General features: G+C 43.0%; 1 protein-coding gene across 1 annotated transcript; it reads right to left on the reverse strand.

The window, feature by feature from the left end:
• Window positions 1–62886: 62886 nt before the first annotated feature.
• LOC148522777 (potassium channel, subfamily K, member 16-like) lies at window positions 62887–115939 on the reverse strand. Its single transcript, XM_088473760.1, has 5 exons — window positions 115669–115939; window positions 72324–72444; window positions 70337–70503; window positions 65512–65686; window positions 62887–63562 (listed from the first exon to the last, which is right to left on the reverse strand). Exons 1-5 carry the CDS (start codon window positions 115861–115863, stop codon window positions 63306–63308), a joined length of 915 nt encoding a protein of 304 aa, XP_088329886.1. The 5' UTR covers window positions 115864–115939; the 3' UTR covers window positions 62887–63305.
• Between the last annotated feature and the right edge of the window lie 28240 nt (window positions 115940–144179).

Consider the following 144179-nt stretch of genomic DNA (forward strand, 5'->3'; position numbering starts at 1 on the left):
ATCAATTCTGTAGAGACCACTTATAATATAAAAAAAAAATTGAATGACAGTATAACATTGATTATCTGGAGTAAACGAGTAGAGAGGTAGCTTGGATAATCATATTCACGGTTACCACGAAAACGAACATGTGATGCAGTAATCAATCATAATTTTAGTAAATAGTATATGCATTACTGAAAGAAACAGTATCTATTAACAGAAGGAAAGTCAAATACTGTATGTAGGGTGCGTGCTGGAAACGAAAGTTAAATGTAAATAATTAGCAAATTTGTACTACGTATGGTATTTAGTGTATATATACACTAGGGAGGATTAGTATAATATGGTAAATCTGCACCATGGATAATACCACCCCGGATAATTGGGGTTCTACTGTAATATGAAAGCAACTACAGATATATTTTATATGCCGATTTAGCATAGTAGCAAGTATGTAGGAAAAATTCCAAAAATGACTCACGTAAACAAGACCGAAGGGAAAGTGCTATTCTAAAGGATAACAAAAACATACAATGGAATTTTTCATGTAAGTAACAGAGGAGGAAATATATTTTATACAAATCCACGTTCTACTGTGCTGCCGAGCAAAGGCTGGAGATTATCAAGACATCTTTCCACTGTGTTTACATATAATTTTTTTTAACCATGGCTTTAAGTGCTTCTGCAGTAAAGGGAATTGGATACAAACCGATGGAAGCTCTGTTTAGCAGCGATTTCGAACAGATTACTATGGTCAGTACTAAAGTTTTTAAACCATTTTTCATCTCCTGGGTGGGTTTTTTTTTCCCACACCAGGCGTGCCAAAGTCAAGACGTTCTATTTGTCCATGACTGCAGGTGTTGTTTTTTTATTTAAGAGGAGGGAATTCTACAACCACCCAGACTGTGAAAAGATTCTAGTAAGGTAAACAGCCGCGCTTAGTGCAGTTAGGTGGCAGATCTTCAGAGAAGCTATCAAACAGAACTTATTATGTATGGAACCTAAGGGAAGAACACTGACACTGTATTACTGTGCCCAGCAAGGCAAATTCTGAGGACCTGTGATACTGCTCCATATTTGGGCTATGTCACTGTGCACTGCTCATTACTCTACAGGCAATTGCAGCACTCAGTGGCATGGTTAAAAATGTGCGTAAAATATTGCAGGTATCGTATTTCTGACTTTAATAATAACTCTTGCATATCGGTTTAATGTTTATATATGACTAACAAGCTTTTCATACCCAGGTCTGTGTGTAATGTTTTTACAAGGTTGGAACCCAGAACCTCTGCGACTGCGCTTAAAATTCTGCCCCTTAGCATCTTAGATTTTGGAGCTAGTGCCGTTGTCAAATCTCTTTCCATTCTCTGTCTCCATCTACATACTCCGCCATAATTAGTACAGTTCTTGTGAGTTCCAAGCAACCTCAGAAGTAGATACAAGAAGTTAAGAAATTGTAGTTTGCTGCAGTATTTTTTGGTCTGTCACTCTGTCCAGCCTACTTTGTATCTCTTAATCTGAGCTTGCTGCATCCTTGTCTTAAGTTGGCCATACATCGGGCACTGATCGGGGCAATTGCCTGTTCTGCTGATGCCTAGGGTGGCTGATCGTCAAAATCCAATACGTTGTATAATCTCGATTCGCCGATTCCTACCCAATTATAATCGGAATCGTCGAGTCATGGATTTTTAAAAAGTTGTAGTTTGACAACCCACCGGAGAAATCGCAGATTGGAATGGCAAGGGGAAATTGAGGATTGGTCCACTAGATGTATGGCCCACTTTAGTCTTTGCATGTAGCGTTGCATCTCCCTTTATTGTATAAGTCTGTATCATGTGCATCCATTTTTCATAGTGCCACTGTTTAGCCAGTGACTGTTTTTTGGTTGGTACTAGTGACACCTTTTTTGCTGCTACCAGTGACGTTTTTTGTTGTTGCTACAAGTGACTTTTTTGTTGCTGCTCTCAGTGATTTTTTTTTTGTTGCTACCAGTGACTGTTTTGTTGTTGCTACCAGTGACTGTTTTGTTGCTACCAGTGATTGTTTTGTTGTTGCTACCAGTGACTGTTTTGTTGTTGCTACCAGTGACTGTTTTTTGAGACCTTCTTTGCCCTCTGTCTTCCTCCTGTTAACATCATGCTATACAAATCCTGAGAGTATTATTATTATTATCCTTTATTTTATGGTGCCACCCACAAGGGGTCCACACTGCATTACATAGTACATAAACAGAAGCCAAACAAGAAAAAAAAGCAAAACACTATAGATCATGAAGGCAGGAATGAGAAGATGAAATCAGTTGAGAGGAGCAGCTGCAGTTTTTAGCAGAGCGAAGTGGATGGGTAAGCCGGATGGCATTGGAATGCTATAAGGTCAGAGATGTAGGGGGTAAAGGATAGGTTAAGGGCATTATAAGTGAAAGCATCCAAATAACCATAGGTCAGTTCCAAGAGGACATACGATGCAATAGACAAACTGGGACCTAGAGTTTGGTTCTCCAGTTATTATTATTATCATTTATTTATATGGCGCCACAAGTGTTCCGCAGCACCTTACAAAATATATAAACAAATACGTGATTAAAGACTTACAGTACAATACAATAGAATGCAAGACAAGGACATGGATAATATACATTGCCACATTAGCGACCACAACACCTGCATAAGCAGCAGAGCTTAAACAACCAAGTGTTAGGTGCCCTAATGGGGAGTAAGAAGTAGATGAAAGTAAAGTTATGATTTAAGAACCAAGTCCTTTCTACATCTCTTATTTTATTTCTGCCTTAGTGGCCTATTTATTATTGGTGGCAGTGGAGCCCCGAAAGTTTAATAAGGAAATCATTTTTCTGGGCTGTTTTTCAAAAACCTCTCATGGGTCTGCTAAGAGCCAGTTCTTTTGTAGACTGCACACTAAAGCGATAGCCTTCATTATGACTTTACTTTTGAGTACTGACATGGCTTATCTACGAAAGATCGTGCATGCCCACAATCTAGGCTACACGGATGGATTTGAAGATCTGTCACCAGCAAAGCTGTAGCCCACAGGCTACAGCGGCTAACACCAACTGAACATAGTGTAAGTTATTGGGTCCTAGTTACTAACAGCTAAGCCGTTCGGAGCCTGGTAAATTGGGCCAGAATGTAGTCCCCATTAAAAAATTATGGAGACAATGGTCTTCAGTTTTCTTAACACACAAGCCCTCCTGCATTATACATTTAATACCCCAGATAACTAAAATTGCCCCATGTTGCAACATCCATTTTGGTATGGTTGTAGGCTTGATAAATACAGTTATCTAATATACTTTATTTTGTTTCTGACCTGTTTATAATTTTTATTGATTCTTGGTATTGACCTCTGACTAGCAAATACCTCTATCAGTTTTGACCCTTTGCTCTGAACTCCTGACCCTGGCCTGTCTGACAATTCTCCTGAGTTACTGTATCTGCCTTACTATATCAATGAGTCTCCTGAGTTACTGTATCTGCCTTACTATATCAATGAGTCTCCTGAGTTACTGTATCTGCCTTACTATATCAATGAGTCATAAACACTTTTGACATAATCTCCCAACCTAACTAACCTGTTCATTTATGTTAGTTCCTGCTCTGGGATTCTGTTCTCCCTCAGTTATGGTTAACTGGCCATAAAAAGTAATTAAAAATATGAATGGATTGCATAAAAGGAATACATTCTCCTGTCTTATGTAGCTATATTTGCACTTGCAGCAAAATAAAACTAAGGGGGAGATTTATAAAATCTTGGAGAGAGGTAAAGTGGAGAGAGATAAAGGGGTCTATGTACTTAGGGGGAGATGTACTAAGTTCTGGAAAGTGATACATTGGAGAGTGATAAACTGCCAACCACTCAGCTCCTACCTGTCATTTTTCAAACACAGCCTGTAACATGACAGTTAAGAGCTGAGTGGCTGGCAGTTTATCACTTTCCAGTTTATCACTTTCCAGAGTTTAGTACATCTCCTCCCCCTAAGTCTTGGAGAGAGATAAAGTGGATGGAGATAAAGTACCACCCTATCAACTCCTAACTGTCACTTTACAGGCTGTGTTTGAAAAATGACAGTTAGGAGCTGACTGGTTGGTGCTTTATCTCCGCCCACTGTATCTCTATCCAAGGCTTAGTACATAGATCCTATAGTACCAACTGATTAGCTCATAACTGTAATTTTTCTAGCGCAGTCTGTAAAATGAGAGTTAGGAGCTGATTGGTTGGTACTTTATCTCCTTCCACTTTGATGTTTAGTTGACTAAGATTCTACATTCTCTGATTGGCTACAGACCATACTTGCCTACTCTATCAGAAGTTGAAGGAGACTCATGAATTTGCGGACAGTCCTCCGGACCCCTGGAAGAGTAGACGGCCTTCCTGCATCCTGCTCACTTCCTAGCAAAGTGGGCACTATGGAGAGGATGCCAGGAATTGTGGGTAAACGTAAGAGGGGACGGGGACAATAGAAGGTGTTTCTATGGAAATAATGTCATATTGACCCCGTCTTCTCTCGTTCGACTCGCAATTCGCAGTGGGTCCATGGGAGGGGCAAAAATGGCACATTTTTGCTTAATTTAGCCCTGCCCCCTCTCCAGGAACCCACGATTTCCATTTTTATCTCCCACATTCTCCCCTTTCACTAGGAAGTGGGCTGGATGCGGGAGGTCTAGACACTCATCCAGAGATGCGAGTGGCTACCCGAAAAATCGGGAGCATCCCACAACTTCCAGGAGAATAGGTAAGTACAGTATGTATAACCTCTCTAAAAATGTTTGGCATAGACATGAGAATAAACTACAATTAATAAAGGTTTTATTCCTCTGTTGAGCTATTGTACAATGTACTATCTGTACTGCTTCTTGTCTAGCTGCCAGCCATGCATTAATATCAACAGAAGAGTTGTGTATTCATGTTGCTGTGGGATACGACGACACAGTTGTACTGAGCTATTTGCACTGGATGTAATTGTACCCAGAGAGCAGCTGTGTGCTGTAAAAATGAACTCTGCCTGATGTATAAATAAATACATAGCTTAAAAGCAGTAAAGTGAAGTTTAAGAACAGCATACACGGGCCAATAATATCACAGTAACCTATAAGTGGACAACCTACTTAAGTCACTAAGGTTCAGTTCAGACTACAAATGTGCAGAGCATTTATGTTTAGATGTACTTGTGTCTGTTTACGGCATGACACATGAATACACGTATGACACCTTTCCACAGTCTCAGGGTCATTAAAGGAAGAGCTTTGTGTGGTATTTATCACATTTTGTTTGGTCTAAAACTGAAGTGCGCATATTGTAAAGGAAAAATATGCAACGCTAAAGTAATTCCTACACTCGCATGTATAGACCATCATACTAATCTATATTTATATCATTTATTACAGTAAGGAAACAACAACAGGGCTGTTTTTATGTCAAGTTTCACAACTTTACATATAACATTTTTATCATTTTGTATTTTGAATTTGAAATATATTGTTTGTGTACTGATGCCAATGTACTGTCCCTTAAATGTATAAAATACCCAAAGAAGGAAGAAAGTAGGCGTCTAATCCAAGGCCATACCTCCCAACTGCTTTCCGTTCCGCTGATGTGTTCAGATTTGCCATCTCAGGATGGTGTAGTCTGAACTTCGATGCGAAACGGGCAGGGAAGTTACTTACTTCCCTGTCTTCTGCCCGTCACCCGTTCTGGCTCAGCCCCTTGATGTCCCAGTAGCCACTGCAGCCTCCCTTGAGCTCAGTCACCGACATATGCGCAGGAAAGACCTGTTTTCGCCTCCACGCTTCTTAAACTGGACGGCAGCTGAAGTCCTGGACACTCATCGCCGGAAAAGTAAGTATATATGAATTGCTACTTAACAAACCTATATATCGCATCGGACCGAGGCGATACAGAGTGAAAAGTAACTATTCTGTTTTCATTTTCTTCACGAATAGGCCCCTTTGTTTTAGGGATGTGCAGGCTCGGATAGGTTCGAGTTTGCACGCCGAGTTCGGATTTTTCCCTTCAAAAAAACGGAACTCAGAAAGAGGCTAAACGTCATCTGGCATGGACAAACATCATCATTCCCGGACTTTTGTCCAGGAATGATGATGTTTGTCCATGCAAGATGACGTTTAGCCTCTTTCTGAGTTCCGTTTTTTTGGAGGGAAAAATCCGAACTCGGCGTGCAAACTCGAACCTATCCGAGCCTGCACATCCCTACTTTGTTTGCTGACAATATCCTCCCTCCCTTTCTTTGCAATGTCATAGCGGAGGGGTCTGGCAGATGGAATAATTTGTGGTGCACCACAAGTACACTCTCCTTCTCAGTGATGTGTCGTCTTTGAGCCTCTGTTCTGGTTGCTAGCGAATCCATCTTACCAGATGGGTCTCACCTTGTTGGCGAGGATATGGAGATGTTGCCTTTGAGCTGTGCACCTTGGGGTTGGATGATTACACCCCTTGACATCTTAAGGCTACTGAGGTTGTAGAGCCTTTAACTTGATTATATGGGGCTGGATGATTACACTCCGTTTTGACATATTAGACTACTGCAGTTGCAAAGCCTGTTATTTTACCTAACTATATTACCTAACTAAGGGCTCCATTTATGAACGAAGCTTAATACCAGCGGCATATTTGGTTTAGTATTACAGTGATACAAACGAAAATGCCATTGGTATTCATCAATACTTACCCCTCCAGCGAGGTCCAGTGATGTCCTCCTCATCGGCGGGGTCCTCAGCTCAGCTGCTGGCAGCCTAATGCTAGCAGCGATGGGTTTCTGTGTAATGCGCATGAGCGACGGTTCATCTGAACATGTGCATGGCAGCTTAACCCGAAAGGGACCCGGCAGTGCCTGGAAGACTTTGCAGAAGCCAGAAAGACTGCCTTGGGAGATGGTGAGAGCGAGACAATGACAAACAGCGGTATTATTAAATTACAGCTGTTTGTTGAATAAAGAAAGGATGACATAACCCCTTTAGCGAGTGCTAAAGGGGTTATGCATCATTGATAAATGGTGCCTTATATATCGATCTGCCTGCCCCCTTGTTCTCCTCACCATTTCCTTCTCTTAAGTTATCAATAAATTGGTGTCCATTGTTGAGGCCATATACAATTGTCGTGTCTTTATTATTTGGAGTTAAGTCACAAGCCGGCTTCTGCTGTAAGTAATTTAATGATTGATTTAATTTTAGCATTTTAAGAATAAATATTATCACAATTCTCAAATTTCAGCAGAAATTTCACGCATTTCACTAAAACCTCTATCCCCAAAGCCCTAATTTTGTTCATAGCCTGCACAAACAGAAAACATACAATTTTGTCTGGAATATCATTTCTCTTCAACTAGGCACAATTTCCCAAATAATATTTGTTTAGGCTGCAGTGCGTTTAAAAAGCTATTTTTATTCACAACTACTAGTAATCTCATAGTCGTAATGGTAATTTAGGAGACATAAATGAACAATCCATTCAAAAAGAAAATTCTGTGAAATACCCTGTTTTACCAACAATTTCTGCGAAGGTATAGTTGACATTTCAGATAGAACGTCTTTGGGCACGTTTTTATTAAATATCACTGTGTAACTGAAAAACATTACACATAAAGCACACAGTCATTGTATAACAATACAAAAGCATATTATTATATAAAATTGTTCTTTTTTTTAAACCACTTTTTTAGATAAGATCATTTAATAACATGGTGCCAAGCAATAACACAGACATACTCTTTCCCATAGTAACCAGATATCATCTTTCAGAAGTTTTGTTAGGCTAGTGAAATAAAAAACATTTTATTGGTTGCTATGGGTTAAACATTGTCTGCACCACATTATTCAATAAAGATTTTTGGCCTTGATTACAATATTTGCATATGTATATATATATTGAAAAGCCGCTATTAAGTCAAATGTACATAAAGCATTAATGAAATAACCTTACTTTTTCTGTTTTAATTCTTGAGGAACAGCTATAAACAGCTTATCTACAGTATTACGGGTATGCTACTGTACGTAAAAACCATCTTAGGATAACTGGACTTTTTTTTCCACTCGCTTAAGCAAAAACACTGGGGATTTGACAAAAGAATTATCCAATCACATAATTAAACATCTTCAGTTGTCTCCTGGGTGCTTATCAGACTAAATGCAGCTTTCTCCAGCTAGATGGTTCAGCCTGAAAAAAAAAAAAATGAGCACAGCTGCTGAGTGTGTTTTTTTTTTGTAATATCAATGCCCCATAGAACTATGATTTAAACGCTGTCAAATCTTCTACGGCAAATTTTTCTTTAAGGATATTTTTTTTTTCCCCTGTAAGTCTTTGCTATACAAATATGCAAAGAGCTGTATTTCAAATGAGATGGAAAATTATTCTGGTGCAATAAGCAGAATACTAATGACCAGCATGATCACAAAGATGGGCATTCAGGCATTGCAGACTGTGGCTGACCTGTTTCTTAAAATCCACTGAGAGGTCTGTGACATTGATAACAAATATGTCTCTGCGCCTACCGTGGGCTTTGTCATGACCTTCCCAGAGGACATCCGCACACATACAGGATGGGATTAAACCATTTATTTAGTAAACTGACAACAAAGGAGAACGATTTCCTTTGTGAGAATTTCTGACCGTTTTATACATGAAAGCAGAAATTCAATGTATACACATTTATGCAATGCTGAGATGAATTACAGGGCTAGGTCCGTGTAAGCAAGCGAGACGTGCTCAATTATATTCAGCATTGATATGTAAAAAGCCAGGTTTAATTTAATAACTAAAAATAATTACAACTCATACTTTGCGACATTCTAGGTACCCCCTTTGGCAGAGAGCAGCCAGGTTGGCACAGCAGGGGGTAGTGAGGGGGGCATGACGCGGCCTAGGTGAACATTGCATCATCTTGGCCACGCCCCCGCTATACAATGCCAATATTAACGGTGTGGCGTAGAAGCGGCCGCAATGTGTCTATTGGCAGATGCCCATCTGCAACTTATAAAAATGCCGCTACAAAGTCTTCCCCTGGTGGGCATATATATATATATATATGCCCGAGAGAGAGCAAGGAATGAGACGCCCACTTTCAGCATCCGTACATGCTGTGTTACCAGTTGGTGCGTATTGAGACTCACCATCGGTCACATCATCGAAACTTGCACCAGCCCAATGCTAGGTGCGGTTTCTCTGTCTGTGTAGGGCCTCATATGTGAGCGGTTGAGAGTCTGTGTACACAACCATTTTCATCGACAGACACATGACACTCCCATAACACGCCTATAAGACGGACCATCTCTGTGAGTGCTCTAAGACACCTCCTTATCACTGCCCAGAAACTCCCTCTATACACACAACACACTTCTCCGTGCGTGCATCTGAAATCGCAACTGCGACTCTATATATGGACACAATCGGAATGCACGAATGATTCAGCTTAGACCCATGTGTAGTACCAAAAAAATCTCTTCATTGCGCCCGACATTGGCAGTGCCCCCACCTCTGAATCAGCCCCTAGATATGGTCTTGCACAGGCCCTATGTAAACAAACTTACCTAAGACACAGAAAGAGCCACAGGTAAGACAATAAACAAAATTGTGTATTAAAAAAAAACCTTTAATTACAATCACATGACCTACAGCTGTACCATGTGAAATTCTTGGGGTGTTGTAGTACGTGTACCTCTGGCCTACAGTAAGACATCAACCAGTAGGTTTTTATAGTGTACTGTATTAGTTGAGTGGCAACAAAAATAAATTTACATGGAATACAATGTAGTCCAAAAGTAGATCTTCCTATAAAAATAAATTGCCTACTCTGTCCTTCAAAGTGCTCACTAAATGGGATCGAACTTCAATTGTAGAAATTTGATAAAATTGAACTTATTTGACAATGTTAGAGTTAAATTTTAAACAAACAAATGGCAGACTTCAAATACAGTAGTGTTATTTGTTCAATTTAAGAAAATGTTAAAATCCTTTTTATATTAATCATAATAAAATTAAAGTATTATTTAAAGTGCTTTGATAAGTTATAAATACTAATTTTAATGCAAACAATGAAGCTGAAATGGGAATATCAAACCTTGAACGCAAACAATTAAAAATTCTACTATTATGAAACTTTTACATACTGTATATATTTGTGAAAGTTATTAATATTTTTAATATGTATAAACATATTTGTATTTTACATTTAATGGATAGTTAAGATCCAATAGTTTTGTTACTTGCTGTTTAGGTATCCCACTTTGGCCAGTTGGAATCTTGGGAACATGTTGTAGTCAATGAAAATCTATTGTCCTCCAAATAATCTACTCTGATGTATGATCCAAAAAAAGATCTAAAGGGACCAGGCAGAAGAAAGGCCTATACAAACAAAACCACTGAAGCACTATGAGAACTATAAAAGATAGTGGGTGACATCAATTCTCTCTCTTTTTTTTAAGTGTTTCTTTGATAGTAAGTAAATTTGTCTTGTTGAGAGATTTCTATTTCCTTTGGCCTTGCTCATTGTGAATAAAGTCTGCTTATGTTTCCACACATATTTAATACCTGATAAGATGCCACTATAAGATTTTACAGATGACAAGGTTGCATTAGGGTCCTGGGTAATCCACAAAGAAAACATTCTTCCTTCAGATTTAGTTTGTTTGAACAACTTTCTCTTATCAAGAAAACATATGGTTCAGAAGTAATTGAAAAATAAATCTAAACATAAAATGACCTTTGTGTTTTTGTGTTTTTCCAAGAGAGCTAAAAGCAGCAATTCATATAGAGGTTGTTTTATTTTTGTTTTGTTTTAAATAGCAAGTAATTTTTTTTAAATGAAGCTGAAGAGGTCAACGTAAAAGGTTGAGTAAATTTGAGCAATGCGTATAGGTTCAATCAAATTCGAGCTGGTTTGACCATGGTCGTGCTTGTTTCTCACATCATCGGGCCAATTTGTACGCTTTTCAGTTGGTTTTCACATATTCAAACTGATTCGATCATAGTCAAACTTAAAAGGATATAGTTTGACACTTTTATATTGAGAATTACAAAAGTGATTATGGAACAATTTATGCTATAACACAATTTGCTGTTTAAATGTAAAAAACTAAAAAGTTGTAATTTACAGTCTTGAAAATGTCATGAGCACCAAAACTTCAAAACGCAAAAACAAATTGGGATATGTTGAAATCAGTATCATGGCAAGATTATGTACTGAACAATCATGAAATTATTAGATATTCTATCAATTTCTGTGTGTATAAAATGTGCCCTGTTATTGAAAAGCATATGCCCTAGAGGTAAACTATTGCGTTAGCCCATCTTGAGCATACATTGCAGAAGCAAGATGAATTCACTGTTCAATCTATGGAGAAGCATGTTCCATGCTGGATTGGTCCAATCTTACCTGTGATCTTCTTACTGCAGAGTCACAATCCATAATCTTATGTAAGTGATCTGTTTTTTATTTCATAGAAAAAGCTATGATATATAAATCCTTTATGTCTTTTTGATTGCATATTTATGTTTAACTGTTAAGCATTATGTGTAAACATTCTCAAACTAAAATTTAATTAGCTTGGTCACTGTTGTTCTTATTGAATCCAAAGCCCGTGGATTGGCAGTACATACTACATATGTAGTACAAGTTATTGTTCAAATAATAATAAAAGCTAGTTGTAACTGAAATATTAATAAGAACATAAGGCTTTCTAGTGGAATGTCATATTTCTGAAACAATCAGCGTGGTGGCAGTTAGATTTTTTATATTAATCATGGAAGGGAATAGATGCTGTGAGAGTGTAATCATTGTATAACAGACCAAGGGGTAAGTTTACTAAGAATTGTGTTTGGGAGACCTTGCATTTGTATGCGAGTTTTGTCCAAAATTGTAATTCCTTGATTTACAAAGACACATCTGTATGAAACTCGCATGCAAAACACAATTTTACACACAAATTGTATAGCTATAGAGTAGGCCATCGAATCAAACATCGGACACTTTACATGGTCATGAATTTGAACTCACGGATTTACGGAGAATCGAGTTTGGAAACATGTTAGAACATGGAGAAAACCTGCAGCAGAATAGAAGAATCACATAGAAGTACATGTGAGCAGCGTGTTTTTGTGCAGACATATGTGTGTTTCAGTGTAAACAAATGGTTAAAAAATAGGAAAAAAATCAGCATGGGGTCCCACCCCCAAAAGCATAACCAGCTCCAACTTCTGAGCCCATTCTGGTACTGAAAAAGTGGGGAGAAAACTGGGTCCCCTTGCCATCACATTTACAAGCCCCAAACTGGGATTCCTCAGAAAGTAAGGACCCCCCAGAAAAGGGTCCCCCCCCCTCTGGAAGCACCACCAGACCTGGACTGAAATCCTGGGGCTATTCTTAGCACCCCTGGCTGGTGGGTGTGAAGTTAATTGTTAATAATTTGAGATAATATTGTCTCTTACAGTGGAACTACAGGTCCCACCAAGCCTGCCCCTGCATCCTGGCACTTGAAGAACCACAAGTGCCAGCATGCCTGGAAAGTAATGACCTGCTGGCACCTTGTACCCCCACAAAAGGAAATATTAAAAAAAAAGACAAGACACACACAGTGAATTTGTTAACCCTTTATTAACCACTCATGTACACTCACTCTACATACTTACCTAATCTATGGCGCTGGTCGGTCTCCTTCTTAAGGTTGACATCCAGGGAACTTGGCAATTGAAAAAGCTCTCTTGATCCCACGGACACACAAGCTGTACATATAGTGCTACCCCGAGCATGACAATTCCCACTTGGTTTCCTGCACCTTAACACTGCTTGGCTAAAAGTCAAACCTCTCTTGGCCAATCAGCAGGTGGATTCTATGGCAGCAGCCACTGATTGGCTGAGAGAGGTCTGACTCTTAGCTGTATATTAATGTAAAATACAGCTCAGTCCAAGGCACCTATAACTTACATACTCTAAAGTTATTGTGCATATACAAGCACAGGTACTGTATATTATTTATTAGCATGTATTATCAGTACATTATTTATTCCATGATTTTGTAAATTTTTCAGTACTGACTGAATATGATATGGTGTCTTGTACAATAGTTTTCATCAATTCAAATACGCACCTAGAATGCGCCTAGTTCATAGAAATACCTCCCATTTATTTATTAATAGGATAACAGTGTGTGACTATTACATAGCTATAATGTATAAATGCACTGTTATCAACGGGAATTGATATATACTAATACCCATATATTGGTGAAGCAGATCACAAGGAGAAGTTTGATTTTTAAGTAGATGGTTTAGGAAAGGAAGAGAGAGCAGGAAAGGCTGATAACACCAGACAGACTCAGATTAACTTGACAGAAAATATTAATGGGTTTCGTAGTCTCTTCCTCAAACCCATACTGAAGAGAATGCAGAGCAGCTGGTGAGAGGGACTTGCTAAAGATGAGATGTCTTTTGCATAACCCTTTGCTCTGACACTTAACAGCTTGAAACACAACATTAAAGAGTCCTAAATTATACATTTTTAAAATGTATCAGACAAGGAAAATTACTATATACCTTTATATCCCTTGGTCTATTTCACATTACGAAAGACCAGTGTGGCGATATTGGATGTGTAATAAACGTGTTATGGATAAAACATTCTCTTGTAACATGTAACAAACATAAAATGGACATTTTTGCAACAAAGAATTATCTGTCTTTGGCAATGTCAGTCTTCATTATAGATTTCTATAAGTAATTATATGCTGCAGCCAAGTTAACGAGACAGATCTTATCATGCCATTACAGTACATTCCTAGACTATTTCCTGACTTGCTTTAGAAAAAAAAAAAGAAAAAATAATCTTTACTTGATATCATTTACAATGGCTATGCATTAAAATGTGTATTTTACAAGAAAATTGTCATGTTAAAGATCCCCCCACACACTATCACAATGCAGCTTGTTGCAATGCATTCAATAGTTATTCTTATAGCGTTCAGAAAGTACACGTGTTAATTACTATAATGCTAGGTCCATTTAAACATATTTCTCACCAAAATGAAACATTTGCTTAATTTTATAATGCTTGCAAGATGACAGCCTTATATATCTCAATATATAGACATCCCAAGGTAAAACGTATCTGAACACGTATAATATTATGTAAATGTATAGTTCGCTCTTTAAAGTAAATTATATACACCACATCTCAGTCCTAGGGGTAAATTGACTAAAGTGAGAGTTTTTAGAAATGGAGATGTTGCCCATAGCAACCAATCAGATTCTAATTAACATTTAACTAACACCTTCTAGAAGATAATAGCTATAATCTGATTGGTTGCTATGGGCAACATCTCCACTTCTAAATACTCTCACTTTAGTAAATATGCCCCTTACAATCAGAAGACAGCAGTGCTGCAGCTTTGTGGTCTGTGCAAATTCAGAAATGATTTATGATGGCATAAGTTTTGCTTTATACTGACACTAGAAATGATAAGTGAACTCATCCGGTTAGAGTTCATGGGTCATAGTCACTCACCTCCATTTCCCATCGGTAGGAAGACCTGTGTACAGGTTGTATGCGGGCTTGTGACAGGAATTCCATATCATCGTAGGAGCTCGGCCGCACCCTCTCTTTCAACTATTGGCTGCTGATCATCCCAACACCTTGGAGTACTAAGACTCATGCCAACCAGCATTATCTAATCTGAGCAGCTCACCAACCATTCATGGTCAACATAGAGAAGGAAGGGCAAGGTAGTTGCACCCAAGAAATTATCTTCTTTGAACTAGGGATGGGACTTTGAAGCCCTAACATCAATGTTACCACCGATGTTCCCATCAACTTTGCAATGGATGGTGGAAAACCCATCAGCCTCTCGTCTTCAATGGAAAATAAAACGCATCAGTCATTGGGCGCCAAACTACAACATTGCCAAACCATCGATGTTAAATTCTGGCTGTCATCGTCTTCTCTGAGAGGATGGCGCCAATCAGAATGAGGTAGACATCAAAAAGCTGAATATGAACAAACATTGGTACAAAACCATTGATGGTGATGAAAATATCAACCTCTCGCTATCAATATTGATCTCAAAACATTGATATTTGGAAGAAAAGACATTGATGCTGATGTCCCATACTTACTTTGAACCTAAAGACCCCTACACTAGAAGATTTTATTAATGATTTGGCCGATTTCGACGCATCGGAATAACAAATCGTTAAAATCGTAAAGTGTGTATGCACTACATTGTGTAGTGCGTGCTCCCATGGGATCATCAGCCACATCGCCTGATCTTTTGTACATGCAGTTAAATCAAGCGACACGGCTGACGATCCCATGCACCGGATTGCCCAGTGTGTATGGACCACCCGATATGTTGGGCCGTCGGCAGGGGGGTCGTGGGTTGCATCGCTGGGTACACACGTCGTTTAGTGTGTACCCAGCTTAAAGACTGACATCATCAAAACCTGCGAGAACAGGGGCCATACTGTACTTTGGGCATCCTATTTTAATAATAAAATTTGCAATTATTTGCATTTATGTTTTTTATTGTTGTTTTTTTCCAGAATATTTCTCTCTCAATATTATTTTAAACTAACATCGTGCTCAAAGTCAACATTTCGAAAGGTTATTTTGTTCTAAATTCAGTTTGACATTTAAAACTTCATTTGCAGCCTTTGCATTAAAGCTCTTCTGTGACTCACAAGCTGTAACCAATCACTTTGCTCTTGTACAATGTAGGTAATACAAGTGATAAATAAAACCTTTAAAGGTCAATTCAGAATCACAGTGTGTAGCTTTGATGGCTCTGGCATAAGGGATAAACTCTATACATGCAGGGAGAATACTATTATGTACAGCTTGCTGTAGGGGGATTTGTTCTATACAGTAGGTACAGCAGAGTTATCTGCCAAATCCAGGGATATAGGGGAAATGTATCAAGTCTTGGAAAGAGATAAAGTGGAGAAGTGTCCCAAATCAACCAACCAGCTTCTGTCATTTTATATACTCTGCTAGATAAAGGACAGTTAGAATTGTATTGGTTGCTATGGGCAACTTCTCCACTTTACTTTTCTGGAAGGTTTGATACATCTCCCCTTATAGTAATTTTGTGGGTACATACATACAGAATAGGTCACTTAATGAGGACAGAGTTTCATGAACACATCATCATGGGATGCAGTCAGGAAGCCGACGGTTGAAATGCCGACCGCCGGCTTCCCAACTGTCAAATCCCGGCAGGGTACTAATGACAGGCGTCGAAATCCTGACGCCTGTCATTATACCTATGCCGGGAGCCCAACGCCCAGCATACGAACGAAGGTAAGCCGGGCGGCGGGCGTGGACAGCCGCAGGGGGGGAGGGATAGGTTAGGGACTCCTGGGGGGGACTTAGGCTTAGGGTTAGGCACCCCCGCCCCAGGAGGGTTAGGCTAGGTGAAGGGGGGGTTATGGTTAGATACCCCCCTGGGAGACTTAGGTTTAGGCTGCGGGGACAGGGGAGTTTGGTTTAGGCACTTAGGGGGGGTTGGGGTTAGGCACTGGGGGGGAAGGGGTAGGGTTAGTTATACTTATCTAAATCCCCTGTCAGGATTTTCACTTCAGTCGGTCTGCCGGCGTCGGGATTTCATACTGATTCCATCATCATGATATGATCTTAGCCTAATTACATCCTCAACATTCAATAAACCTTAATTAAGGTATAAAAACAAATGAGAATTAGCACTGAGACTCTCATGCAGAATCAGAGAGCAATGGCACAGGGGCCATACTATCATATAAGGTCATTGGGCCTGATTCTGCACGGATCACAATTGCAACCGCGTATGCAGATTGGCCGATTGTTGCGTACTGCGCATGCGTATGCACCACACTGCGCATGCACGGCGATCGTACTGCGGTTGCGGATGCAATCAGGAATCCACCGCAGAGTGAGTGGCAGGCCGTGAGCGTTTGGGGAGAGGTTGCAGTAACGCAGGCGTGCCTGTCCGTTTGAATGTCGTTGCATCGGCTTGCATAAATTAGCCACCGCGATTGCCTACGCAGCTTGTGTACTCACTGCGTGCGAGGGTGGCACTCGGGAAGCCGACGGATGTAATCCTGACCGCCAGCTTCCAGACTGTCTAATCCCGGCAAGGGTCTAAAGACGCCTGTCATTAGACATACGCCAGGAGACCGATGCCGGCATCCCGATCGAAGGGACGCCGGGCGCCGGTCGCGGATAGTCCCAGGGGGGAGGGTTAGGTTTAGGGTCCCCCCCCCAGGAGGTTAGGGTTAGGCTAGGGGAAGGGGGGTTATGGTTAGGCACCCCTGGGGAGAGGCTAGGGTTAGGCACCCCCCGGAGGACTTAGGTTTAGGCAGCGGGGAAGGGGGGGTTAGGTTTAGGCACTTAGAGGGGGGATTAGGGCTAGGTACTGGGAGGAGGTTAGGGTTAGGCACCCCCAAGGGAGGGTTAGGGGGTAGAATAGGTTACCAAATACCTTAGGACGATCGGGATTTTCACTGCTGCCGTGATGCCACTGTCGGGATTCGAACCGCCGGCCAAGTGTCCGGCGGTAAATCATACCGATTCCGCGTGCGACGAGACTTGCAATTTCTGAGATAGGTCAGAGCTTCTGTAAATGTGCATGAGGGGCCGAAGTTACCGATGTGTACGCAGGACTTCAACGTATTACGGATGTGAGAAGTCAGCAGTGGGTGTCTCTATGCTGGCTGAGCGGTGGCGGACATTAGCATATTTTCGCAGCCTCATTACGTGCGATTACACAGCTGCGATCGCAATTGTGATCTGTGGTGAATCAGGCCCATCGTCAGGTGTAAAAACATTCATCTATAAAAATTGGGACTGTTGCTGGAAATCACTGATCATTTAACAGGATAGTTATATCCAGTATTGACCACATATACTAAGTGATATCTTCTTCGATATTGCACAGCTTAGTTATGAGTATGACTTGTTATAATAGATGAAGCAATCTCCCAATTTTTCTTGGGCCACAAAAATTCAGAAACACTAACGTAAATCTCTGTATTTCTGGTGACCTGTTTATTGTTTATTAATATTGTGAATCTCATTGTTTCAGGAGGGGGAGTTGTATCAAACCTTCAAATTGAGAAGTTTTGCATAGCAACGAATCAGTTTCTAACTTTCATTTTGTAGACTGGATTAGATAAATTATATCTAGAAGCTGATTGGCAGCTACCAGAGCCCGTAACAAAGGTTCTGAGCACCCTGTGCCGGCCGCGCCACCTTTATGCATGACATCGCTCATAGGGGGGGTGGGGCCGCCAGCACTAGGAACTGCAGCAGTGCCCAGAGAATCTTGAAGATGCTCCGGGCAGCTGTAATTACGGCAGGGTGCGATAGTGGCTGCTGGGTGCCGTTTCAGAGAAGCAGGGTAAAACGGAAACCCCTGACCACTGCTGCACTACACACATAAGGAGCAGGTGCACAGACCAGAGTACACGCCCAGCCCCTACCTCTTCTGTGGGCTCCTCCTCTCATATACATGGCGGGATGGCTACATCTAGAATACTGAGCTCCAGGGTACCTGTGATGTCACACACACATGACCTGTCATCAAATGGGAAGGGGCATGGATGATAACGAGGGGTCAAAAGTGGCCCCTTGCGGGCTCGTTACGCTCGCCATGCTTCAGGCACGGTGGCTCGCTGCGCTCACCATAAAAATGTATTCCCCCTCTATGCCCATGTGGATGCCCACGTACTCTGGTCTGTGTGCCTGCTCCTTATGTGTGTAGTGCAGCAGTGGTCAGGGGCAAACAGATGTGAACCAGTCTCAAGCTATCCTGGAAGCTTGAGACTGGTTCACATCTGTTTGCTCTCACAGAAGGGAATACCAAGGTGCGTAGCGGCTTTTTGATTAATTTTGAGGAGCTTCGGACAGTTACTGCTGACTCACTAAATGTTATAAATCTATTTGAGTTTAACTCTGATCGCTACTATGAACCCATTAGGAGTAGATATTTGATTACCAGACTTGGATCATAGTTGGGCCCGAATGGGTCGTGATTAATCAGCTGAAGTACAGCGTTACACACCTACTATCGATTACTATCTGTAAATCATACCCCTATGGGTTATCAATAAAAAAATTTTTTATACCTACCCCTGATGAAGTCGAAAGATGAAACGCGTAGGGTTTACCAGTTACGGTTCCATTGACCAGTTGTGTGAAGAATCCCTCCCTATTGAGCTCACACCTGTTTAAAGGTGAGGGTGGGTCTCAAAAACCATATCTACACTGTCCTTGGCTCATTGATTTATTGGATCTATGTTATGTGTTTTACTTTGTTTATGTGAACCAGAACTTTTAAATGTTGAACCTATGTTTTTTTTTAAAATAAACATTTGGTATCTTTTGTAATTGGCCTTTCTGGCCGTCTGTTGGGTGATTTTCACGATACCCGTCATGGTCTAATGTCATACAGTCTAAAAGAAGAATACCCAGTTTAAACATTTAGAGGAAGGACTTTCACATTCAAGCAACCTACAAACTCCTAACCCTAAGTCCCCCCCGGGGACCCTAAACCTAACCCCACCCCCCCCACCCCCCGCGGCTATCTGTACTTGGCGCCCGGCGTCCCCTTGATCGGGATGCCGGGTGTCGGCAGATCGATGCCTGTCTTTAGACCCTTGCCGGGATATGACAGTCGGGAACCGGCTGACGGGATTAAGTCTGCCGGCTCCCCGACTGCATACCGTCTGTCTGGCCTGTCCCTCCTTCTATCCACAGCCACACCACCGCTCTGACTGATGCTCAATACCCCCCCTGCGCGTGTGTGCTCTTTACAGTTGTCCCCTCTACACGTGGACGTACACAGTACATTGGCTAATCTTTGAAAGAGATCTCGTACAATCTAATGCAACAACAATTTACCCACCACAGCTGCAGCTGCAACATCCACACATGTAATGAGGTGTTGAGATGTTGGGGGGACAGTAGCAGCCTGTTCCTTTACAACCACTAAATTATAAACTGATGACATTTGCTCCCACATTTTAGATAGAGGTAAAAAAAACTTGAGAATGCAGTGAGTTACTGTATAGCAACATCATAGGTCCTGGCGGATTCAAAGGGGGCACCAGGTCATGTGCCCCATCTTGTTTTCGGGCATTTTTAAAATTATTATAAATACTGCTGTTGGGCGGTTGTCAGCTGCTGCTGCTGGCAGCCGCATACATAGCAGCTCCTTGAGCTCTGCTCTGTAAGCTTCCCGGCTGCTTGTAAGTTGTGAATGTGATGTCATGATGTCACGTTGCATATACTGTACTATGAAGAGGAGCCGCCGGACATGGTGCAGCAATAAGCAGTCATCAGTTAGCCCCTCGGATGCCGAAATACTTGAGGAGGTTAGGTGAGGTGGAAAGACTAAGAAGGTGAGTTGAGGCTGAAGTTAGCTTCTTATTCTGCCAGCTTCTTATTCACTTACAGTAGCTAACTTTAGCCTCGTGGAGGAGAGGTGAGGTGCAGTGACTAAAGGAGGAGAGGTGAGGTGCAGTGACTAAAGGAGGAAAGGTGAGGTGCAGTGACTAAAGGAGGAGAGGTGAGGTGCAGTGACTAAGGAAGAGAGGTGAGGTGGAGTGACTAAAGGAGAAGAGGTGAGGTGCAGTGACTAAAGGAGGAGAGGTGAGGTGGAGTGACTAAAGGAGGAAAGTTGAGGTGGAGTGACTAAAGGAGGAGAGGTGAGGTGCAGTGACTAAAAGAGGAGAGGTGAGGTGCAGTGACTAAAGGAGGAAAGTTGAGGTGGAGTGACTAAAGGAGGATAGGTGAGGTGCAATGACTAAGGAGGAGAGGTGAGGTGCAGTGACTAAAGGAGGAGAGGTGAGGTGCAGTGACTAAAGGAGGAGAGGTGAGGTGCAATGACTAAAGGAGGAGGGGTGAGGTGCAGTGACTAAAGGAGGAGAGGTGAGGTGCAGTGACTAAAGGAGGAGAGGTGAGCTGCAATGACTAAAGGAGGAAAGGTGAGGTGGAGTGACTAAAGGAGGAGAGGTGAGGTGGAATGACTAAGGAGGAGAGGTGAGGTGGAATGACTAAGGAGGAGTGGTGAGGTGCAATGACTAGAGGAGGAGAGGTGAGGTGCAGTGACTAAAGGAGAAGAGGGGAGGTGCAATGACTAAAGGAGGAGAGGTGAGGTGGAATGACTAAAGAGGAGAGGTGAGGAGCAGTGACTAAAGGAGGAGAGGTGAGGTGCAGTGACTAAAGGAGGAGAGGTGAGGTCCAGTGACTACTGGTGGAGAGTTGAGCTGCAATGACTAAAGGAGGAGCCGTGAGGTGCAATTACTAAATGATGAGAGGTGAGATGCAGGTGACTAAAGGAGGAGAGGTAAGGTGCAATGACTAAAGGAGAGGTGAGGTGCAGTGACTAAAGAAGGAGAGGTGAGGTGCAGTGACTAAAGGAGGAGAGGTGAGGTGCAGTGACTACAGGTGGAGAGTTGAGCTGCAATGACTAAAGGAGGAGCGGTGAGGTGCAATGACTTAAGGAGGAGAGGTGAGGTGTAGTGACTAAAGGAGGAGCGGTGAGGTGCAATGACTTAAGGAGGAGAGGTGAGGTGTAGTGACTAAAGGAGGAAAGGTATGGTGCAATGACTTAAGGAGGAGAGGTGAGGTGCAATGACTAAAGGAGGAGAGGTGAGGTGGAATGACTAAAGAGGAGAGGTGAGGTGCAATGACTAAAGGAGGAGAGGTGAGGTGCAATTACTAAAGGAGGAGAGGTGAGGTGCAATGACTACAGGTGGAGAGTTGAGCTGCAATGACTAAAGGAAGAGAGGTGAGGTGCAATTACTAAATGATGAGAGGTGAGGTGCAGTGACTAAAGGAGGAGAGGTGAGGTGCAATCACTAAAGGAGGAAAGGTGAGGTGCAGTGACTAAAGAAGGAGAGGTGAGGTGCAGTGACTAAAGGAGGAGAGGTGAGGTGCAGTGACTAAAGGAGGAGAGGTGAGGTGCAGTGACTACAGGTGGAGAGTTGAGCTTCAATGACTAAAGGAGGAGAGGTGAGGTGCAATGACTAAAGAAGGAGAGGTGAGGTGCAATGACTAAAGGAGGAGAGGTGAGGTGCAATGACTAAAGGAGGAGAGGTGAGGTGCAATGACTAAAGAAGGAGAGGTGAGGTGCAGTGACTAAAGGAGGAGAGGTGAGGTGCAGTGACTAAAGGAGGAGAGGTGAGGTGCAGTGACTACAGGTGGAGAGTCGAGCTGCAATGACTAAAGGAGGAGAGGTGAGGTGCAGTGACTAAAGGAGGAGAGGTGAGGTGCAGTGACTAAAGGAGGAGAGGTGAAGTGCAGTGACTAAAGGAGGAGAGGTGAGGTGCAGTGACTACAGGTGGAGAGTCGAGCTGCAATGACTAAAGGAGGAGAGGTGAGGTGCAGTGACTAAAGGAGGAGAGGTGAGGTGCAGTGACTAAAGGAGGAGAGGTGAGGTGCAATGACTAAAGGAGGAAAGGTGAGCTGCAGTGACTAAAGAAGGAGAGGTGAGGTGCAGTGACTAAAGAAGGAGAGGTGAGGTGCAATGACTAAAGGAGGAGAGGTGAGGTGCAATGACTAAAGGAGGAGAGGTGAGGTGCAATGACTAAAGAAGGAGAGGTGAGGTGCAGTGTCTAAAGGAGGAGAGGTGATGTGCAGTGACTAAAGGAGGAGAGGTGAGGTGCAATGACTAAAGGAGGAGAGGTGAGGTGCAGTGACTAAAGGAGGAGAGGTAAGGTGCAATGACTAAAGGAGGAGAGGTGAGGTGCAGTGACTAAAGGAGGAGAGGTGAGGTGCAGTGACTACAGGTGGAGATTCGAGCTGCAATGACTAAAGGAGGAGAGGTGAGGTGCAATTACTAAATGATGAGAGGTGAAGTGCAGCGACTAAAGGATGAGATGTGAGGTGGAATGACTAAAAGAGGAGAGGTGAGGTAGAATGACTAAGGTGGAGATGTACGGTGGAATGACAAAAGGAAGAGAGGTGAGGTGGAAAGAGTGAAGAAGGAGAGGTGGAAAGACTAAGGAGGAGAAGAAAGGATGAAAGTAGAAACTAAAGTTGGCCACACACTAGACCAACTTACATCCAACATCCAACTAGTTGATTGGTTGGAATGAAAATCTGGTAAGGTATGACAGCAAATGACAATCAGCAAATTGCTCCCAGATGCTGGACAATGGAAAACAACTGTTGTTTGAACAAATTGTTTAGATCAAACATTTAACAAACTTGTCTGATGAACATTTTCATCTGTTTTCTGGCATTTAGGAGCAAATTGCTGATCATCATTTACTCCCATTCCTTACCAGATTTTCATTCCAGCCAATCAACTAGTTGGGTGGTTGGATGAAAGTTGGTCTAGTGCACAGGTTCTCAAACTAGGTCCTCAGGACCCCAAACAGTGCATGTTTTGCAGGTCTCCTCACATAATTACTAGTGATTATTAGCTGCACCTGTAGATCTTTTAAAATGTGTCAGCGAGTAATTAATACACCTGTGCACCTGCTGGGTGACCTGCAAAAAGTGAACTGTGTGGGGTCCTGAGGACCGAGTTTGAGAACCACTGGTCTAGTGCACAGGTTCTCAAACTCGGTCCTCAGGACCCCAAACAGTGCATGTTTTGCAGGTCTCCTCACAGAATCACAAGTGAAATAATTAGCTCCACTAGTGGAACTTTTAAAATGTGTTGCTGAGTAATGACTGCACCTGTGCACCTGCTGGGTGACCTGGAAAACATTACTTGTGTGGGGTCCTGAGGACCGAGTTTGAGAACCACTGGTCTAGTGTGTGGCCAGCTTCAGGGCTCTTTTATGAAAAAAAAAAAAAAAAAAAAGAACTTTACTTTGCTGGATATTGGAAGGACATAACTTGTATAGGCCTTGTACAGTGAACATTTTATTTTCTTGATATATGGTTGTTGTTTTTCTTTGTTTGTTTTTAAAATTGCTGTATTGCAGTGGTTCTCAACCTTAACCTTTAAGTATCACCAACAGGTCATGATTTCAGGATTTCTGTCAGTGGAAGCAGGTGGGATAATTACTGACTCAGCAACAAAGATGAACTCACCTGAGCATGAGTAAAGACATCCATGACCTGTTGGTGGTTCTTGAGGACTGGAAATGAGCGGCAAAACTTATTAAATGGTGGGTTCTAAACCCGGTGGTTTGGTGGCGGTTTGATGGGGGCTTCTAAATGAACACAAAACTGCTGACTAGTAATTTTAGCCCTAGCCCTGTTCTAGTCTATTCTAAAATGTGTTTTGACAGCGTTTTTTTGGCGGCCACCAAACTGCCAGGTTTAGAACCCGCTGATTAGTCAATTTTGCCGGAGAACTTCTGGTTTATGGTGAAATCCAGCATTTGGAAATCCCCCTCTGTATTTTATATGGGTCATTAGGATGTTCATGTTGAATAAGAGTGACTAGGATGGGTTGTTTTGTATGGCGTAACCTAAAATACACTCTGTATGATATTGCAGTCACTAGAATGTTCTCTACATTGTATATTAAGTAATTGCCTGGAAATGTATATACTAAAATTCGGTGTGTTCTTAAAGATGAACCATTACAGGAGTGATATTCTTCATTTAATAAACTAATACTGCTTATTCTATAATGGAAATAGTATATTTCTTCTAATGTGGCTCTGTGATGTGTGTTATAAGACAAAATGAAATTTAATGTTTGTCCTTTACTTCCCTTTTCTGCTTGGTAAAACTCACCAATATATACTCACCAATAATGACACCACATACTGTACATACTCACCAATAATGACACCACATACATACTCACCAATAATAACACCACATACATACTCACCAATAATGACACCACATACATACTCACCAATAATGACACCACATACATACTCACCAATAATAACACCACATACATACTCACCAATAATAACACCACATACATACTCACCAATAATAACACCACATACATACTCACCAATAATGACACCACATACATACTCACCAATAATAACACCACATACATACTCACCAATAATGACACCACATATATACTCACCAATAATGACACCACATACATACTCACTAATAATAACACCACATACATACTTACCAATAATGACACCACATACATACTCACCAATAATGACACCACATACATACTCACCAATAATAACACCACATACATACTCACCAATAATAACACCACACACATACTCTACAATAATAACACCACATACATACCCACCAATAAAAACACCACATACATACTCACAAATATAAGGGGCACTGCTTATGGGTGACCACTACTGTGGCACTGCATAGAGGGGACTACTATTGGGTGGCACTATATAAGGGGCTTACTACTGGGGGCACAAGGGGCACTACACTGGACCACTACTGGGGGCACTGAATAGTGTGGACCACTACAGGGGGCACTGTATAAGGGGCACTGAATAGGGGGATCAGTACAGGGGGCACTGTATAAGGGGCACTGGATAGGGAGGATCACTACTGGGGGCCTGCAAAAGAGGGACCACTACTGGGGCACTGTATAAGGGGCACTTCTTGGGGCCTGCATAAGAGGGACTACTACCGGGGGCATTGTACAAGGGAAACTGATGGGGAACTGCATAAGGGGGACCACTACTGTGGGTACTGTAGAAGGGGCACTACTGGGGGTCTGCTTAGGAGGGACCACTACTGGGGACATTGCATACTGGGGGTACTGTATAAGGGGCACTACTGGGGGCCTGCATAAGAGGAACCACTACTGGGGGCCTGCATAAAGGGGACCACTACTGGGGGCCTGCCTAAGGGGGACTGTATAAGGGGCACTGCATTAAGATGCATATGGAATGGAAAGGAATGTTCAGAGTGACGAGAAAGGGTGTGTTTCACGTTGACACGCCCCATTTGTAAGTGGCCATGCCCCTCGTGACCACGCCCATTTTTTTGCCATGGGGGGCTCCGTTTTTATATTTGCCCTGGGCTCCAAATACCCTAGTTAAGCCACTGATTTACACTATAGTGTCCTAAAGTTCCCTGATGCTGTGCTATCTGTAATTTTGAGATGGAGAGGAGGCCTATACGTATACAGCAGCGCCTATGGTTTGGAAGTGGAAGACTGCACACAGGTGAACATACCAGTTGGACATACTTTAAGGATACATCCCATTAGGACGAACATCCAGGCCACTGTTATTGCACACAGAACAATGGTGACTAAGAACACCCTCCCTACAACTTTTTGTTTTTGGAATATTATATTGCATACAGAACCAATAAATCGGATTACACCGTGATTAGAATAATCTTCCTACAATTATTCCAGACTGCACTGATTAGAGCAGCATACTTAGACTGGTCAAGATTACTAATACTAAAAAGGAAGATACATTCCAAAAATATCCCTCCGGAGCGCTTTCTTGTATTTACTGTATGTATCTTGGAGGTTGGGACACCTCTTATGTGACCAGCAGCTAGGGGAAGTACAAGTACCTTAGTAGCGCCTGCCTACACATTTTTTTCCGATCGTTACTTTTCAATCAGCCCTCGTTGTCTACCCTGCGTGTCCTCGTTTTATGTTTGTCCTGTTTTACTCACTGTCAGGGGCTCCAGGGCACAAATCGACATCAAATATAGTAGTGGTATTGTAATAATAATTGTATACATTCAAAGGATTTCTGATGCACAATTCAAAAATTAACAAAGCACAGATATAGATTCTGGAACATCCTCACACCATCCTACAATACATCCATTAAGGAAAATATAAAAAAAATAACTTAATCATTCTACCACTGCAGCATTTATAAAAATATTTGGCATGTTTAAAACAGATTTGTTGATTGATTGATTGATTGATTGATTTGCATTTTTGTTCAGTCTATATATAATCCTTTCAAAATGTTATGATTTAAAAGATTTCAAAGTTTATGTGACACCTAGATTTTTTTTTTCTTACTTATTTAGAGTAGTATAATACGCTGCATTTCCATATTTATTTATCATACATTGGCTCATACAAGAGTCATATGTAATGCGGTCGCAATTTCTTCCACTTCCAGGCATCGGAAGCCTTATGTGAATACCTTTCCGCACAGTGGGTCTGATTCAGATCCCCTTTTGTCCAGGAATGATGATGTTCGTCCATGTAAGATGACGTTTAGCCTCTTTCTGAGTTCCGTTTTTTTGGAGGGAAAAATCCGAACTCAACATGCAAACTCGAACCTATCCGAGCCTGCACATCCCTAATTAATACGCTTTCATAAATAAACCTGTATGTTTGTAAAGTTGTTACAGTATACCTTCTGAAATATAGAGGTATTACAACACATGTTCTATATAAAAAATATAATGTACACATCCTCATCTGTCTAGTTTATGCTGTGCTGTCTTGCTAAATGTTGGTCTCTTAAAAAATGCTATATTTTAGTATTGTCTACAAAGCTTCAATCCTTATGTTTATTTTACTCCTTTCCATGCTGTGATTTTCTTACCATACAAATAAACTATTATTTAAGGTCAGAAATGTGGGCTGCAGTATTCAACCAGAGGTTACATTGCACATCAATGTGAAAACAAAGCTCTTATTTATAAGAGCCATATAAGTGCCATTAGCTGGATGTTTGCATAAAGTTTAATGAACCTATATATTAGTTCTGTAAGTTATAAGACATTTACCGAAAGAGCCCTTTCTTCCCAGTCTTGAAAAATGCAGATTGAGATTTTACTAAAAGACCTTTCCTCAGAAAAAGATACACTTCAATAATAAACAGATATTCCCCAGAGGTTCTTTTCATGTTTCTGTATATTTTCCATTACAATTATCCCATTGCATGCCAAAGTGGCCTCATGTACACCACCAGACTAGTGCCCAAAAACTTTCCTTGAAATATAAGAACTGCGAAAACTGCATCTGTCGTACAGTACTCTTTATCTGAGCACAAGTACAGATATAGGGCATATTTACTAAGTGTTGTGTATAATACCCCCTGCTGCATTTGCGATCCCAGCACTGCGACGGATTTCGCAGGCTGGGATCACCATCATGACCATCGGTGGTCAATGGTTGCGATGGTGGATGGCGGAAAGCCTCCGCCCAGCTGTGTGAGCCTCAACTTAATCAGGCTGGCCGGCTCACGAGCCCAGGACACTATGTTGATCAACACAGCTCCTTGGCTAGCCACTCCCGGAAAACGGGGCATACAGGCCCCCGTTTATGGGGACGGCAGCCGCCCCCGCCCCCACACCGACCCTCAAATGCCTCTGCCTGTCAAGCAGGCAGAGGCATTCAAGGATTTGCGTGCGACTATGCAAGACCCATTCTGCACACTCGCAGAATGGGTCCTGCGCACACGCAGACTCCCGATAACTTGCATTCACTGCTGAATCAGACCCTATGTACTAAGCCTTGGAGAGAGATAAAGTGGATGGAGATAAAGTGCCAACCAATCAGTTCCTGTCATTTTTCAAACATAGGTTGGAAAGTGACAGTGAGGTGCCTTGCTCTAGGGTGATGCTTCCTACAGCGACCCCAGGGTAGGACGTGCTGTGGGTCAAACACCTTTGGCTTGAGTGCTGTGCAGGCTGTTAGTCACCTTCCTGGGTGACTTCCTGGTCCCGGTCATGTGGTTGTGACTAGGCCGCTGTGGGGAGCAACACCTTAGAGCAAGGCACCTCCACTGGATTGACACCCCACGGCGAACCGTCGCAGCTCTCTGTCTGTGAAGGCAGTCTAACCAGAGCCCTGTTTTGCAAGTAATATCATTGCCACCTGTAACCAGAGGCACCGAGAGGGGGGGGAGCTGGTACAGATTACCCGGGCCCGGGCTTCCTGAGGCGCCCGGCGAAGGCCCGGGTCCGTCGCCGCCCCCCCCCTCCCTCACAGCAGCCCAACACACAGCGCGTGCTGAGCTGCAGTGGGAGACTGCTCCTATGCCTGTGGGGGGGAGCGATCACCCTGATCGCACCCCCTTTGGCTTTGAGCCAAGCTGAGGGGGCTCAGTGCGCCGCCCCCCCCGCGCTGCAAAACTTTTATTTTCTTTTTTTGGGAAGCATGTGTGGCCACGCCTCCTACGATGAGGCCACGCCCCCTGATACCCGGGCCCGCAGCGGCTCTTGGCAAGCCTGCCTGTAACCGCCGCACATCCCAGGATGAAGAGGTGCACCACAATGCAGATTAGACATGGGACGTTGCTCTCTATGTAAGATTATACACATACCAGGAAAACTACCTGATTGGGCGACCTCACACTAGTTACCTATCCAAAGACTGTGACTCTCACGCCTACAAAATGGGGCGAGCTATCGATCAACATCGACAGCCGTCCCTTTTGTAGTGAGTCCTGGAGCGAGCGCTTTTTGCACTTGCTCCGGGGCTCGCGCGTGCGCACTGGGCCACCATCAATGCGCTTGCGAGCGGGTCTGAATCAGGCACTCTGTATCCATCTTTAATACATTGTGTACATTTGTCCCCATCCAAACAAAGTGATTCTCAATTGGTACACAATACATCAAAGTGTACCCACCTGAACTATTGGCATAACATGCTCTATCCATTTTCAATACATTGTGTGCATTTGTTACACATTACTACATTGTATGCCAAGTAATGATACAATTGTAACATTGCTATATTTACAAGACTGTCTGAGCTTCAACACTCAATAAAGAAACTATCAGTCTAGAATTAGATCATTAGTCATACTTTATTCATGCACCACACATGCCATCATAAGGGGTGAGCACAAAATAACTCCATAGTGTATGCATTACAAGCTCTGGGCGACCTCTAACTACTAGCAGCACACCCTGCACCATTAGGACAGATTCAGTGCCCATTGCATTGTGCCAAATCAAAATAGGAGCAGTTTTTTTTTTTCACACTGTTTCGTCTGCCCAGGCGTCATACTGTTCATGTTTAACGCATCTTGAAAGGTAAAGTCCAGTACCTAAAATTTTAAAGTACAAGTGATACTATAACTATACTATGATCAATTATCTTGAATTGTGAAATTATACAGTGAGGTTTTTTTTGAATAAGGACATGTTTTTCATTAAACATTCTTAGAATATTCTGCACTGTTTGAAAAATTCTACAATACTTCTTATCTAATGGTTCCCGCCCCCTCTTTCGGTCTTACAGTACCCTGACCCTCCCAACTACATGATAAATGAATTCACATGAGAATAATGTAATGTACATTACTGAAAGTCTGTAAGTAAAGCTCCTGTTTTCTATTAGCCTAAGAAAGAAATCTGTGTGTGACTTCAGATATGTTGAGTTTCCCTTACCAGGAATCTTGTTATACTTCGATTCTAAATACATTTATCTGGACATATGTCATCTTGCAATACAAAATAAACAGCGCTAAAGAGCAGACTCCCTGTCCTCAGCTTCCAATTAAATAGTCACACAACCACAGTTTTCACTAAATATAAGTATATAGCCAGTGTTTGTCTAGTGCCAGGTTTTAGCAGATTAGGTTTTACTGACAGCTGAAATCCATTTTTCGTAATGGTTAGCATTACTGCCTCACAGTGCTAAGGTCCCTAACTGTGTGGAGTTTTTACATTCTCCCTGTGCTTGCGTGGGTTTCCTTCGGTTCCTCCGGTTTCCTTCTACATTCCAAAAATACACAGGAAGGTATTTAAAACCGCTGCAAAACTGCCATCAAAACACATTTTAGAATAGAATAGAACAGGGCTGTCAGTTAGAAACCCCTGCAAAACGGACACCGAACCCCCGGGATTTAGAACAGAATAGAACCCGCCACCAAACCGCCGGGGTTTAGAATAGAAAAGAACCCGCCGTCAAAACACTGCTTAGTAAATTTTGCCATATATGTACATAAGAACTAAGCAGACCGCTCAGTATTCAACATACAAGAAAATATAATCAGATACAGGCAGCACTCCTGGAGTACTTAATAATCCAATCTTGTTAATCCATTACTGTGCAATGTTTCAGCTGCATTGACAACAGATGTAATAAATGCATCTGAAATGTTCAACAGTAATGGATTAACAAGATTGGATTATTAAGTACCAGAGGAGTGCTGCCTGTATGTGGTTAGATTTTTTGTAGCCAAGTATTGGAATCCCCCCTTTTAAAATCCTGCGTTTGCCACTGGCTGCCCACCCAGGTCAGAATTAGCTATTAGAGGGCTGGGGCTGTATAACATATATATATATTTTAGAGATGAGCGGGTTCGGATTTACTCGGTTTTACTTGGATCTCAAAACGGCATTTTATTGGCTATCGGCTATCACGTGTTTTGGATAGCCAATAAAATAAGTCAGAACTAATCCGAACTTGCGGTAAAATGGCGATAAGAACCGAGTAAATCCGAACACGCACATCTCTAATAAATTATATATATATATATATATATATATATATAAAATATAATATATATATATTTTGCCTAGGGCAGCAAGTTGTCTAGGACCGGCTCTGGGAGACTGCATTGGTTGCAGCCCCAAGTAGCCCTGTAGGGCAGCCCAAAAGGCAGAGCAGCGGCTAATCGCAGCCCGGACTGGCAGTCCCAGGGGGAGGAGACACCTCTCCTGGGGCTGCCTGTCCTGTGCGTGACTGGCAGGTGGCGCTTCCAATGGGAAGCCACCTCCAATCACAGTGAAGCCAGTGCAGTTACGGACTGCATCTGGCATCTGGCTCGCTGAAGTAGCGGATTCTACTTCTCCACTCATTTCATTGCTTGATACATTAAGCCCTGTGTTTGAAAAATGACATTTAGGAGCTGATTGGTTGGTACTTTATCTCTCTCATCTAAATCTGTCTATTTAATGATGAAACATAGTTTAAAAATACAAGTTCTTATGTAAGTAGGTGGTGTCTGTTCCTTTGGAACATATGGATAGCCAGATAATTCAGTCAAACACCTGAATAAATAGTACATCATCACTTCTAGACAAAGAATCCCAAATGCCACCACTACTAAGCAGAAACATATACTACACTACTTTAAATTAAGTGTTACTATAAATGTTTTTAATAAGAAATCCCCTTCAGAATGGCAATCTTCCACCTTATATTATAAGCATCTGTAGACTTATTCCTAAAGAAAACAGTTTTTGGAACTATTTTTTAAGTTTTGAACTTTTTTCTTTTTTTTTTTTAAGGCAAACATCAAAAACTCTTGGAAGATTTCACTCGGTATATTTAATCTGAAGGAGTCATTAAATGCAGAGAAGTGGAGCTATAAAATGTAATTTGTAGAACTTGTACACTCATAATCCAAATATTAGTCAAGCTTGCTTTTTAGGACTTAATACTTCCAAATTGTGTCTGAATAGTTTAGCTAAATATGCAGAAACATTCGTCACCAAATAAAAATATGGGATATACAGAGTGAAATTTTGCGCCACCCCATTCCAGCTAATGGAAAAATCTTCATGCGGAATAACGTTTCCTGAAACTTCTGCCGGCAAACAAGGCTTTCATTCAGCTGGATGGTTTTCAAAATAAAAGACTGGAAGAGAAGCAACATTGGTTGTTTTAGAACGTAAGGTGAAGCTGAATATTTTTTTATATATATGTATGTATGTCCCCAAGAGACACTTTATGGAAAAAGCAATTTTGTTTAACTTCGGCCAATTTTTTTTTTTCATTGCTGCAAAACAAAGATGTGCTTCTTACATGCCAGTAAAATGTACGAAGCTTCGTACCCAATGTGGCATGTGTTCAGATGCCCAAATATACTGGGCTAAATTAAAGGCTTTCTTTGATGCAAACAGCCAGCGTATGCTTGAGAGTATCTGATTTTCAAAGAAACTTATAATATGTATTAGCACAGTCATAAAAACATTATTTTCATACATAGTAATTTAATCATTATATCTTGATAACATATCACTGATTTTACTAATGCATTCATCACAGGTAACTGCAATATGAAATTCAAGTTCGGAAGGATAGGATTTTGTATACACTGGAAAGGGTCATCTTGGAGAGTCTTTCTCATTCTGCTTAAGCTTCAGTGATGATGTAACTAGTTCGTAGCAAATTGTTCCTAGCAAATTGTCTGGCTGTGTTCTTGTTAATATTGGTTCAGACAACAAAATGGCTGCCTCTAGTGAGTGTAGGCCAAGGGGATGATTCAGGCTGATACTCAAAGTCACATGTGAGATTTTTTGCACTGCTCATGGGAATTTTATATGTTATTCCATGATCCTCTTTGCATGTATTTTAATGAAACCATGTTAATACACCCAACTACTATTTTCCATTACCATTCAGCTGCCTGCCCATCAGTGTTATAGTTTTGTTGCAACAGGCAACACCTCTAACACACAAATCAGCTTCTAGCTATCATTGAATAGAATGTACTAGCTAAAGGATAGTTACAAACTGATTGGTTACTATGGGGAATGTCTCCACTAGTCCTCTTTACAAGGTTTGATACACCAATGCATGAAATAGAAGAAAGGGTTGCATTTGGTCAGTCAGCTGTCATGCTCCCATAGTATGTTCGGGGATACAGATCCTGAATACATTAATTAGCTCTCCTAGTAAACCAACATTCAATTGTGGTCACAAGGTCCCAATGAACAAAACATTTAAGGCTGCACATTAGTATTACCAAATAACAGTAAGCTTTATTGGCATAATATTAAGTAGGATTCATGCACATATGAGGTATAGATTTGGACATGATCAAGACTGGTGGTTAGGGTTGGTTTATTTCAATATTTCCATTGCCATAGCTTAAGCTCCTCTCAGTCTCTGAAAGGAGCCAACATATACAGCAAGCCAGTAATTCTAATGATGTCATTTAATTCTATATTTCATGTTGGTTGCAGGAAGACATAGAGCCAAGTCTGTATTTGAGTGCCAATTGACATTTTTTACCCCATGCTGCTTTTCTTGCTACCGGTCTTCCGGCACATTACCACAGAGCCAGCTTTCACCACATCCAAATAGGTCCAATGGGACAAAATAGGCCACACCCCTGCCCCACCCAACCCATGCCTGTTTCTGGAAATACCGCACTGTTTTTAGAAAGCCCGCGTTAGTTTTAAGCCACAGTAAAATTAGACTTTTCGGAGAAAATTTTAAATATTGATAGTTATACATATCTGATAGAAGTAACTGGAAATTGCTATGTTAGTAAGCTGATTTGGTTTATGGTTAACTCATGTCTTGGATATTTTAGACCAAAGACTTGAAGCCTCGAACAATGGAACTGTTCAAAAGCAATTCCTAACGTAGTACATGTGGTTTCGGGATATGTCCTGTCGCTCCATAGGTATAATATTTTTTTTGCAGATGGGTTATGACTACATTAGCTTTGTCCAGATATAAATTAAAAAAAGAAAAAAAGGGAACAATTGAACTGCTGGGTGATAAAGGTTATACTCCACTCACCCTGTATAAGATGAAACTGTGCTTTGGACAATCTCACATTGTCCAATGGTGATTGCTAGTGCAATTGTGGTACTACAGATGATGGATGGAGTTTACCCTATGTGAGATCTGGATCACAGGCCTAGAGTTATCTGACTGGAGTGGGATACAGGAAGCCCACTCTAGTTCTTGATCCTCAGCTGCACTGTTGCTTTCTCCCTTTTCCCACAGCACAGCAGAGAGGCAAGGGTTCCCACCCCCAGAAACAATAAATGCACAACCAGCTTGAGGAAAATTAAACACTTTTACATGAATGACAATGATCCCGGAAAGGTGGTTAGATTGGTTCACTATGTTTAAAGAACACTTATCAATGGCAGATCTCACCACAGCTTATTACTCACAGCCCTATCCTTAGCAGTCTTTATTTGCAGGCTGTCTCTTTCTTAAGACCCCAATTTCTCATATCGTGGCCCACCATATGGCTCTGCCTTTTTGCTTTTGTGGGCCTCAGCTCCCGATTTTCCCGGGCTTTTTTTCCAGCCCTTTCCACATGTGTCCAACTTTCCACTACTCCAATGCATCCTGGGGGCTGTACTTCTTGTGCAGCTGTGGCTGTATCAGGGACAAATAGAAGCGATACCTTAGGAATACTTAGTATCACACAATGATTGACTGGGTATATCTTCAGGGTGAACAACTGGGGGTATCCAACACTCTGGACAAAGCTAATAAAGACATAAGACATCTACAAATAAAAAGGAACACAACAGACCTAGGAAGCACCAGGACATATTTCTACACCCCATTTATTTTATGCTGACATGCATAAATAAGAATAAAATATATATGTTAAGATGATGAAGCTGGTACACTTTGTAACCCCTGCAACTATGTCTTCCTAGGCTTGAGGCTAGCAGGACTGTGTCACAATCCTGGCTAGTTTTTACCTTTGCCTTGAGACTTACCTCTGCCAGCTGCTCCATGGATCTGTGTTTGTAATTCTCCTGGGAGATCTGCTCTGGCTGAATCATGCTGGCTGTGACATCTCTGTGTGTGCAGACTGCTTTCCTTCCCACAGTGATTAATCACCTGGACTCTGCTCTGTCTGTGAGCATTGCTAGTCTTAATTGGAATCACAGGTGTGGTCCTGATTCTCAAGGGCTGCAGAGATGATTACTCCCTCTGCATGTTGTGCCTTGCTCCACTCAGAATGCCACTGCCAGACCACCTGTCTGTATCCACCAATTGCTGCCAGACTCTAGGTATATAGATCCTCCTCTGATAGCACTTTGTGCCTGAACATCTCGTTACATTCCATGGTGTACAGCCAGTAGCGGCTCCAGGCACGGGCAAGCCGGTCCGTCGCCCAGAGCGCTACTGTTTCCGGAGGTATAGGACATATTTAAGCACAGGGGGGAGGGAGCGGAGGAGGGAAAGGGCGGCAACACAGGACGGCGCTGGGCGCAGTGCTGCCTAGCGCCGGCCCTGTGTACAGCTTATGCTATAGCTGTATCTCTGAGTACCAGTGTATCCCAGGCTCCTGCTGGTTCCTAGACCAGTGCTATCTGTAAGCCTGCTGCATGCAGCTATCCTGCTACCATCTCTCACCTACAGCTCCCAGGCCGCAACAAGTAGCTCCCACGCTACCATCTCTCACCTACGGCTCCCAGGCCGCAACATTAGCTTCCGTGCTACCATCTCTCACCTACGGCTCCCAGGCCGCAACAAGTAGCTCCCACGCTACCATCTCTCACCTACGGCTCCCAGGCCGCTCCAAGTAGCTTCCACGCTACCAGCTTCTCCACACTGCTACCCAGCCGCTCCAAGCAGCTTCCACGCTACCAGTTTCCAGTTTCTCCACACGGCTACCCAGCTGCTTCAAGTAGCTTCCACGCTACCAGCTTCTCTACACGGCTATCCAGCTGCTCCAAGTAGCTTCCACGCTACCAGCTTCTACACACGGCTACCCAGCCGCTCCAAGTAGCTTCCACGCTACCAGCTTCTCTACACGGCTACCCAGCCACTCCATGTAGCTTCCACACTACCAGCTTCTACACACGGCTACCCAGCCGCTCCAAGTAGCTTCCATGCTACCAGCTTCTACACACGGCTACCCAGCTGCTCCAAGTAGCTTCCACGCTACCAGCTTCTCTACACAGCTACCCAGCCACTCCACGAGCTTCCACGCTACCATCTATCATTTATGCTTCCCAAGCCACAACAAGTAGCTTCCACGCTACCATCCATCTGCAAGCCCATCTACTAGTAACCCGACCAGCTCAGTCAGCCTTCCTGCCGGTCCCAGTCCGGTTCCCCCAAGTCCACTCACCTCACGGCTCATTAGCCGCTCCAAGTAGCCTCCGTGCTACCATCAGTCTCAACACGGCTTCCCAGCTGCAACAAGTAGCTTCCGTGCTACCATCCATCTGCAAGCTCATCTACTGGTACCCCGACCAGCTCAGTCAGCCTACCTGCCGGTCCCAGTCCGGTCCCTCCAAGTTACTTCTGGTCCCACTCCCACGTTTCAAGTTTCAGTCATTCATCATCAAATGCAGTTCTCACTGCTACCCAATTATTATATTAAAAGAGCTATTCACGTTACCCATGGTTCCAGTCCAGCCGGCCTCCGGTGATTCCAGTTCATCACCTGAGACAGGTAACTCACAAACGGCAATTGTGACAGACTGTTACCATGGTTGGATAGGGATGACCTACTTGAGGGGCCTAGAAGTGGTAGAATAGAGGCTTGGCACTTTCAAGGTTGATACTGCAAAGTCCATGCTCTGTCAGTTACTGTTTTCTGTGAGTTAGTGTTTCCTGGAGGTCTTGTTGCTCTCATAAGCTGGTAGTGTCATAATGTGGAAGTTTTTAAAAAATGGACTCTGATGGCCAATTTAAGTTAAGTCTCACATATAACATTTGACAAAACAAAGCATTGGGAATTGTCTGCTAGATGTTACTGACTGTTCCCTGCAGCTCTTCTCCAAAAAAGGTGAATACATCACTGGGGTGCAGAGTCCATTTATATACTAGTCACCAAAATTGAGGTATGCCTTAAAAACCAACCACCAGCCTAGTAGTCTGTTTTATACACTAGCCCAGTGGTTCCCAAACTTTTTTTAAATCACGGCGCCCTAGAGTAACACATTGTTTTCACGGCACCCCTAAGCCAAATGTTTGTAACTGAGAAATTCAGAAAAAATTTAGTAAAGTAGTAAAGTGAAGTAAAATGTGCTACTTGTCATCCTTAGGTTTACTTATGTGGTTGTGGACAGGTTTGAGCTTCTGTTCGTTCACATATTTACATTACATTGAACATAAATAATTCGATTTGGTGCTGAACCATCAACTTGAGGCACCCTTGCAAGTGTCCTGATGCACCCCAGGATGCCACGGCGCACAGTTTGGGAACCACTGCACTAGCCACAAAATTGGTGGTCTGTTTTTTTTCACACTAGCCACAAAGCTTTGGGGATCTGCTTTGTATATTAGCCATTAGTATTGACTCTCTTTTGAATATTAACCCCCAGAATGCCTCTGTTTTACATATTTATACTAGACATCAGAATGGGCTCTGCAGAATGAGGGGAGATAGACAGGAACTTATCAAACCTTCTAAATAGAAAAAATGAAGGTGTTTCCCATAGTAACCACTCAGATTCTAGCTAAAAAAATAATAGCTATAGGCAACATCTCCACTTTTCTTTTTAATAAGGTTTGCAAATCTCACTCTTGGTCTGGTGCTAGAAGCAGGTGTTCTATGGTTTGGTGCTAGGAGCAGGTGTTCTATGGTTTGGTGCTAGGAGCAGGTGTTCTATGTTTTGGTGCTAAGAGCAGGTGCTCTATGGTCTGGTGCTAGTAGTAGGTGTACTATGGTCTGGTGCTAGGAGTAGTGTTCTATGGTATGGTGCTAGTAGTAGGTGTACTATGGTCTGGTGCTAGGAGTAGTGTTCTATGGTATGGTGCTAGGAGTAGGTGTTCTATTGTCTGGTGCTAGGAGCAGGTGTTCTATGGTCTGGTGCTAGGAGTAGGTGTACTATGGTCTGGTGCTAGGAGCAGGTGCTCTATTGTCTGGTGCTAGGAGCAGGTGTTCTATGGTTTGGTACTAGGAACAGGTGTTCTATGGTCTGGTGCTACTAGTAGGTGTTCTATGGTCTGGTGCTAGGGGCAGTGTTCTATGGTATGGTGCTAGGAGTAGGTGTTCTGTGGTCTGGTGCTATGAGCAGGTGTTCTATGGTTTGGTGCTAGGAGCAAATGATCTATGGTCTGGTGCTCGGAGCAGGTATTCTATGGTCTGGTGCTAGGAGCTGGTGTTCTATGATCTGGTGCTAGGTGTTCTGTTGTTATATCGTTAGTAGGCCTGGTCATGTCAGGATGGGCCCAAAAACTACAGCACTCTACAGTAGATGAGCCAGTCACAATACTCAATATTATGAAATACCTTAGCTGGTGGGTGTATTAGCATAGTACATTGTCTCCAGCTGTGTTATGTGTTCTGGGTATTTCTGGAATGCATTAACTGAGCATTGAAACGCATCACTTTCGGAAATCAACTTCCGGAAATACCCAGAACACATTACACGGCTGGAGTCAATCTACTATGCTAATATATCCGCCAGCTAAGGTATACATATATGGGATTTTCTGCATCCGTACTTGCAAAAGGATTACATCATCCAAAACATGTCGCACAGGCGCCGCACTTCCGAATTGAGGGAGAGAGTACCCACACCCGGATCCAGAGTTAATATGGACAATCAATGTTGCTAAACTTGTTAAGTGTCTGGGACTTACCTATTTCATTGTTCAAGGTGCACACTCTTCAAACCTCTTTCTGGTAGGAGAATGGGACTCATCCCTCATGTTTTTAACCTTTTTATGCGTTCATCGCTATTTATTGTGCAGTTATGACTGCTAAACTGTACTGATTTTTTTATTCAATAAAAGGTACCTATACTTATTATTGTATTTATCCTGATCTTTCAGGTCAATAAGGTACATTATTATTATTATCCTGATCTTTCAGGTAAAAAAGGTACCTGTGTGATTGACAATTGTTTCAACCAATCCTGCATAATCACGTAATTACGGCATATATATATTCCCCAAACCATCATCATTTGATTACATTTTCTAGAATTTTAATGCCAAGTTTACCTCACAAACTTCAAAATAAAGAAATGTATCTATAGCAGACCTGACCTCTCTGAAGAATGGTACAATTGTGTGTGAAAATTATACATCATTATTGCAGAGCAATATAGGTATTTATGATAATGTGAGTTATGTTTCTTATTGATTTGCTGATAAAAATATGGATACACAGATCAATGGGATGTTAATTCTAATTACTCGCAAGATTATTGGTTTTGTAAGAGCCAGGCCAAGTGTTCGTTAGCTTGTTAATGAATTCAGGAAATCTTGAGCAGATTGTCTGGGATAGATCCAGTCTATATATACATACAGTTGATATCTTGGTATCCCTGACAGCAGGAAGAACCAAATTACCTGACAGGTCCTTCATCAAACAAAACCTGTGTTTGTATTTGCAGATGAATGGAGTGAGGCTGTTAGACTGTCTACTAAACCCAGTGGGAGGTAATCACACCAATCACAACACTAGTGTATGCCATCTGGCCCTTCAGGTGTGATCAGAGACAGTCAGATCAAAGACAAATCATATTTGATCTGGTTTATGGTGTAAAATTGTTCTTTCAGTGACAACTGAGAACATGTAACATCATATAAAAATGGCTGATGTCAATACGCAGGTTCAGTGTGAGTGGAGATTCCTCAGATAGGAAGTTGTGGAGATATGAAGTATCTCCCCAATCCCACATCACACATGCATAATATGACCCACATATTCTATCTTAAATAAGGATGATTAAGGTGAACTTCCCAAAGCTTAGGTAATCCTTCCACAGGAGCAATTATTTATAAATATTTGGATTTAAATTAAAAGTTACTTGGACAGTTCTGGGAGGGTCCCAGATTAATTAGATGGTCAGCCAGTCAGCAGAGACTTGATTACGACATCACAAGGGTAGGGGCACCGGACATAAAAGGTATTGGAGGTTTTTGTTTTCTTTGTAACATTCTTTATAACTAAGCATTGTGCATCTTTTTGTAAATAAAGTATTCTTTATTAGTCTAATTCATATTTGCTCTCAAACCCAGTCTTTGAGGAGACTATTAGGTCACAAGGGTTAGGCTATAAACTGTCATTAATTGTTAGACCAGCTAACTGCATGGTTGTTGTGTCAACGAGCCTAAGCAATTGTGTTATAGACTGAGTGGACCTGTAATTATCACAGATGGTGGCAGTAAAAGGAAGAGTGGTACCTTCTAGGTATACAAATTATGGCACTTTGGCCATAGCCAGAGGGCCGCCTATCAGGCATACTTATTGCTGTTCCTGACAGTTACATATTTTAATATTTTAGAATAAAACATATATTATACTGTTATCAGTGTCTGTAAACATTACGGTCCCACCAACATTGATTTATATGCACATACAATTTTATTGTCTCCACTCACATATGACTTATTGTCTGACATGAAAACCCAGCGGTCACTAAAGCAAGGAGGAGGACAAATGAGGAGGAGAGCTGGGGAGAGCAGGAAAGCGTGTGGAGGAGGGAGGGGAAGCAGGAAGCAGATCATACTTTCCTGGAAGGTGCAGGAGACTCACAATTTTTCGAGTAGTCCCCCACATCGCTGGAAGAGTGGGTGGATCTCTCACATCATGCTCACTTCCAAGAGAAGTGGGCAGGATGGGAAGATAATTACCAGGAATCACAGATTCGTGTCGAGGGGGCGAGGCTAATATGACACACATAGTTTTAATGCCACCCCCTCCCAACGGACCTGCAGGGCTTAATGACGTGAGAGTCTGGCCCCGCCCCAGAGCAGTCAGCTGCATCTCCTTCAATGCCAGCAAGTATGACGCAGACAGACTGAAAGAGTTGGGTCTTGGGCACGCTGCGTGCTTGCAAGACCCATCACAATGAAAGTACTGTCTAGGACAATCTGTGTTTAGTGTGATCTGTAATAGAGACACACCTGTTAAAGGTTTAGAGGGTTCAATACTTTTGCAAGTCACTGTGTGTTGTCTGAGAGGAAAACGCATGAAAGCCTAAGTTTGAAGTCACCCATTTAAAAGTACCCCAATCAATAGCAATCTGCTTAAGTCAATCACTAATCCACAACACTAATAAATTCTAATAATTATAGCTACAGATCCCATCTAAGAACAACATCCAACACATTTTAAATCAATTAAATACATTTGTCATCAACACCCCCCTTGGAAGGGAATTCCTCAGTCTGATACATTAACCCAAGCCTACTGTTACAGTGCAGTCCCCTTGTAACCTGCACAGTTGTAGAGTGACACTTTGAATTACTGTACGGTGAATTTGCTCAGCTTCATATAATAGAGCTTCAATACTTTGTGACTTAGCTTTTGTTAAAGCTATGAATCAATTTATCAGGGCCATAACAAGACTTTTTGGTGCCCTGTGCCAGAAAGAGCATTGGTGCCCCCTCATTTTTCAAAGGGACATAATGCACCCAAAAAAGGGGAATGGCCTCATGGGGAAGGGCCAGGGAAGAGATAGTGGAGGCCAGGAGATGTTGGGGATGAAATAAGAGGAAGCTACAAGTGAGAATGATAATAAACAGAAATTTGACAGGCCCAAACAGCGCCCCCTGACCTGTGGCGCCCTGTGCGATGGCACCGGCCGCACTACCCTAGTTACGGCCCTGCAATTTATTAAATCTCATGTTACGTTTGTCAAGCATAATACATAACTAAGGGCTTGATTCATTACGGATTGCAGCTCCGATTATGCACGCAGACCCACTACGAAAATATGTTAATAATTGCAATCGCTATGCCGTCGCAGCCCAACATAAGGACACCCGCTTCCCCTTACTCACATCCGTAATACTTTGCAAGTCTGCAAAACCATCGGTAACATCGAGTACTATTGGAACCTCATGCATAATTACAACAGGTCTCACCTTACTCAGAATTTGCTAACCTTATCGTATGCAGTGAAAGTTCAAGCTACGTATGCCATCGCAGTGGCTAATTTATGCACGCCCCTGTAATTTATGCACTGACCCGCCTGCATTTTGCTGACCCCCCCCGTCAACACTCCCAAACGCTCACTTCCTGTCAATCACTGCGGTCGCATTATGATCGCAGTGAGACCTTCGCACATGTGCACTGCGATGCATACGCATGCGCAGTACACAACAATCGGCCGTCTGCGTGCATAATCACAGTTGCGATCGGTAATAAGTTAGGCCCTAAGTTATGTGAAGGAGATTATGGGCCGTATTCAATTTGAGGCGAAAACCCGTTATCGGCGATAATTTATTTTCATCATTTTCATCTGTTCTAATTATCCCCATCATTCAATTTCAAAGACTTTTTGCCGGTGCGAAAAGTCTTTGTAAAAAAACGGGGATAACTTTTCTCCAACATTAGCTGGCGAAAAAAAGTGCAGAATTGGGGTTTAGAGGTGCAGGCTTAAAAAAAAATAGCCTGCACCCCTGGGAATGTCCCCTAAAATTAATGTGTGTCAAAAAAAAATTTTTTTAAATTGGGACACCCCAAAAAATTTACTTGAATTTTGGGGTTAAAAAAAAAAATATGAGGAACAAAATCCTAAAGTACCAAAATAGATTCCAGAGGGGTTCCCAAGTATGTGGCAGGTGTTTTCTTCATTGAGGGTGGTAGCGGCAGATGCATTTTTGAAGAATTTGTGAAAATCATTGAAGGGACTTAAAAGTATGCTTACACCCATTTCCATGTACCCCAAATTTGATGGAAGTAGGTTTTTTTAGCAAAAAAAAAAAGTGCTATTCTGCACCCCTTCTTCACAGGTGCATTTATGCATCTGTCGCAGCTATTTAAAACCCCCGAATACCTTCAGCAGGCAAAAACGGGGGTACCCATAGTGATCCCCCATGTCTGGACATCTTTACCCCCTAAACATTTCCCGAAAATTCCCTGATTTTTTCGATACTTACCTTTCCGCCCTGTCCCGTTTTCGCACGATCCTAATTGAATACGGGGATAAAGCGGGCACGCGCCCGATACTTTATCCCCGACAAACCTGCGATGATGGCGAAAAGTCCGGCCTCTGACTTTTCACCATCAAATTGAATATGGCCCTATATGTAAGAAAAATGCAATCAATACTCAAGAAAAAAAAAACTATATAAAAGAAAAACCTGCTTATTCAGAATTAAAAAAGAAAAAAACATCCCATAATTTGCTGCTTGACAACAAAACTGCTTATGTTTTGTACGTAATATTATTTTCAACACTTTTCAGCATATTTAATTCAAACAGTCAGGATGGGAATATGTTAATAGCTTGTTGTGTTGCGCCATCTGGTGGTATGAGCTAGGCAGTAATTAATAGAATAAAGGTGCATACACACTAGACGATATGCTCCCTGAGCGATATCGTCTAGTGTGTCCCCGGCAGGCTGTGCTCAATGTCGTTTATGACATTGAGCACAGCCGCTGAACGATATCATTAACGATATCGTTCAGCGCCAGGCTCTCTCCCCCATTCCCTGACATGCAGCAACCTGACGAGATCGTCAGGTTGGCTTGCATGTCAGCCCGATGAACGATGATGACGAACGACCCGCGGGAACGCGCGTCGTCGTCATCGTTCATCTTTTTGGGCTTAAAAATGGACGATAAAGTGGACGACTGAACGATAACGATATCGTTATCGTTCAGTCATCCACTTTATCGCCCAGTGTGTACGCACCTTAAGACATGCACATATTTCTTGGAGAACTTAAACATAAGATAGTTAGAGCTAATTAGGAGTTAGCTATTTAGGAGTTAGCTAAGGGCATTAATTCTACAACACGAAGGACACATTTTCATGCACACAATAATCATATAGCAAGTTCTCTCATTATGTAGCATGTTCAGTTCTAGATAAAGTTTGCACCCAAACACTGTAACACAGAGTTGAACACAAGTCAGTTGTGTGGATGGATCTTGGATGTTTTTGCACTTTGGAGCTTATTCAGACCCACTCGCTAAGATGCATACTTTCGCTGCTGTCGATGGTGCGCAGGCGTATGCATCGCAGTGCACATTGCTCATACCTTAGCAAAAGTTCACAATGTGTTCGCTCGCTGCGCATAGACAGCCCAGCAGAGTGAGTGACAGGAGAAGCCATTTGTAGGTGGTACAGGGGCTGGAGGTGCAAACGCAGGCGTGCCTGAGCATCTCAACGGCGTTTTAGAGGTGTGCAAAAATATAAGACAGCATCATAGTACACGTCACCTGGCTGGTTTTTACTCTGAAGTGCTCGCAGTGCTTGCGGCAGGGTTTGGTCAACCTCAAGCGCTGCCATAGCTTCCGATGTTGCCCGATGTAACGATGGTTACATACACTTCCTGGACATGACATGCAAAAGTGGGCGTCTTAAAACAGGCTGGTGGGTGTCTGCATACACTATGTGATCAGTGTCTAAGAAATACTGGGCGTGCTAATGCATTGCTGGGTGATAGCACTACCTACACAATTTGCATACACATCGTGCGAGCGATTGCATCTAGCGAGCGGCTCTGAATCAGGCCCTTTGTAGGCTCTGGAGACGACGTACACTGGCAATTCAAAATCATATGCAACTTAGTCGCATCTACATTTGTGGTTAAAGGGGTGTAAATGATGGCCAGATTACTCATTAGTCAGTCTAGGCGGGCACCTAGGGCCCAATGGGTCCCTGGAGGCACATCAGTCGCCTGTTGAAGACCATTTCAGTTGTATTTAAACTTTCATTGAGAATTAAAAAACTTCCTTATGGTCATGTTGGGGGAGTTGGTTCATGGGAAACATGATTGTGCCACCAGATGAGCACCTAAAGGGTTGATAGGATTGTGAGGACACCTACCTGGCAGCTATACTGAGAGTGCATCAGGGGCTATCATTCCAGCCGCAGTGTCTCTATTGGCTCAGCCTCAAACACATCATGTGAGCATTTGGTTTGTTAAACTGTACAGGCCAAATGTAATAGAGTGAGAGTTTAGAAAATGTGAGAGTTTTCTCACACTTTTTAAACTCTGCCAATGTAATAGAATGCATAAACAAAGCAACAAAGCAAACTCGCATGTTTTTCATACTCAAAAAAACCTCTCTCGATTTAAAATCTCATTCAGATGTTTTCCCATTTTGAAGATGAAACTCGACCAATGTGACATTGTACTGCTAAACTCTCACATTTTCTAAACTCTCACCCTATTACATTTGGCCCTACATGTCCTTTTTAACATACAACATAATGGTGGGTGGGAGGCCCCAAGGAAAATTCCATTGTGCACCACTTTTCATTATGGGCTTAGCCTACCTTGCTGTATTGATGTAAAGACTACTAGCCTCCATCACCATTTGCCTGTACTGGCCTGAGGCCTGTGATTTGCTATTTGGATTCAGTTTTCATCTGAAAACTCACATATGGAAGCTTGGTTTTTAATAACGTGGTCCATGTTTCAGATATACTGTAGTTTTACTATAGTAATAAATGCTTTACCTTCCATCAGGGGTGGGCAATAAGAATCCCTCCAGCTGTTGCTGAACTACAAATCCCAGCATGCCTTGCAACAGTTTTACCATGGCCATATAGCAAAACTGTGGCAGGGCATGCTGCTATGTATAGTTCTACAACAGCTGGGGGGGGCGCTTATTGCCCATCCCTACACTAAATGCTCCACCTCCAATCTCCTATACTGGCCTTGAGTCTGTGATGGTGTTCTAGTTTTCTATTAGACTATAGTCCAGCAGCAATCAACTGTAATGGCCTGAGGCCTGTGATTTGTTGTTTGGAGAAGTGTGTTGGTAATATATTATATTTTCTACTAGTCTTTGACAAGTTCTTGAGTAATGAAAACATGCTATAGGTTCGTATAGTTTATTAAACTGCCATCCTGTCTGCCACTGCAGTGCCACTATGTTTCATAGATGTGCTGCATTCTTTTAAACTGCCATGTGTTTGTGCCAGTGCTCTGTCAGCCTGCTGCAGCCTTTGGCCAATATTGGTAAAAAAATATTGTAAACTGTAGGTGGTTAAAATAGACTGGAAATAAATGTTATTGATGTTAATAATACTGTAAAGCTGGGTGCACATCAGGCTATCTAATGATTGCTAAGTACATACACACTTACCAATCGTTCGGCCAATGTGTCTGTGCTATCTGCTCTGACAGCACAACTATTGTGATGTCAGTGAGCACCGGGTCCCTGCATGAAGTGTCCAGGCAGTCGTCAGGTTGCACATACACACAGCCAGACGTGACGATATATGTGCAAGGTATATTGGCATCAGCTGTGCTACTGGGCAGATGCAGCATGTCTGTGAATGATGTCGTTGACAGACATATCCTCTGTACGCATCCGCCAATGCACTACAAATATATCGCCTGTTCAATGGAACACTCGATATATATCTGTCAGTGTGTACCCAGCATTAGAACAAAAACAAGTCCAAATTACATGATTTTTAGCTGTTTTGATATTTTTTTTTAAATATAACAAAAACAGTTGAGGGTGGTTTTGGCAAAACCAAACCACAACAATGATTTAGAACCAAAACCAAAACATAGGGTTCTGTGCTCCTTTGTCTATCTTTTTATGCATCCTAATATTTTATTAGCTCTTGTAGCAGCTGCATCACACTCAGGGGTGTAACGTGGGTGGAGCATGTCCTCCGGATGCCGGTACCTATAGGAAGAAATGGTCGGGCGTATCAGCCATTTAGATTTTTTTTTTATGTAACAAAGTTATAAACAGACTGTCATACTTCCTTGGTTCCCGGTGGGGATGCACAATGGAAGAATTGACAGAGCCCTCAGCAGGACCGCCCTAACTGCACTTCTGTGTGCTACTGGCTGCTGTGAGCAACAGTAATTAGTGAGATATAGAGGCAGCAAGCGGCCAACTCTGTTGCCACAGAGGACGCAGCTCTTCCTGTGCACGTTCTGCGCCCCCTGACCTCTGCTCTCCTAATACCAGATGCTCAGTTCCTCTGCACCTGACCTCTGCTCCTCCTGGCTCCTGCTTCTCTCACCTACTGTGCTGGTTTTGTTACTTCTCAAAGTAATTGTTGTATTTAAATTCTGGAGATAGTGATAACAGAACAGGTGATGCAACAGTAACCGATGTAATACCCATTGTATAGGCTTCCCTGAACAAGCATTTGGAAACCCCATTCAACCCCATTCAAGAAATCCTTGTTTGCCCCTGTTTGTAGTACCTAAAACCTTTAGAGACGACCCACTTTTCATGCACTATGGGCCAATGCTGTGTGCACGTCTCCAGGCCAAAACCATGCATTTGCATTTTCCTAAATACTGACCTCCCTGCATGCTGCTATGTCCTACATGGGCTGACCTCATGTGCCCCTGTTGGTGGTCCATGCTCATTCAGTGGTTCACTGTCATGCATTGGCCCCTACCATGGCATTCTGCCATTGGGCCATGCCCAGTTCAACACTGCCCATTCAGTGGGTTTTATGCATGCCACATGCTGACTATGCTTCCTGTCCAAGTACACTCCAGCACTGGGCGCCATAGCATGCACTTGCTCCGGGGGGATGTAGTCTGGAAGCCGATGGTCTTAATGCCGACTGCCGGCTTCCAGACTCTCTAATCCTGACATGGTACTAATGACAGACATCGAAAACTCGACGCCTGTCATTAACCATACGCCGGAAGACCGACGCCCGGCATACCGAACAAAGGTAAGCCGGGCTAGGTTTAGGACTTCCAGGGGGACTTAGGGTTAGGCACCCCCCGGGAGGCTTAGGTTTAGGCTAGGGGAAGGGGGAGTTAGGATTAGGCACTTAGAGGGGGGTTAGGGTTAGGCATTTGGGAGGCAGTTTTAGGGAGAATTAGGTTAGCGATACTTACCTTAGGGATGGCCTGGATCTTCACCCTTGCAGGGCTGCCGCTGTCGGGATTTGAACTGTGCGGCCGGCGGTAATACCTACTACACCCGCTCTGGGCGCCATGGCTCCATGCTGCATCTCTGCTTTCATTGAGCACTGCTATTCAGTTTACAGTCTGTCTACTAGTATATCTAAATCCCCTTTCAGCTCAGGATTCCCCAGTAGTAGCCCATGTCATATAGCATAGTCTCATACTTATTCACCTCCAACATTATACACCATATTCCTACACAACTCTCCAATTTGTCTAAATTTGTATTATTTAATTATTTAATATTCAGTATAGTGTTTCATATAGTGCTTATATATTACACAGAATTTAAAAGAAAATATTTAGTCATTCATATTAGCCCTGCCCCAGTGGGCACATTAGGGTTAAATAATTTTATTGACAGCTTCCAATTATCCTACAAGTATGTGTTTGCAGCGTGGGAGGAAACCCATACCATCACCAGGAGAACATACAAACTCCACACAGGCCTTGTTTGGAATCTAACCTATGACCCCAGTGCTGTGAGGCATGAATGGTAGCCACTGTGCTTCAGTGTTGTCCCATAATTGCATGCTAAACTCTTCTGTGTTTATAACCCTACGCAGTGTCATAAGCAAATATGTAAACTAGTGAAGGGCATCAGGCTCTCAGCTGCTTCCTGCTCTGTTTCCCATTAGTCCTGTTCCCTGCTTTTGATCCATTAGCTCCAGCTGTTAGTTTGCTGCCGTTCATCTCCTACTGGGTAAGAGCTGGGCTGTGATGAGGCTCCATGGGACATAAGGTAGAGAATAAGACTGAACATAATCTTATACTTTGCCTGGAGCTGCCGAATTGTACATTGTGTGGCCTCCCCTAAATCACATGGCCTCCTTCATACAAATCATGGAGGTCAGTCAGTGCCAGCCGCACATCTGCGATCAGAGGAGGGGAACATGCAGCTCCCTGAGTCCTGCTTACTTTACTCATTAAGGCAAGGTATGTAGTTTTCAGGCAAAGGTAATCCCAGGGAAGTGTGAGTGAGCTGTTTGAGAATCATTTTGTCTGGAGTCTGAGGAACATGTGAAATTAAAGGGGTGAGTATTCTAGGGCAAGTGGGAGATATCGGGGCATTTTGGAATTTCTCATTTAAGTCAGTGAGACTAAGGGGCCTATTCATCAAACGATAAATGGCCCGGTAACCATGCGGAAACGCTATTTATTGCATACTTAAGTTACTGGGCCATTCATCATCAGGGGTCCGATAATACCGAGGGGGTCCTAAGAAAACTCAGAAAACTGTCAGTTTTCTGCTGAGAACAAGCGCCATCTTCAGATGGCGCTTGTTCTCAGATCCCCGGGGTTGTGAAGAGGAATCCGAGCGGATCCCTCCGCCGCCTTACTTCCTCCCCGGCGGCTGTGTGCATGCGTGACCCGAGGTCACGCATGCGTAGCTGGGATGATAGGGAGGTGAGTAGCGTAGCTACATCTACAATGATGAATTGCTCTGGTGTCACGTTTCCCCCGCTGTGAGTTGGATACTTAAGTATCCTTCACAGCGAGTTCAAGCCTTCATCATCGGAGGCCAATGGCCTTCGATTATGAATAGGCCCCCAAGAATCTCCAAGCGGTAAATACATACAAGGGCTGATTCAGAGTCGGACACAGTCCCGGCCGTCCTTGCGTCCTTTGCTACAGCTTTATGCTATAGCCGCTGCAAAGCCCTTCCCTGGTGTACATCCATGCATCCTACTGTGCAAGGACTGAGATGTCCACTCGCAGCATCCATAGATGCTGCAGTACCGTATGGTGTGTTTTTAAATGCACCATCAGTCGCACCACCAAAATTTGCACCAGCCCTTTGGCAGGTGCACTTCCTCTGTCTGAGTATGGTCTTCTATGCGAGCAGTTGCACGTCTCTTATGTAATCACATCCAGCAACAACGCCAGTGGCATGCTTGCGACATGCCATAAGATGATACCTCTGCCTGTGTCAAGCCCATCCAATACATTTCAGTGACCATGCATCCAAATCTGTACTGCATCTCTGTATGAACACCATGGGGATGCATGCACATATAATAAACATTGCTCCACTGTGTCTGACATCGCCGCTGCGTCTAACTCCGAATTTGGCCCTTAGAACCTATCTCCTAGCAAGTTTAGATGTAGAATCCCTTTATACATCCATAATACATGAACAAGGGATACAAGCAGTTAAATATTTTCTATCTATGGAAGGAATAGGTGACTTTCAAGAATTTGTTTTAGAATTACTTGACTTTGCACTACATCATAACTATTTTATTTTTAACAACCACTTCCACATCTAGGTAAGAGGTACTGCCATGGGGGCAGCTTGTGCCCCCACTTATGCTAACCTCTTGCTGGGTTGGTGGGAGAGAGAGCACGTGTTTCAAGATGGGCAAGATCATCATACTCAACATCTTGTCGCATGGATGCGATACATCGATATTATTATAATCATCTGGGATGGTACTCAAAGCGAATTGGATAATTTTGTCAAACATCTAAATGACAATGCCTTAAATCTCAAATTAACATGTGACAGCAGTAGAACCAGCATACCTTTTTTGGACCTAAGGATATATAGGGGAGAAGACAATCGAGTGTGCACTGAGATCTTTAGGAAAAAGACTTCAACTAATAGTCTACTTCATTGTAGTAGCTCACACTTTCCCCCCACAGTTAAAAATATCCCCAAAGGGGAGTTTTTGAGGCTGAGATGCAATTGCTCTAGTGATGAGTCATACAATACACAGAGTAAGGACCTAATACAGAGACTCAAAGAAAGAGGTTATAGCAACCGAATTATTAAAAAAGCTAAATATGAGGTAGCTAAAACCAAAAGAGCGTCCCTTATTTTTGGGGACAAATCCAATCCTGCCCAATATAGTACCCTCAGATATATTGGAGATTTCTGCAATAACTGGAGGGAAGCTAGAGATGTACTGCAGAAACATTGGCATGTTTTGCGTCTAGATTGTGACCTGGCTAAGAAATTAGATAATCAGGTCAACATGAGTTGGCGCAGAGCACCAAACTTAAGGGACCATTTGGTGAGAAGCCATCTTTCTATGACCACCATGAAACCATTATCAGTTGTGGGTAGTCACCCATGTGGAGAAATAAGAAATTCAGTTATTGACAAATTTGGCCATAAGATTAAAATAAAAGATTTCTTCAACTGCAGAACAACTAATGTGATCTATTGTTTAATTTGCACCTGCCATATGAAATATATAGGCATGACATCCAGGATGCTAAAAGTAAGAACTCTGGAGCATCTTAGTAATATCCGGAATACCATTGCAGACAGAAGAAAGACGAAACAGCTTACCACAGTGGCTAGACACTTCCTTAATAAACATTCCTGTTGAGAACAGGATTTGACAGTTTTTGGATTAGAGAAGATTAAGTTGGGTCTAAGAGGAAGGGATATTATGAAGGCTTTACAAAGGAAGGAAGGTGAATGGATCTTTAAATTGGGGAGTCTTATCCCTGGAGGTCTCAATGAGAATATTAAATATTCAGCTTTTCTGATGGATCAGTTTCTTCATTTCCATCTTTTTAAAGATCTATCCTAATAAGACTGATTATCTACTTAACATTTTCATGTGTTCTGAGATTTCCATCTTTAAATATATATACTTTTGAATATTAATTTATTCTTAACAGACTGATTATTAGTTTGGCTGTCTATGTAAAATGAATTGTCTCTACTCCATAATGGGTTTTTACTTTATTACCAATATTTAGTACCTTTCCCAATAGTTTCGCTCACTCTTCACTTTCTTTTCTCACCTTCACCTTACTTGCATACTGCTTTCCATTTTCACTATTGTTTTATTAATATAGGTGTTTAATTTACTACTCAATGCATATATTCCATTTATTTATTATCCATAATTTGGATATATTTAATTGCTATTATTTTTTTAGGGTTTGCATCAATTTTTACATTTTTCAATTTTATATTTAATATCAATTTTTATTTATGTTTGACTACATTCATTTATTTTATATATTTTTTTATCACCTTATTACTTTCACTCATTCCCACACCATGCTCCCAATATTCACTCAGAATATATATTTCAATGTCTCCAATTTTTGGTCTTATATCACTCAATATTCTCTATTCACCATCACTCACATTTCCTAGCATTGTTTTTGTTGTTCTTCATTATTTATGACTTTCTCATATATGATCACTGATATATATAATTTTCACTCACACTTATTAACATGCAATACCTTTGATATCTCAGGATTTCTAATAATTAAGAGCAAGGTAGTTCCTATTTATCATTTATCTATTTATTTATATATTAGGGGATGTGCATATGTGTGTATATGCTTCTCTGTATATATTAGTGCAAGCATGATTTTGTTGATTGCATATACTTATGCTTGTACATGCTTGTGCTAATATATATATTTTCATACTCTTATTTATTGTTATTATTTATCTCTATTTACTTAGATATTTATAATCAGGATACATGATCACAGTCCCTGTAGCACTCAGGTTTAGTCCCCCTTATAGAGGCATTTCCTTATCAGATGTCTATTTAACATCTATTTTATATGTTAAGTTACTATTACCTCTAGCGCATCAAGAAGCCAATACCAAGCTTTTGGTTTTTATTCTCTCCTTATTAGGTCTAATATCAGTATTAATCCTTGCACAGCTGACTCTCTATACTAGCAAAACTGAATCAGCGTTCTTATGTTTACTTATGCTAATTACCTCCAGAGCTTTCCCTTCTGACTATTACCAGCTATGTTGATTGGTAGCACCAGCCATCACTCAGAAACAGAGTACAGTCATTGGCTGAGCGCTAGTAGAAATGACCAAACAGGAAAAGTATGGAGCCCATGACAATCAGGTTACCAAGCCTTAGGCGAAACGCACGTCCTTCCTACCATCAGCTGCACGAACAGCAGCTGACTTACCAACCACTCCAGCAACCTCACGCACATGGACTTCAGGTCAATAGGTGTCTCTCTTTTCTCTCCCTCAGCGCTCTCTCATCTGGGAGGATACCGGTGACTTCACCTGCAATGCCGTTCTGATAACAGGAGTTAGACACGGCTGATTTCCCAGAAAGCAGAAGTGCTTCTGTTGTTTCATCCAGGGTTAGCATCTCCTCTCTCTCATCCCCTGTTTGATGTTTGACAGGGGAAAGTAGAAGCGGATAGTCGCTCCTCTTGTTACCCTGGACCTTACTTTTTTCACTTACTGATAGAGATGACTTGACATTCTCCATACTATATTCAGTTGATTTAATACCATTATATTGCATCATCTATTTGACCATGTGTTGTGGATTATCTCAGCACAGATCTGCTCCAATGAAATAACAAATGATTTAACTATATATCTTTATTATGTGATTAGTTGAGCAGCATCACTTTATCGATCTGTAACAACTGGGATGAGTGACCTAATTATGTAATTAATTCTTTCCACTTAGACTGACCTTATGATCAAACTGTATCTCTGCTTAGTGATTATAGATCTAATCATGTTTTAGGTCCATGTATATATGTGTTTTAGACAAGTCCTGTTTATTCTGAAGACAGGAGCCACTGATTAATATCTATTTGGATTCATTTATTTCTCTCGTCCATTTGCAGCAATTGATTTTGCCTGTATTCATTTACCTATATACATTGTATTAGTATTTTGATTGTGTCTCCATTTTTCAGTCAGGGACCCCTGATGAATTGTTGTTAATGGTACAATTGCAGTGCCTTTACATGACACAGTGATTTATTAATTTATTTCAAGCAGATAGTTTATTCTGTGTTTCAGTACTATCATGTTGTGCTCATATATATTTTCATTTATTTCCATTCCAATATTTAATATATAAACAGAGGTTGCATTATTAGTAAATCTGAGTGGTTTACCCCTGAGGGCTAGAGTGTATTTGTACATCTTATTTATTAATTTTCTACCTCAGGGTTCATTTAGAACGATTCATTAAGAGAAATTTTCGCCTTTCATATACATTATGGTATGACATCTCAGCATGATCTGCGTGATATCATTAAATGTTTTTTGTTGTCTGTCAATTTAGAGTGTTTTAATTATCACTCCTTTTAGAGGGAATTTAATAAATGTTCAATTTTAACAATTTATTATCCATTATTCTATTTTCAATGATTATTCTTTGAAGAGTGCCCCAAAAAGCAAGTTTTTGTCTTCTGTTGCCCTTTGCAACAACCTTTGTATGTCTATCAGAAGCAGTCTGGTGTTCAGCTACAAAGATTATAGGGGACTCTTACTAAAGTGGTATAGTAAATATCTTTAAGACTATATTTGTGTCTGTTTTTATTTTTCAAATAACTCTAGTTTTATTCACTTTTTCATAGAAAAAAAGTCCACTTTTATAAATGTTATTCTACATTTTCATAAACTTCGAATTATGGTTTCAGAAGTATAGAAGTATATTACTTCCAGGGAGCACCACCAACACTTTACTAATAACACGGACATGAACCCAGAATAATTCTTCATTGTTGGTTAAGATAAATTATTAATATCATGTTATCAGATCAAATTTCCCATTCCCCTTTTTTCCTTTATCACATAGATGGTTTCAGAATAAACCTATTAAAAAATATATTTTATGCAATATTATGTTTCCTGTATTGAATTTGTAATTATTGCAGATGTTACTTATTTTAAAAACAGCTTTGGAAATTAGTTGCAATGCTTACTAGATACTTATGACATCACAATGACTGTGACATCAGACACCCAGGCAGCAAGTCTGATTCAGTCTCATTACTGTCTGGACTTCTAACAGTTTGGCAGTGACACTGACTTTCTGTTACTATTTTCTTGCTGCGCTATAGCAAGCTCACCGCCTGTAGAACCGAGTCTCACTATTCAGTGCTCTTATTGCTAGGCAACAGTAATTACCACTTAAATTTTTTTCTTTTACCTCAGAATGGTCCCGAGCTTGACGTCAAGAGGAAGGCTATGGGGACTCGGGAGGGAGAAGGGCTGTGGGGACCCGGAGGCAGAAGGCGCAGATGAGCAGCAGAGGGCTGTGGGTACTGGGAGGGAGAAGGGCTGTGGGGACTCGGAGGGAGAAGTTGAGTCTGAAGTGCTGTGGGGAAGAAAGAGGCAGAGTATCTAGCTACTACTGCCCGGTCCCGAACCCTAGACAGCAGCTGCACTGTGCTTCTATGGGGTGGCACCCCTGTTCGGCCGCACTGGTCAAATGGCCCTCGAACCGGCCCTGGTTCTGTTAAAAAAAACTTTCTTGTTTACATTAAGGTGAGTTTTTAATGTTTCCTGTTTGTTCCCCTAATTTATTCCAAATTACCATCTCCAACCACCACTATATTATGTTATCTCCATCACACAACTTACTATACACGTCGCATTTCATGGTCTATTCTGAAACCTAACTTGCTTTCTTCTTCTTTTTTGTCGTAAATAATTATATGATTCAATATACATACTGTCTGTAAGTATAATATTTCTCCACACTGACTATTTATTGCCAGTAGAAATGGATGTTAACTTATCAAACATTATATAACAGACCAGTGCAGTACAAAGCTATCATCCTCTACCCAGATGATTACTCTACCACCAGTCACCATTGGTACTATTTCCATCAAGGTACTGTGGCTCCAGAGCTTGAAGAAGACCAATGGGCAATGCGGCTGTGGGAGAGAACTGCAGACCCATCCCCATCCTTCTCGTCGCATCTATCACATCGTCTATGATTTATATTACACACTTAATAAACACTTCCCCATGTCCTAAATTATTTTGATTTATTTATTATGTACAGATGAGATGTGTTTGGTGGGTGGAACAGTAAAATGTGCTGTGAAGTGGGTAAATTACAGTGGCACAAAAGATGGTGTGGGAATAAAAGCAACATTACTTGTCATTGATGTTTTTCCCTCAGATTTCCATGCCAACATCCTCCCAGCCACTCTTCCTTGTACAATATGACAATGGTAAGTGTAGCACAAAGAAGAATCCCTGTTCCATTCAAGCACTGTTGAAGCAAGATCCAGAAACTCCCTCAGCTGTGTCTACTAATCCAGAGGATGGTAATAAAACCCTACCGTTGCCACTAGAGATTTTTCCTGCCTTTGGTAAAAACCTTCTGCTACCATCAGACATCAGTTTACCTCTAACCAAGACAAGATGCAACAAGTATACAATACCATTTTCACCTTCAGCATCATAGATCAATATACTGTAGAGACAATCGGGATGTCCCAATGCTCAGAACACACAATGGAGTAATAGTAATCATTTAATACAACCTGCTGGAGTCACCTGCTTAAAGTAGTGTCCAACTGGTCTAAGATATTTACTAGCTAAAATTTGGAGCATGTAAGCAAAGAGGACCAAGTTGCTGCTTGGAAACCAAGTTCAGACAATGCACCAATGCACTACCACCAAAGAGAAGACTACTGTCAAGTCAGAAGTCTCCATGGTCCTTCACCCGCAATGTCTAGTACATCTGGTCCAATCCAGGGCCACTAGGTTGGCCTTTAACCCCTTCTGACTAGATTTGGTTACAGAGTGATGGGAGCAAACAGGTATGCAGCCACCAAATACTACCTAGGGTATCACACCCTCAACCCATACCGGGCCAGCTCTTTCTTTAGGCAGAATACAAGGATATCCACCTCCTGAGTCTCTCAATGAGCAGACATGCTGAGAATCCTCTTTGTTCAGAGCACTCCCAAGGATCCAAGGTCTGCGGATTGAGAGAGTCGGCATCCCAACTATCTAATCCCGGCAAGGGTCTAATGACAGGCGTCGATGTCCCGACGCCTGTCATTTTACCTACGCCGGGAACCCGACGCCCGGCATCCCGATCGAAGGTAAGCCGGGCGAGGACAGCCACGGGGGGGTTAGTTTAGGGGCTCCCGGGGTGGGACTTAGGGCTAGACAGCCCCCCGGGAGGGTTAGGGTTAGGCTAGGGGAAGGAGGGGTTAGGATTAGGCACCCCTGGGGGGAGGTTAGGGTTAGGCACCCCCGGGAGGCTTTTATGTTTAGGCTGCGGGGAAGAGGGGGTTAGGTTTAGGCACTTAGAGGGGCTTGGGGTTAGGCACCCCTAAAGAAGGGTTAGGGTAGGGAATTAGGTTAGCGGTACTTACCTAAATTAGCAGTCGGGATCTTCACCCCTGCCGGCATTCCGCCGTCAGGATTTGGCCGGCGGTAAATCATACTGATTCCCTGGACACTTGGGATTACATCTGGATTAGCAGTTTGGAAGTTATCTGTGGTACCAATTTATCCAATAATGATTCAATTGGTTTAGATGAGGTCTGACCTGGGGGCAGGAGGGGGCCACGCTTCAGGGGTGAGCTAACAGTCCTGCTGTTCATGTTTTCTGTCCGGCACGCACGTTCAGGTTTGTGGGGTAGTGGATAACAGTAGCAGTTTTACTGAAAGAGCAATCAAAATTAGTTTTAAAAAATAATATAATATCAGGTATTGTACATGATGCGCAATATGGTTATTATGATGTGAAATACATAATACACACAATAACTAAAAGTAAATCATTCTCCATTGCAAATACTGACACTTGCAATGGAATTTTGATGACTAAAACAAAACTAAGTGGATGAACTTTTGGCGTTTTCTCAAATGAAAGCATTATGCTGAAACCTTGCTCTGCATTTATGGACAGTGAATGTAAAACAACAATACATATATTTATTTCACATCCCAGATATCAATACAGATTGAGGGAATTTTTTTTAGCCATATGTTCTATTATTATTAGATGAATAGTGATCAAAAAACAACTTGTAATGCCAAACACAACTAAGAAGCAACTATAAAAAACATCTAGAAAATAAACATTACAGTTCCGGTTTTAGCTTAAACAAAGTATAAAAAAGTGAACATTGGTTCAAACATTCAGCTGAATATTGGCAGATTTCAGTTGACTTTTCATTAATGTTTAAAACTATCGGTTGCATCATTATATCAGTTTCTGAAGCTTGATAAATGTAGTAACCTCCGTAGCACGGCAGCCTAGCTTAATCATTCAGCAACATGTTCACTGCAAACAGACCTTGGGCTTTTACTTTACAAAGCGCCTCTCGGCCGGTTGGAGATGAAAATTTAAAGCGTGCTCACATTCAGTGCAAAGCCCAGCGACCTTTACATTCAATGTTGGTGCCTATTTTTTAGATTCAACCTGGTTTGTAAAAAAAAACCCTTATTCTGGAGGTTAATCCCTCGAAAATACATCTTTCCATGGTCTTGGAGATTTTTTTGCACCATTTTGCTTTTCAAATTATACTTTTCAGTAAAAAAAAATAAATACAATAAAAAACAGTAACAATACATATGGATGTGTTATAATATATAGAGGGGTATTCAATATGGGTGTTTTTAGCGTTAATATCGCACTTTTTATCGTTTTTGAATTAATATCACTTGTTTTAGTTTTACACTGTATTCAATATCAAAGACTTATCGCAGTTTTGAAAAGTCTTTGATAAAAAACGGTGATAACTTTTCACCATTGAATAGGTGTTGAAAAAAAGTGCAGAATTGGGGTTTAGGGGTGCAGGCTTAAAAAAAAAATAGCCTGCACCCCTGAGATTGACATTTAAAAAAGAACTGTGTCAAAAAAAGTTTAAAAAAAAAACAGGGACACCCTAAAAAATGTATTTAAAAATTGGGGTGCAAAAAAAAAAATGGGAAAAAATTGTTAAACAATAGGCAAATAGGTTCAGGGCTATTCTGCATGTATGCGGCAGGTGTTTTCTAGAATAGAATTATAGTGGCAGGTGCACAAATGCAGAATTTTTAAAAACTTACTTTAGGGACACCAAAATATGCTAGTACCCATTTTCATGTACCCCAAATTTGATGGGACCACTTAAAAAAACGAAAAAAATAACCTAAGTGCTCTTCTGCATCACTTCTTCAATGTCGGGAAAAAAGCACCTGCTGCGGCTATTTAAATCCCCGACTTTCAATTAAAGGCTAAAACGGGGGTATCCATAGTGTTCCCCCATGTTTTTACAACTTTATGGGGGGTCTTACAATTATTTTAAGGAAAAATTCGTAACTTTACGCAAATCCAACTTCGGAGTTTCCCGTTTTCGTTAATTTTATATTGAATACGGGGATAAGCGGGACCCTACCTTTACGCAGAAAAAAACTCCGATATGAAACATTAACTTCGCCAGGGAAGTTAACCTTTCATATTGAATACCCCTCATAGTATTCGTTTTACTAGTTTTGGAGTGTTTTAATCTATTTTTCTCTAACTCCACTTTTGAGAATTCCCCCAATTGTAGTGGAGGATATACTAAAACACCTCTTGTGCTGCAGTTTATAAAGCCTCCAGCTGCCCTGGTACTACCATCTCTGAGTGGTATAGGTAGCCCTGCTGCTCTTCCAGGCCAGTTTTTGTAGATATACTGTGTATATAATATATATATATATATATATATATATATATATAACAGTGATACATATGCCATTTTTGTAGACATACACAGGCCTGGTGCATCCATTAGGACGCCAGGATTTGAGGGGTTCCATCTGACCTTTGCGGCTTTCCAACTTAATTTTTTCCTCTTGTTGGCTCCAGGATAGCTCTCCTCACCCTGGGCCTGATTCAGAGGTGCGTGCAGTCTTTTGTCACAGCCTCGCCTGCGTCTTTATGCCGCTTTCTACGGAGACGCCCACTGGCTGTGCTGCTAATCCATCTCGGGGCGTCTTTAGCTGCCCTATGGCAGGTGAAATGTCTCTTTCTGAATACGGCATCCTGTGTCTATGGTACTACAGCCGTTGTTCCACCGACCATTCTGCTATGGACTCGCCACCATCATCAATACTACTACTTGCAAACTAGTATTTTCTAAGATCTGGCTTTATATATTGCAAAGCTGATTGACCTTCATCCAAAAATAAACATCATGCTCCTCACTGAGGGGGAGATGTATCAAACCTCATTAAGGGGAAGGGGGTGATGGCGCTATCATGCCTATATATGGGCTTCTGTTATGTGCGTTATATTTCTTGTTGATGCATGAGCTGAATCTCCCATATGACAGGGGGCAGGTCAGGCACCATATGAGGTATACTGATACATATTGGTGCTGTGTATGTATAAGATCTAATAATAATTATTATAATTGGTGCAAGTAGGTGACAATGACTGGGAATGCCATTTCTATGGGGATGATGTATCAAGCAGTGAAAATAGAGTTGAGAAGTGGACCAGTGGGGAAGTTGTACCTAGCAACCAATCAGCTACTACCTATCATTTTATAGAATGTACTTGATAAATGTTACCTCGGTGCTGAATGGTTGCCATGGGCAACTTTCCCACTGGTCCACTTCTCCACTCTTTTTACAGCTGATACATGAACCCCTGTAAGAATTTTGCAGAGATAAAGGCATTCCCCGGAGCAGTGCTCCCACATTCACTGTCACAGCTTTTATATTCTATAAACACTTCTCTGGATAATAATCAAAGTGGAGAATCGCTCATATTGGTAAATGACCCCTGACCCTGCACTTCCTCCTGTCCTCTGCACACTTTCTGGGGGTTCAGTGCCACAAAAGCTTCTCTGCATTGTACTATACATATATACATACTGCATATATATATATATATATATATGTCCAGGGTGTGCTGTCATGTAACAAGACAGACCACAGCGCGTCACTCCAGGATTTAGAAGATGAAACTGTTTAATCAACGTTTCAAGGCTCTACCGGCCCCGTCGTCAGGAATACAAACACAGTGTGTTTGTATTCCTGACGACGGGGCCGGTAGAGCCTTGAAACGTTGATTAAACAGTTTCATCTTCTAAATCCTGGAGTGATGCGCTGTGGTCTGTCTTGTTACATGACAGCACACCCTGGACACTTATACCCTTCTTTGTGCGAGCACCCAGGTTACATATCTCTTTTTGAAGAATATTGAGTGCCGAACCATACCCCATATATATATATATATATATATTTATATTTATTTATAAATAACAGAGGAAATGTATGTTGTGCAATAACAGAACGTTAGACTGTTTGGACAGCTTGCCCTTGTGCCCCTACTACTCTAAATCCATCTCTGGCACCACTGCTGCCTGCAAATCCTCCAGAAGTATGCAAGTTGTGGGGGAATGTAAATTGTTATATTCATACCTCCAAGTACTTCGCTTGCCTGCATTGGGACGCAGTCAAACCCTCTTTTCTCATATGGTTGCATCATTTCAAGCTTCTGCTGCGCTAAGCTGTCCCCAACACTCCGCACTCCCCTGCCCCAGAGACGGAGTCCGGTCAAAATCCTGACAGTCAGGATGCCAGAGATTAGAATGCCGGTACTGTAATCCCGACACCTGTCAGAATCCCGGTGCCGGCATCCCGATGGTAAGTACTAGGGTTATGGGGGGTTAGGGATAAGGGTTAGGGTTAAGCACTAGGGGGAGGGTTAGGCACTAAGGGGGGATGGTTAGGTTTAGGGTGCAGGGAGGGGGAGGTTAGGTCTAAGCACTAGGGGGAGGTTAGGGTTAGGCACCAGGAAGAGAGAGTTAAGGATAGGAGTAGGGAGAGGGGGAGGGTTAGGATACTGACAAACAAGCAATGGCAGCTCCAGAGTTGGGTCTGCAGCGCATTCCAAAATGCTTCTGACCACCGGGATCCTGAGAGCCAGCATCCCGTATCCAACCCATTGTAAAAATGTAAGTGGTTTTTAATAAAAAGTTGCAACAACAAGTGTGAATAAAGAGATACATTATCTGCAGGGGTCACACATACAAAAGGTGGAGATGATCTATTGGGGGATGCTATGCTGAAACCTTACGTAGGGCATCAATGGTCCATACACCGGCCCTGTATATACACATGCATGAACCAGCAATACAAGTATAACTGACAGTCGCCCTTTCCTGTAATATAGGACCAAGTGGAAAAAGCCCTGGTGAAAACTCTTATTTTCACTGAAACAGGGGCTTTTCATCTATTAATAGGTTTCCCCCCTAATGACTGGTTTGGGTATTTATGGTTAGATGCAAATATAAACACATATTTCCCTTTACTCATCACCTTCAGTCTATATCATCTTCTTCAGGTACCAAGAAGGTAAAATGACTGAGGACAACTTTGCCCTATAAGCCATACCAATGCACCGCTGGAGATAGACAGATATCTCAACACAACCATGAAGTTGTTGGTCTTCTTTCACTACTTGCCCTGTCTCTGCCTGGCACATGCAGCTCCTGGAAGCAGATGTGGGTAATTCCACACCCGCTTGGACACTTACCTACATTTAACCAAAATTCAAACAATCCACTACAGTTCTTTTGTCCTAATACTCAGAGTAAGTACCTCCATGAATTACGGGGTGGAAGGATGGAAGGATGCAAGGATGCTTTTTGTTGTTCTGGAATAGGTCAAAGTTGGACATATAGGGGTAAATTTACTAAAGGTCGATTTAGATCGATTTAAAATCGATCTAAATCAACCGGCTTTCGAACTGCAAAATCCGCTTATTTATCATCCATAGGGTTTCAACTTCAGTTGAAGTTGAAAAACTACAGATGATATATATGTGTATTTTGCCGTCGGAAAGCCTGTCGATGTCGATCGATTTTTAAATCGATCTAAACTGATCTTTACTAAACTTACCCAATACTCCTTTCTTTGGGCTTTAACACCGGTTTGCACCTTCACTTGGCAGCCATCTTTTTATTTCTCTAATCACTTCCAATAGACTTGGCCAGAAGAAATACAGAGGGCATATGATGGCATGGTGGCAGCAAGGTGATTTTAGCCTCCTTTTTCCTCTTTGCTCCTGTCCTAGCTGTAACGCTAATTAGTAGCTGTAAACTCACAAAGCATCAGTTCCATAGTTACAAGGATGCAGGCTTAAGCAGGGAAAGTCCTTAGACAAAATGTATAAATAAGGTTTTAGGAAAATAAAAAATAAAAAGTCCACAGCTCCTGTCTTGCCTGACCCCGCTTCCACTATAAGAACAGGTCTCCTTTTTATTTGTGAGGCTTATCCAGTGGTTCAGTTTCACTTGTATCTTGCCCTAAGGGCTTCAATTCTATTGCAGCCATTCTGTTCCCATTTTCTTTCCTGTTTTCTATTTTCTTGCGCAGATCCTTGGCAATTTTCTTTTCTGTGTCCTCTAATAGTGAAGTCAGTAGATTGATCAGTAGCGAAAGCCATGCAAGGCCGAATAGAACCCAGAAGCAAACCAAGGAGCGGTAGCCCTGAAATGGATGGCTTCCATTAGGCCCTAAAAATAAGAATATCAACTCGTTTAGCCAATTCACTACTGAGACTTTCATACTCTTGGATTATTAGATGAATATAAATGTGGTAAAACTGGCGAAAGGACAACTTGCATTGTCGAAAACAACTAAAACGCAACAATAAAAAGGGTAACCTAGAAAATAAACATTACAATGTTGATTGAATGAAGTATAACATCAGCGTACATTATATCAAAATATAGACACATTTAAATCATCATAGTAAAGAATCATATGCTTTTGAGGACATATACTATGTAGACTACGGCCCTGATTTAGACCAGCTCGCAGTGTCTGTGGGTGTGTTTTTTTTTTTCTCTGGTCGCTCGCAAAGCAGTGGGAGACCTCCCACAGCTTGTGCGAGTGGCCAGGAGGCCATCACGATAATCGCGACCATCGGCCTTGCGATGAGACCCTGTTGTAGGGTCTCGGCTACCGCAAGGCCGAGAGGACTCCCTGCTCTAATAGAGCAGGAAGTCCACTACTGACATCAGTGGTGATGTCAGTAGGGCCTCCCACAAACGCCAGGGGTTACTGAGGGAACGCATGAGGTTGTCCGGCCACCCCCCCTCCACGCCTACAAAATGGGGCGAGCTGTCACTCACCATTGACAGCCACCCCGTCTTGTAGCGAGCCCCGTAGCGTCTGAGCTTCAGTCGCTGGATGGGGCTCGCGCATGCGCACGCTGGACGCGGCGCATGCACAGTGGTGAAACATCAAGCTGCTTGCGAGTGCTGTGCGCTCGCGAGCGGCTCTGAATCAGGCCCTATGTACAAAGGGCAGACTAGATGGGCCAAGCTGTTTTTAACTGCCATCAAATTCTATGTTTCTGTGACTTAGGGCCCTATTTATCAAATTTTATTTGTACTAACATAATGTGAAACCAGTTGTTTTCTCACTCTTTCCACATTATTTTAGTATCTCATAAATGTATTAAAGGGATTTTCGAACAGTTTTCGGGAAAAACTAATCCAAGCCCTTAAACTGGTTGCGCAATTGCGTCATCGCGTCCCCGCTATACAATGCTGAGAATACAGGCATTGCAAAGCAGGGGGTGGGGCTTCAATTATGCGATTCAGTCATTGCCCCCCCCCCGAACCGCCCACTTTTGCTCAGTATGTTGGTTACTGCAGGGTGGTGTGGGTGTGTGTGTGGGTGAAGGCCTGTCCAGGAGACTTGCCCTCTCTTGCAGGCGGCAGGAAGCGTCACTCGATTTTCGGTAGCTGGCCGTTCCCGAAGATTTCACCGATTCCCGCGCTGCTCTGACAAGCAAAGCAGATCCGGGAGTCAGTGCCTGTGATCAGCTTTGTGTGTCTAAGTAGACTACCAGCTGACCACTGTAAAAAATAAAGATGTAAAAAAAAAATCACTTCGGTGATTCGGTGAGCTCCTCTGTGCCTCCAGTCTAAGACCCCGGTATCTGACTTCTGCTGTAAACCGGCATCTCAGCTTACAGTACAAGTCAGATGCTGGGGTCACAGTGCAGGAGCTCGGGGAGGCACAGAGGAGCTCACCAAATCACCGTTTACCATGCAGGTAAGTGTCAGCTTAGTAGGGGGTGGGTGTGGGGTGGTCATGTGGGGGGTAGCTGGCAGCACATGCTCGGTCACACAATCAAGGTATTTTTGGGGAAAAATACTCTGAGAAGTGTGCGGGGAGAGGAGTCACAGAGAAAGAGCATTTTTGCAGACTCTGTCCCTGCATGCGATATTTGATACATCCCTGCGATGTATTCAAATATCATATTGCGAATCCTGGAAATTTTATCACATCCACATCTGAGATACAGATTGTGGTAAACAGGGCCCTAAGCCACAGGTAGCATAACATTTATGTTTTTGGAGGGCCATAGAAAGTGTATCCACAAATATTTGTAACATTATTTAAGTCCAAAAATACATACACATAAATAAATGTTAAAGACAACACATACCAGATCCTACTACGTAGTCACCAAAGCCAATGGTGCTGAGTGAAATGAAAGCATAGTATACTCCTTCCCTATATGTCCAGGTCTCAGTTTCTGTAAATACCAGGGGTGGTACTCCCAAAAATACAACAGTTCCGGTCACCAGGAAAAATATTATTGTCAGGATTTTTGCTTTTTTCTGGGGAAAAAAAAAAACCTTTATTAGTAATGTTTTTGACTTTGATTTCTCAGTTCTTGACACTCAAACTCAAACCCTCCTAAAGTCAAATGTCATCCCCAAGGTCAGTCGCTAGGTGCTTCTGTGAAGTCTTCAGGATTGATAAAACGATGGCAACATCCATCACTGCCATCATCATCAATGCTGAAAGCTCTGAGTCCTTGGTATAAGAAATATTACTTTACTTAAAAATATTTCCCATTGCAAAATAAACCCCAATCATGGTACATGTGTTTTTATTTATGCTAGCTAGCGAAGTGATCAATATTATAACAATAATATTATTATATTATTATCCCTCTTTCTAGTTTTCTTGCCTCTCTAATAGGACTGTCATTGTCTATATTTTATAACTCATGATAGTAGTACTAGTATTTTGGACCCATCATTGCCCCACATTCTCGTCTCTATCCTACCCCTACCTTTCTCTCTCTCTCTCTCTATCTCTCTCATCTCTATGCCCCTCCCTTCTTCCTCTCATCCCTGCCCCTCATATGTCTCTCTCTCATCTCTGTACTCCTTTCCACCATTTCTCTATCTCATCTCTTTCCCCCTCCAGTCTCTCTCTCTCTCTCTCATCGGTTCCCCTATCCCCTTGCCATAAAGGTGGCCGTCCTCACTGCTGGCACTGTGTGTGCTTTATGGTGGCTGGTCCCTTCCATGGGGCGAGCCACCAATGAGTTGCTGTGAAGAGTCCCTGCTCCCTCCCCTTCCCGAGACCCCACCACTTCTGTCTCCTTCCTCCTGTCTGTCCTATACTGGAGCAGCACAGTGTGCAGAGAATGAGACCACCTGTCAGGACTGCGACTGTTTCAGTACATAAAGAGAGACTACTTTTGCCAAAGTTCCAATATGGTCGTTGGAGGAGCTATGCTGCTTGCTGGCATGCTTCTCATTCAGGGGATAGAGTGTTAAAGTGATCATCTGTTTCCCAGGTGTCGTCAGGTTGTGGGATTCCTAGATTGCTCATTATTTCAAACCTGCTTCCATTTGGGTCACATGTTCTGAAACTTCCTATGGATCACAGACCTCTAGTATAAAGCCTGTTACTAACTGTGTCTCAGTGTCTGTGCAACAATGCTTTCAGGTCTTTTCTTGGACTCCTGCCAGATCCCCGCTTTGCCTGTGAATTGCTGTGGACTTTGTTATATACCAGATGAACTTCTGATGCCAGTTATCCGCTGCACTACAAAGCCCAGCATTCCTATTGTCTAGGTATTGCTTTTTGCTCCATCATTGTGCTTTCATCATTTTGCTGCACTTTTCCTGTTGTTTTTCCCTTCCTGTGGATATTGAACTCATCCTTGTTACAGTTGTCAACTGCACCATTACAGTATCATCTCTGCATCAAGGGGCTCAACCCCGCTCTGAACCCTAGCTACACTACAGGGCTCAACCCTGCTACAATCTTCTCTCCATCACCAGGCTCAACCCTGCTACAATCTTCTCCGCATCACGGGGCTCAACCCCACTACAATCTTCTCTGCATCACGGGGCTCAACCCCGCTATGAACCCTAGCCACACCACAGGGCTCAACTCTGCTATAATCTTCTCTGCATCTCGGGGCTCAACCCCGCTCCGTACTCTAGCCACGTTGCAGGGCTCAACCCCGTTCTGGAATCTCATCGCTTACAGGGTTTAACCCTGCTCCGTCTTCATTATACCGCAAGGCTCAAGTTTGTTTCATCTCTCACTGCACTGCAGGTCTCGGCCCTGTCCCGGAACTATATTATTCTGCAGGGCTCGCTCTGCTTCGGATTTCCATTACTGCAGGGTTCTACCCTGGCCAAGGTCCTCAATGCCATCCTGAGGTATTAACCTCATACTGGACTCTGGGTTCCCTAACACGTTAGTTCTTATATGTTAAAGACTGCATATATATTTGGGGATTCTCTCCTATACTTATTATTGCATATATGAATCTCTGTGCTGTTTGAGACTTTATATGAGACCTTGCTGATTATAATTCTTTTGTGAATAAATTCTATTTTACTTTTATCCTGTGCTACTGAGTTTCATGGAAAGGTCATTCCTAAGACCACCCCAGTTTATTGTGCCTAGTAGGTCTGCCTCCCTCCAGGAGTCTCAAGTGTCGGCAGCCGTGACACCACCCGAGAGCCCTCATCAGTAGTGGTAGTAAGTATCTGGGGTGGGTGTATTAATGTTCTATGTGGGTGGGGTGGTGGTTTAATAAAGTTATATAGGAGTGGGGTGAATTATTGTTATTTAAGAGGTGAGGTGTGTATTATTAGGGTGAATTATGTGGGGTGGCATATTAATGTTAACTGAGGGATGGGGGTGTATTATGTAGGGTATGTTATTGTTTTTTGAGGGGTGTGGGATGTACTAATGTTATCTGAGGGCTTGGGTGTATTATTATGTGGGGTGGTGTATTATGTGGGGTGGGGGTTTATTAATGTAATTTGAGGGGTGTGGGGTGTATTATGTGGGGTGGAAATTCATTAATGTTATTTGAGGAGAGTATTATGCGGGGTTGGGGTTATTAATGTTATTTGATGTGTGTGGGGTATATCATGTGGAGTGAGAAGTGTATTATGTGGGATGGGGGTTTAATAATGTTATTTCACGGGGTGGGGGTTATTTAATGTTATCTGAGGGGCAGTGTGTATATGTGACGGTATCTTATTAATGTTATCTGAGGAGGGTGGTGTATAAATGTCATCTGAAGGGTGTATTATTTTGTATGCGATATGGAAGTGTATTTCAGTTATGGGGTGTATACTAATGATATCTAGGGGGAATATTGAAGTTTGTGGGGGCGGGGAGGTGTGTAGGGGGGTGGTGCAGTAATGCCACATGGCAGCTGATGTAGGGCGTATTAATGAGTGCCTTACATATATGATGATCCTTGTATTTTCTTCGGAGGGGGTGTGGTCACAATTTCTGGATTTGACCACACCCCTTTCAGTACAGCCCCATTGCTGTCTCAACAGATATATATGTGTGTAGGGAGAGGGGTACAGATAGTGTAGTATTTTTAAAAGAATGAATGATTTACTTTATTAATTGCATGAATATCAGAATGAATAAAAGCTGACATATCAGGGAAACAGGCCTGTATGACGTCAGCACCTATGCTCTGTTTCCTGAAACGAGTCCCGGCTTTACAGATCCTTTAAGCATGCTCCAAGCTCCTTTCCTGGCTGATGACATCACTACGCCTGCATCTCCATGGCAACCTTCCAAACGGAGGTTGCCACAGGGGACTCAGTTCAGGAAACGAAGCTGAGTTCATACAGGCCTGTTTCCCGATATGCCAGCTTTTTTTATCTCTGATGTAATGTATGTGAAAAAATTACCATGGCGCTAAGTGAATTCTCAGAATTAGTAAACAACATATACAGTATGTCCACAATCCAAAATACAAAATTATGGGGTCTGTTACTAAGCCATGGATGGAGATGAAGTGAACGAACATGTCAGTTAGGAGCTGATTGACTGGTACCTTATCTCTGTTCACGTTATCTCCATTTAAGGCTTAGTAAATAGACTCCTAAATAACCAGTGACAATAAAAAGGAAAAAAGTTAAAATAATAAAGGTCCAATTAGTCCAGTGTCTTATATGCTTATTTCAGAATGGTAGCAATCCTTATTGTTTCCTTAATGTCCTTAATGTGAAATCATTAACGTGAAAAAATAATAAGAAACAAGGGCGCCTCCTAGTGCAAAAATATAAAAAATACTCCACAAGTGCAATACACAATAAAAAGTGGTCCATTTCCAGAAATAAAAAATGATTCTCCTTATGTCATTTCTTTTTTAATACATCTCAAAACTAAAACATAAAAAAGACCCAGTGTAACACAGATCCAAGAAAACAATATGAATCGCACGTACAATAACACAGAATGAAAAGGCTTATCTCAATGATATTCTGAAGACATCAGCCAAAAATACCGTAAGCCTTTGAAGTCAGAGCGACGACCCAGTCTTGCAGTCTTTTATTTTTTCTTCTCCAGTGAAGTTCCCCATTTCTTTTGAGAAAATGTCTTAGTAAAGTTATCCATGTTTTTAAAGATGAGGGTTTTTTTTACTAATAAGTGGCAATTAGGCTGGTTATCGCCACTATTTACTAAAAAGTTACAGGTGTGGTAGCGGAGTGATACTCAGCTCCCCAGCAATAATAGCTGCCGGTTCACACAGGTGCAATGGAACCGGGAGGCCCGTCTTTGGGTGCCAGTCTGCTTTCATTAAAAAAATACAAAATTGATATACCCCTATATAATTGCAGTACATCTGTTTTAGGGCCCACATAATTTTAGAATAAAAAAGTGGCACACACATGGCCTATGGTCCACAACATTTTTCTCAAAATTTCACCTGTTTACCAAATAAAATAAAACAACCTGGTAATTTGGGTTTTAAAAAAACAGTCTTTCAAACTGCATATGTGGAACGGAATAAACGAAGAATGTTAATGAATACCTTGGCATACAGAATTCCCAGTTTGCTTACATCATTTTTAATTGAATTACCCTGGTCCTAAAAGGTAACTCCAGTGGGAAAATGTCCCATATAACATATAATTGTTTGACGTGTTTTGCGCAAATGTAGAATAGAGGTAAAACATTTTAAATATCACTGTTACCTTTTTGATGCCTTTTCTAACTAGACACTTTCCAAATCTTTTACACCAATGGGAAAGCGTTTTCCCGGCATGGGAAAGGACTATGATATTTAAGGGGATTCCAAATAATGCATAAAACATGCAGAATATTTGTCCGCCTCCTGTTCTGGGTGCGATTGTTCCGTAGCCTAAAAAACAAAAACAGATTTTCTGTTACTGAAACTGAGCTACACAGAAGGGTTATGCTGATTGGCCAATATATAGGGTGCCCGTCGGCCAGTGTGTACCCGCGATATGTCTGTGAACGGCGTTATTCACAGACATATTGTGACGGCTGTGCTGCACAGCCGATGGCAGATATATAATCTGTCCATCGTGCAGTAGTACAGCAGAGGACGGGGGACACGTCCCCCAGCCAGCGGGACCTGTGGCCAGGAGAAAAGATGATGGTTGTTCTGTGTGTATGAACAACCATCATCTGCAGATATATATACTGTATGTCAGGTGTGTACCCGGCTTAAGGCCTCTGAGACAAACACTTTGTTTGGGCAGGTGTACAGGTAGAAAAGGGTCACACCGCAGTTATCTCAGGAAACCACAAAATTCTGAAGTGATGCTATGTTTGCTCATCTCTACATTAAAGTGAATGGGATACACTGATTCCCTGTCACACAATCGTCATTCAGTCAGTTAGTATGAAAATTCTATTTTTTTCAAAATGATGGATTTTTTTTTATTTTAACATATTTAGGGAGAGATTGGGGCTTATAATGTAATGGTATGCACTCCCACATGCCACAGGCCACACCCACACAGCACTGGTCACACCTCTTCTACTTCTCACACGTAGAGCCCTTAATCATCTTCAGACCAAGGTCCATGTGGCCCTTAATCTGGCCCGGCCTGAATACGACAGGAAGATGTTTCAGCACAAGACTTCAAACAATGCAACCTTTGTAAGATACAATAATTAAGTAATTTTGCCTCAGGCTTTAGAGTGGCGAAAGGTGATACACAGCAAATAGAAGTTGTCAGCTTTTAGTTTTCAATTTTCTGGCCAGGAGGCATGTCTGGGGCATTACAAAAACCGTAGTAGAGTTACAACTTTTTTATTGTCAGATTTCAGGCTATTATCTGACCAGTCTGATAAGGAGAGAAAAATGGATTTATGGCATCATATTTGCACATATAACCCACATATCAATGAGTCAAACACACTTCAACATGTGCGTAATATTTCACTCCAAATAAGCACATATGCTTATTATTTGCATACGCAGGGAGCGAGCGGCTGCATCTAGCGAACGGGTCTGAATCAAGCCCACAGCCTGTAACGTGACAGTTAGGAGCTGCTTGGTTGGTACTTTTTCTCCATCCACTTTGTCTCTCTCCAAGGCTTAGTATATAGTGCCTGATTCACTATGGATCGCTACTGCGATCGCAGCTGCGATTATGCACGCAGAACCCGCTGCAAAAATATGGTAATGTCTGCAATCACAAAGCCAGCATAGAGACGCCCAATACAGCTTTCACACATCCGTGATACCTGGCAATCCTGTGTATACATCGGGAACATAAAGTAACATCGGCCCCTCACACACAATTACAGCAGCACTGACCTTACTCAGAAATTGATAACCTCATCACACGCAGTGAGTACACAAGCTGCGTATGCCATCGCAGTGGCTAATTTATGCACGCCCGTGCAATGGCGTTCAAATGGACAGGCACTCCTGCATTTCTCCAACCTCTCCCCATCACCACCCCCAGACGCTGACGTCCCATCCCTTGATCTGCGTTGCTTTGTATCTGCATACATCATCACAGTGCGATCACAATGCCAACTCACGCACGCTCACTGTGGTGCAAATGCATGCACAGTATGGCCGATGTGCGTATGCTGTTGCAGTTGCAATCCGCAATGCATCAGGGCCATAGCCCCCTATATGTTCTGAGGACTAATTGATTATAGCAGCAATAAAAATAATAAGCAGAGGGCAGAACTTACCTATGGTGGTCACAACGGTGCCTGCAAAAAAGAAGGCACTGCCGAAATCCCAGTTAGTGTGGTCTTGTGACGATCCATTCTGTAAAGGATTTACCCCATGCTTAACTGCATCTGTAATAACCTGTTTATAAAGACAAAGGCACATATTAGTGACTTGCGCTGAAAATATAATATAGAACACAATATTTTATATATATATATGCACACACACACAGTATATACACACACACACACATAATGTGGCCCTATGTACAGTACCAAAGTACAAACCATGCACAGCATTTCAAGATATGTGATATAGCTTATATTCAGATGTTTGCAATCTTTCAACGTTGCTGGGCTATGCCCAGTAAATATACCTGATAGACAAAAACCTGTGTTTTGGTCGTATTTTGGTTTTGGCAAAACCACCCACAAGTGTTTAGGTTCAGATTCGCTTTTGGATTTATTTAAAAATTGTTAAAAACAGCTATGATCATGTAACTTGGACCTGTTATTTTCCGACACTATTAGTAACATCAATAACATTCATTTCCATTCCAGTAAATTTTTACCACCTCACAGCACCTGAAATCACTGGAAAGGAATTTAAATGCAATCCAGAATACACCAGATCCGGATTTTAGATACGAGTTCCAAACTTGCGAGGAGGACCCAAGTAAAGACTCGGTTCTACTCGGAACTCAAAAGTGATTCTAAACTGGAACTTAGAACCCCGAAGTATATACTCAACTGCTCAAATATCATTACTTACATCTTTGAATCAGGTCCTAAATGTTGATTCAAAATCCCAGTATCAGGTCCTAAATGTTGATTCAATGTTTTTTCTGCGCATGCACCGGAGCTGCAGTGCACATGTGTTGCGGCTCCGGTCGTACTGCGCTGATATTGGGATTTTGATGGACAGCTTGCAGGTGTTTGACGGCGGGGAGGGGATGTGTTTTAGAAAATGGAGGCATACCAGCTCCGTTTCATGCGGAAGCCAGCCACTGCGTCCTCGAACAATACAATGCTGTATCTTCGGATGCAGGCAGCAGGTCTGAGAAGCCGGCAGTGGACATCTTTTAACAAAAGACAGCTCCTGTGGCATTTGCATACATTTTCAGATCGCTGAAGACGCAGCACCGACCCAGACTCCACCTGACTCACGCACTAGTTCTGACACATCTGCAGCAGCCTACTTACTAGCTCCTGGTAATGCGAGAACCTGCCCATTTATGCCGAACATCCAGGCGACTGCATGTGGAAAGCCAACACATTCATTGTTTTTCCATCCGCGGTCACAACCGTCATCATTGGTAATTGGACATACACCCACTACATTCCGGGTGCAAAAGATCCATCCGAAACAAGCGTCCAATCTCAGCCCACGTGCTATAAAAGTCGTCTGACACATCCACGACACTCCAACTAGGCGAAACAGTTCCGGGCATTCTCCTGGTTGCCCCTTCAATTACCGTCCGGAAATGCAGTCAGCGATTTCTTTCTATGGCACATGCAGAGTATACAGGTATACGCGAGGTCTTTCCATAACTCCACTTGCCGCCGACTCAGAATCTCAGAAAAACTCTGGATAGACATAGAACATAGGTGGGCACTAAGTGGCCCTCCAACTGCTATGAAAATACACATCCCAGCATGCTCTGCCACAGTTTTGCTATCAGGGCATGTTAAAACTGTAGTAGGGCATGCTGGGATGTGTAGTTCAACAGCAGTTGAAGGGCCATATTGCCTACCCCTGACATAGAAGGACACCATCTACAGTAGGTATCCATATAACATTAGCTTTTTGGACTTAGGTCACATTACTAGTTGACCACCCTCCTTTCTGGAGCTTCAAGAGCATTTTTCCCTTCCAGGAGGAATTAGAAATTTCCAGTTGAGTTTGGGCCCCATTTTCAGCCTTACAAGGCATCTAACACTTTCAATAACTTTGAGTCACTGAGGAATCCCAAAACAGGATGTCTACAACAAACGCAATAGTGGTAAATAACTTATCCTTCACTCACCAACAATTTATAAAAGTTTAGGAAAAGGAGTTGGGGGAAGTCTGTCCAGGACTCATTGGGTCTGAGATTTTTAATGTCACACATGTGCATTATGCTCCACTTTCCTGATGGTTGTGGGAGGATACCAGAGTACCCGGAGGAAACCCACGCAAGCATGGGGATAAGATACAAACTCTACACAGTTAGGGCCATAGTGCAAATCGAACCCAAGACCCCAGAGCTGTGAGGCAGTAATGCATTCTAAACCATTACACCATCTGTTCTCCACATTATTAAGAATGACATACAACGATAGTCTTAGACACTTACATTTATCTTTAAAAAAAATCCAACTAAAAAGACTATTCTAAAGGCCCACCTGTCCTGAGTCCTCGAAGCAGCCTGCAGGAGTGGTCTGCAATCATATCCGTAGGTCGGGTTGAGTACGGGATGCCGGCACAAAATATTGACGGCAGCATCCAGACAGGGTTAGGATACCGACACCTGTACCCCTAACCCTCCCTCCCAGCAGCCCCTTTACCTAACCTACCCCTCCTGCACCCTAAATCTAACCCTCCCCCCAGTGCCTAAACCTAACCCTCTCCCTAGTGCCTAACCTTCCCCCTCCCCCCACTACTGACCCTCGGGATGACGGCATCGGGGTCTGGCAGGTGTTGGGATTCCGGTGCCGGTATTCTATGCGCCTACATCCCATTTGCCGGGATTGTGACATCCCCGCAGGTATTCTGCCTACTTGAACTGCATTGGCTTTTACCAAGGCTGCATTTACATACAAAGGGTGGATCTAGGGGTTAAGGTTGTTCTTCTTTATATATTAGGCACCAAAGAGGTTCTGTAGTGCCATACAAGGGAATAAAGTTGCCAACAGGTTACATAAGTGAAGACTAATACAGACAGTATATAAATTCACAATGACACATCATTATAGTTAGCATAATTATGTAAAGAAGATGAAGGGGAGAGGGTCCTGCTCTTACGAGCTTACAACTTATATGGGCTATGGGTAGACACAATGGGGGGAGGAGGGCAGAGACTGCAGAGTTTGATAAGCTAGAATTATAAAATGAGTTTTACGGGCACACGTGCAGGCTGGGAGACTGGATGTAAGTCTAGTGGTTATCAGTGGGTTTCAATTTTATTGCATTGCCATATCTTGTCATAAACAAAAATGATCTAATACACTTTTGGGGGTGGGGGTGTTTGCATTGTTCTAACTCTGCCCTGCATGCTATTTTGTCTAGATTGTAGTATAATTCATTCACACTAGGAACACGACGGGTGTAGTATGTAATACCACCGGCTGCATGGATATTTTCCCGCCTAACCCTCCCTTAGGGGTGCTTAACCCTATCCTCCCCCCCAAGTGCCTAATCCTAACCCCCCTCTAAGTGCCTAAACTTAACCCCCCCATCCCCGCAGCCTAAACCTAAGTCTCCTGGGGGGTGCCTAACCCTAACCCCCCCCCGGGGGTGCCTAACCCTAACCCCCCTTCCCCTAGCCTAAACCTAACCCTCTCGGGGGGTGCCTAACCCTAAGTCCCCCAGGAGCCATAAAACCTAACCCTCCTCCTCGTGGCTGTCCGCGGCCGGCTTACCTTCGTACGGTATGCCGGGCGTTGGGCTACCGGCATAGGGCTAATGACAGGCGTCGGATTTTCGACGCCTGTCATTAGTACCTTGCCGGGATTTGATAGTCGGGAAGCCAGCGGTAGGCATTTAGACCGTCGGCTTCCTGACTACATCCCGAACACGACATGTCATAGCAAGAACTGCAGTGCTAACTGCCTGTTTATGAATCTTTACAATGAGGGTACTCTCAAGCCTGACAGAAGCTTTGATCAAAAGATATTGCTGGTGAACTGAAGTAAATATCCTAAACTCTTCTAGGATAACATAGAAGTGGAACCTAACTAAGGACATTCACACTAAGGTTTGGACTGGTTTATACACTGTGCACACCTATCAGCAACCTGTGTGTAAACAAGACAGATATGGATATGGAAAGTATCTCAGCATGAAGAAGACAAATGAAATAGAAGGAAATATGTTCTCAATGTCTCACTCTTGGGGACATTTGCATTGAGATAAATTTGTTTTCAGTCAAATATCATTAATGTGTGAATGTAGTGCCAAGTATATGATTTGTATTTTTATATCCAAATATATGCATATGAATATCTGTATGCACAACCCGGTATTAACTATTTAAAAGACTACTTAATAGCTCCATCACAATTATCTGTATTACCAAAGCTGAACTGCCACAGTGCCATACAGTATATTGTTTCTCAACTCAGATGCAGCTCTTCTCCCAGATTGGAGCATGGATAATTCTGTTACTAAGGGAAAAAAGGCTCCAGCTCCTGCAGGGACCTCTGTCTATTGCAGTGTGTGCAGGGGTTAAACATTGAATTTGTTAATCTGCAGAATACTTTCTTCTTTAGTATTAGTTGTAGCTAGTTAGTAGTTGTAGATAGTAGGTATTAGGCATAGCACGTAGAGTAGTTGTAGGTTGTTGTACTAGTTGTTAGTAGTTGTAGGTAGTAGTAGTGGGATATAGTTATGAGACCAGTGGCCGTGATGCCACCGGTCTAAATCCCGACGGGGGAAGTCCGACAAGGGACTTAAGATAGGCATTGAAATACCAACGCTTATCTTAATCCCGATGCCGTAATCCAGAAGGATGCAAACCTGAACGAGATAGGTAGAATAGCAGGGTTAGCATTAGGTTTTGGGGGGGTTAGGCACCCCTAGGGGGTGGGTTAGGCACTAAGAAGGGAGGGTTAGGGTTAGGCACTAACGGGGAGGGTTAGACTACAAGAAGGGAAGGTTAGGGGGAGAAGGGTGAGTATACCGGGATACCAACCACCGGGATGCCGCTGTCGGTATTTTGACAGGAGGCATCCAGACAGCTGGCATTACAGACCAATTCCGCAGTAGCTAGGTGTTGTGGATAGTACTAATATTTAGTAGTTATAGCTAGTAGAGACTGTAGTAGTTAGTAGTAGTGGCAGCAGCAGTTGTAGGTAGTAATAGTAATATATAGTAGCAGTAGTTGTAGGTAGATGTAGTAGTTGTAGGTAGAAACAGTAGTTGTAGGTTAGAATACAGATAAATACTCTCTGCGCTAAGATATAGGTGCAGCTCACTCACAGGGGATCCCACCATATCCACAGAAACAGTAATAGAAAAATAATAAGTGAATAAGCGCTCCCACTGTTGGGATATGGAATTTAAAAATAAACAGCTCAGTTCTTTTTAGCTCCATTTAAAAAAATCTTCATTCCTCCAGCAGAGTCTTTCTGATTTTTGGTTCCAGCAGCACTTGGACCTCAAAGAAATCAGAAATAGAAACTTCCCATAGTGTAAAACTATTTTTCATTTATTGCACATAGATGAACATATAAAACATAAAAATCGGTTCCACCAATAAGATTGACCGTGTACCAGAAAGGGCCTTAGTTAAGGCATGTAAAAAAGCATGAAGGGGTAAATCCTGGGTTACAGCACCTCCAAGACTCAGATAGTTAACTTTCCAGGGTCCCCAATGGTCGCAGTCCTCCCGTTCAACCAAAGCGTTTCAACTGTTGTTCAGTCTTTATCAAGGTGTGAGGATTAATGGTGGAGAAACCTTATTTATACCCCCTATAGCCAATCAGAGGCTACTAAGGGCGGATCCTTTATTTCATATGAAATATTACCCATCACTTACAATAATACATCAATTTACACATATCCATAAAGATCAGAATTTATTTCCTTTCTTACAGGTAGCGCTTTAATAAATGAACATAAATCAAAAAAATAATAATAAGAGGTGATTAACGTCACTGTCCACCAAACACCGTCCCCAGTGAGATTATAAAGTGATCTTCCATGTCACTTTATACAAGTCTGAATCAGTCCCACTTTACCCTTAATGGGGAGTAGTTAATACTAACCTTTCTGACTTTAGTGGTAAAACAACACCACCGTACTTCTTAGCCATGAAGCCGGAAGTTGGAGTCCATCCCTTTCGGTTTCAGCACTCTTCACTGTGGAATGCAAATGCGTTCCAAGGTGAACCTCTAAATCCCACAATCGGAAGAGAAGATCCGTCACTTCCAGCTATGGCACATCGCTCCGTGGAATGCATTCTGCATTCCAACTCACAGCTGAGTTTGGACAGCGCATGCCTCTAACAATAATAAATAATTACCTCTTAGGATCACAATTCATAAGAAAAAAACAATATATAATACATAATAATACAACCCCATTATAAATATATAAAATTATAAAAATATAAGAGGATAAGAAAGAACAGTAAAAAAACACAAAATTAAAAATCATAGAATTCATAAACATTACAATAATGGCTAATAATTGCACAAATTCACCCATCGGGACCAATAATCTGAATATAGTGTAAAACTACCAACTTCAATGTATCCGTTACTACTGTAAACAGGATTTTTTTTAAAAAGGGGGCTTAGAAAATGCTTAAAAAGATTTAAGAAGTACATTAAAAATATCTATAAAAACCATTTCAATTCAAATTTATTATTAAGCCTCTTTGGTTCCAATGTTTGCATTTCATAAATTAATTTCATTTTGGCTTTGGCTAAAAATACTCCAGTTCCCTTTGTGTGTCAGGGCCCCTCCACTTTCTTAAGGCCAACCATCTGTTTAATATTCTTTGTATTACAATTATGGTGTTCCAGAAAGTGCTTAGAGACTGAGGGGTTTATGTACTAAGCAGTGATAAGAGACAGAGTAAAAAGTGATAAGAAAGTGATAAGGTGCCAGCCAATCAGCTCCCAACTGCCATCTCACAGGCTGTGTTTGAAAAATGACAGTTGGGAGCTGACTGGCTGGCACCTTATCACTTACTTATCACTTTTCACTCTGTCTCTATGCTTAGTACATAGGCTCCTGAGTGTTTATCAAACCCTTTCTTTATATTTCGTAAATGTTCTGCCAAGCGTATTTTTAAGGGTCTTGATGTTCGGCCGATATACTCTACTCCACAATCACATTGTATTAAATATGTAGTTATGGCTATTACAGGTTATGAAGTCTTTTATTTCATAAACCTTCTCCTGGTCCCTTAAACTTCACACATCACGATTAAACCCACGGACAAGGGGGCAGGGTAGTTATTATAAATACGGATGATTACAACAATGAAATTATGCACCAGCTAAATGATAAAGAAACCTGCAACATTCTAAGGAATAATCCGAATGATAAAATTTAAAACAATTTCAAAAGTTTGGTGACTAAGTATAAAGAGAAGGGGGTTATATCAGAAAAGGAGGCAAAATATACCATCCAGTCCTATCTGTAATGTAGGTTTTGCCAAAAATACATAAAGACAGTTATAAGCCCCCTGGTCGACCAATCATAGCTGGGACAGGTTAAGTGACAGCAAATTTATCACATTTTTTTAGACTATTTTCTACAACCTGAAGTAAAAAAGGTTAAATCAAACGTTAAAAACACCATTGATGGGATAAAAAGGTTGAAACCATTGGCAATAGATGAAGAGTGCTTCCTGGTCACGGCCGATATGGGCTCACTGTACACCATTATCAAACATAATTCAAGGATTGAAGCAGTGGAGTTCTTTTTAAATTTAAGTGAACCGAACCATGAAAAAATTGACTTTATTAAAGACGGGATAAGTTTTATATTAAATAAAATTTTGGGGGGTTTAACAGGAAGTTTTACATCCAGAAATAGGGTACAGCCATGGGCACCTGTTTTGCACCTTATATGCCAACTTATTTATGGGGTGGTGGGAAGAAAAGGTTGTGTTGTACAATAATGTGTATAAAGAGAATATTTTAATATGGTTAGGTTTTATTGATGATATTTAATTTGTTTGGAAGGGAGAAGAGGAAGATTTAATAACCTTCTGTGACATATTAAATAAGAGTGATTTAAATATCCAACTAATGTTTAATAAGAGTAAACAGGAAGTACATTTTTTAGATCTCTGGATATACAAAGATGGGGAACATTTTTCCACGAGAAACCACATTAAATCTACAGATAGCAATTTGTATATAATTGTTAATAGTCACCATCATCCCAAGTTGTTATCTAATGTTCCAAAAGGTCAGATTCAAAGGATGCGTAGGAACTGCACAGACGACAGAATATTTAGACTACAAGCGAATTAGTTAAAGAATAGATTAGTTGAAAAGGGTTATGATGAGCTGCATATAAATGGAATGATTAATGAGATCAAAAAATATAAACAAGAGAGGATCTTCTAGAATATAAGAATAAGGAAGAGAATAAAAACATCCGGTACTTCCATTCATCTCTACTTTTAATTCTCAATATAAACAAACAGAAGATACAGTTCGCAAACATTGGTTCCTGTTAAAACAGGATCCAATTCTAAAAGACATTATTCCACAGAAACAATGCTTTACATATAGAAAAGCGACAAATATCAAAAAATAAATTAGTTAAAATGCAATTCCGGGAAATAAATCTGACCAAATAAAAACTACCGGTTGTTTTAGCTGTGGAACATGTAGTATATGTAAAGCACACACTAAACAAACAGCTAAAATTAATAGTGTGAAGTTTAAGGCACAGGAGAAGGTTTATGAAATGAAAGACTTCATAACCTGTAATAGCCATAACTGCATATATTTAATACAATGTGATTGTGGAGTAGAGTATATCGGCCGAACTTCAAGACCCTTAAAAACACGCTTGGCAGAACATTTACGAAATACAAAGAAAGGGTTTTATAAACACTCGGGTCTATTTACTAAGCTGTGTTAGGAGATAAAGTGAACAGTGATAAGGTACCAGCCAATCAGCTCCTAACTGCCATTTTTTTTTTTAAGCATTATTTATTGAGGACCAAAACATAATACAAATATCAGTTACAAACAGAATTTCAATCAGTAATCAAAAAGACATATAACATATCCATTTGTTAAGGGTAATACATAATATGGTCACCTTTTACAAAAAAAAAATATATCAGACATAAACAATAGAATAGAAAGAAAATAAGAGGGGAAGTGGGTAAAGATAAAGAAAACAAAAGAAGTCTCGAAAACCAGGTAGCAAAACCTATACATCTGACCTTCTACCTCTGGAAAACTGCGGGGTATCTTCCTGAGTCTATCTGTTCTCCTCCCTAATCATGACAGAGCATCTTATAATGATCCGACTCCCTGTAATGCAACCATGGATACCAGATCTTATTGAAATTTAGGTCCCTAATTATATAGGGTAAGATTAGATCATCCATAGACATGTAATGATTTAGACGTGTGCACCACTCAGACATGGAGGGGGGGGCGACATTGATTTCCAATTGACAGGGATTACGGTTTTGGAAGCACTCAATATATGACGTAGTAAAGAGTTTTTGAAATGAGCATAAGGTTTATGAATGAGATTCAGGAGCCAGAAACTAGGGCAGGAAAGCAAATCCTCCTGGAGAATAATACCCAATGTTTCAATTACTTTCTCCCAGAAAGGTCTGAGAGAGGAGCATTCCCACCAAATATGTAAAGGGGTTCCCAGAGCTGTCCCACATCTCCAACAAGTGCTAGGGACTCCAGGATATATTTTGGAAAGTTGGCTAGGACAGCGGTACTAACGGGAGAGAACTTTGTAATGTGTCTCCAAAACTAACATTCGATGAGGCTGAGAAAGTATTTCTGAAAACTTCTGGCCAATCATCTTCCCCTACTAAACCCTGTAGATCTGATTCCCAATCGGCAATAAATTTCGGTCTAGCAGAGAAAAGGCGTTCAGTCAACATTGTATAAATGGAGGACAGTGGATGTGAAGGAGACTCTTGAGATACACATTTTCAAATGGGGTGTTCCCTCACCTATATGCGTTCAGTGAGCCCAAACTCATGAGGAAATGCTTTAATTGAAGGTATTTCCAAATCTCACTATTAGACAAACCCCATTAACTTGAATGGAGGAAAAAGTCATAATATCTGAACCCTCAAACAAATGGTTAACCCTGAGGATTCCTTGAGAACGCCACAGTCGGAATGAGTTACTCGGAATTCCGGGAGGAAATGCTGGGTTACCAAATAAAGGAGTTAGAGGAGAAGGGATAGGGGAAAGAAGAGGATGTGAACGTAAACGTCTCCAACAAGAAATGATTGGGCCCAATAAAGGGTGGGTAACCTGGGGAAAAGTCAAAGGCCGAGGGAAACCTAAATCTGCTGAAGGAAGGGAAGCTATCTCAATATCGGCCCACTGCTTTCTATTAGATAACCTACTCCATTCCATGACCCTCGTGAGCAGGACCGCATGGTAATAAGAGAGGAAGTGTGGCAATTGTAAACCTGCCTGATGTTTCCTCCTATAAAGTATCTCATGTTTGAAGCGGGGTTTGCGGCCCGCCCAAACAAAATCACGGACAATTAGATGGAGCGTGTTAAACCAGGAATGGGGTATTGTAATTGGGAGAGTTTGTAAAAAATATAGGACCCTAGGAAGTACATACATTTTAATAACTCCTAACCTGCCTGTCCACGAGATCTTCTTAGAGCGCCAATTAAAAAGATCAGTTCGCAGCTTAGATAGCAAAGGGAGAAAATTAGATGAGAATATTTGGGAAAGATCCTTATGAAGGAAGACCCCCAAATACTTTATATGCATAGGGTGCCAGGAAAAGTGGCAAAAAGATTGTATATCATTCATTCATCCCTGATCTACTGTGAGGTTGAGCGCACTAGATTTGGATACATTTATTTTAAAATTGGAAAGCGCTCCAAATCGATCAAATTCCTTAAGAATATTTGTGATTGAGGTCCGCGGGTTGGTAATCACAGCCAAGAGATCGTCTGCGAAGAGAGCTAGCTTGTATTCTCTCTCTCCAACAATCAGCCCCGTTACATTACTATTAAGACGAATGGCCCTCGCCAGGGCCTCCATACATAAAATGAATACAAGTGGTGATAAGGGACAGCCCTGCTGAGTGCCATTGGTAATTAGAACTGGCTCTGACAGATCTCCGTTGATCCTCACTCGTGCAGACGGAGTAGAATAAAGAGCTTGAATTCTCTGAATGCCCATAGGACCCAAACCCAGATGCTCCAATACACCCATCAAAAAATCCCAATCAACCCTGTCAAATGCCTTTTCAGCATCTAGATAGAAGAATAGTTGGAATCTTACGGGAAACGGCCACATGAATCAGGTCCAGAACCTTGGTGGTGTTGTCCTTGGCTTCACGACCCGGCACAAATCCCACCTGATCCGAGTAGATCGATTTGGGTAGAAACAATTTGAGATGATTAGACATTAGCTTAGCAAAAAGCTTTAGGTCGACACTTAACAGGGAGATGGGTCTGTAACTGGAGCAAAGGGCAGGGTCCTTCCCTTCTTTGGGTATCACTGAGATATGGGCAAGCAGAGAGTGGGAAGAGAAACAGGAATGGTCCGAAACCTCGTTAAAAACTCGGAGCATCAGGGAGGACAGGACCTCTCCGAACACCTTGTAATAGGCAATAGAAAACCCATCAGGGCCTGGACTCTTGCCAATAGGTGTTGATTTAATAACTTCATCTAACTTCTCTGGAGTGAATAGCTCTTCAAATGATTCTATATCTATATTCTATAAAGTGGGAAAACCAATCTCCTCTAAATAGGCCTTAATGGAGGCCTTCCGTGAAAACGTGTCTGTCCCTTCCCTAGAGTCTTTCAAATTATAAAGTTGGGAATAATATGATTGAAATGCTGCAGCAATATCTTTTGTGGAGTTACATGGAGAGCCAGAGTGTGACTTTACCTGTACAATAAATGAGGTTGCACGTTGGTCGCAAAGCGCCTTAGCTAGAAGCCTCCCTGGTTTATTTCCCCAGAGAAAAAATCGACTATGACATTTACGAATATTTGACTTAATTTTATCGGACATTAGCATATTAAGGTCATGGCGAGCATCTGAGAGGGCTCGGAATATCTCAGGGGAAAGGGAGGATTTGTGCGTAATTTCTAAGGCTAGAATCCTTTGCACCAGAACGACTCTTGTCGCTATACGTTTCTTTTTTAGATAAGACCCCAGCTGTATTAGCTTCCTCCTCAAAACACATTTGTGTGCCTCCCAGACTGTAATTTTGGACATGTCAGGGAGATCATTGGTGGCTAAATAGTCTTCTAATGCCAACTTAATCTGTTGTCGACAGTAAGGGTCTTGAAGCAGTAATTCGTTCAGCCTCCAAGAAAAACATGTCTGGTGTAGAGATGGGACTGTAATTCTTAATGAAACGGGAGCATGATCTGACCAGGAGATATGGCTGATCTTAGTTTCTTTCGTAAATTGAAGGAATCTATGTGAGTTAAAAAGATAATCTATTCTTGTGTATAGCTTATGGGGGTGAGAGAAAAAAGAAAAGTCTCGTGTGTTTGAAAGTTGTACTCGCCAAATGTCTACTAATTGATGTGTATGAAGAATTTTCTTTACCTTGCGGTGAAACTTGTCAGAATATCTAGGTGAATTTTTAGAGGAGTCTAGATGTGGGTCAAGGGACCAATTTAAGTCTCCACCAAAGACTAGTATACCTTCCACATGTGCCTGAACAAGGTTCAAGGCCCTTTCAAAAAAGGCCGGTTGGGCCTTGTTTGGTGCATATACATTTACAAACGTAAAAACCTGAGTGTACACTTTGCACTTTATCACTAAGACCCGGCCTGCAATCAGAGGTAAGCAAGTGATATCAGTAATGGGAATGTGTTTAGCAAAGAGAATTGCAACTCCCAGGGACTTGCTCTCCGGGTTGTTGGAAAAATATCCACAAGGAAAGTCTCTATTCCTGAGAGGCGGAGCAGCACTTTCTTTAAAGTGCGTTTCTTGGAAGAAAGCTACATCAGCATGCTCGGCCTTCATTTCTCGTAATGCCCTTGACCGCCTCTCAGGAACATTAAGACCCCGCACATTAATAGAAACAATATTTAAATTAGTCATAATAGGTGGGAAAATTGAGCACTAAACTGGAGGAAAAATTGAGACAATCATAAGCATTTACATCAGTAGGCAACATAAGGACAGTAGGACATACTAGACCAATATATTTACATATTTGTGCCATTGGAGGCATAGGGGAAAAAAAAAGAAGGAAAGAGGGAAAACAATAAAGAACAAATTAGAAAATAGTATAGAAGACAAAAATCGTGCAACAGAGTGAAAGAGAGTATAACACCGCACCTGGACAACATAATGGCGGAAAACCAGTTCCACCACTAGGACCAGGATCTACCTATGCGGTGTAGGAGGCAACAGGGGACAAACCGGGAAAACAACCACTGCTACCCATAGAAAATTCTAACTGCCATTTTTCAAACACAGCCTGTGACATGGCTGTTAGGAGCTGATTGCCTGGTACCTTATCACAGTTCACTTTATCTCCTAATACAGCTTAGTAAATAGACCCATTAGTCTCTAAGCACTTTCTGGAACACCAGAATTGTAATACGAAGAATATTAAACAGATGGTTGACCTTAAGAAAATGGAGGGGCACTGGCGCACAAAGGGAAATTAAGTATTTTTAGCCGAAGTGAAATTAATTTATGAAATGCAAACATTGGAACCAAAGGGCTTAATAATGAATTCGAATTTAAATGGTTTTTATAGATATTTTTAATGTATTTCTTAAATATTTTTAAGCATTTTCTAAGCCCCCTTTTTTTTTAAATCCTATTTACAGTAGTTACGGATACACTGAAGTTGGTAGTTTTAAAATATATTCAGATGATCGGTCCCGATGGGTGAATTTGTGCAATTATTAGCCAATATTGTAATGTTTATGAATTCTATGATTTTTTATTTTATGTGTTTTTTTTACTCTTCTTTCTTATCCTCTTATATTTTTATAATTGTATATATATTTATAATGGGGTTGTATTATTATTCTCCTAATATGAAGTCCATGGTGTTTTGTATTATATATTTGTTTATTCTTATAAATTGTGTTATTTATTATTAGAGGCATGCGCTGTCCAAACTCAGCTGTGAGTTGGAATGCAGAATGCATTCCACGGAGCGATGTGCCATAGCCAGAAGTGACGGATCATCTCTTCCGGTTGTGGGATTTAGAGGTTCACCTTGGAACGCATTTGTATTCTACAGTAAAGAGTGCCGAAACTGAAAGAGACGGACTCCAACTTCTGGTTCGCGGCTAAGAAGTACGGCGGTGTTGTTTTACCACTAAAGTCGAAAAGGTCACTATTAACTACTCCCCATTAGGGGTAAAGTGGGACCGATTCAGACTTGTATAAAGTGACACGGAAGATCACTTTATAATCTCACTGGGGACGGTGTTTGGTGACACACTACCCGGAACCTCTTATTATTTTTTTGATTTATGTTCGTTTATTAAAGCGCTACCTGTAAGAAGGGAAATAAATTCTGATCATTATGGATATGTGTAAAATAATGTATTGTTGTAAGTGATAGGTAATATTTCATATGAAATAAAGGATCTGCCCTTAGTAGCCTCTGATTGGCTATAGGAGGTATAAATACGGTTTCTCCACCATTAATCCTCACACCTTGATAAAGACTGAACAACAGTTGAAGCGCGTTGGTTGAACGGGAGGACTGTGACTATTGGGGACCCTGGAAGGTTAACCATCTGAGGCTTGGCGGTGCTGTAACCCAGGATCTACCACTTCATGCTTTTTTACATGCCTTAACTAAGGCCCTTTCTGGTATGCGGTCATTCTTATTGATTTTTATGTTTTATATGTTCATCTATGTGCAATAAATGAAATATAGTTTTACACTATGGGAAGTTTCTATTTCTGATTTCTTTGAGGTCCAAGTGCTGCTGGAACCAAAAATCAGAAAGACTCTGTTGGAGGAATGAAGAATTTTTGAAATGGAACTAAAAAGAACTGTGCTGTTTTTTTTCAATTCCATAGCCCAACAGTGGGAGCGCTTATTCACTTATTATTTTTCTATTAGTAGTTGTAGATTGTTGTTGTTGTTGTTGCAGTAGTTATTAGTAGTAGTTAGGAGTTGTAGGTAGTAGTAATAAAAGTTAGTAGCTGTAGGTAGTAGTAGTTAGTAATAGGTAGTAGTTAGTAGTTGCAAGTAGTAATCGTAGTAGTTGTATGTGGTAGTAGTAGTTGTAGGTAGTAATTGTTAGGAGTTGTAGGTAGTAGTAATAAAAGTTAGTAGCTGTAGGTAGTAGTAGTTAGTAATAGGTAGTAGTTAGTAGTTGCAAGTAGTAATCGTAGTAGTTGTATGTGGTAGTAGTAGTTGTAGGTAGTAATTGTTAGGAGTTGTAGGTAGTAATAGTTGTAGCTAGTAGTAGTGGCAGCAGCAGTTGTAGGTTGTACTTAGTAGTATAGGTAGAATATATAGTTGTAGGTAGTAGTAATAATAGGATAATAGGAGCAGCAGTGGTAGTAGCAGTTAGTAAAAGTAACACTAGTAGTTTTAGGTAGCAGTAGTAGCTGTAGTCAGGGCCGGATTACTAATGGGCCGGGTGGAGCTCCAGCTCCAGGCCAACCATTCAAATAGGCCCAACGCAGTGCAGACAGGAAAAAAAAATCCCTGTGAACACCGCACTACTTTGAATCCGACATTGCAGTGATGGAGGATTCGAAGTCTGGTCCATTCACCCCCCTCCGCGCATCGGCAGTCCGAAGCTCCGTCACTGACTGTCCAATTTCTCTCCCTGGCCCTGCAGTCTGAGGCTCCGCCCCCATGCCGCCCTAAGCTCCACCCCCATGCTGCCCGAAGCTCCGCCCCCCCGTCGTACTAGCTTCCCTGGCCACGTGAAATTGGCTCCGGTTCCCTGGGTCATCTGAAGCCCAGCCATTTCACCCAAGGGGCCACTACTCCCCTCCTCCCTGCGCAATGAAATTAAACTATAAGGTTAGCCTTTTGAGCAGAGTGCAGAGGCTGAGCTGCTGTGAGAAGAAGCCTGCATGCTTAACCAGCGTTCCTTCCCACAGGTCAGTGTAATGTCTGGCATCTATTAAGTGTGTGTATGTGTGTGTATGTATATATGTGTATATATACACAAATGTGTGTGTGTGTATGTATATATATATATATATATATATATAAAATGTGTGTGTGTGTATGTATATATATATATATATATATAAAATGTGTGTGTGTGTATATGTATATGTTTTTGTATATGTGTGCACAAGTATGTAAATATATATATGTATATGTTTTTGTATATGTGTGGGTATATATATATATATATATATATATATATATATATATATATATAGATCAGTTGTTGAACCTGGCACTCCCATACTCGCAGCGGTGTATCTATAATGAGTGCAGTGTGTGCGGTGTGGGGCCCCCGGGTCCAGGGGGGCCCCGCACCGCACACACTGCACCCATATTTTTTTTAAACTTACCTGTCCGAGGTCCAGCGTCGGGGGTCACTGCTGCTCAGAACACCGGAAAAATGGCTGCCCCGCCCATTTTCCGGCGTTCTGCGCATTTGTAGTAGACTCCGGGCACACTCTAGTGCCCGGAGTCGACTAATGCTCCAGTGGCTAGCCAGCCGCGTCAGTCGGCGGCCAGCCACCAGGGAGAGAGGAGGGGGCCCCGCACGAGGAGTGCACACGGGCCCCCTCCTCTCTTAAAACGCCCCTGCATGCTCGTAAATAGAATTTGCGCCAGTGTCCTCCTTAATTGCCAACTTCTGCAATGGGTTGGCATCCACACAATTATGCCAATAAATGCGACCCTGATGGTGATTATGGACCACACAGGACATCCAATTGCTTTAAAAATACAATAACTCTTTACTTAAGCTGGGTACACACTGATAGATATATCCCCCATTTCACTGAACAGGCGATATATCCATAGTGCATCACCGTGTGTGTACAGCGGATATGTCTGTGAACGACATGGTTCACAGACATATCCGATCTGCTGTGCAGCTGTCAAGGCCGGGTCATCGGGCAGATGATTGGCAAGTGTGTATACACTTAAAAATCAGCAGGTCGCGGGTCAGTCCAACATCGACCTAGTGTGTACCTGGCTTTAGGTTCTTTCATGATTAAAGAACCTAAGTAAAGAATTCTGAAACATTGAAAGCATCTTGGGGGTCTTGTGTGATCCACAATTGCAGTCAGAGTGTCGCCTTCACTGGTATTGGATGCGGTCATTATACCGACAGTCGGGATTCCGGTGCTTACAATGCCAGCGCTGGAATCCTGATACCTGTCAGAATCCTGGTCCCGGCATCCTGACCGCCGGCATTCTGACTAAGTACCGGGCTTAGGGTTAAGCATTAGGGGGAGGGTTGGACACTAAGTAGAGAGGGTTAGGTTTACGGGTGCAGAGAGGAGAGGTTAGGATTAGGCACTATAGGATTAGGCACTAGGGGGGAGGGTCAGGATACTGACCAGCAAGTGTTGTTATCCTAACCCTGGCGGGATGCTGGCGCTGGAAACCCATACCCAACCCATTGATATATATATTAGTGTTTATATACAGTGTGTGTGTATATATATATATATATATATATATATGTCTCTGTGTGTATGCATATAGGGAGCTGCTGCATCTATGAGGGGTGATTATGATCAATCATAACCTCCAGAGGTGCCGCAGGCCGCGGATGGCAGCTGTGTTTGCACTTTCACAATAGAAACAAAACTTTTTTGTTATAGCTCCACTATAAATTTGTTAAAGGTAGGTGCAAGTTTTGCCCCCATGGACATAGCCATGCCCCCTGTGTAGACCACATCACTGGTCACACTGCCACAGAAGTTATCACACTCCCCTGCAGCGCCACACAATAGGCCATTCATACATTTCAGCTCCAGGCCCATGTGGACCTTAATCTGGCACTGGCTGTAGTTAGTAGTTGTAGGTAGCAGTAGTAGTTACAATTAGTAGTAATAGTAGTAGTAGCTAGTAGTATTTATAAGTACTATTAGTAGTAGCAGCAGCAGTTATAGGTAGTAGTAGTAACTGTTATTAATAACAGTGTGGTATTGGTAGTAGTAGTATTAGTAGTACATGAAGAAATGTTATGTGTCTTACTTTTAATATATAATGTGCTCTGTGTATAAATTATAATAAATAACATTTCACAACTTTTTTATCAGAGTAAGGGGCACATTTATTACAAATTGCAATCTGCCACTCAAAAATAACATTCCCTATCAATGCATATGACAGCAATGAGGTATACTTTTTGTTTAGGAAAGGGGGTATGTATCATCCTGCAGTCACTGAGTCCACAAAAATCCCTTTCCAGCGGGGCTGTTGCATCAAGGTAAGCAGGATAATACCACATGAAAATAATATTAGCTAACAGGGGCAAGCTCTGAAAAGCCAAATTTATATATAGCCACCCCCTTAGAAAACTAAGGGGACGGCTGCTGTGTGCACTGTTGCTCGCAGAGCAAGAGATATCGCTTTATAGCTTTGCTAAACATCACTGTACCACATCATTCTGTCTTCAACATGTGGATGTAGCCAGAATTAGTTTGATAAATAGGCCCCGAAGTGACAAATCTGAGAGGACAGAAACTCTGATGAATGGCTGACCATACTTGGAAATGGTTAATATGGAGAAAGGAAGGACGTCTATCGCACTAGGAAATTTCTTAGTATATCATAATTTCTTATTAACCCCTATACATTTATAAATATATACAATCAAATTGTTCTTTCCAAAGTAGGGGGTGCTAGTACCATAGAGAAGGGAGGAATGATCCCAACCTCTCTGCTCAGCACAAGATCTGCGTCTCTCATCCATACGACTTACTTGCTGCCATTCACAGTTACAGGTCTTATTTCGGGCTGCACCCACTCTGTGGAATACCCTCCCACGCACAATAAGACTTTCCTCTAGTCTCCAAACCTTCAAGCATTCCCTGAAACCTCACCTCAGACAAGCTTATCAGATTCCAGAACCGCCCACATAACCTTCATAGTTTCCATATCTAATTACATCCCCTCTCACAGTCCACACATAACCACACACATTTTTTTTTCTTTCACATTCTCCTGTCCCCAGGCCAACATTCCTGTGTGACTGGATCATACAGCCCAACAAGAACCTCTGCAATCTGGCTGGGTCAATATGCAATATGTAGCACCTATCCTTGTGTATCAGTGCCTATCTCCCTATAGATTGTAAGCTTGTGAGCAGGTCCTTCTTACCTCTATCTCTGTTATTACCCAGTTTTGTTCTATTAATGTTTCCAATTGTGAAGCGCAACAGAATATGTTGCGCTATATAAGAAACTGTTAATAAATAATAAATATTGATTAAAAGATTACAAAAAAAGTGTCTGTATCTAGTGCACTGAAAATTAAAATTTAACTTTTACTGAACAAGTCATAAAATGTATTGAATATTTGTATCATATGTTAAACAACAAGCAGCAAAATATTTTTATTAAAATAATAATGTATATATATAGAAAACAGTGGCAAACACAGGATTTCTAGAGGGGGGTTTCCAAATGCTTGATTTTAGAGTGAGTTTGGCCAGTCCATGAGAGGGCATAATTAGCACTTATCCAGCTTTAATATGTTACATACAAAGTATATTGTGTTGCATAATACCAGCATATACAGGACCAGTGATCACAGTGAGCCATTAGATGCGGCAGTAGGTCCATCCTGTCTGAGCAGAATGTTTCTTTTCAGATGTGGGCACCATTCCAGGGCATGGGAGCAAGTCCGGGAGTCTGAGGGAGCAGCAGAAGAACTTAGCACTGCCCTGGACATATATGTACATATCAGTCTCCTTATGTACTGGATAGTGTATTATTATACAGTATTATTTAATAACCCTATTGATGGTCTATAGCAGTGAATCCCTAACAGTGCATGTTTTCCACATCTCCTAGTTGGTGCACAGGTATATTTATTACTGGCTGACACATTTTAAAAGATCCACAGTTGGTGCTAATCATTTCATTTGTGATACTGAGAAGAACATGCAGCACTAGTAACATTCTATTATATTACTATTTCTATTGTGGTCATGGTGTGTGCTGGGGAGGGTGGTTTCCAGGCAGATGGAAACCCCCCTTGCGTTTGCCTATGGAAAAAGGAGAGTGACAAGCTTGCCTGTATTTTGTCTTCAATTGTTATATGTTTTGTTTGCAATAGAATAACTGTGTTAGATATTGCTACAATTCAACCACAAATAAAGCAAAATATCCAGATACCTCTGGAATTGTGTATAGTAAGTCCAATTGTTTGTATATTATCTGGTTTATATGCCTAGATATGTCCGATTTTAAATATTAGCACCACGCTAATATTAGCCAGTAATACTAGTGGGACACTTGCATAAAGTAAGTAATAAATATGCCATCCAGTTTTGGTCAGGAAGATGTTCTCATATAGTAGTACATTTATAAACTTGGAATCTTTATTCACAGGGGCGTCACAATGATTTTATGTTGGGGGGGCAAGAGATTATTTATTTTTAGCACATCAGCCCCCCCCCCCCATTGTTACCCGCACTTCTCCCTCTCCCTCTCCTTCCAACTTACCTGTTGCTGGTCGATAGTACAAAGGAGGAGACGGGCACCACGGAAGAAGGGGCGGGCGGGACTATAAGGGAGGAGTAGGTAGGATGCAGGGGTTGTGCACATTATAGCAATAGGCTGCACAGCTCCTTCACTGCATGGAGGAAGAGGTGTAATATGCGGTCTTTTAACTTAAAGACCGCACATTACACCCTCAATGTTCAGTGCAGGGGCTGTGCAGCCTATTGCTATAATGCACAGCCCCTAACCTTCCACAGCTGCTGCTCCACTGGTGTCTCTCAAATGTTTGCAGGCAGCAAGGCACCCCCTTGCACCCCCTGTTCTGATGCCTATGTTAATTAATTTAAAGACTGGGGACAATCACTCTATGTACAGAGAAGAGAGGCTCCCAGGAGATAAACTAGACAGGTACTAGAATGGGGTATCTAGACTGGGTACAAACTTGCATAGCAATAGGAACTGGTAACCAGGCTGGAACTGGTATAGCAGCAGGAACTGGTAACTGAACTGGGACCATTATAGCAACTGGTAACCGGACTAAAACTAACAACAGGAACTGGTAACTGGGCTGGGAACAGTATGGCAACTGGTAACCGTGCTTGAACTGGTATAGCAACAGAATCTGGTAACCGAGCTGGGACAGGTTTAGCAACTGGTAACCAGGCTGGGACCGGTTTAGCAATAGGTATCAGGTTGGGACCATTATATAGCAGTGGGTAACCGGGCTGGGACCAGTATAGCAATAGGTAAGTGGGCTGGGACCGCTATAGCAATAGCAGGGACACAGAAGTCACTGCAAACACTGCTGGACCAGGAATGGCGTCTGGAACAACAATGTTGTACTGGTTTAAATAGGGCTTCTTGAAAAAGGGGAGACTGCTCCCCGAAACGCGTTGAAGCATATAGCCGTGACTGTTGCTTCCTCTGAATGACTGGGACATGCTAACAAGGACAAGTCGGAGTATCCGCTCTGTGAACTGCAGCACAGCGGCGGACATTGGCCCTCATTCAGAGCCGTACGCTCTGAGCAGAGCGCACGCTCTGAATGAGGGCCGGCCTCCATGAAAATGGAGCGTCCTTCTGGACGCTCGTATAGCTGTGGGTCACCACCCACAGGCTATACGAGCGTGCAGTTTGATGGCCGCGATGGTCGAGACCATCGCGACCATCGAAATTGCGAGCCGGAGCCTGCGGTTGAGGTTTTCAACCGCAAGCTCCGGAGTGATTTTGGCTCTATCAGAGCCAAAATCACTCCCACTGACATCACTAGTGATGTCAGTGGGCCGGCTTTTGACGGGAGGCGTTCCCGTGGGAACGCCCCCGTCAGGGAGGCACGCCCCCGGCACGCCTACCAAAGGGGGCGTGCTGTCAATCAACATTGACAGCACGCCCCCTTTGATCGGACACAACGAGCGAAGGACTTTCCTTCGCTCGTCGCGTCTGGCGCATGCGCACGACGGAGCTCCCTCCGTCGTGCGCATGCTCAGTCCAGAACATCGACCCACTTGCGAGCGGACAGCCGCTCGCGAGTGGGTCTGAATCAGGCCCATTGTCTTTACCATCTTCTCTACCAGAGGAGAATTTGATTTATCACTAAGGAATAATTACATGCTCCTCTTGGACAAAATTTCTCACAATTATTTCAGAATAGTCACTGATGCAAAACCACAAGCCACAAATGCTGTATGCTAGTTGATACTAAATAATGATTTCCCTCTATGCTCCAATTTAACAGCATTTAGCAGAAACTTGTGTTCCCTTATGCTGGGTACACACTGTGTGATATCTCATTCCTACAGCTAATGAACGCTATATATCGTTAGGTGCGTCTGTGAGGGTGTACACACGCTATACATATATATCCAGGTATGATGTCGTTCACAGATATATGCCGTTAGCCGTACAGCACAGCAGATGCGATATATCTTAAAAGATATATTGGTGGTCACCAGCCAGTGTTTACGGATGATTGACCAACTAACCCGTTATGCTGGATGCCGCCACCAGCAACAATGACATCACAACTGGGCAGGCAAGTTTAAAAGCCTGCCCAGTTGTGATGTCTGGCCAGACATATCGAGTGGCCGATTGGTAAGTGTGTAGGCTGGATGGTAGGTGGTCGGCGGGCCGATGGGTCAACCAGGTGTATACACCGCATTAGTATCTGTTGAATATTTAAACAGATACATCTGTATTCATGAGTGGCAACTTTAAAATATCCAATTATCCTTCTAGTCATGTATGCAAAAAATCATGAATAGGTACATTTGTAACTAAACTCTGTAGCCAGATGTACTAAGCTCTGAAAAGTGATAAACTGGAGAGTGATAAATGACCAGCCACTAGGCTCCCAACTGTCAGGCTGTGTTTGATAAATGACAGTTAGGAGCTGATTGGTTGGTAGGTTATCACTCTCCATTTTATCACCTTCCAGAGCTTAGTACATCTGGCCCTTACACTGTAGTATCCTGTATGATCTTGAGTTGCAGACTTAAAGCTTTGTACAAACTATACCATCTACATTCTGAGAATATCGGGTAGTGTGTATGGAGACGCAATGTATCATTACATCGCATTGCGGGTTGCACCGTTATATAGTGTATACCCAGCTTGAGGGAAAGAATAACATATCTCTTAATGCAGTCATTTGTATATGTATGTGCTATATTAATTGTCCCATAAACATAAATCTGTTACAAATGTAATCTATATATAAAAACACATTACAGAGGATTTATGGTCAGTGTTTAAATGAATAAAGTTTCCAAGATTAAAGACTCGAATATTACATATACTACTATATCAGGACATCTTGCTGACCAAAACTGGATGGAGTATGTACTACAAGTGTCCCAAACGCATTACTGGCTAAATTAGCGTGATAATATCATCTAAAATCGGACATATCTAGGAATATAAACCAGATACTGTACAAATAATCAGACTCAGTATACACAATTCCAGGGGCATCTGGGTATTTTGCTTTATTTGTGGTTAAATTGTCACAATATCTATCACAGTTATTCTATTACAAAGAAGACAGGAGAGTGGTGCGCAGGTGACAGTTTTTTATTGTTACTGGGCCTGATTCAGAGTTACTCAAAATAAATTCTTTTAGCAGAGGCTAAAAGAAATAAAGAAATTCCTTTTTTGGGGAGCACTCTTTAGAAAAATAAATGAATATAACAAGACATTGCATGTGGAAATATAATCTGCTTTAAAACATACCTTTTATTACTAATTCTAAAAAATAGGGCAACTGGATTCTCTGAGAAAAATGAGTCCACCCAAAACAAACACTTATTGCAATAATAATTTATAACATTTCAAATTGATTACACAATGGCGAATTAATAAAAATAAATTAAGCACACATTATGTGCTGGTATCTGGTAGCTATAGAGACAAGTTTAATATGTTTATCAAATAATCAAACAATCTCCTTTGGTAAATACTTCATGAATGACATACTAATCAGAGTAAATAACTCTATTATAATGCTTCCATATTATTGCTGTACTCAATGTAACAACCTTAGTGGCCATGTGTATTGGCACAATCAAAACCTCTAGGACAAAATTGTTGATAAATGTATCAAAGCTTCAAATTGCTGCAATCATTGGCACAAGAAAGATCACAAATGTCAACATATTATAGTCTCAGACATATAGAAATGTAATCATATATAGTCAGTGCAGCATATGAGAAACAGATCATATCATGTTCATAATTACCAGATATGCTGAGGTTTGAGGAATAAGTGGTGAAAAAAGTACAGCACACAGATGCCCTGGCACCTTCTGCTTTCCAGTCTCTTCAGAGAGAGGACACTGGATGAGAGAGGGGCCGGTTGCTGTGCTGATAGAAAGAAAAGGAGAGTGCAGGCTGTCACTCACATGCCTGGTGTTAGGTGACTGCTGGTATCACAAAGGGGACATTTCAGAAGTCAGATTCGCCGTGTGAGGACTGCCCGCACTGAAAGGAAATACCTGCTGATCAGTGTAGAAAGAGGTCTCATAAAGGCCCTTACACTGTAGTATCCTGTATGATCTTGAGTTGCAGACTTAAAGCTTTGTACAAACTATACCATCTACATTCTGAGAATATCGGGTAGTGTGTATGGAGACGCAATGTATCATTACATCGTATTGCGGGTTGCACCGTTATATAGTGTATACCCAGCTTGAGGGAAAGAATAACATATCTCTTAATGCAGTCATTTGTATATGTATGTGCTATATTAATTGTGCCATAAACATAAAACTGTAACAAATGTAATCTATATATAAAAACACATTACAGAGGATTTATGCTCAGTGTTTAAATGAATAAAGATTCCAAGATTAAAGACTCGAATATTACATATACTACTATATCTGGACATCGTGCTGACCAAAACTGGATGGAGTATGTACTACAAGTGTCCCAAACGCATTACTGGCTAAATTAGCGTGATAATAATATCTAAAATCGGACATATCTAGGAATATAAACCAGATACTGTACAAACAATCAGACTCACTATAAACAATTCCAGGGGCATCTGGGTATTTTGCTTTATTTGTGGTTGAATTGTCACAATATCTATCACAGTTATTCTATTACAAACCTCATATAACATATTGAAAAAAGAAGACAGGAGAGTGGTGCGCAGGTGACAGTATTTTAGTGTTACTGGGCCTGATTCAGAGTTGTAGGCGAATGCCACCGCCGCGTATGAGTATGCAAAAATATGCAAATGTTGCAGCCGCCAGGAGATGTTGTGCAAAACCAAGAGTCTTCGTAAAATGATGGAGCATATGCATACTGCATGCAAAGACGCAGCATCGGTCGCACAGCATCGATTGTCGCAGTCCTGAGTAGCCTATGTTCCCGCTGAATGGCCATGGGGACTGAGACACCAGAGCCATACTGCTTATGTATGGGATCGCAGACGCCACTCCCAGTTACCTCCCCCAAATGCTGCCTGTCTGTCAATCACACTGCGAGCAAATAGTCGCTGCGAGCGACTACCTTGACGCATGTGCTGTGCGACTTAGATGCATGCGCGATTAACCGATAATCGATCAACGGCATAAACATCAGCATTCTGTACAACACCTTTTTATTTTAGTTCTATATACACTTTCTATCATTTCAATATAAATATTTTGCTGCTTGTTTTTGAACATACACAAAATTATACATATACAAAATATTAAAGTATTTTTAATAATTGTTAAATAGAAGTTATATTTTAATTTTCAGTGTACTATTTACAGACACTTTTTTCTGTGTTCTATGAATCATACTTGGAAATGGACAGATGGATTATAGGTGATGTACAGCAGCAAGTCTCTATATCAGATATGCAGACACATGCACACCCTGTAATATACTGTAAAGGAATACAAAGCGAAATCAGCAGCATAGTCTATGGTTAAGAAAATAATCGGTTTATTGCCCAACTCCAAGCAGCCTATGTAAAGCAATCAAAAGGACACCACACCATATAGTCACCGACATAACATATACAGGCAAAAGTAAATCTTAATAATTATTTTTGTTCAGTATTCACTACTGAGAGAGAGGGCAAGGAGCCAGGGCCGTCTCTTCCATTGGGCTTTTTGGGCAGCTGCCCAAGGGCCCAAAGTTTCAAGGGGCACGCCAGCCCCCCTGCAGCTGCGGCCAGTTGTTAAATGTTTATTTTTGTTATTATCACTGTGTTCTGATCCGCCAGAACCCCCCCCCCCTGACCCTCCGGGAGCGCTTACTAAGTTGGCTATGACAACTGCACCCTCCCAACCCGCGCTCCACTTCCCCTGCTCGCTTCCTCAAATCAATGGCCTTCTGCAGATGATGCGCAGCCTGTGCGGCGCAGGTGACATGACGATGTCACACTGTGTATGACCGAGTGCCCATGAAGAAGAGCGGAGGAGCCGGAGCAGCGCGCAATCAACAGGACGCCGAATCTCCTCAGTAAGTGAATTATGCAGAAGGAACTTGTTCCGGGGGTCAGCAGGGGGGGGGGGGCGGTGGTGTTATGTGTGTACTGTGTGTGTGTGTTATGTGTATAGTGTGTGTATGTTATGTGTATACTGTGTATGTTATGTGTATACTGTGTGTGTGTTATCTGTGTACTGTGTGTGTATGTTATGTGTATACTGTGTATGTTATGTGTATACTGTGTATTTTATGTGTGTTATGTGTATACTGTGTATGTTATGTGTATACTGTGTGTGTATGTTATGTGTATACTGTGTATGTTATGTGTGTATGTTATGTGTATACTGTGTATGTTATGTGTGTGTTATGTGTATACTGTGTGTGTATGTTATGTGTATAGTGTATATGTTATGTGTATACTGTGTGTGTTATGTGTATACTGTGTGTGTATGTTATGTGTATAGTGTGTGTTATGTGTATGTTATGTGTGTATGTTATGTGTATACTGTGTATGTTATGTGTATACTGTGTGTGTGGGTTGGTAGGGGCCCCAGAGCATTGCTTTGCCCAGGGCCCACGCTGCTGTTAAAACAGCCCTGCAAGGAGCCACAGTTAAGTTGCAGGTGTAATCAGAAAAATGAGGTAGGAACAAGCACATTTACAGAGAAGATCCTAACAGAACTCTCAAAACTGAAAGTGGATAAATCAATGGGGCCAGATGGGATACATCCAAGGACACTAAATGAGCTTAAATGGGTGTTGGTTATACCATTAACAGAATTATGCAACCAGTCACTAGGTACTGGAGTAATTCCAGAGGACTGGTAAAAAGCAAACGTTGTCCCACTGCACAAAAGTGGAAGCAAGGAGAAGGCAAGTAACTACCGACCAGTGAGCCTTACATCAGTAGTAGGGAAATTGATGGAAAGACTCTTAAAAGAAAGAGGCGTAGACTATCTCAAATCCAGCAATTTGCATGATCCCAAACAGCATGGATTTACTGGGGGGAGATCATGTCAAACAAATCTTATTGACTTTTTTGACTGGGTGACTAAGGAAATAGATAAAGGGGGGGCCATAGATATAGCTTATCTAGACTTTAGTAAGGTTTTTGACACTGTTCCACATCGCAGACTGTTAAATAAACTGGAAAGCATGGGATTGGATACAAAGATAGTTGAATGGATAAGATCATAGCTGCAGGATAGGAAACAAAGAGTTGTAGTAAAAAGGAGTGCAGTCTCAAGAGGGAAATGCTACCAGTGGAGTACCTCAGGGATCTGTATTTGGTCCAGTGCTTTATAATATCTTTGTGACATTGCAAATGGTATTGAAGGGAACCTATGCCTTTTTGCAGATGACACAAAGTTATGCAACAGGGTAGACACACCAGGAGGGGTAAAACAAATGATTGATGATCTAGGTAGACTAGAGGAATGGTCAAGAACGTGGCAACTACAGTTTGCCAAAAAATGCAAGATCATGCACTTGCGTCTCAAAAATACAAAGGCTAATATTAAAGGCAATATACTGGAAACTACTGAAGAGGACAGGGATCTAGGAGTCACTATTTCAGGTGACTTAAAGGCAAGCAAACATTGTAACAAAGAAATGAGGAAGGCAAGTCAGATGCTTGGTTGCACAGGGAGAGGAATCAGTAGTTGAAAGAAAGAAGTGATAATACCACTGTATAGGTCATTGGTACGTCCTCATCTCGAATACTGTGTTCAGTTCTGGAGGCCATATTTCCAGAAGGATATTAATACATTAGAGACTGTTCAAAGAAGGGCAACTAAAATGGTGCAAGGTCTACACCACAAAACGTACCAGGAAAGACTAAAAGATCTTAATATGTATAGTTTGGAGCAGAGAAGGGAAAGGGGGGACATGATAGAAACGTTCAAATATATAAAGGGTTTTAACAAGGTAAAGGAAGGAGACATTCTTCAAAGAGAGAGAAGCATTAGAACTAGAGGACATGTTCTGACACTGGGGGGTGGTAGGTTCAGGGGAAATTTGAGGAAAAATTACTTCACAGAAAGGGTAGTGGACAAGTGGAATAGCCTCCCATCAGAGGTGGTAGAGGCTAAGACATGCATGGGATAGACATAAGGATATCCTTCAGATGAAGTAAGAATCAATAAGGGTTGAATAACAATATGTTTAAAAATGGGGCAGACTAGATGGGCCAAATGCTCCTTATCTGCCGTCAAATTCTATGTTTCTATGTTTAAATTGCATACACTGGCGCTTAAATTGTTCTTTATAGGAAATCCTTCCTCTTCAGTAGTGAGGATGTAAGGATAGAGAAACACAAAATATCCTCGTGTAATACAGTTACAAAAACAAAACAATAAATTCAGACACCGTGTAAGTGTGACACCCCCAAAGAGGGGCATCACTTGACCCAAGGAGGCTCAGAAGGAGCACATGTCGCTATATAGCAGTCATGGGAATATATATTGTGAAACTATATTGGATGACTCCTGTGATTTCCAATGCGGAGACGGAGTGATACAGATCTGGGTGATTTGCCCAGTCAGAGAAAGAGGAGCAGGGTGAGACACAGGAAGAAGGGGATGCTGTGACTGTCCATGCTGTCTGAGTGGGAGAGCCATGCCTGTGAGGAGAGTGCAGTGCAGCAGCCAAAGGTAGTAGCCTGTGCAGGGAAACCAGTGCAGAGAGACTGGGATGTGACAGCACAGAGAAAAGAGACAGAGAAGAGCACCTGAGACTCTCCACTTTGATCTGATGCTGATGTGAAGCCATCTAGAGAGGTCTGTACGTGTAACAGTGAATAGTCAGACACAAATCAGACAGGACAAATAGACTTTCACCACTGCTACAGCCAATACTGACTACCAACTAATAATCCCCCTCAGTATCTTTGGGAGTATGGTGACTATGCCTTAGTAATTTACCTCAGGAGAGGTGATTGAGTTCTGCTCCACTGACTGTAAATGGCACCTGCACCCTAAACCTAGCAGAGAACTCTGCCTACATAAACTACAGTGCCAGCTTTGCCAGCAGATTAGTATTCTGTGGAGATGAGACCAAATACAGTTACAAACCTAATTAGCAGCTATAGCTGAGGATTACATCTGGCCCAGAAAGTTATTATCTGCATGGAAATGTCTATATACTGTATATGCATATATATTTGTAAATTTGCAATGCACTAAGGACTGCCTTTTAAGACTATTATATACAAGCAAACTCAAAACAGGAGTATAATCTGTTATGGATCCGGGGGCAGATTCACAGGAACAATCTATGAGCGCCAGCAATATTGAAACAACTAGGTTTTAAGTCAGGACATGTGAGTCCTACTGTATCTATCTAGGGCAGAGTGAAATTAATATACAGTATATTAATTTGCTTAAGTGTTATTAGTACAAAGGAATGCTTATTTAAGGATTTGCAATTACATGGTTATGTGTTATATGTAAATTATCTTAACTACCTATGGAAATGCTATAGTACCATGGATGTTACTCATTTTACTGTTTTAAAATGGACTCACTTTTCCATCATCTAAAGTCAGAACCGTGGCCTGTTAAATAAACTGAGATTTTCTAACCCTGTGTGATTCTTGGGTCCCCATGGGGTTGGTTTGTCTTCACCTCTCTGCCAAGGAAGAAAGAGAAAACATCCCTGTTGCAGTGTACCTGATTCTCAGAACCTACCCAATCCACCGGCAATGCAATCGGGAAACCGACTGCCTTAATACCAACAGCCGGGTTCCCGACTGTCATAACCCGGTGAGGGTGAAATGCCGGGAGTCTAGATGTAGACACCTGACATTTTCCCGACGCCGGGAGACAGGCGCCCGGATTCCCGATCGAAGGGATGCCGGGTGCCGCAAGCGGACAGCCGCGGGGGTTTAGGTTTAGGGCACCCGGGGGGGACAGGGTTAGGCACCCCCCCTGGGGGGTTAGGGTTAGGCTAGGGGGAGGGAGGGTTAGGGTTAGGCACCCCCGGGGGGTCTTAGGGTTAGGCACCCACCCGGGGGACTTACGTTTAGGCAGCGGGGAATGGGGAGGTTAGGGTTAGGCACTTAAAGGGGGGATTAGGGTTAGGCACTTGGGGGGGAGGTTAGGGTTAGGCACCCCTAAGGAGGTTAGTTTACACTTACCTTAGGGACGATCGGGATTTCCAGCGCTGTCGGGCTACCGCTGCCGGGAACTCTGCTCCTGACGGCCTGCCGATGCCGGGAATCGAACCGCTGGCCAAGCGGCCGGCTGTATTTCATACCGATTCCATCCACCGGACATCGTTGGTGAGTGTCACCCTATAGCGGGGAAGGGTTTCACATTAGGATCTTAAAGTGAGTAGTTCTGAAAATTATTGGAGTTGCCTCCCAAACATTAAACTCACACTTTAAAGTGAATATATAAAGGCACATCACATCAATGCTTCCAGTGGTATAGCCGTCACCCAAATGTAAATGTGCAGGAGATGCCCCCTAATGATAACACACTCACAAACTTATGAGGTTAATGTGCACATCTGGTGGGTCTTTTTTCCTCCTCTCCCAATATATATATAGGATGGAACCAAACAGGTAAGTAGCCTCCCGGATGTTCAGCTTTCAGCATCGCAGACAGCTTCCAATAGACCAGGTATAAAGCACCTTTGTAATTAACACTGCTTTGGGCTTCACCTTTGAATGAAACTGGTGCTGGAACAATTTTAATTATCGATATCAGAATCATAGTTCTGATTGTGGGGCTCTCTGATGGTTTTCCTGTATGTATTGTAACAGGGTCGTAGTAAATATGACACACGGCAGGCAGGTTCACGGTGAAATAGTGCCTTTTAACCACTTAACTGACGAATTCTTTTTCCAAAAACCGCTCCAAAATTGTCGGTTTCTTTTATGATTGAATTAGGTCAAGAACATAATTTTATACTTATCCATCACTATTTTATTTGAAAAAATTTTTTTTTTTTTAAACCCAGTATACCATAAAAATAGCAATTTTTATGTTATACTGTAGTGATGGCCATTGACAGCTGTACCATTGATGGTTCAACCATCGTTAGAAGCCATCAATTGTTTAGTGATTGGGCAAGATCTGTGTAGACCACAACTGTCAATGTTTCCTAAACATCGATTGATGGCTACCATCGATGGTGCAACATTGATGGCCACCAGCAATGGCAAACCACTTGTTTTCAGTCAGACCATCGATGTTTGCAAACCATCAATGGTTGGTTGCCATCCCTAAACAGAGGCTCTGCGATATCTATCGATATATATATATATAGAACATATATATATATATATACATACACACACATATGCATATATATATATGCGCATACACACACATATGCATATATATATATGCATATATATATATTTACTTATTTATACATCATTGTGAGTGTTTAAACATGGTGAGTGCTGGGTTTTCTGTTTTTATTTATTTAAGCAATGTGGTCACAGGCCACTTGCACCCCAGTCCTGGGAATGGCGAGTGCAGGTCTGCACCCCGAATCTAGGAGTGGCGAGTGCAGTGGATTTCTGACATATATATATATATATATATATATATATATATATACCATATATATATATATATATATATATATATATATGCATATATACCATATATACCGTATATATATATATATATATATATATATATATACACACATATTTTATTACTAATATTATATTTTGCCCGATCACTGTGGCCAGCAGTGATCGGGACACATGGGGACTTGGGGAGGTGGAGCTGAGGCCAGACAGGAGTGGGAGGGGCTGCTGTGGTACATAGCAGCAGCGGCGGCTACCAGAGCCACCGCTGCTGCTTCTCTAACACAGTGATCTCACAGATCACTGTGATCCGGAGCCGCAGCGGGAGGGTGTCCGCTAGCGGCCCGGCTACATAGCAGCAGCGGTGGCTACCAGAGCCGCCGCTACTGCCTGTTACTGAAATGGCTGCCCGATCACTGCTGGCCACAGTGATCGGGTCACAGCAGCAGCAGCGGCTACATGAGCCGTGGCTGCTGCTTCTAGGGGGGTACCACCAGGGCCCGATCACTGTGGCCAGCAGTGATCGGGACACAAAGGAGGGGGAGCCGCAAGTGTAGAGGGACCAGCAGGTCCCTCTGAGGTGGGCGGCTGCTGGAAGTTAACTTCCAGCAAGCAGCCCACTGTGTGTTTCTGACTGGTTGTATCAGATACGACCATGTCAGGGAAAGCCCAGTCTGGCATGGTCGTATCTGATACGACTGTGCCAGGCAAGTGGTTAATTGTAACAGACACTGAACTTTTACATACACCGACAGAAGTCTGGACAAACAGTAATTAGACATGCAGGTGAACGTAAATGACCCAGCACCAAAGTGCTAGTGTTCAGTCTGCTGCAATAGAATGCAGCCACAATCCGCTATGCTCCTTAGCACCGCTAGATCAAAAAAGTCCCTGGCACTAATGAGACTCTGGTCTACTCGCTGGCCGCTATTCGGCGTCAGTGCCCAGAGCACCAGGTGGATGAGAGTTTTAAACACTTCCTGTCATCCAGTGATGACTTCCAGCTGGACCACTTGCAACCCATAAAACCCAGAGTACCAAACCTCCACTGCTGCTGCAGACTGCACAGGCTTTGCTTTAGTCTCCCTTGGAGGGAGCTAATCCCACAGGAATGTGAGTAATTCAGGTGAGAGGCAACCCCTCTCACCTATAGTATCTATTACTATTGTAACCATCATCTCCCTGCACATCCGCTTTCTCTATCCCTAGAGGGAGATGTATCAAGCCTTGGAGAGAGATAAAGCAGAGATGTTGCCCAAAAAACTAAACAGCTTCTGTCATTTATCTAGCAGAGTCTATGAAATGACAGCTGCAGCAATTGTCCAAAGCAACCGATCAGCAAACCAAATAATTTGCCCTGTTTTTGCTATTTTTTACTTTGCTTCCAACTCTGCATGTAAACTACTCTGTATTGCACCACACAGAGTAGTTTACATGCTAGATTAGTACACACATAGGGGTAAATTCACTAAGGGTCGATTTGACTTTCGTTTTGAAGGTCGATTTAGCTCACCTCAAACCAACTCAAATCGAAAGTTCAAATCCCTCTTCATATCCCTCATTTACTAATATTCGATTTGAGAAGCATTTCTCAAATCAAATTCGATTTGGTTCCGTTTTGAACAGTGATTTGCTGTTCGATTTGACATATGTACAAATCGAACGGTAAATCCCACTTCAAAACGAACTGCAAATCCCCAACAGCATATAGAACTGCTTCATGCTTTCACTTTCAGCATGAGCAGTTCATTCTCACACAGATACATGCAGACATCAGTGAGATGCAGGGCCGGCCGGCCAGTTACACCAGGTACGCAGCTGCATATGGCACCAAGCTCATCACCCTCTCCCTGTCACCTAGTGCTGTTGCCCACTACCTGTCACCCAGTGCTGTCACCCGCCCCCTGTGCCCGGATGGAGGGGGAGGAAGGGCGCGATCTCCTCAGCTCCTCCCCAGCCGCCTCTCTCTGAATCTGTGCTTGGACGCCGGGGATCTGATGTCATGATCTTGTGACCATTCCTGGCGTTAAGTCCAAGGAGGAGCCATCCACGCGCTGCAGTGGGCAAAGGTAATACAAATTGAAAAACACTATTTGTCATGCACTGGCTGTCACTCTCTCCCTGTTGTCACCCTGTCCCTGTCACCCACTGCTGTCAGCCTCTCCCTCTCACCCACTGCTGTCACCCTCTCCCTGTCATTACCCTCTCCCTGTCGTAACCCTCTCTCTGTCACCCAGTGCATTCATCCTCTCCCTGTTGTCACCCTCTCTCTGTCACCCAGTGCATTCATCCTCTCCCTGTTGTCACCCTCTCTCTGTCACCCAGTGCTGTCTCCGTCACCGAGTGCTGTCAGCCTCTCCCTGTCATCACCCTGTCACCCAGTGCTGTCTCCATCACCGAGTGCTGTCAGCCTCTCCCTGTCATCACCCTGTCACCCAGTGCTGTCTCCATCACCGAGTGCTGTCAGCCTCTCCCTGTCATCACCCTGTCACCTAGTGCTGTCGCTCTCTCCCTGTCGCCTAGTGCTGTTGCCCTCTTCTTGTTGTCACCCTCTCTCTGTCACCCAGTGCTATCGCCCTCTCACCCAGTGCTGCCACCCTCTCCCTGTCACCCTCTCCGCCGTCACCCCCTTTGTCACTTAGTGCTGTCAACCTCTCCATCACCCAGTGCTGTCACCCTCTCTGTCATCACCTTTTCCCTATCACCTAGTGCTTTCACCCTCTCCGTGTTGTCACCCTCTCCCTGTCACCTAGTGCTGTCGCTCTCTCCCTGTCATCACCCTCTCCCTGTCACCTAGTGCTGTCGCCCTCTCCGTGTCGTCAACCTCTACCTGTCACCCAGTGCTGTCACCCTCTCCCTGTCCCCCAGTGCTGTCACCCTCTCCATCTTCACCTTTTCCCTGTCACCTAGTTCTTTCACCCTCTCCGTGTCGTCAACCTCTACCTGTCACCCAGTGCTGTCACCCTCTCCCTGTCGTCACCCTCTTTGTCTCTTAGTACTGTCAAGCTCTCGTTGTCACCCTCTCCGTGATCACCTTTTCCTTATCACCTAGTGCTTTCACCCTCTCCGTGTTGTCAACCTCTCCCTGTCACCTAGTGCTGTTGCCCACTACCTGTCACCCAGTGCTGTCACCCTCCTCCTGTCACACACTGGCTGTTTCCCTCTCCATGCTGTCACCCTCCCCCTGTCACACACTGGCTGTTTCCCTCTCCATGTTGTCACCCTCCCCCTGTCACACACTGGCTGTTTCCCTCTCCATGCTGTCACCCTCCCCCTGTCACACACTGGCTGTTTCCCTCTCAATGTTGTCACCCTCTCCCTGTCACCCACTGGCTGTCTCCCTCTCTCTGTCACCCACTGGCCTCTCCCTGAATACGTATCTTAGGGTATAATTGTAGCTTAGCACCCAGGGTGGTACTGCTGCATAGGGGCACTATAACACTACATACATTTTCATGTGGCGGCCTATGTGTGTGTTTAATTATTTTCATGTGGCGGCCTATGTGTGTAGGCTTCACATGAAAAAAAAAACAACACATTAGCCCCATGTGAAAATAAAACACATTGCGCTGTGCAGAAAAGAAAACACTCATAGACCCCCACATGAGAAAAAAACACACCCATGAGCGCCCACATAAAAGTAATAAAACACATAGGATTTGCATGAAAAAAAATGTGTTTTATTACTTTTATGTGGGTGCTCATGTGTGAGTTTTTTACTCATGTGGGGGTCTATGAGTGTTTTCTTCTCTGCACAGCGCCATGTGTTTTATTTTCACGTGGGGGCTAATGTGTTTTGTTTTTTTTCATGTGAAGCCTACAGTGCCTTGCAAAAGTATTCACCCCTTTGCCGTTTTTTATGTTTTGTTGCCTCACAACCTGGAATTAAAATGGATTGTTTGAAGGTGTGCATCATTTCAGTCACAGAACATGCCTACAACTGTGAAGTTGTGTTTTTTTTATAATGTGAATCAAACAACATTTAGGACAACACAACAGAAAACTTCAGCGTGCATAACTATTCACCCCCCTACAGTCAGTACTTTGTTGAGCCACCTTTTACGGCAATTACAGCTGCAAGTTGCTTTGGATAAGTCTCTATGAGCTTGACACATCTTGCCCTTGGGATTTTTGCCCATTCCTCAAGGCAAAACTGCTCCAGCTCCTTCATGTTGGATGGTTTCCGCTTGTGAACAGCAATCTTCAAGTCTGACCACAGATTCTCAATTGGATTGAGATCTTGGCTTTGACTAGGCCATTCCAACACATTTAAATATTTCCCCTTAAACCTCTCGAGGGTTGCTTTAGCAGTATGCTTCGGGTCATTGTCCTGCTGGAATGTGAACCTCCGTCCCAGTCTCAAATCACAGGCAGACTGAAACAGGCTTTGCTCAAGAATATCCCTGTATTTAGAACCATCCATCTTTCCCTCGACTTAAATCAGTTTCCCAGTCCCTGCTGCTGAAAAACATCCCCACAGCATGATGCTGCCACCACCATGTTTCACTGTGGGGATGGTGTTCTCGGGGTGATGGGATGTGTTGGGTTTGTGCCAGACATAGCGTTTTCCTTGGTGGCCGAAAAGTAAAATTTTAGTCTCATTGACCAGAGCAACTTCCTCCATACATTTGGGAGTCGCCCACATGCCTTTTGGCAAACTCAAATCGTGTCTTATTATTTTTATCACTAAGTAATGGCTTTTATTCTGGCCAATCTTCCATAAAGCCCAGCTCTATGGAGTGTACAGCTTATTGTGGTCACATGCACAGATATACCAGTCTCTGCTGTGGGAACTCTGCAGCTCCTTCAGGGTTACCTTTGGTCTCTGTGCTACCTTTCTGATTAATGCCCTCCTTGCCCGGTCTGTGAGTTTTGGTGGGCGGCCCTCTCTTGGCAGGTTTGTTTTGGCACCATGTTCTTTCCATTTGATGATGATGGATTTGATGGTGCTCCGGGGGATCATCAAAGATTTGGATATATTTTTATAACCCAACCCATAATTGTACTTCTCAACAACTTTGTCCTTGACTTGTTTGGAGAGCTCCTTGGTCTTCATGGTGTGATGTCTCTTGCTTAGTGGTGTTGCAGCCTCTGTGGCCTTTCAGAAAAGGTGTGTTTATACTGACAAATTTCACACAGGTGGATTTGATTTCCCTAATTATGTGACTTCTGAAGGTAATTGGTTGCACCAGAACTTTTGAGGGGCTTCATAGCAAAGGGGATGATTACATATGCACATGCCAATTTTCAGAATTTTATTTATAAAGATTCTTTTTTATATATATTTTTCTCATTTCACTTCACCAGATTAGACTATTTTGTGCAGATCCATCACATAAAATTCAGATAAAAAAAATAAATAAATTACAGGTTGTAATGTAACAAAAAAGGTAAAAAGCCAAGGGGTGTAATTACTTTTGAAAAACACTGTATGTGCTTTATTATTTTCATTTTGTGGCCTATGTATGTGTTTTTTATTTATCATGTGGGGTGACACGAATAGTTACTGCACTCGGTTACACCAACCCTAGTGCCGCCACTGAGTATAGTATTCAATTATAACCAAGTGTATATAAAGCTGGTCTTTTGATCTACAGATTCTCTTTTGTCATTGTTACAATATTACATGGACTCCCGATATTTCACACACCGAAATGAGGGCTTTTTTTCAACAGGGGGCGCTAAAATTTATATCCGTTTACCAAAAACATTAGGCTCGGGCCAGCCCATGTGAGATGCCTGCATGTATCCGACTGTGACAAGCAAATAGAGAGTTAAATGTTAAAAGAAAATGACGTGAGGTACCCCCCCAAAACACAATCAGCCCCAGACTGTTGAAAGCCAGTCCTGGTTGTTTAAGTACAGGGAGAAAATTGTGTAGGGTTCCACTGACCTTAATACAACCAGCACTGGGCTCTGGGAACCAGTCCTGGTTCTGAACTTACAGGGAAAAAATCATGTAGGGTTCCACTGTAAGTTCCAGAACCAGCACCGGCTCCTTTCTAGCGGGGGGGTGATGCCACAGCCAGGGGAGCCCAATCATCGGGCCCCCCAGCCGCAGCATCAGTTCTGACCGCTTATCAGCCCAGGCCAGGGATGCCTGGGGAGTTGGGGAACCCCCAAATAAAGGGGTCCCCCTCTCCAGGGCACCCCTAGCCTAGGTTGATAGTCCTGGGCGGCGGGTTGATAATGTAGGTGTAGTGTAATAATAGAATATGTTTTAACATTGTCTTTATAGTAGAACTGCAGGTCTCAGCAAGCCTCCCCTGCATGCTGGTACTTGGAGAACCACAAGTACCAGCATGCGGGGCATTAAGGGCCCACTGCTACCTGTAGTTCACCTGTAAAGAAATGTTGAAAAAAACACAAGACACACACATCATACACAGTATAATTTTAATAAACATACATACACTAACACATGTACACACACAAGTACACATACACACCTATGTATCCATGTAACATCGGTCCCCTTCTCCAGTAGTAATTCCATAGGGTACCTGTGAAAAAAAAAACATACTCACCGTCTCCTATGCGTGGTTCGATCCTCTTCGGTCCAAAATAGGCATCCATGGTCTTCTTAACATAAAAAAAATGAAAAACCCGAACAACGCACTAAGTAATAACCATCCTTAACAAGGATGGTTATTACTTCCCAACTGAAGCACTCAGACGTGGCTTCCTCCTTTGAAGGTCCATGTCTGAGCATTTATTGGCTGAGAGAGGTCAGCCCCCGCCTCTCTCAGCCAATGAATGGCTCCCTCCATTGAACTCAATGGAGAGCCACAGGGTAACTAAAGTTTATACTGCGGTTCCCATCATTGAGTTCAATGGAGGGAGCCGTTCATTGCCTGAAAGGCAGGGGCTGACCTCTCTCAGCCAATGAACACTCAGACTCGGACCTTCAAAGGAGGAAGCCGAGTCTGAGCGCTTCATTCGGGAGATAACAACCATCCTGGTTGTTATCGAATGCGAGGGTCGGTTTTATTCGTTTTTTAATTTTCAGAAGACCTTGTTAGCCTACTGGACAAGGGGACCACTCCAAGTAATGTAGGTGAGTATGTGAGAGTATGTATGTATGGATTAAAACTTTACTGTCATGGTGTGTGTGTGTTTATTTCAACATTTCTTTACAGGTGAACTACAGGTACCAGTGGGCCCTTAATGCCCCGCATGCTGGTACTTGTGATTCTCCAAGTACCAGCATGCGGGGGAGGCTTGCTGAGACCTGCAGTTCTACTGTAAAGACAGTGTTTTTATTATATTTTTACACTACATTTACACAATCAACCCACCACCCAGGGGTGACGGGGATAGCCCCGGGCTATCATCCTAGGCTAGGGGTGCCCTGGAGATCCCTGGTCTGGGCTGACTAGCGGTCAGGGCTGATGCTGCGGCTGGGGGGCCCAGTGATAGGACTCCCCTGGCTGTGGCATCAGTCCCCCACTAGAAAGGATCCAGTGCTGGTTTTTCCCTGTAATTCCAGAACCAGGACTGGTTCCCAGAGCCCAGTGCTGGTTGTATTAAGTACAGTGGAACCCTACGTATTTTTTTCCCTGTAATTAAACAACCAGGACTGGCTTTGCAAAGTCCGGGGCTGGTTCTGTTTTGAGGGGGTACCTCACGTAATTTTTTTTCTACATTTAACTCTTTATTTGCTTGTTACAGTCAGATAAATGCAGGCATCTCACTGATGTCTGCATGTATCTGTGTCAATCCGACCTGTTCATGTTCAAATCGAAAGCATGAAGCAGGTCTATTCATCTGGGGATTTGCAGTTCGATTTGAAGTTCGATTTCAAATCGAATGATAGTAAATAAGGGATTTGTGTGTTGGTCTATGTAAAAGTACCGATGTTCTTTGAGGTTGATTTGACTAAAATTCGGTTTGAAATTCGATTTTACGTTCGATTTGGCCTTTAGTAAATACCCAAATGCAAAATCGAATACAAATTGAATGCCAAATCACTCAAATTGCAAATCGAACCTTAGTAAATTTACCTCTTAACATATGTTTACATGAATATTGCAGTCATTAACTCTAGTACAGATGTGTCCTTAAACATCTTTGCTACAGTCATGGTAAAAAGCCCCTCTCGGCGCGCCATGTCCCGTGTAACTCTGCTAGTGCCGGCCCATTTTACTTGAATCTTTTTGGACGAAAATAAGTCACAATGTGGTACAATTAGGATGACTGTGCTGATTAATGTGATATGTGACACTTGTATATCTGTGTGCAACTGAGTCTCTGAATCTGTATACAAAGTGCTACAATGTAGCGACCGCGGTTTTTCATTCCAAGTTCCGTTGTGCTTCCTATACAGACTCAGGGGTATATGTAACAAGCAGTCAGAAGGTGGAGAAGGTGCACATAGCAACCAATCAGCTTTGAAGTAGCATTTACGCAGAGGTAGGCAATAAGCGGCCCTCCAGCTGTTGTTGAACTACACATCCCTGCATTCCTTGCAACAGTTTTAGCATGGCCAAATAGCAGGGAATCCTGGGATGTGTAGTTTTACAACAGCAGGGGGCCGCTTATTGCCCACCCCTAATTTAACAAGTACACTCTATAAAATAATAGGTAGGAGCCGATTGGTTGCTATGGACAACTTCTCCACTGTTCTTGCGTACTAAGATGCAGCAACGGATGTAGATCAGTGGATTATGGAAGTACTGAGCACCCCTATGGTCGGCAGAACTGAGACATCAGAGTCTTCGGAACTGTGCACGAGTTCGCAGTCACAGACACACCTGTGTTTGTGTCATCACCCCCAATTCCACCCACAAATAGTCCCTGACTGTCAATCACTTTGTGAATACATTTTCTCAGCGACCAAGACCATGGCGCCACATGTGCAGTGTGACTCTGCCGCATTGCCAGTAGAAAAAAAACATCGGCCATTTGCGAAAACGCATCTCTGAATCAGGCCCTTTATTGTGTATGGCCGCAAAGCAACTGGACACACCATTTATTTACAGATAGACAGACAGACAGATAGATAGATATGAGATAGATAGATAGATAGATAGATAGATGCCAATTCACTCAAATTGCAAAATCGAACCTTAGTAAAGACAGATAGATAGATAGATAGATAGATAGATAGATAGATAGATAGATAGATAGATAGATAGATATGAGATAGATAGACAGATAGATATGAGATAGATAGATAGATATATATATATATATATATATATATATATATATATATATATGAGATAGATAGATATGATATATATAGATACATAGATATATGAGATAGATAGATAGATAGATAGATAGATAGATAGATAGATAGATAGATAGATGCCAATTCACTCAAATTGCAAAATCGAACCTTAGTAAAGACAGATAGATAGATAGATAGATAGATAGATAGATAGATAGATAGATAGATAGATAGATAGATAGATGCCAATTCACTCAAATTGCAAAATCGAACCTTAGTAAAGACAGACAGATAGATAGAGATAGATAGATAGATATGAGATAGACAGACAGATAGATATGAGATAGATAGATATGAGATATATAGATACATAGATATATGAGATAGATAGATAGATAGATAGATAGATAGATAGATAGATGCCAAATCACTCAAATTGCAAAATCGAACCTTAGTAAAGACAGATAGATAGATAGATAGATAGATAGATAGATATGAGATAGATAGATGTGAGATAGATAGAGAGATAGATAGATAGATAGATAGATGCCAATTCACTCAAATTGCAAAATCGAACCTTAGTAAAGACAGATAGATAGATAGATAGATAGATAGATAGATAGATAGATAGATAGATATGAGATAGTTATATAGATAGATAGATAGATGTGAGATAGATAGAGAGATAGATATGAGATAGATAGAGAGATAGATATGAGATAGATAGAGAGAGATAGATAGATAGATAGATAGATAGATAGATAGATAGATAGATAGATAGATAGATAGATAGATATTTAACACACACAGCTATCTGCCCCACAGGTTTTGATGGCAGCCCTGAGCACAGCCATTGATTCAAGACCCAGCCTTACCCAGCCTGATGTGTTCAGCTGCCAGTTCAGGGTACATACACGGATCTCCCAGCCACTGATATTTTCTGCATATACATTACAAGTAGCGCTCTTCTAGATCTTCAGTCGGTGATCTACGTGGCTGGCTCCAGGCTTGTGCACGGCTGTTCTGATGGACAAATCCTGCTGCAGGTGCAGCTTTACCAGTGCTCTCCTACATCTAGACCTGGTAAGTTATACTGCACAATTATTCGTTTTTGGCAGTGACATCTGGATAACAGTGATACAAAGGGATCGTTACCACTTCATCATCGTACAGAACAAATCAAATTTGTCGTGGCCCCTTAAAAAATGGGCGGCAGCGCCAATGCTTTTTCTGGCCCAGGGCCTCAAAAAATATCTAGTTACGACTTGCTTACATCATAAACAGCCTTTGTGATGTCACTCAGCTTTGGTAGAAAGGTCACCATTTTGTAGAGACCTTTCATTTATCAACTGTATCTGCAGTTATGGCATGTCACAATGTCGGATATGTTTATTTTAACCAAAAAGTTATATATGAAAATGATAGATAGATAGATAGATAGATAGATAGATAGATAGATAGATAGATAGATAGATAGCTAGCTATAATGGGATAAATGCAGCACTCCAAGGTCTTGTAATGTTCAAGAATAGACGGCAAGCTGTGTCAGAATTCAACATTTTGGTCTAGCGACCATTATCAAGCAAGACTGACACCTTAAATTCTTACATAGCTCTTTATGTATTCTTGAACATCACAAGATGTTGGAGTACTGCCCATATCCCATTATACATTGGAGTACTGGATGCTCTGGAGGTCACCTGGGTAAGTATTAACCTTTTATCTGTGAAGTGCCGTCTTAGGGTGTGTGTGTGTGTGTGTGTGTATATATAGAGAGAGAGATAGAGAGAGACAGACATAGTGAATATTTGCTAAGTTGAGTAGTTGGTCACTCCGCTCAGCAGCTACACACTGGTTAAAGATTTATTTTGGGTGGTGCATGATTTTAGAGCTATGCCGTTTGCATTGTTATATGTTACAATTATGCTGCCTTCATTTAGTTGTCAAAGCAAAGGTATGTACTAACAGTATAAATGTGCTGCAAGCATTGCATCAGTGCAGTCATACACCGGTCTAACTTGTTCGTCTTAGTAAATTGATTACAGGTGATTGGCTGCTGCTGTTGGTGACATTAGCACTCTGTAAGTCAATAAGTACTTAAGATTATCTGTGACAACAAACTACAGTATATCAGTTTTATACATAACAGGTGTCTTTTAACGTAGGATGATAGGTCGACCTTAAAAAAAAAAAATGTTCTTACATTTATGAGTTGTTCCAAGGCATCCTGTGTCAGACATGTGTAGTTCGTCAGGAAGGCCAGCTTGTGTCGCGCTGTGTCCAGCTTCACATTTTCCTCTGCATCTTGTTCCATCATCTGAAACACCATCGCACCTGCCAGGAGGTAGATAAGAAACCCGACAGCTAACAGGACATCTTTTATTACCCGGGAAAGCATTTTGTAGCTCTGCTCACAAACTTTGTTTAGTTCAGCCTGTCTCCCATTGTCAGCAGCAGTGCACTCAGTCCCAAGGGAAGAATCTGTATTCTTTCCCAGGCTAAGGAAGGAAGGCTAAGGTTGAAGGTTCTGCCCTTCCCATGGGGTGTCCAGACTACAGTGTGAGAGGAAAAGACTTAGAGAGTCAGGGAGGAGTCAGGATGAATTTCACTCTCAAACTTTGTACTTTGAATTCTAGCACAGTTTGCATTTCCTGCAAGCAAATGTAAACAGGACAGCTCACTTACTACACATGTTTAACCAGTAAGTGCCAAAGACAGAAGTTGTTTTATTATAATTATAGGGAGTGTCCATTTTTATTGTACCCAGCAATAAGTGAGATGCCATCTAATTGTGCAGTTTTATTAGGTCTGTATTTACAAAAGAAAAGGACTTTCATTAAACAGGTCTATTATGTCAGTGCTTCATGTTTACTATTAATTAATCCCGGCCAATGTAGAAAGCATTGGATTGGCAACTCCACTAACCAGCTGTGTACATTGCATTTAGCTGATGTCATATGCCATGCTTGTGATTGTTTTATGGAAATTATCCTTATAATCTAAGTGTTTTATTATATATATATATATATATATATATATATATATATATATATATATATATATATATATATAAAATCATACAATTGTATTGGGGTATCATTACCAGAGAAAAAAAACAAAAACAGAGAATCAGTCCCCAGGAAGAATTAAGGGACAAGATAAACCGTAAATAATCTTCAAACAAATGCAAATAAGTAAATAACAATAGATATAACAATGTACTGACATTGAAATTTTGCTTTTTATCCCCCCTTTTTTACTCCTAGCCAAAATAAAATAAAATAGAAATATAACAGAAAAGGGAAAAAATAAATAAATAAGTAAATGGGAAAAAAGTTACCTTCAAAGATTTGATTAAAAGAGTTTGTGAGTTGGGGGATTAGAGAGCTCTGAAACTTTTATAGTAAGAGAAGGGGAGACCGTCCGGACCAAGCGCCTTCGAGGGTTTCTGAAGTTTAAGCACATGGGAGACCTCTTCCTCGGTTATAGGGAGGTTAAGTGATTCAGAGGTGGGGGCATTGATATGAGGTAGATCACAAGAACTCAGGTAGTCAGTAATGGAGATGGCGGGAGGGTTGGAGATGGATCGTGATCCGTAAGGTTATAAAGATAAGAATAATAATCTTTAAAGATAGAGTTGATTTTGGAGGGGTTGTATAGAATAGAACCAGAATGATCCTTAAGTGCAGGAATTGCCATAGTACCCTTACGATCCTTTAAACGGTTGGCAAGAAGAAGAATAATGTCCGCCTTGTTGCTCTTTTCGTAGAATCGCTGGTTCAGCCATCTCAGAGATTTTTCTATTTTCTCAGAGAGAATGGAGTTAAGGGCAGATTTTGCAGAAGTGAGTTGTTTATAGAGAGCGTCAGTGGGCGTGCGCTTATGGAGAGTCTACAAATGGTGAACCTGATCTGTGAGAGGTCGGAGAAGATACTTGTGTTCTTTATTTCTGTGAGAAGCAAAGCTGATGATGTGCACACGAAGGTTGGATTTATGAGCCTCCCAGACTATGGGAGAACATCCGGAGACATTAAGAAAAATAGTCCTTCAAGACGTCTTTAATTTTAGTTTGGAATTGAGGGATTTTAAGAAGGGTATTATTTAACCATCAAGTGGGCCTGATGACTGGGGTGTCTAAGAGGTCGAGGGAAGAAGCAACGATAGAGTGGTCAGACCAGGAATTAGGGATGATACTCGCATCTATAAGGTGTTTAGAGATGGGGAGACTACATAAAATTAAATCAATTCTGGAGTAAGTATGATGGGGATTAGAATAGAATGTGTAATCCTTAAAAGAGGGATTGAGAGAACAGCTGTTTTCATATGTTTGCTGAGAATTTTAGATATAGGACAAGTAGAAGAGTGGGTCCGAGGAAGAGACTTATCCAGGGTCGGATCCAAAACAGAGTTGAAGTCGCCACCAAGAAGCAAGTGACCAGTACGACGTTTGTGTAACATTTAAAAAAATGAATTAAAGAAATGACACTGGCCTACATTAGGGGCATATACCGCGGTGATAGTAACCTCTATGTGTCTCCATCACGATCGGCAGCAATCACTAGTCTGATCACGTGTCTCTGTCACGCGCTGGGGTAGTGACCCACACATAACGTGCAATTATGTGGTCCACAATGTGACCTATCTCAGATAGAATGCATATGCGCACGCAGGGGGGGTTTCCGAGTACCTAGAAACCCCCCCTGGCTGCCGCTCCATCGCTGCCTGGCTGAATTATTTTTTTCTAAAGAGAAGGAGCAACCGGGCCCGGAGTTCATCTTACAACTGGGGGGGCTTGGCTACTGGCTGACCGTAGGGGGAGCTGCAGCGGCAGCGCGCAGCTCCTCCCAGGCAGTTCCGATGGGGCACTGTGAGAGGCGGCTGAGAAGCTGAGCTGCCGCTGGGAGCGCCAGCGCTCTCTCCTGGAGCCGCAGGTGAAGGAGTGGGTGCCAGGGGGTGGGGATTGCCGGCGGGGGGGTTTCTATATTAAATGATGCAGTAGTTGTTTGCCTGCTTTCATGTTTGTAAGTGAAAGGAGTGTGTGTTGTATGTCTGTGTCAGTGTGTGTGTTTGTGTAGTCTGTGTCAGTGTGTGTCTATCAGTGTGTCTGTGTCAGTGTGTGTGTAGTCTTTGTGAGTGCCCTATCAGTGTGTCTGTATCAGTGTGTGTGTGTAGTCTGTATTAGTGTGTGTGTGTGTGTGTGTGTGTGTGTGTGTGTGTGTGTGTGTGTGTGTGTGTGTGTGTGTGTGTGTAGTTGTCTGTCTGTCAGTGTGTGTGTGTGTAGTCTTTGTGAGTGCCCTATCAGTGTGTCTGTATCAGTGTGTGTGTGTAGTCTGTATTAGTGTGTGTGTGTGTGTGTGTGTGTGTGTGTGTAGTTGTCTGTCTGTCAGTGTGTGTGTGTGTAGTCTTTGTGAGTGCCCTATCAGTGTGTCTGTATCAGTGTGTGTGTGTAGTCTGTATTAGTGTGTGTGTGTGTGTGTGTAGTCTTTGTCTGTCTGTCACAGTGTATGTGTGTGTGTAGTCTTTGTGAGTGCTCTATCAGTGTGTCTGTGTCGATGTGTGTAGTTTTTGTGAGTGTGTCTGTCAGTGTGTGTGTAATGCTGAACAGTCCATCAAATATTTATATATATATTTGAAACAATGAGTGCTGCTACTTGTTTTCATCTGGTTTTATGGTTTTATATCAAATCGGCACCGTTGGACATTAGTAAGATTGTGGGAGTGCCAGGTTATTGGCATATATATATATGTCTGTGGATTTTTGTAATTGGCTTTGTATTCGGAAATTGGAAACCCCACTTTCAAAATCCTGCGTTTGCCACTGCAATGGGTGTGGATATTGGTCCGATCATGTGTTTACATAACATGATTGCTGCCGATCGTGATGGAGAGAGTACACTGACACAAATAGGAAGATAATTCAGATGCGATAGCGCCCTCCTAAATCTCCCCTTGGGGAACATCTAAACGGATAGCTGCGATCAGCATCCAAAAAGGTATATTATAATTACTAATTTTTGTTTACATCATGTGACCGGGCACTGGGAAACCAGAAGTCCCGGCAATGGTCTCTAAATAATAATAAATGATTCTCTCTCTTTAAATATAGATATAATAATAGGTCTACCTCCTAACTATGTGTGTACATTTTTGTATATTTATGTTCTATGTATATATTTCTGAAATTATCAGTTGTTTTTATATATGGTACTTCTTAAATTGAAATCAGGTGCTCTACTGAGCGCAGCAGGCACGGCCCAGGAGCAGACCCCGGCAGGAATACTGCAGCTTATCACAGCGGAGGGGACCAAGATGGCGGGTGATCCCCAGCTACTGAGGTCGGCTCCAGCAGTGAGAGGATCCAAGCCTTGGAGCTGGAGGCAAGGTACCTGGGAGGAGATTTCATGCCTCTGATCCCGGCAGTCGCAGAGAGGAGGGTGGAGAGATAGCGCTGCATGCTCCAATGCCGTCACCTCCACGGTCATCAGGGGGTCTCTGAAATCCAGGTCCCGGCTTGTGGGAGGGTGAAGGGCCACACTCGCAAGGAAAAAGGAGGTCGTCCCCCGGCTCCGCGATCACAACCATCCGATAGGCGCCTGATGTGGGATCTCGTATGGACACTCTAAGGGCCAAAGATAGAGTAAGGCAGGCAGGAGTGGATAATTGTGCGGTTGCTGCTATTTCCAAGTTGGAGAAAGGACCACTGTGACGTAGACACCACGTGACCGCTGCAGGAGGCTGGACCGCTCTTGCGTTACCATCCACTAGGGCATAAAGGGGGAATAAATATCTGTGGCGAGTGCAGCGAGCCACCGTGCCCGAAGCATGGCGAGCGCAGCGAGCCCGCGAGGGGACACTTTTGGTCCCCCGTTAGCATCCCCGCCCCTCTCCCTTTCAGGCCGAGTCACGTGGGTGTGACGTCACAGGGCCATCAGCCCTCTATAGTCTAGACCTAACCATAATTGTGCATCCACTCAAGATGGCTGCCAGGCCACGCCCCATAAATATATATTTGTATGTACCATTGTATGGAAAAGCTTGGTCACCCCTAGTAAAATTTTAGGTTTACTTTATCCCAAATAAAAGAAAACTCACTCTCTGCAGCGTACACATTTACACATGACATATGGCTCTACATTTCAATGTATAATTACTGTTTTATTGCTGAATTTAAAGCAGTAAAGTTTAAAGATATAGGGGCCTATTTATCAATAAGAGCTGCCCTTTGCGAAGCTGCTGACGCCAGGTGAGGGGGGTGTCTGTGTGTCTCCTCCCCCTCCTAGCCCTGGGAGCTTCCTGCTAGGAGGAGAAGTAGGCGGGGGACCCTGGAGGAGCACGGGCCGGCATGCAGGAGGCTGAGGTGAGTGGGAGCCGATGCTGGGTAACTGCAGTGCGGCGGCGGAAGCAGGATGCGGTAAGAAAAACCTGGCGTTACTCTCCGCATCAAAAATCAGGCAGCCAGGACTTAGTACATATGAAAATGTGGTAAAAACCCCGAAAACTGAGTTCTTACCACATTTTTCCTTTAGTATATCCCGGCCTTAGTAAGATCTATTTGTTGATGAAAACACACTGATACTTTTCCAAAAATGCATGTAGCCATAGAGATCATAGTGCCTCATAACCAATGAAGGGAAATTACACTAATGATCCCATTTGAATGTTTATATCTGTTTTTATAATATAACAGCTACATAATGGGGGTAGGGTGCAATCAGGGAGATTACTGGACTCTTCAGGGAGTCAGAGAGATTGCTGCTGTTTCAGGGAGTCTCCCTGATAATGAGGGAGAGATGGCAAGTATGCATTTGGCCAGAACATAATTTCTAAGTACCATGAATAGCGATGATAAGTTATTATAGTTATTGTGTCTAAAAACGTAGAATTTATAAATAAGCCCCTTTAACCTGTTTCTTTAATAACTGCTGCTTCTTTGTGCCTCCATTTGTATCCCCTTTTTAAATAAATACAATAACATTCAGTTTCAAACTCACCAACAACAAATGTAATTTTAATCCCACTCCAGGAATTCTTGCAGCTTCGGTCACGCTGTCGGCTGTCCTACTCCTCACGCTGCGCTTGCAGCAGCACTTCGGTTCACTCCTGCCCCTCTGAGTCCTCCTTCATACCAACACCCCCGCAGGTCTCGCCTGCCAGACTCTGAGGGCCTTGACTGTGTGTGACTGTCACTGACAGTACAGTCCTGACTGTGCCCTGGCCCCTGCTGGCTGTCGCTGATTTATCTTGGGCGTCTCCCTCTGTACTCCTGTGTTGCAGGAGCCACAGCGGAGTGCGCAGGCAGGGACGACGGTGTGTGATGTCACGCGGCTGCCCGGCGCTGCCATATCATTGTGACAGATTCCCTGCCAGAGGGTCACTGCGGCAGAGTGGAATAAGGACCTCATTCAGAGTCGGTTGTTGCGGCCGCACGGTCGTAAGGGAAAAGGGGCCGGATATGCAAATGATGCACTCGCAAGTTGCGTCGCTAAGATGAGATCGTTAGCTGAACGACCGAGGGTAAGAAGCACACCCCCCTAAAACACACCCCCTTCTCGATCACAACACACGTCATCTCCTGAGATATAAGGATTAATCGTGACCATCGGGACCCATCGGAGCTGATCTCAGTGCTTAAGGCTGACCATACCCTCTCTTAAGCACTACGATCTAGTTAGTGTAATAACCACCCATGTCACGTGTGCCATGACACTACTTTGTTAATTATGCACTCCCATTAAACGCCGTTCGCATAGTCAAGCACGCCTGCGTTCGGATCTCCACGCCTCCGTTTTCAAGCACCTTCCCCTGTAACCACCCACAAATGGTTCATTCTGTCACTCAAACTAACGACCTGGCTATGTTTAAGGGGAGAGAAATTTCTGATCGTAACAGCTAGCTTGCGCATGCGCATTGCGAATTTTATGCATGCGCAGTTTAGCGAACATTGGCTGTGTACGACCGAGCGGCCGCAACGACCGACTCTGAATGAGGTCCTAAGTGCGGCCAGAAAGGGTGCGCTCAGGTGGAGCGTGCATAGAGCCGGCCATCTCTCATCTTGTTTATATTGCTCTCCCAGCCTCATTTAGTCTCACAGGGCTGCCCCTCAGGCCCATAGGCAGCTGCCTAAAGTTGCCTAATGGAAGCGCCGGCCCTGAGCAGCCCTGCCTATACAGTATCTTTTGCTCCTCTACTGCTTGTACCTCCTTGGAGCAGGTAATTTACAGTGAAATGTGCCTGTGCTTAAATTTTATTTATAAACTACAACAATATCACTGTAATAATTAAATGCATTGTTGTTTTCTATGAAACTTTTTTTTATTTTTCTTAAATGACCTTCAATTGTTCGGTTATAAGCCAGATTTTTTTTCTACAATTATAGTAGCTCTTCAGGAGGTGTCATTTTACTAAAGTAGCTCACACCTCAATTAAGGTTGGTGACCACTGCTCTTGTTGTTGCATGAAGACAGAAGCAGGTGCCAATTTCAGACAAGGCTGAAACAATGGGTGAAATGTAATAGGGTGCAAACTGGTTTGGTGCGAGTTTGTTCCTAAACTTGCACTATGTAATATTATTATTATCCTTTATTTATATGGCGCCACTAGGGTTCTGCAGCACCTTACAAAGTATATTAACAAATGAGCAAACAAAAAAACAGCGACTTACAGTGTAAAACAATGCATGACAAGGACAGTTTATAAACAATGCTGCAATACCGATCATAACACTCAAAAAAGCATCAGGGCGTCAGCAACCAAGTGTTGGGTGGCGTTGTTGGGAGGTTGGAGTAGATGATCGTATGAGTGAGGGAAGGAGAAGCACATGAGGGAAGAGGGCCCTGCTTATGAGAGCTTACATTCTAAAGGGGAGGGGCAGACATACAGGGGTGACACCGATGGAATAGACTGGTGAGGAAGAAGCATGGAGCAGTGGGTTCGGGAGCTGGAGGGCCTTGATGAAGTAGTAGGTACTGAGAGCCCGTTTGAAGATTTGTGGAGAGTCCGATAGGGAGAAGGAGAGAGTTCCAGAGGTAGGGAGCAGCACGGGCAAAATCTTGGAGGCGGTAGTGGGAGGAAGTAATCAGTTGGCAAGAGAGGCGGCATTCATTTGTTGAGTGAAGAGGGCGTGCAGGAGTGTGAAGTGAGATGAGATCCGAGATGTAAATAGGAGAGGATTGGGTGAGGGCTTTGTAAATTAGTGTAAGAACCTTGAATTGGGTTCTGAAGGGGAAGGGGAGCCAATGTAGGGCTTATATGAGAGGGGAGGCAGATGTAGAACGTTTGGAGAGGAAGCATTGAGGACAGATTGGAGTGGAGAGAGGTGGGAGTCAGGGAGGCCAGATAAGAGAAGGTTACAATAGTCCAATCTGGAGATGACCAATGAGTGTACGAGGGCCTTAGTTGCCTCCAGGGTGAGAAAGGGTCTGATCCTGGAAATATTTTTGAGATGGAAGTGGCAGGACTGTGAGAGAGACTGAATGTGTGGTTTGAAGGATAGAGAGGAGTCTAGGATAACTCCAAGACAGCACACTTGGGGGCTAGATGAGATAGTTGTGCCGTTAATAGATAATGAAATTGAGGGAAGTGAGGTTTTGCGTGAGGGTGAGAAGATGATCAGCTCAGTCTTAAGCTGCATACACACTAGACTATGTGGCAATACCATCATCGGCGGGCCCAGCGGGGGTCCCGGCATCAGCAAGTGTATACACACACTTGCCGATGCTGACCAGCGACGGGCGAAGGCGGGGGGGAGCGGGGCCATGCTGCATTGGGCTACTTGTACAGCTGACTGGGGACATCATAAACGAACAGTGGGAGCATGCATCATTGGTCATTTTTCGCATACACACTGGCCGATATTGTGAACGATTGAACGATAACGTTATCATTTAATCATTCAAAGTATTGGCAAGTGTGTATGCGGCTTTAGACATGTTAAGTTTAAGAAAGCGCTGGGACATCCAGGGAGAGATAGAGAGGCAGTTGGAGATATGAGTGAGGAGAGAGTGGGGAGGTCAGGCGAGAAATGGTAGATTAGAGTATCATCAGCATAGAGGCCAAAATTGAAGGCCAAAAGAGCTGATGAGTTCACATAAAGAAGATGTATAGAGGGAGAATAGTAGAGGTCCAAGAACAGAACCTTGGGGAACACCTACTTAGTGGAAATGTGGGGGGAAGAGGAGTCAGAGAGGTAGGAGGAAAATGATGAGAGAGTAGAGTGCGAGTTTCAAGGTGGGGACGTAACTCGCATGCAACATCACGCAAGATTTCTTGTGGCACAGCGCATGGAAGTCTCGCAAATCGGAATGCAAGTTTCACTAACGCTAGTTGTTTAGTTTATAACAAAGTGTTCTATTGGTCCCCAAAAGTCACCTGAGTTGTACCTCACAGGCCCTATATAAGTAGCACCTCTGCCTTTTTTTTCTTTGAGGGTTTGTGAAGGATAATGTGCAGGAGTGATGAGCAGCATTGTTAATTTGGTTTGTTACCAGCATCATCATGTCTTTTAGGCTCAGAGTTGGGGGTGAGCAGAGTCAGGAGGAGGAGGAGAGGGGGATCCAGCCTGAGGTAAGGATGGTGGAGAGGGGCAGGAGGAGGAGGAATAATTTGTTGTGTGAGCCCCAGGAAAGACAAAAACCGAGCGATATGTCCGGTTATGCACTGGTGCACGCAATTGTGACAGGCACATAGCACAACCCTGGCCCACAAGAAGGCTTAATGCAAGGGTGTGTACGATGCTGTAAATGCAGTGAGTACCTGCAAGTGCTCACTGGAAAATGTGAAGGAGCATTTCAATTATGTGAAATGCATCCTCAAGGCAAAGCTGGCAGAGGAATGACAGGAGGCTCGGAGGACAGTGGGTGGCAGAGTGTCCCAGATCCACTATACAGCCTACGAAGAGGAGCTCAAACAGGTCATACCACCTGAAATCCTGCCTGGCACCCATATAGAGGACACGGACCACCCACCATCACAAACCTGACCTGGTGAGTAACCAAACCAAGTTTTATCTTTTAATTGTACCAACCTAATTAAGACTGAATGTAGTGTTAAACCCTTTTTTTAGTTAGATAAACTCTTACTGATTAAACCCCACAAAATGTAATCCCAAGATCCTGATGGGATGCGGTCATAATACCAACCGCAGGGATTCTGACGCTTAGACTGCCGGCGCCAGAATCCCGACACCTGGTAGAATCCCGGCGCCAGCATCCCGACGGTAAGTATTTGGTTTAGGGTTAGTCATTAGGGGGAGGCAAGGTTTAGGCTGCGGGAAGGGAAGGTTAGGTTTAGGCCATGGGGAGGGAGGGTTAGGGGAAGGGTTAGGATACTGACCGACGACAGGTGTCAGGATGCCGGCTTTGGGATTCTGACCGCCGGGATACTGAGCGCTGGCATCCCGCACCCAACTCATCCTGATGAGTGTGAGGAACCTTAGCAGAGGAACCATCGTTTGCAAATGTGCACAATGTTCACCCTTTTTAAATTTCTTTGCTCAGCTGCACTAAAGAAGGCGGCTTCTGGCAAGGCTCTGGCTAAAAGGCAACATCCTCAAACAGATGAGGATGAGGCTGGTGAGTCCAAAACAAATACAAAACAAAGTAAAGTACAATCAGCCCATAGGTCAGTAGGCCTCTGCAATAAATTGATATTGTGATGTTAGATTACGCCATTACCATCGTGACATTTAGCCCAGCATCTATTATGCTGAGGCCAAATACAGATCAGTAATTTAGCCTACCAAATTATAGCCTAATGATTAGAAGTCCTGATATGTAAACTACAAACTCAGGGCCTGATTCAGACCCGCTCGCAAGCGGGTCGATGGTGCCCAAGTGCGCATGCGCACGACGGAGCCGGCTCCGTCGTGCGCATGCGCGAGACCCGAATAACGACGGCCAAGCCGTCGTTAAGGGTCTCGCACCAAAGGGGGCGTGCTGTCGATGGTGATTGACAGCACATCCCCTTTGGTGGGCGTGCCGGGGGCCTGGCTTCCCTACCGTCTGGGTCTGGCCCTACTGACATCACTAGTGATGTCAGTGGGAGTGCTTTTGGCTCTGATAGAGCCAAAAGCACTCCTGGGCTTGCGGCAGCGAGACCCTACCGCAGGGTCTCGTCGCAAGCCCGATGGTCGCGATGGTCTTGACCATCGCGACCATCATTTTGGCCGCTTGCTATAGCTGTGGGTGGTCACCCACAGCTATGCGAGCGGCCAGGTGGCCGCTCCAAAATGAAGGAGGGACGGCCCTGATTCAGAGCGATTGCTCTGTCAGAGCATCCGGCTCTGAATCAGGGCCTTAATGCAAACTTTCCATCCAGAAATACCTTAAAAACCATGCCTGTATTATGGTGCATTCAATAGCTTAATGGAGTCAAAACTGAAACCACCTGTGCACAAGCATTGATATCCGTAAGACATGCATTGTTAGAGGGCAAACAGAGACACTTAACAGCCTATAAAAGGGAGTTTGCGGGCTAAAGAGAAACATTGGCAGCAACTAGTACATTGATTGCTACCAAGCAACCACCCTAACAACATCATCCCCAACCAGGTTTCCCAAGGCGCAGTGGACCTGATTCAGACCTGCTCGCTAAGTCGAGGATGCATGCTTTGGGCGACAGTCACCCGTTTGCACATGCGTATGTGTCAATATGCGCATGCGTGCGTCACTCACTGCAATCGGGAATTGTGCGCTCGTAGTACACAGACTGGGCGCTATTTTGAGTGACAGATTGCGCCCTTTGTGGGTGGTAACAGGGGAAGGTGCTTGTGAACGGGGGAGTGGTTCATGTGAACGCAGGTTTGTTTGGGCGTCAAAATTGAGTTTAATGGGTGTGCATAATTAACAAAGGTGCGTCATTGTACACATCACTTGGTTGTATTTCAGCCTGCCATGATCACTGTGCTTGGCGGTAGTGTATAGTCAACCACAAGCACTGCGTTCGTATCCGATGGTGCCCGATGTACTGATGATTACATACACTTCCTGGAGATGACGTGCACAAGTGGGTGTCTGCATACAGAAAGTGATCGCATGCCAAGACATATTGGGCGTGCTTATGCCTTGCCGTGCGATCGCCTGCCTTGCTGGGTGTGTGCCGGATTTGCATATGCTGGGAGCGAGCGTACGTATCTAGCGAGCGGGTCTGAATGAGGCGCAGTGTGCGCACATGTGGTGGTCTGGCTAAAGACCTCGTTAGGGGCAGAGGTAGCATAGACCCAAAGAAATAAGGTTTTTCTTTTCCTATGTTACAAATTACATACTTGTGAACATTTTCATGTGTTCAATAAATTTAAATTGCAAATTCAATTATGTCTGCAATTTCTTTAAAAGTAAGATACGTTAGTTGTGTGTTTTGAGGGGTGCAAGTTGTGCGAATGGCCTTCTCCTGAGTTAAATAATGTTTTACAGTAATGTGCCACATTGAACTCGCCCAGTCTGAAGCGAGTCTCTTAGTTTGCAATATTTTTTTTTTATAGTTCTGTTCGGGGTGTAGGATTAGGGGGGTCGGAAGGTTAGAGTTGGGGGGGGTTAGGTTCAGGCACCAAGGGGGAAGGGTTAGGTTCAGGCACCAAAGGGGGAGGGTTAGGTTCAGGCACCAAGGGGGGTGGGTTAGGTTCAGGCACCAAGGGGGGAGGGTTAGAGTGCAAGAAAGGAGGGTTGCAATACCGACTGTCTGTATTTCATACCAAACCCCTGCACAGGACCTGCAGAAAGAATTAGCTAACAGTGTAGTCATTTGTGTGTCTACAGCTCAGGGCCGTAACTAGGGTAGTGCGACCATTGCCATGGCACAGGGCACTGCAGGGCAGGGGGCGCTGTTTGGGCCTGTCAATTTTCCTGTTTATTATCATTCTCACTTGTAGCTTCCTCTTATTTTATCCCCAGCATCCTGGCCTCCCCTATCTCTTCCCTGGCCCTTCCCCATGAGGCCATGGTCCTTTTTCAGGTGCACTATATTATGTCCTTATTTCAAAAATGGGGGGGGGGGGGGGGGGGTGCCAGTGCTCTCTCTGGCACAGGGCACCAAAAAGTCTAGTTATGGCTCTGCTACAGCTCGTACATAAATATGATCTGCGGAAGCATTTGAAGTAAAGTACAATTTGCCAACCAATAATGATGGGTTATTGGTGGCACAGGAAATATTATATGGGTGGGTTCCCAAGATATTAATACCCTGGTGACTCAGAGCACGATTCAGATGGAGTTTGCAGTGCTGCACTGAGAAGTCAGGAATAAGTGAATAATCTGAGGTTTATTTAAGCACACAGTGGTAAGGAATAGCGGATCCCTCAGGCTGGAGGTGAAGCAAAGCAAAAAAAAAAAATCGTATCAGATTCAGAATAAAGTCAGAGTGCAGGATTAAAAAAAACAAAAAAACACTCAGTGTATTTTTATTATTAGTCTCCTTTATTTATATGGCCCCACAATGGTTCCGCAGCGCCTTATACTGTACATAAGTTGTAAGATTTGACTTGCTGCATATCAAACCTGACGATAAGACTAGCGATATGGTGCACAGTGCCTAGTGTGTACGGCCAACTGGACGTCCAGGTGAAAAGTCTTTCCGATTTGACCTCTGAAGACATTACCTCTTGCCACTCCGGGCCAGTGATCTTAAAGATGATTGTTCTAATGTGTACAGGAGCACTGATAAATTGTATACGATCAAATGATACGATATATTGTTTGGTCGTTAGCAAGATGTTATGAATCACTGTGTTACAGACTGGAATTTTTGTGGACTAGGGGTGGAACCAGGAGTGAAAGCAGGGACAGATTTAAATTGGAAAGTTTGTTGTTTAATATGGATATTAGTAGACTTGAAAATATACAGATAGTAACTAGAGTCCCAATGTAATTAAACTTAGAACCTGGGTATGTGGATGATAGGTAACTATAGTGTGAGAGATGTTGGAAGTGAAATCCAGAAATTATGTAAATATGGCTGAATGAGATATCCTGATATCCTGTAGAATGGCTGAATGAAATATCCTGATATCCTGTAGAATGGCTGAACGAGATATCCTGATATCCTGTAGAATGGCTGAACGAGGGGTTAACGACAGGTCCAGAACACAGGAGTGGGTAACCTGTGGGAGACCGAGCAGTCACCACCGGACTGGAGGCTGTGTGACTGGTCAGAGCGGTGCTGGGAGATCTGTGGTAGCCGATTAGCTGACAGGAGGCTCCAAACCCCCTTAAGTACCCAGCAGCAGAGCTTGAGTGGCTGGGAGAGATCACCTGATGCATCAGAATAGGCAAGATGGCTGCTCCCAAACACCCGCGGTGCGGTGATGACGATAGCCATACCCCTGCCAGCATAACCCATCAACATCAGACTCCTGCACGCATCAAGCGCCAGTCTCCAAATACCAGAAGGACTACACCACTGCATCCGCACTGGTAAGCACCACAGGCTCCTTTGGAGAGATACCCTGGTCGTGACAGTACCCTCCTCCTTTCAGGTGGCCTCAGGACACTCCTTTGGCTCCCAGGATGGGCCAGGTGAAAGTTCTGAGGTCCTGGTTCACCATGTTCACCATGCCATGTTCCTTCATGTTGTACATTCTGTAGCACATCATGTAGTCCCATTTACCCTTACTATGCTGTACCCATACAATACTGTGTCCAAGCCTTTGCATTGCTGGTTGCTAAGCTCTCACTTAGATAGATCACAAATAATAAATTCCAAAAGCTGCGGGAGAATAGCTAGTCAATTAATCAGCCTTTTCCCCCCCGCGTGTTACATGCGTTAACTCATTGAATCTGTGTAAAATGCATAATCAATAAGTTTCCCCGCGCATTAAAATGCGGAAACTGTATTTTTGAACACATTTTTCCTTGCAGCTTCTGAGGCTCTGAGGTAAAGTCCTGCCTTTGGTAATTAGCATGCAGAATTCCTGCAGCTAATTGAATCGGGCAGCGCGATCAATTAACTGCTGGATAACCTGCACGGCTAACTGAATTCACCCCTAAACATTTATAATTTTGCACAAAATGCAGACAATTGCTAAACCTGCTTCAAGATAAAACACTAGGTGGCAGCATTGCTTTAATTTACATTTACTCTTTCTGCAAGGCAGAACTGTACAGAAACATAACACAACACATAGGGCAATATTCAATTAGAGGCAAAGTTTTCGCCTGTCCGACTGTTCGCTTCATTCGCCTGTTTCAGAGGCAAATTTATTCCGTGCTCGTCCCCGCTTTTCGCCTAATTCAATTGCAAAACAGGCGAAAACGGAAATAGGCGAATGCAGAACAGGCAAAAGTACTGAAAGAATTTGGGAAATCAGTCTGTACCCCAGAAAAAGATACACTAACATAGGGAATCATTATAGATGTGTCCTAATGGCCCTAATAAGACTATTTTGGGTACTTAAGTTGTGTAAATTGCTTGCAATTAGCGTCTTTGTAAAAGTGGTGAAGAATGGCATAAAGCTGAATTTTTTGGTATATAAGTAGTCCTGTCACATTTGGGGTGCTTGAAAATGGGTTCTAGCATATTTTTATGTCTCTAAAGTGAACTTTTAAAAAACGTGAAAAATCCAACTGCTGCAATCCCCAAAACACCTGACCCATACTTGGGGACCCCCAAGAAGTCCATTTCGCTACTTTTTATGTTTATCTCCCCACTTTTTAAATTTTCACCCCAAAAATGACGTCTTTTTTGGGGTGTCCTTAGGTTTTTGTTTCTGTTTTTTTTTTTTTGCAGACTTGTCCTTTGGGGGGCTGTCCCAAGGGGTCTGAGTTGTTTCCCCACGTTTGCACCCCAAAATAAAGATTTTGCATTTCTTTTCACCAGCTATTGATTGGAGAATCTTTTTTGGAGAATTGTTTCCGCTTAGGCAAAATTGTCCTGGAATTGAATTTGGCAAATTATTTTTAGGCAAAATTTTCGCAAAAAAAAATGGCGAATATGGCTTTTCACCTCTAATTGAATTCCCCTCATAGGGCCTTATTATGAATTGCACTGCTCTGGGTTTTGCCTACTGTGCGTGCCCAGAAGTAACTTCACGCATCGTTGTGCATGCCTAATGGATGCAATTTGACTACTTCCGGCATTCTCTGAAATAGGACATTTTGGGCTAGGAAATGGGCAGTGGCAAAGCGATCGCACAGTATCACCCTGATTTGTGGGAGTGTCATGGGCGTGTATAGAAAGATATGTGTGATTCTGAGTCCTGCGCACGGGGAAGGGGAGACAGTTTCTGAAGGGTTCTGCAAGTGCAATCAATGTTATAAAATAATTGCGCGGCACGAGTTTCCACTTGCACACCCACGATCCCCGGCGTTAGTGAACTAATTATTATTATTATCCTTTATTTATATGGTGCCACAACTGTTCCGCAGTGCCGTACAGAGTACATAAACTAATAAGTGAACAAGAAATAAGTAACTTACAGTACATTACAGTGCAGGACAAGGACACATTTTATATACATTGCTGCAATAGCAATTAAAACACTCCCAATAAGCAGCAGGGAGTTAGCAGTCAAGTGTTAGGTGCCCTTGTGGGGAGTAAGGAGTAGAAGAAAATCTATAGAGAAGCACATGAGGGAAGAGGTCCCTGCTCGTGAGAGCTTACATTCTAAAGGGGAGGGGCAGACAGACAGGTGTGACACAGATGGGGTAGATAGGGAGGAAAGAGTATAAAGTGAGTTAGGATGAGAGCTGGAAGGCCTTGATGAAGTAGTGGGTCTTGAGAGCCCGTTTGAAGATTTGGAGAGAGGTGGGAGAGCCTGATAAGGAGAGGGAGAGAGTTCCAAAGGTAGGGAGCAGCACGGGCAAAATCTTGGAGGCGGGAGTGGGAGGAAGTAATCAGTTGACAGGAGAGGTGACATGCATTTGTTGAGTGAAGTGGACGGGCAGGAGTGTGAAGGGAGATGAGGTCAGAGATGTAAGTGGGAGAGGATTGGGTGAGGGCTTTGTAGGCGAGTGTAAGAACTTTGAATAGGCATCTGAAGGGGAAGAGGAGCCAGTGTAGGGCTTTAAGGAGGGGGAGGCAGATGTAGAGTGCTTGGAGAGGAAGATGTGTCGAGCAGCAGCACTGACAGATTGTAGTGGAGAGAGGAGGGAGACTGGGAGGCCAGCTAGGAGAAGGTTACAGTAGTCCAATCTGGAGATGACCAGTGAGTGGATGAGGGTCTTAGTAGCATCTAGGGTGAGGAAGGGTCTAATCCTGGAAATATTTTTGAGATGGAAGCGGCAGGACTGCGAGAGGTGCTGAATGTGTGGTTTGAAGGAGAGGGAGGAGTCCAGGGTAACTCTAAGACAGCGCACTTTGGGGCTAGAGGAGATAGTTGTGCCATCAATAGATAATGAAATTGTGGGAAGTGAGGTTATGTGGGAGGGTGGGAAGATGATCAGCTCAGTCTTAGACATGTTAAGTTTCAGAAAGCGCTGGGACAGCCAGGAAGAGATATCAACGTACACTCGTATTAGCATAAAGCAGTAAAACATGCTTCCATGGCTGCTCGCAAGTACAACCACTTGTGCACGCAATCAGGGCCCAGTGTTCTCCCCAGGCTGTTTTTTGTGGGTGTACCACCCGGCACTTTGGGAGCCTGCAAGTGGGGACAGTATCTGGGAGCTGTATAAAAAGGACCAGATCCTACAGAACAGAGCCGTAACTAGACTTTTTGGTGCCCTGTACCAGAAAGAGCATTGGCGACCCCCTCATTTTTCAAAGGGACATAATGCACCCAAAAAAGGGCCATGGCTTCATGGGGAAGGGCCAGGGAAGAGATAGGGGAGGCCAGGAGATGCTGGGGATGAAATAAGAGGAAGCTACAAGCAAGAACAATAATAAACAGAAATTTGACAGGCCCAAACAGCACCCCCTGACCTGTGGTGCCCTGTGTGATGGCACCGGCCGCACTACCCTAGCTACGGCCCTGCTACAGAATTTGCAGTTTTTTCATAATCAGATGACTGGGCCTCTAATAAGAAGAGGAGAATTAATATATAAAATGTTATTTCAAATCATTATAAGGTCAGGGTTTAAAACATTTTTGTTATTGCAAAGGCCCCCACCCGGCTACTTCTTGATGCCACCCAGCTACTTATTGATGCCACCCGGCTGGAAAAAATTTCTTGGGAGAACACTGAGGGCCAGTCCCATATTCTCTCACTGATTTATATTGGCCCAAATCCTCAGTAAATAGGAATAACAGTTGTAAATGTAGAAGTACAATATTCTCAGACCACTCACTGTGGGGCCATATTCATCAAATGATAAATGACCCGGTAACCTTTCGGAAACGCTAGTTTCTGCATATTTTAGTTACTGGGCCATTCATCATCAGGGGTCTGGTAAGACCCCCCCTGGTATTCAGTAAACCCTGAAAACTGAAAGTTTTTGGAGTCTGCTGCTGAGTACAATCTTCAGATGGCGCTTGCTCTCGTAGCCTCGCTCCTTCCTAAGGGAAGGTGTACCGTGGATGCGAAGAGGGATCCGAACGGATCCCTCCACCGCCTCCTCACTACCTCCCCGGCGGCAGTGCGCATGCGTGACCTCGAGTCATGCATGCATAGCCGGGCCGATGGGGAGGAGGTAAGTAACCAAGGGGATAGCTGCTAACCGAGGAGACAGCTGCCAATCCATCCATGGCCCATAATTATAAAGGCAAGTACATGAAGATGGATGGTAAAATATTTTCTACAAGAACTGCAGGTGTTTAAGAAGTCATTTATTTAAATGAATGTTCTACTATTACCGGTATATAGGTGTGATCTGATATGCAAAACATATTTAATAAATGACATTCACATCAGTCCCTGCCCCAGCGGATCTTACAATCTATGGGGGTCATTCAGACCCACTCGCGAGCGGCAGTACGCTCGCAAGTGGGTCGATGTTCCCCACTGCGCATACGCACGACGGAGGGAGCTCCGTCATGCGCATGCGCTAGACCCGGTGAGCGAAGGACTTTCCTTCGCTCGGAGTGTCTCATCAAAGGGGGCGTGCTGTCGATGGTGACTGACAGCACGCCCCCTTTGGTGGGCGTGCCGGGGGCGTGCCTGCCAGACGGAGGCGTTCCCAAGGGAACGCCTACCATCTGAAGCCGGCCCCACTGACATCACTAGTGATGTCAGTGGGAGTGATTTTGGCTCTGATAGAGCCAAAATCACTCCTGGCCTTGCGGTTGAGAAACCCAACCGCAGGCTTTCACTCGCAGTTCCGATGGTCGCGATGGTCAAGACCATCGCGAACATCTCTTTGCACGCTTGTATATGCTGTGGGTGGTGACCCACAGCTATACGAGCGTCCAGGAGGACGCTCCATATTAATGGAGGTGGGCCCTGATTCAGAGCGAGCGCTCTGGTCAGAGCGTCCGGCTCTGAATCAGGGCCTATATTCCTTGTCACATGTAGAGACATAGGATAACTTTTTTTTTTTGTCAGAAAGGAATGAAACTACTAGTAATTATTTGGAGTGTGGGAGGAAACCGGAACACATTGAGGAAATCCACGCACACATGGGGAGAACAGACAAACTCAACACAGATAAGGCCTTAGGGCTGTATTCAATTAGGTGCAAAAAGTCACATTTGGCAAAAAGCGTTCGCTGATGCGATCTTATCACGCATAGCTGTAAAAGGTAGATCACGTGGCTGGAATGCCTGGAGCTGCCTAAGCTGTCAATGGGAGAGTTTGCCCCATTGGTGTCTTTGCAGGTCCTGCCAGGTGCACCTGCATGTCCTAAATGGCTACAGAAAGGGAATGTGGGTGATTGGACTTGTCAGAGGCTACATGTTCATAAATAAGACTTCTCCTTGGGCCTCCCATTCACACCTCGCTCCACTAGTGATGTCAGTGGGAGTGCTTTTGGCTCTGATAGAGCCAAAAGCACTCCTGGGCTTGCGGCAGCGAGACCCTACCGCAGGGTCTCGTCGCAAGCCCAATGGTCGCAATGGTCTTGACCATCGCGACCATCATTTTGGCCGCTCGCTATAGCTGTGGGTGGTCACCCCCAGCTATGCGAGCGGCCAGGAGGCCGCTCCAAAAAGGAGCAGGGACGGCCCTGATTCAGAGCGAGCTCTCTGTCAGAGCGTCCGGCTCTGAATCAGGGCCTGTGTGTACTGACAGCTTTCTATCATAGCCAACATTAATTTTTTGAGCAATTTGTGCTACAGTACATATTCTGTGGGATAGAACCAGACTGACTAGCCTTCGCTCCCCACGTACATCAATGAGCCTTTGGCACCCATGACCTTGTCGTGGGTTCACCATTTGTTCTTCCCTGGACCACTTTTGGAAAGTACTAACCACTGCATACTGGGGACACACCACAAGACCTGCCATTCTGGAGACGCACTGATCAAGATATCTAGCCACCACAATTTGGCCCTTGTCAAAGTCACTCAGATCCTTACGCTTGCCCATTTTACCTGCTTCCAACACATCAGCTTCAAGAACTGAGTGGTCACTTGTTGCCTAATATATGCCACCCCTTGACAGATGCCATTGTTACTAGATAATCAATATTGCTCACTGGTTTTAATGTTATGGCTGATTGGCGTATATCAGCATACCGAATAGAAGTACAAACAAAGTATGCTCAACTTTTTGAATCCTGTGTCTTTCAGTGGTGGTTGTCACTCCACAGCCAAGGCTCAATTCCGGTAGGTACACATCGAAACAAAATAAATAGGGGCATATTTTCTAATTATTAAGTTGTAGATGCAGGGCAGTGTGTGTGTGTGGGGGGGGTAGGGTGTTGTGTTGCGTTGTGGGGCGTATGTTGTATGTAAGTGGTGTGTATGTATATGCCTGGTGCGGGTATTGGATGAGTGTGGTGGATGGTTGGCATCCGGTGATGTTGGTAACTTAAGTAGTGTCTGTCTGACTCTCATTGGCTGCTAAAACGAACACACAATTGCCGGGTAGTACATTCACTGCAATGCGCGTGTGCGTACCAGTGCGAGTGATCGGGAAGCGTATGCTCGCCGCGCATAGACTGCCCTGTGCAATGAGTGTCAGGAGAAGCCATTTAGGGTGGCGACAGGGGCAGGCCACTAGAAACGGGGGATTGGAGGTGCGAACGCAGGCGTGCCTGAGCGTCTTAACGCTATTTCAGAGTTGTGCATAATTAACTTGCAGTGTCATAGTACACGTCACTTGGTTGAATTTACTACTGAAGTGCTCGCAGTGCTTGCGGTAGGGTATAGTCAACCACAAGCGCTGCATTCGCTTCCGATGGTACTCGATGTACCGATGGATGCATACAGATCCTGAAGATGACGTGCGCAAGTGGGCGTCTTAAGACAGGCTGGTGGGCATCTACATACATAGAGCGATCGCACGCCAAGACATAATGGGCGTGCTAATGCCTTGGCGTGCGATCGCTTGCCTTGCCAAAATATGCATACGCATCTAGCGAGCGGGTCTGAATCACGCCCTCAGTTTTGTCCCCCAACCCCAAGCCCCGCTGGTCCAAAGGCACCCAGGGCACGTTCCCCGGCTGCTCCCTCCCCAGTTAGACCACTGACCTCGCTTCTGTATAGTCAGACTGCTTGCAGAGCTGTGGGCTGGACCACACCACGGGCAGTAAGATGCACAGAAAGAGAGCTAATAGAGACATGTCTCTGAGTATGGGGGAGTGCCTTGAGCACTGATGGACACCTTGGATGTGTCATGTGACCAGGCAGTGCACTATAGTGTTTAGAGAGCAGAGCTCAGTCAGTAGCACCAAGTGAAGACGCAGTGATGCAAGTAGGAGAATCAACGGACACTGAAGCTTAGTGTAGTGAGGGGAGAGTTACAGTGAGTAGGGGGTGAGACAGGCACCCAACACTGAGAACCATCTCCATGTGTGCCTCTTCAGCCATTGACCTCACCACACGTCACTGCAGTGAACCCTAGCCCTGGAACCAGCACCCTTCTCTTAACAAGCCCAATACAATAGCACAGGGAAGCCAATAAAAATCAGCACAATAGTATAACTTGCATACAATGTCCCAGCGGTATGCTGGCATGAAAATACACAGGCAAATGGAAGTGATATTCTTGCAAGCTGAGATGCGATGGTAGTGGAGACTTGTATGCAGTACAGGTACTGCAGTGCTGACAGGTAACAGAACACAGGGACAGACGGAACTCAGGTCGGTATGCAGCATGAATGCTGCGATGAAGACAGCTACCAGAACACAGCAGTAGATGGAACTCAGGGGTTGATTCAGACCCGTTCGCTATGATGTGAACGCTCGTAGCTGGCAGATAGTCGCTTACTGCGCATGCGTACGCATCGCAATGCGCGTGCACAAAGCAATGCGAGAGATCTGGATGCATTTGCTCGCTGCGTATATACTGCCCAGTAGAGTGATTGACAGGAGAGGCCGTTTGTGGCTGGTGACAGGGGCTGACCAGTGGAAACGGGTGAGTGGAGGTGCGTACGCTGGCGTGCCTGAGTGCCTCAACGCCGTTTCAGAGGCGTGCATAAATTAAAAGGCAGCATCATAGTACACGTCACTTGTTGGGATTTCACTCTGAAGTGATCGCTGTGCTTGCGGCAGGGTAAAGGCAACCTTAAGCGCTGCGATCGAATCCGATGGTGCTCGATGTACCAATGGTTACAAGTACTTCCAGGAGATGACATGCGCAAGTGGGCGTCTTATGAATGGCTGGTCAGTGTCTACATACACACAGCGATCGCACACCAAGACATAGTGGGCGTGCTTATGCCTTGCCGTGCGATCGCCTGCCGTGCCGTCACTTAGCTGGATTTGCATACGCTGGGAGCGAGCGTACACATCTATCGAGTGGGTCTGAATGAGCTCCTCAGGTTGATAAGCAGTGTGGACGTTGTGACACTGACAGGTAATGGAAGCACCGAGGCAGATGGATGGTAGGTCTGTATGCAGCAGGAATGCTGCGAAGCAGGCAGGTGAGCGATACTCAGCGTAGATGGTAAATAGCCAGAACCCATGAAGTAGCATAGAAGTCACAGAGGCAGGGCCGGTGCAAGGTGTCTCGGCACTCTAGGCAAAACTTCTGCCTACTCCCCCCCCCCCCCCCCCCTCCAATACACACTTTTTAGCCCGTCAGGTGAAAGGGGCCACAGGATAGATAGATAGATAGATAGATAGATAGATAGATAGATAGATAGATAGATAGATAGATAGATAGGGCCTGAATCAGAGGTGGACACATGCAACTCCGATAGGCATTCCAGGGTGGTGACTGAGGGAGAGACTGTAATCAGTCGACGCAGTTCCACTGACACCGGTGGCTATATACCGTCAGCCATTCTAGCAATCATACGGTTGCTCTTATGTGCAATGGTGTGGCCAAAGGGCCTGATTCAGAGCCGGATGCAATTAGCGCTCGCTCGTTCAGAAAAAGGGGGTGGCTATTGAAATGAACCATTCGCTCTTTGCGGTCTGTTCACGCCTCCATGTCTGAACGAGCGAACAAAACTTGCGGACGTTTATTTGAAAAATACGCCCCCTGGCCGCTCGCATCATACGTCATGTCCGCTATATATTAGATTAATCGAGTACATCGATCAGCGTATGAACTGCTCGCTATTCTTGTGGTTGTTTTTTCCTACCACTATATTGCGAGCAGTTTTGACTATAAAACAACCAGGTGACGTGGTCAATGACGCTGCTGTTTTAATTATGCACACCCATAAAACGCCCGTTTTGACCTTTAAGCACGCCTGCGTTCTTAATTCCACTCCCCATTTTCAAGCACCTTCCCCTGTTACCACCCACATACGCCTCATCCTGTCACTCAAAGTAGCAGGCATTCGCTATATAGCGAACAAACGTTTTTCGGCCGCACTGACTGGTTCGCGCATGCGTATTATAAACCGTACGCATGCGCAGAAGTGCGAACATCGCTCGGAACGAGCGTACTGCCGCTTACGAGCGGCTCTGAATCAGGCCCAAAGTCCGATCGGCAGATTTGAGCTGCAGCTGGTGGACGTCTAAGTAGGCAGCCCATTGGCTGCAACATTAGCATAAATTCACACTACTGTATTACTGTCCACCTCTGTATCAGGCCCATAAAGAGATATAGATAGACAGAACTCACATATTTTATATATTATATATGTATAAATATACATATATATTATATACACATATGGATATACATACATACATATATTTATACACATATATACAGTCAGGTGCATAAATATTGGGACATTGACAGAATTTTCATATTTTGGCCTCTATTCACCACCACCACAATGGCTTTGAAATGAAACAAATAAGATGTGCTTTAACTGCAGACTTTCAGATTTAATTTGAGGGTAATTACATCCAAATAAGGTTAACGGTGTAGGAATTACAACGGTTTCTATACAGGTTGAGTCTCCCATATCCAAAATGCTTGGGACCAGGGGTATTTTGGATATCGGAATATTCCGTATTTTGGAATAATTGCATATTATAATGAAATGTCTTGGAAATGGGACCCAAATATACACACAGAATGCATTTATGTGTTATATACACCTTATACATACAGCCTGCAGGTCATTTTAGACAATATTTTTTATAATTTTGTGCATCAAAAAAAGTTTGTGTACATACATGAAATTCATTTATGTTTCATATACACCTTAGACACACAGCCTGAAGGTTATTTTATACAATCTTTTTAATAATTTGTGCCTTAGACAAAGCTTATGTACATTAAACCATCAAAAATCAAAGGTTTCATTATCTCAGTCATGCTGAAAATATTCCGTATTTCGGAATATTCCGTATTTCTGAATATTTGGATATGGGAGACTCAACCTGTATATGCCTCCCACTTTTTAAGGGGCCAAAAGTAACGGGACTATCAACTCAAAAGCTATTTCATGGACAGGTGTGGGCTATTCCCTCGTTATTTCATTATCAATTAAGCAGGTAAAAGGTCTGGAGTTGATTCTAGGTGTGAAATTTGCATTTGGAATCCATTGCTGTCGACTCTCAATATGAGATCCAAAGAGCTGTCACTATCAGTGAAGCAAGCCATCATTAGGCTGAAAAATCAAAACAAACCCATCAGAGAGATAGCAAAAACATTAGGTGTGGCCAAATCAACTGTTTGGAACATTCTTAAAAGAAAGAACTCCCCGGAGAGCTCAGCAACACCAAAAGACCCGGAAGACCACGGAAAACAACTGTGGTGGATGACAGAAGAATAATTTCCCTGGTGAAGAAAAACCCCTTCACAACAGTTGGCCAAATCAAGAACACTCTCCAGGAGGTAGGTCTTTATGTGTCAAAGTCAACAATCAAGACTTCACAAGAGTGAATATAGAGGGTTCACCACAAGATGTAAACCATTGGTGAGCCTCAAAAACAGGAAGATTAGAGTTTGCCAAACAACATCTAAAAAAGCCTTTACAGTTCTGGAACATCATCCTATGGATAGATGAGACAAAGATCAACTTGTACCAGAGTGATGGGAAGAGAAGAGTATGGATAAAGAAAGGAACTGCTCATGATCCAAAACATACCACCTCATCAGTGAAGCATGGTGGTGGTAGTGTCATGGCATGGGCATGTATGGCTACCAATGGAACTGGTTCCCTTGTATTTATTGATGATGTGACTGCTGACAAAAGCAGCAGAATGAATTCTGAAGTGTTTCGGGCAATATTATATGCTCATATTCAGTCAAATGCTTCAGAACTCATTGGATGGCGCTTCACAGTGCAGATGGACAATGACCCGAAGCATACTGCAAAAGCAACCAAAGAGTTTTTTAAGGCTAAAAAGTGGAATGTTATGCAATGCCCAAGTCAATCCCCTGACCTGAATCCGATTGAGAATGCATTTCAGTTGATGAAGATAAAACTGAAGGGAAAATGCCCCAAGAACAAGCAGGAACTAAAGACATTTGCAGTAGAGGCCTGGCAGAGCATCACCAGGGATGAAACCCAGCGTCTAGTGATGTCTATGCGTTCCAGACTTCAGGCTGTATTTGCCTGCAAAGGATTTGCAACAAAGTATTAAAAAGTGAAAGTTAGATTTGGGATTGTTTAGTTTGTCCCATTACTTTTGGCCCCTTAAAAAGTGGGAGGCACATATAGAAACCGTTGTAATTCCTACACCGTTCACCTGATTTGGATGTAATTACCCTCAAATTAAATCTGAAAGTCTGCAGTTAAAGCACATCTTGTTTGTTTCATTTCGAAGCCATTGTGGTGGCGAATAGAGGCCAAAATATGAAAATTCTGTCGATGTCCAAATATTTGTCATACATGCCCACGACATGACACTACCACCACCATGCTTCACTGATGAGGTGGTATGTTTTGGATCATAAGGAGTTCCTTTCTTCTCCATTCTCTTCTCTCCCCATCACTCTGGTACAAGTTGATCTTTGTCTCATCTGTCCATAGGATGTTGTTCCAGAACTGTAATGGCTTTTTTAGATGTTGTTTGGCAAACTCTAATTCACCAGGGAAATAATTCTTCTGTCATCCACCACATTTGTTTTCCGTGGTCTTCCGGGTCTTTTGGTGTTGCTGAGCACTCCGGTGCGTTCTTTCTTTTTATGAATGTTCCAAACAGTTGATTTGGCCACACCTAATGTTTTTGCTATCTCTCTGATGGGTTTGTTTTTTGATTTTTCAGCCTAATGATGGCTTGCTTCACTGATAGTGACAGCTCTTTGGATCTCATATTGAGAGTCAACAGCAACTGATTCCAAATGCAAATGTCACACCTAGAATCAACTCTAGACCTTTTACCTGCTTAATTGATAATGAAATAACGAGGGAATAGCCCACACCTGTCCATGAAATAGCTTTTCAGTTGATAGTCCCATTACTTTTGGCCCCTTAAAAAGTGAGAGGCACATATAGAAACTGTTGTAATTCCTACACCGTTCACCTGATTTGGATGTAATTACCCTCAAATTAAATCTGAAAAGTCTGCAGTTAAAGCACATCTTGTTTGTTTAATTTCAAAGCCATTGTGGTGGTGAATAGAGGCCAAAATATGAAAATTCTGTCAATGTCCCAATATTTATGGACTTTACTGTATATATACCTCTCAGTTGCAGTAGTAAATCGCACAAGCTGCTTCCTCCTGACAGTTTCCCTCCCATCTGTATGAGACACAGACACAGGGGCAGACAGCTCTGCTAAAAAGGAACAAGTACGGAGCAAAGGACCTCAGTAGCTGCAGCTTACACTAACAGTTCTGGAGTAAGTGTGATGTGCACTGGAGTATGAAAGGAATCCTCCTTGTGGAACAAGAGAAAGCTCATATACACAAAACCCAATGCTCTTGTATGTGGGTTAATACGGTACGCATTTTCTATATAGAGTGTGCCATTGATGCCCTAAATTACTACACTATACGGCGCTTATTCTCACTCTTCTTTTTATTATATATATATATATATATATATATATATATACATACACACACTTCTAGTTACAGATGGTACCCTCTTGATTTGCATATTCCCCAGCCTACTTATCTCTGGCTGATGTCCTCAAGGAACAGGTCTGTGGTTCAGGGGCCCGGGGAGCACTGGATGAGAGGAGGGGCGCAAGGCCCGGCAGCTGCAGAGCTTGTCTTGAAGGTGCCAAGGCATTGCCCAATGTCAATTTAGAGGCGGAGCTGCAGTGGGCCGGCCAGTAATAGTGACGTCACTGGTGCCGGACCCAGTTGCTGCAGAGTAGACTCCGAGTCCCGCGGCTTTCACTGCGGGACTGTTTTTTTTTTTTTTTCCTTATATGGGGGGCGGGTCCCGGGTGGCATCTCAGTCACGGTGTAGACGGGTGCCGTTGCAGTCGCTGGGGTAAGCAAGTTTTCATCAGAAGGAGAGGAAAGATCAAGGCAGCCTCTGCGGACCGGCCTAAAGCTGCCTAATGGAAGTGCCGGCCCTGCGTAGAGGACACGAACACAGGATGCATAGTAAGCCTGGAGCTTTGAACTATCTGAGGTAGGAACACATCATTCAGGCAATGGGTTGCACACAGGAACTGTCTTAAAAAGGAGATGGTCACTAGCCATTGGACTAGCCTACCATGTGAACACACAGGTGCATCAGTTAATCACAGGGAAGATTTCCTGTGATATTTTGGAAACTGCAATAAATGAATGTCTGAGTCTAATAGGGATGCTAAGAACCCGATTCGTGACATCTATCATTATTTTCTTATAGTATTTAGAACATTTAGGTTAAAATAAGCATAACTTATATTGGGGGCGATCCAATTCAGCGGGAGTTGAATAGCGCCGGGAAGTTGCTCCCAGAGCTACTCAATTCAGCGCACTGTTAGGTAGACTAAATTATTTCTGAGGGTGCGAAGAGAAATCCGACTAAATTGCCGGCCACAAGGCTGTTTTCTGGCTTAGCTGGGTGCTAACAGCTTTACAGCCGGCACGTTAGTCGGAGAATGCCGGTTCTCGCGACTTAACTTGCAATAGTCGGACTAAACAGCGCACTAAATTGAATACCTCTGGGATCAACTTCCAGGCGCTATTCAACTCCCGCTAAATTGAATCACCCCGATTGTGACATGGTCAGTATACTGAAGTGATAAATCACCCTTTCCATGCATTTTGCCATTGCTATCTATCTATTCATAATCTATCTATCTGTAGGTTAAAATAAGCTTACATTATAAGGTCAGTAGACATATTAATTAGAGATGAGCAGTTCGGATTCTGTGGAATCTGAACCGCTCCGAACATAGGGGATCCGAGTCCACCCGAACGCTGTTCGGGTGTTCCCTGCCTGACTC

The sequence above is a fragment of the Taudactylus pleione genome, unplaced genomic scaffold, assembly GCF_031769625.1.
Source record: "Taudactylus pleione unplaced genomic scaffold, aTauple2 ptg000139l, whole genome shotgun sequence".
Lineage (NCBI taxonomy): Eukaryota > Metazoa > Chordata > Amphibia > Anura > Myobatrachidae > Taudactylus > Taudactylus pleione.

What these genes read in the sequence shown, in the direction of transcription:
- LOC148522777 (XM_088473760.1), bottom strand. Translation starts at nt 115,863, where the DNA reads ATGCTTTCCCGGGTAATAAAAGATGTCCTGTTAGCTGTCGGGTTTCTT. An exon ending in CCTTGGAACAACTCATAAAT is followed by an intron (nt 72,445 to 115,668) that starts GTAAGAACATTT and finishes CTTTATAAACAG; the next exon opens with GTTATTACAGATGCAGTTAA. An exon ending in TTAGAAAAGGCATCAAAAAG is followed by an intron (nt 65,687 to 70,336) that starts GTAACAGTGATA and finishes TTTTTTCCCCAG; the next exon opens with AAAAAAGCAAAAATCCTGAC.